This window comes from Chiroxiphia lanceolata, chromosome 6, assembly GCF_009829145.1.
Source record: "Chiroxiphia lanceolata isolate bChiLan1 chromosome 6, bChiLan1.pri, whole genome shotgun sequence".
NCBI classification, from domain to species: domain Eukaryota; kingdom Metazoa; phylum Chordata; class Aves; order Passeriformes; family Pipridae; genus Chiroxiphia; species Chiroxiphia lanceolata.
Window position 1 is genome coordinate 33,134,834 of NC_045642.1, and position 118,771 is coordinate 33,253,604.

Genomic DNA, 118,771 nt, shown 5'->3' on the forward strand with positions numbered 1-118,771 from the left:
TAATCCTGCAGGAAAAAGTTGTACTTAAACTTTTGACAAAGTCTGGGTCTAAGACTGGATCCAGCTGCACCCAGGCTCTTCTCTAAGAGGGAGTTTAGAGAGCAAGGAGGTCCTTTTTGCACTTTGTGACTCAACGGGAGGGCTTCTCTAATACACTTTGTCTAAAGCCCCCACTCTCACCCGTGTCAAAGCGCAGTGGGGATTTTAAAGTTGCTGTTTTGGACTTGTGTTTACAGTGGGATCTCAGGTGGAATGCAGCTGTCTCAGTCTTCTATGAAGCACCCAATGCTTCAGTCAGATAACCATAGCATGTTTGAAGTAGGAGCTGTTCTGAAACATTTAGAAGTTTAACTCCAGACCCAAATCTTGGTGTTTTCTTTCCTGACTTTTGATCTCTCCCCTTCAATTGGTGTGGGAAGGAGAGATCTTAAAGCAAGTAGTGTATGGGAAATTAAAATGAGAACAATAGTCTGCCCAAATTATGCAACAAGGATCATTATGCTATAAAATTGCTCTTCAAATGCGGCTGTCATTGAAAGGTATTAAGATTTCAACAGTTATTTTCTTGATGAGGACTTAATTTCTTGCATAAAAAGGTTTTTAAGCTTAAAGTGATGCCTACACCATTAGTGTCCTTTAGTTTTTTGAATGTTTGAAGGGTGCTGAAGGATTTAAATGTTGCAGAAGTATAGTTCATCGCTACAGATCAGTTGTCTCAAACTACTCTCACAATAGCCTTATAATTTTAACAGATTACAATGTAATGTATCACTAGGTAAAATGATCACTGGATCATTTTGCAATGGAATGTGTATAGTTTTAAGAACTCAGTGCAGGCTTGAGGGTTGTGCTGCTGTACCTAGGGCTAGAGTTGGGGTTGGGCAAAAACAAACAGTAACTAAATTTCACTTGCCAATTCAAAGAACTTTACTGGAATACAGCAAACAACAGAAGCCATAGATTCCCTTTTTAATTCCATTCTCTGTTTAAGAGAAACAGAGCAACAGATTTTCTTGTGTGCAGTGAGGCAGAAATAAGCATTTAAAATATACCAACAGTGAGAGTATTTGAAGAAATAAAATCTGTAGATAATATTGTTGTTCCATTTAATAAACTGTATAGTGAGGAACATGTCACTGGAGGGCTCTGCTGTGCATATCAAAGTGCACACTTCGACCTATGAACAGTAACCTGATGTGTAGTTTTGTGCCAACTTACTTTGAAAAGCACACACAGGCTTTTCTTCCTTAGTTTTCCCACTAATCGTCAGTTACACAATTGGTAATTTTGGGATCGTTATGATACCCCAGTGCTTGGGATGGGAAATCTGGCCCCTTTTTCTAACTCTTTCTTTCTCCTGCTCTGTGAGCCTCTTAAATCTCCATCTGTATCTACTCTATCTACAGAATGTTTAAAGAACAGTAGATGATTATTTTGTTGGTTTATTTAACATATTTCCCTAATTCTTTTTCTATTCTCTTCATGTTTGGAGTTCCTTTAATCTAGTTTCTTTATACCTATTATCTTTTTTTCTTTTCTCCATTAGAAAAGATAATTGAATATGAACAAGAATGTTCACTGTTATTTTTGTTACTTCTTTTTTACCCTTTCCTTTTGTTTTTCCACATTTATATTACAAATGTGCCTGCTGGACTTAGCATTTGAGCCTCCCTATGCTAGATGCTATGTAAATCCAGTAAGAAGCAGGATCTATTAAGAAAAACTTGGAATCCAAATAAACAAGGCAGTGGGTATTATTAGGTAGAACAGGCACAGATCAATGATATGGCTTGTCTGAGAAGGTTAATGGCTAAGCTAAGTATAGAATCCAGATCTCGTGAAATTCAGTCCCACTAACCACACACTGACCTACACAACCTCTTTTTTCATAAAGTATCAGTAATTCTGAGTAGAAAAAGTGGTAGTGTGTGACATAGACATACATTTCTCCTATATGGCCTGATCCTGTTACCTTTGTAATGCATACAGAGACTTCTAATGGCTATTGAGTCCAGCTCATATTGGAGAGCAAATCAGCAAAGGGAACATTCCTTCAAATAAGCTTACACAAACAGTTCAACCAATGCACCAAGTACATTTTCACAAGTCAGGACTGGTTAGTAAATATGGAGAAAACCCAAACAGATCTTGATTTAGACAATAGCAGCTGTTTCAAGAGACCACAATATAACTTCTTTATCATCTGTTTTTAGATCTGAATTAGTTTACTGACAAACTTTTAGAGAAAACCAGACACAAACATGCAGTATTTTAAGGGTCAGTAGCATGATCACATTTATAGATCGTACTTTCATTACAGTTACTTTGACAAAAAGCACTGTCATAAGGGATTTATGTTATTGTAGCTTAGAAACAGTCTTGTTACCTACAAAGCCACAATCCTGAAACCTCTTACACATATACACCTATTATTTATGGGTGGATCTTAACCATTTTACAGACTCAGAACGTTGTGAGTACTCGGAATGTTGTGAGAGAAGGTCAGGTCATCTTTCTGTGTATAACTATGGGAACGGGACCTCTGCAGTGTAGGTATGTCTGGTGTGGTCATTTGTGACCCAGGCTTGGGACACAGGTTTTGTTACTCAAGGGCAGCACCACATGCCTATGGCCTGCAGCCTCCCTCGCTGACACACATGCTTGTGGCATACCTCACTGTGTGAGCCTGCAGGCTTTTGAAACTGTCTGCACTTCCCACTAAGTGTTCAGTGGTTACCCTTTCCTTTTTTACATCTCATCATATATTCTTCTAGCTTTATTACCTAACTATTAAATAATGTATGTGTTAACTGTTATCTCACTCTTTACCTTAGATAAATTTAATATTAACATAGTCAGCAATCCCCAAAAAATAAACTTGAAATTTCATGCATGAAAACTGTTTCTTTTACAATATTAGAATTGTCTGCTCATCTATTATTTTCAATTATTCAGAAAACTGAAAAAGACTAAATTAATTGAGAATGAGAAGCCAGAAACTCAGAAGAAAAAAATAAAAAGTTTTGTAAGACAGCTAATGAAAGATGCAAATAAGAACCTAGTGCTGTATGCTTTTTTTTTTCTAATTTTTTTTGTGATCTCTGGAATTTTGCAATGTTTTTATTGTGACATTTCCAAATATATCAAATTTTCAAATTGCCATGCTGGACTTTTTCCATATCTTTACTAGGCAAACGAGTTCTAATTATGTATATATAGCTATTTTTATATATGTTGTTTTAAAATCTATTTTATTTTTAGCTACTCACTTTTCCTCCTAAAAATACACATAAGATCAGGACTCATCTAGGAAATACAGAAATTCTTTTTAGTTTTGTCTCATGACTAACGATCAGTTTAGATTCTTACTGCACTGAAAAAAATTACCTACCTGCCACTTGAAGGCATTCATGCTGGTGTCAGGATGTGTCAAGAACTTTTACTGTGCCACCTCCAGTGAAAGGCTGTCAAGGTGAAAACACTATGTGTCATCCCATCTTCCCACACTACATCCAATTTTAATTATCTTTTAAGTTGCCATAGGATCTCGTGAGTCCTGTATTCTATCAAGTAAATGTTTATAATTTGTATTTCCTTCAAATAATAAATAATAAATAATTTTAAAAAGGAACACAACAAAATAATGAAATGCTGCACTTTTCAGATGGTGGTATTTGTTTTTGGCAGAAAAGTGAAAATGAAACATTTCCAATAGAAACAGACTATTAATTGCACATGCTCCTGGAAGGAATTTTGCCAGGAATGGAAGACTGGCATCCACCAGCACCAGTGTCACAGATGTAGCACTGCTCTTCCCCTTTTCAAATTAGATAGTTTTCCTTTCACAGGTCAGATACTTATTTAAATAACCTACATCATGTAATCCTCAAACAAGCAAAACTTCCCCTGTTCATGTTTTAGACGTGTTGTGGTTTAACCCCAGCTGGCAACAAAGTACCACACAGCCACTCACCCACTTCCCCTTCTCCCCCTCTGATGGGATGGGGAAGAGAATCAGGAAAGAAAAGAAAATAGAACTCATGGGTTGAGATAAGAACAGTTTAATAATTAAAACAAAGGAAAAAACCAATAATGATGATGATAATAATAATAATAATAACAGAGATAAAAATGAGAGGGAGAGAGGAAGATAAAACACAAGAAAGACAAGTGCTTCACAGTACAATTGCTTACCAAATGTTAACCAATGCCCAGCCTGTCCCTGAGCCACAACTGGTCCCCCTTCCAGATAATTCCCCCCAGCTTATGCACTGGGCATAACTTTTTATGGAATGGAATATCCCTTTGGCCAGTTCACTCAGCTGCCCCAGCTTTTGTACACCTCCTCACCTGCACAGGATGAGATGCTGAAAAGTCACAGAATCACAGAATATCCTGAGTTGGAAGGGACCACAAGGATCATCAAGTCCGACTCCTGGCCCTGCACAGGACCATCCCCAAGAGTCACACCATGTGCCCAAGAGTATTGTCCAAACGCTTCTTGAACTGTCAGCCTTGGTGCTGTGACCCCTGCCCTGGGGAGCCTATTCCAGCACCCAAACACCCTCTGGGTGAAGAACCTTTTTCTAATACCCAACCTAAACCTCTCCTGACACAATTTCAGGCCATTCCCTCGGGTCCTGTCACTGGTCACCACAGAGAAGAGATCAGTGACTGCCACTCTGCTTCTCCCAAGGAAGCTGTAGACTGCAATGAGGTCTTCCCTCAGTCTCCTCTTCTCCAGGCTGAACAGACCAAGTGAGCTCAGCTGCTCCTCATTTGACTTCCCCTCGAGGCCCTTCACCATCCTCATTGCCCTCCTTTGAACACTCTCTAAGAGCTTAATATCTTTCTTATATTGCAGTGACCAAAACTGCACACAATATTCAAGGTGAGGCTGCAACAATGCAGAGCAGAGCTGAAGTCCTTGACTTAGGGTAAGTACAACTTAGCAACAACCAAGATATCAGCATTAGCAACATTATTCTTGTATTGAATCCAAAACACAGCACTGCACCAACTATTGAGAATAAAATGGGCTCTATCCCAGCTAAAATCAGGACAAGAGGAAACAAAGTTATTAGCATATTATTGCATAAGCATATGGTTTTTTCTATTTGGTTTCAGTCTTTCATAAATATACAAACTCTCAAGACAGCTAAATGCAGAATTTAAAAAAAAAACAACTACAATGGAATGTTAAGAAATTATCATTTTAGTAATTACATGCACTTATTATAGCTTTATGAGAAATTTTCATGTAGTGACAGGCATACTTAACTCTATCCATCAACTCTGCACAAAAGTATCCGTTTAAAAACCTACAAAGATCAGACAATTCCTACCTCGGTTATGATAGCTGCAGAAAAGCCACCACCCCTGAAGCTGATTTCCTGTTTGAGAAACCATGAGCTAATTACAGAGCAAAAGGTACCTTTTGAGAGGTCCTCCACTTTCAGTAGTTAGTGTGTTACAGTGAATCTAAAGCAGAGAAACTTGTAAATGTTTTGCATGTTCTTTGTCAAAGACAGTCTGATTGATGCATGCTGTTAATACTGCTGAATGAGATGATATAGCATGAAGCAAAACAAACCGCATCCTTTAGTGTCAAAAGGTTCAGTTCCAGCTGCTCCAAAGAGCATGCATTTGGTCAAAGAGTAGGCAGCTGGTTTTTTTTTTCCAGTCAACTCTCATCTTTACCAAGTCACTTTTCACCAGCTGCTTTTGTTAAAAAATAAAATCCTTCCCACTCTTTTCAAGGCAGTTACCGAGATTCAAACCCATGATGCCAGGATAATGTCTGTTACATGACTCGCAATGAAAAGGACAATATGAAGAAAGCAACAGGTTACTTGTGGTCCTTAGCAGATTGGTTTTTTGTGTTTTGGTTTGGTTTTGTGGGTTTTTTTACTTAAAATATATCAATTGATATTGACTTTTTATTTGTTTTCCAGTGATAATGGCTCCTACTTTTCTACTCATTTTTCCAAGCTAAAGTTTCAGTGTATTTAATTTCCAAATTAAACTCAATTTTTTTCTGATAATTAAAATTATTATAATTAATTAATGAAAATACTTTAAACTCTAAAACCTTAAAAATACATTGTCAGAAGATGACCTTATTATGTTAGGTTCTAAAAGTATTTAGGCAATAGTGTGTTCAATGCTGCTAGGCCTGTGTGACATATGATAGAATGCCTTTAAACCCAGATCTTCTAACTGTCCGCATAAAAGGTCTCTTAATCAAATCCCCAGGAATTTTGCATAATGCCAGGGCCAGAAGACAGTCATGGCTCAGCCAAGCTGCCCCTGTCTCCTCCCCACTATGTTTGAAACCTGCCTGTGTGTGAAGGACTCGAGCACAGGAAGCCAAGCAAAATTATCTCCAGGGCTTGCTGGTCCTGGCTTTCCATCCATTCGAATTTCACTTGGTGCACCTCTGAAATACAGACCTGTGCTGGAGGAACATGACTGCTGCATGGGGCAGGAGTGGCTCTGTCAGCATTACATGGCCAGCCGAGGGACAAAGAAAGGTGCACAGGAGAGAAGAAAAAGTGTTACATGGCTTCAGGTGGTGAAAAGGATCTCACTGACAGTTACCACAGAATCATATGATCACAGAATGGGTAAGGATTGGAAGGGATCACTGGAGGTCATCTAGTCCAACCTCCCTGCTCAAACAAGGTCCCTTAGAGCATGTTGCTGAGGATTGTGTCTGGGTGGGTTTTGAATATCTCCAGTGAGAGAGATTCCACAACTCTCTGGGCAACCTGTTCCAGTGCTCAGTCACCTGCACAGTAAAGTTCTTCCTCATATTCAGGTGGGATTTCCTGTGCCTCTTGTAAGAGTAATGGGGTGAATAACCTCACTGGCTTTAGGATGGCACCTTATTACACTTACAAAAGAGATTTCATGTTTGCCTGTAAAAGGCAAAAATACTCAAAAAGTAATTTCTAATCCAATGTTTTCTAATTCTGCTTCTTTGTTTGGGTGAGGGCAGGGTAGAGAAGGGTTTATGTGGAAAAGTGAATCATTAGTGTCATGTCAGATTTTAAAAGGAGAAACAAGATAATGTGTATATATTCTCAATAAACATAAATATGGAGGAGAGCAGAAAGAGAATGTAGGAGACTAGGTTCAATTGTAAATAAATGCAATAGAGTAAAAATGATGCAGTGTTATTTAATATTTCATGACTGTGAAGTGCATACTTATAATTTCTTGGTTTTGCAGAAAGAAGTTTTAATAGTACTGACCAATTTACATGCAGCTACGTTAAGTTTCTATATAGGTGAGCAGGCGTCCTAAGTTGTATGTATTAATGGGGAAATATGGGAATCTTCCGTAAGGTGATTCAGAACACCTAAAATAGGGCAGCACTTTGACATCTGACACAGATGGTCTGAACAGCCCCATAGAATTGCCTTCTGTCATTGACTGTAGAACACTAACTTAGTCTTCCAAATTGGAGGCCTAAAATTGAGAGTGGAAATAATTGTTTCGTTTTTCCAAAAAAAATCTGTAAAGACATGAATGAGGAAAGTCCCTTCCCTGAGGATCTTATGATGAGAAGGCAGAGCATTTCAAACACTTTCCATAACTTCAAGGGAAGTTAGTAATTTCCAGCGTCGCTCCAATTACTCTTTATCAAATCAATTAAACCTATACAGTATTATAATAAACAATATATTTTCGTGCAAGGATCTTTGCATCAGCATCATTACATGTGTATTTGTGATGGAATGAAGATGCAGGTTTTTTATATTTTTTAGGTAGAGATGTAATTGTATATACTCTTACAATTAACAGTTTTGTATGTGGTCATATAATACAAATAAAGCATCTAATGCATGTTACTATTGCAGGGCTCTAGTTTATTAGTATTCTTTCCTCCTTCTTAAATAAAAAAAAAAGTTTTAAGCCCTTTTTCCTATTAAAAACAGCTTGCAATTTAAATAGCTGCTTGTCTCTATTTTTAGCTAACTACCACTGAAAAAGTAAGATGAAGATGGTTTCCTTTGATTTGCTATGTATTACTTGATGAAAAATCAGATATATGAAGACCTATCACATATACTTTAGTCAAGTGGGTCCTTCGATTATGCTGTAATTCATACAACAACAGAGGAGAAACACAAGTTAAAATTACATGAGGTAAAACCACAGAGATAACAGTAAAAGGCAGGAAAGTGAGATACCTGATTTTATTTCTAACTTGTTTTTCAAATTATCTAGATACTAACTCAATTTATTTCCTAAAAAAATAATTGATTTCCTTACATACAGGTGTTCATGCTGAACTTGCCTATGTGCCTCTTCAGTAGCATTTCATGACAAGGTTCTTGATAGATACTACAAAATATCAAAAAACTGACAGGAAAAAAAATTCACTTATCATCAGGAATGTAAATCACATCTGTGTCTAGTTGTGTTATCTCATGCACAGGTGGTGTTTCTCTGCATAGAAATTTATTTTTCTACTTCTTTCTTGTTCCCTAATGGAAATGAGCCCCTAGGTTCAGAGCTCAGGAAGGAATGGAATTTCCACCCTGTGGCATTTCTCTGAAACCACCCTGTGTTTGTGAATCTCTCCTTCTTTGCTGGTAATGGAATCCCACACAGAGCCACTCTATACTAATGATTTTAGTTGCTCCCAGCACCACTTATGACTAAGCGCAAAACCTTCTCTTCTACCAACCCCACCCCCCTCTGAACCACAAGTCTAACAAGATAACCAAGCCTTTTTCTTCTCAGGTCTTCTTCACAGTGGAGCTAATTATACACAAAGACATGAACACTTCCTTTGAGAGGAAGCCTAAAGTCACCGTATCCCTCTATGTGCTCAAAACTGCTGCACAAGTATATGTATCTAAGCCAGCTGTGAGTTCCTCCCAGTACGTTTACAAATATCTTTTTTTCTGATTTTTTTCCCAATTGATTTTTCTTGTCATTTCCCAAAAAGTAATCTTCAGATGTTTAGGCTGTTTGGTTTCATCTGTTACTTTGTGAGAACCATGTAGCGAATGATGGGCATTCTGATTGCATTGACTGTCTGATAGACTCCTACATCACTGGAAATGCTGTGCAAATCCTTTATGTGTCATGTTCTTAAGGGATGCAAAGCTGCCCATAAACTTCCTGAGAAGTCCATAGGACTGGTCTTGGATATAGCAGCTCATTATCTTTCTGGATATTTCAAAAGGAAACCTAAGAATATCAGTGCAGGTTTCCTTCACTAATCTTCACTTTCAAAACTAGAATTAAAAAGGGAAGATAACCTCAGCACATTCTGCCCCTTTCTCTTCAGTAATGTTTCATAAAACACACCAGAATCACCTTGATGATGCCACATTATTGTATGACAGAGCATGTGCTGCAGAACAAGCATATACATATGCACCCCAGGGTGACTAGCCAGGTCTTCATACTCTTTTACGTAACACACATTGAGATAGCTAATGCAGGCTATGACAACAAACACTACAGTGCTTTTATTGTTGTTGTTGTTTTAAACAAAATAAATAAAATAAATTATTTAACACAGCATGAATTAGCCAAGTTGTGAAAATATAACACTGGTGTGTGATATATTGCTCCAGGGAGATGTACCATAAACTTGGCATAAGACAATATAAACAGAAATTCCTCTTGAAATATAGATGAAAAATTGTCATAATTCAGACAGGTGGTTTGCCAGTGATGCCTAATGGTGCTGAGGAAAAAAAACTTCGAAGCAGTTAATTGAGGGTGAGATAAGGAAAGGGTTTAATTTGTGCCTAGGCAGAGATGTTACAGGACGCACGCGCAGGCCGTGCCTGAGATGTTACATTTTATAATACTGCCCGACCAAGCCAAGTTTTGTCCATCCCGTAGCCTTTGCTCTGGTCCACCCCCTGGCCCACCCCCTGGGAATTAGGTCTGGGGTGTATTTCGGGACCACCTCTTCATCACCTTCACCATCTTCAGAGCACAGGTCACCCAGTTCTTGACTGTGTTCTGTCGTTTAGGCCAAGATATGAGTGTTCTCTAAACAGCATAGGCCTGCCTTGACAAAAGACTAAACATTTTCTACTGAATTCAGGGGTAGAATTGATATGAGGAGCATGGAATGGGGTGAGAGGGTTGAGGAATGTGTAAACTAAAGAGTGCTAAAGGGTGAGGAGTAAGAGTTGCTGCTTCTAAAATCTACTTATACTTCTTATAAAACTTATAAAGCTTACAAAATTAGAAAAATAAGAAACTAAAAGGGTCTTAAGGCATCATCAGAAAAACCCCAAACCTGTTTTCAGAGAAAAAAAAAAGCAACCAACAAAAAGCACCAAGTCTCTCTGATTTCTGAGTGGAGTTCACTCATTCCTAACTGATAAGCTTCTGATCTTGGGACACTAATAATGATATACCTTCCTCTCTAATTTCTAGTCTTTTCTTACGAGTCAAACAGGATTTTGCTGGTTTTGCTCAATGTGGCATAGCCAACACAGTTGCAGGTTCTGGTTCCCCTATTGTTTGTCCAACTTTGTTTCATGCTTTCTCATCCAGGTGAAGATGAGATGAAGACATGATTTCCAAAAGGACAAGATGTTTATTCTATCCGGTGACTTGGATGAATCTTGTGAAGAACAAAGCAGTCTTGCATCTCACCAGCCACATGTCACCTGGATAAAAACATGCAAAATTTGAAAAAACAAATGAGATTCTTTCCTTTGTGCAGGCCAGGTACTCACAAAATGTCAATTCTAATCAATCCAATGAGGTGCATATGCTTTCTAGTATAACCTGCATTCTAGTTACTGTTGTAAATAACTTGTTTCTTTCAGAAAGATATATATTGGTGGTCCCCTGGCAAATACATCAAGCAGCCTTAAAACAGCAATTCAAAATAAAAATCAGAACTGAGAAAAATAAATTAGGAACTTACTCTTTACATTTGTATTTTGGCCCCCTTTGACATCATTTATTAATTTTTATTTACAGACTCAAATATTCTCAAATGTTGATAATGAAAATCATATAGAAAATTAAAATGTGGAAATGCTTAGAAATAATTTCAAAAATGAGCTATACATTAGCTACAATTTTTAACACATTAAGCTGATAGTATAGGATATTAAGAACTGGATCAAAACCAAACAAACTATGATATGCTATATATAAAACATTTTATGTCTGATTAGATATTCTTTGTAACTAAATTTTCTAAAGTGCCTACAGGAATGACTAAGCTAATGGGCTCTTTACTTTGAATTGTGTCCTGCTGTTTACCTTTTGCATCTTTTTTACTATATTTCAGTACTGTGGATTAATGGATAAAGTTGTGCTCTTGCTTACTTACTAGAGAAAGCATTTTTAAAATGAAGGATCTGCATTTGAAAACGAGTCTAGTTTTCAGACAGCATTTCAATTTGTAAGAGTTTGGCACTAGGTTCAGAATGACATCGTCCATTTTAGGCCATTTTAAAGTTTTCAATACTTAAAAATTTGCTACATGATATATTCTCAGGGAGGTAATTTTTAGCATCAAGAACAAATACAAGAATATCTATTGAAAGATTTAACAAGGTTCAATGGAGAAAATACTGTTTAACAACAACTTTAAAAGAAATTTATCAACTAATCTCAGTGGTAAATGGTCTGAGTTATTAAATGTAAATGTAATGTATTAAAGTGATATGACTAAGTGGTCATTATTTTGTCAAACTGATGTTTCCATTTAATTAAAATGCTCTCTTATTTTCTAAGCCACATGGAGTTCTGGTGGTTTTATTCAAATGCCATGGTTGACCTGCTGAACTCTTTTTACCTCTCTATATTTTTTCAGCCTACAACAACCAGACATTAAACTATATGCAATACACGAATAATAAATATTATTTTGCATTAAAAATAATAAATTGGAGAAGTTGTCCTTTGGTAAGCCTTTTAAAATAGCTTTTAAACTGAAGAGACTACACCTCACAGGCAAGTTTTATACATTTTGAATGTTCTATTGCTTTCAAAATAATTCTTCTCTATATAGCAATGCCTGATCATTTTTCCATATGCTGTCTTCTTTTTAAAAGCTCTTTCTCTACTGATCTTTGATGTTTCCTTACAGAACATTTTGTTATTTTCCTCTCTTTTTATTTTAGTTCCACCACATACTCAGGCTGTAAATCGAACATCTATTTAAGATCTCTTAAGAGCCTAAGGATATGCATTCTTCTTTGAGTCAATGCTAAGTGACATAGCTTCTTCCTTAATCAAGAATTACAAAGCTCAGAAATGCTGCAATAACATCTGACAGTTATGGACTTATCTGCAGTAATCTCTGAAAATTGCTTCTTCCAAGTCAATGGAGATTGTCCCTTGAATGTGTAATTAAATATCAAATGCGAGGCAACTAGGGTCTCACTAAAAAGGCTTTTTAATGTGAAAAACATATACATTACCTTTTTTCTTTTGAGGGTGAAAGTAGATATAAATAGGAGGATACATAATCTAGTCTGTTCTCATCTTAGTTTTTGACACCCTATAGGAAAACAATATTCAGGCCTGGACATTATCTCATGCACTCAGCAAGAGATGCATCTATTTGGTTATGGTCCAGAGCTCTGGTCTTTCATCTGAGTGCTTGTGTATGTAGTGGTGTGGTAATCAGAATACAGATGATTACTCTAGACAGTAGGCTAGAGTTTAAGTCTGATTTTTTAGATTATATATGTTACTTACACTTAGTTGCTAAGTTTAAAGTAATCAGTGAATCACAGAGATTACAAGGTACAGAAATAAATTCTTAAAAGACAGCAAATAACTACTACTTTGAGAAGGAGAAGGAGAGTAAGGAAAAGAAGAACAGAAGTGAAACCAAAGCAATATTTCTAATAGGAAAATTTTGCATTAGGTGAGCCAACTCCTGGGAACTTTGGGTCTTCTCTACTCAGTGATGCGCATCATGAACTTTACTCCCTTCTATCCCTTAACTAATTTTGTTCCATGATGTTAAATATAGTTCTCAATTGTAGAATTTATTTTAAAAATATCATATGATTTGTCAGGTGGTACATGCCATACAAACAGAAAGGTAGAGTCTATTTGTTAAAGAAATGTAAATTTCTATGATTCTTTTCTTATGGTATAAGTATTTACCTTACACAAGCCTTGTCTGCCACTTTCAGCTGGAATGTGAAGAAATCAAAGTTTTCATCCCATGGATTTACGATTTTGAAATATGGATGATGTTCCTTTACACAGAAGCCTAGATTGAGAATGGGACTTCAGCTACTACTCATTTAGAATTAATGTTTCAATATCTGAATTTTGTGTATATGTTTTCCCCATTTTCAAACCAGAAACAAGTGCTTTTAAGCACAAAACTTAGGCTATAAATGGAGTTAAGACTTCTAGATGTCACAATGTTGTAGCATATTAGCATTTACATTCAAGTAGGCTAGTTTAGTTAATTCATGTGAAATCTGGCTGTCACATGTGCCTTTTTCAGACTCAATATAAGATCAAATAAGCTGGTGAGCAGAATTTAAATAAACAAAATACAGCAAAGCTGGCAACACAGATTCATCTTTCATCAGTCATTCTCAGTTTCCATAATTAAAGTAACTTGAAGGACTGTCATTTAACTTACCACTCACTGATCAACACTAAGTAAAACAAAAACATAGGTACTTGCCTTACATGATATCTATAAGAAGCATATTCAAAAAGAATGAAATTTTTTTTTTAGTATAATTAATTCATCTGCTAAAATGGCCGATTTTTACCTTCTCTTTGAAAGGAACGGTATCAAAACCAGAATGACCCTTTTGGTTAAAGCATATGGCAGGTGAGCTGGGTAAAGTAATGTAACATGAAGTTCATGAACATACGTATTCCGGCTTAAATCTAAGATTTCAATAAACATCTGAGAAAAAACTCTTCTCAAATGCACCTGTGCCAATCTGCAGCACCTTTAGAGTGTGAGAAAAGTTCAGGTCTCGACTGTTCAGGGAATTCTGGACTAAACCGAAACTACTGCACATGATTGAGAACGTAAGTTAAAGAAGTAAAACTACTATCTGGTGATGAGGTTAATGATCTCTTTTTTTTCGAGTTTATGAACTCAACTACCGGTTAGGCACAAGACTTTCTCAGAAACCACCTTTAAAAGGACGTGTCATATCACACTTTTTAGAAGCCACTTATGCAGCACTGTCAAAATCAATAGCAGAGCTAAGGGCAGGCAGAGGTAAAACCACAGCTTAAAACAAATTCTGCCCCTTTTTTTTTTTGTTTTAATAGGACTGTAGCTGCAATGCTTATAGGGTAAGCATTTGGTAGCATTATAATCCTTATGATTTTCCCTAATAAGAAATTATTTCTTTCTGTTTCTAACTAGCTAACCTACAACTATTTAGGCTGAAATTCCTTCAGGCCACTGCTTGCTACTAGCTGGGTATTTCTGTAAATTTCAGCTACCTATAATGGAACCCACTTGACAGTAAAATAAAGTAAAACTACACCATATTGTCTGCATTTAAATACCTTCTAGACTCTGTAGACTGAAAAGATTAAATAGTAGAATCAACCTATAATGAATCTTTTCAGGCTTTGTTAAATTCACCAAGATGATGGTGTGGATTTGCCTGCCCTGCTTAAAACCTTGTTTCATATGATAATTTTGTAATGACTACAGCCACTTTACCAAATACAACAATTCACAGTTACAACACCTTTGTCTATGCAAGCAATGGTCACACATCTATGTCAACACAGACATACCAGACAGTCATGCTCTACGGAGGGGTGGCTTGAGGAGAAAGTTGATTATTCCTGGACTCATGTGGGGTTACATGTCCTCTTTCTAGGTTAAGCCAGAGCAACAGTTTGTGAGTCACTCTGTGAACTGGAGAACTCAAATGATTATGTTAGAAAGAAAGAAAACATACACAAACAAGGCATATTATTCTCTGACTTCACTCCACAATGCAGTCCCACAGTCAGCTGTACAGGTATGAGGTAGGGGATGTGGACTGCAGCACTGGAGTAATGGTTGTTCCAGCACATGGCAAAGACAAGTGTCTTAGACTGGCATTACCACTGAAACCCCTGTAGAGGGAACTGGAGCCTGTGGGGGGCTGTCTCTAAACAGAGACTCAGGTGGATAGTAACAGTGACTGATCAGAGCAGCTATCAAATTACACTAATTCAATCTTGTTGTCTGGTTAAATCCTTTACATAATATGTATCTCAGCACAGTTTCTGTTTCAACTCTTAACAGTCACCTTGAGATTAAAACACTGCTTGCAAAATCATCTCTACTTGATAGGGACAAATCAGGCGGAAAGAACTATGGTGCTTTGCTACAGCTTAACAATAGTCTTACCGAACATAATAGAGGATTTTATATTAAATTGCTCTCTTCCATACGTTCTGCAATCTAAGTATAACTCAAGACACATAAAAAATAAGGCACCTGTAACCCGAATTGCAACAGAACTGAGTTTCCTCTGCAAGAAGTTATTGATAAGTATGATTTTAATATACATTTCTAAATGTTTGGAAAAACCGATTATAGATATCTTAGATGGGACACCCAATATTATTTGATTTAACTGTTTTTGTGTTTTTATTCTTAGTACTTTGGCTTTCCTTATACACAATAAAACAGTTTTTCTTTCAGTCTTTACTAAAATTGATTAAGTAATAACAACAGAAATTGTAAAATGGAAGACAATTTCTGTATTCAGTGCAGACTGCAATAAACTGTAATAATTCACGGTAGCATGTATACTGTGGAAATAGAAAACTATCATAGGACCATACAACCATTCGACCTAAATTATGCCACGGGTCTCTAAATCTTAATTTCCTGCAATTGCAGCCCAACCACACAATTTAATCCTTTTCCTAAATGTTCCAATTGATTTTAAGGATTATTGAATGCTTGCCCATAATAGGAGAAGCCATAACCTATCATCTCTAGATTCTACTGACCATTTTTCCAGGAAACTTCTAATGTTCAATCTGAATTTATCATGGGAAGTTTCTATCTGTTTTTGGCTAAAGTTCCTTTTAGAATGAAATGTCATATATTCAGCTAAATGATGAAGATTTTATGACACATTGGATTAGAGCAGAGAAATAAACATTTGTTTCACTCTGAAATCATCTTTCTTGAGCTTGGATGCCAAGAACTGTTGTAGGTGAGATAGCTCCTGCTCATCAAATAACAAAACTGCTTCCCAACACTACTGTAGCCAGTGTCATCTAGAGCACTTGCCTCTTCTACAGGCATATCACGCTGGTGACTCATAAATCAATGTGTGATCAACCACTGCGTCCCCACCACAGCTGTTTCCAGTCATTAAGCTCACAAATTAACAGAAACTCTCAGTATCAGTCCCAAAAAATACTTGTACTTGATAGTATTAAATTTTATCCATTGTATGTGATTCCAGTTCTTACAGTCATGCAGGTCTTCCTAGAAATTTCATCCTTCTTCTGTGTCAATGATAGACATATGTTTTGCTATGGGCAAACTCAACTATCACACTCTCACATCTCCATACTAAGCTTTTTAATAAAATGACAAAACAAGTACTGTTTGGAGGCTGACCCTTTAAGAGCTCCAGTAATAATACTTGCTTAACAGCACTTCCCCTTTCAGTGCCACTTTCATCCCTTGCAATATAGTGCTTTCAATAATCAGTGAGCTTTGATTATCTTGCACACTGACTGCTCAGTCATTAGGCAGGAGCCCTGCAAAACTAATATGTTCTTATTTGGGTAAAGATTCTCTATTGATGCATGTTTATCTATATTTATATAAATTTAGGGGCTTTTTTAAATAATAAAAAATATCTTTTTCTACTGTGCTAACTCTAGTTGAATCTGATACATAACGCTAAGAGGTATGAAGTACTAAACCATCTTTTTGCTATTATTAGGGCAAAAGATTTTGTTTCATAAATGATGAAATATTTTTTGATGTTTCATTTTGAAAAAATCATGCCTTGTTTCATTACTCAACTAAATTAAAAACAATTGAAAAGACCAAATGTTTCCAATATGCCACGGAATAAATGAATAAAATCGCAATGAAGTACTTTTTGTGAATCCAAGCTAAGAAAAATATAATTTGACTAGAAGAAAAAAAGTATTTGGATTGACATAAAATGAATGTACTTTCTGATCACTTTGATTTTGCAACAGAACTGAAAAAGATAATTTATTTAACCCAGCTCTAGTTTTATAGAAAGCATGAATTCTTGTCTTCTCATATGCTAATCCCATGAATTTGCAGATTTAGTATTCTTTTACCATAGGATTTTCAGGACACAATTTAAAATTAAATAGCAGTGTGGCAGAGATAGCTCTGGTCTCAAAGCTCAGATTGTGTCATGAGCATAAATCCCAGAGAAGGTTAACTAATGCACAGCACTAGCAAATCTCCTCAGTCTCTACCAGAAAGCATTTAATGCAGGGACAAACTCCAAGCCATGTACATAAACAAGCCTGTAGTTCTAAGGTGAAGACATAGAAGCACATATTAAAACCCATATGCACATTTAAGGTAATTTTTTTACTGGTCCTCAGAAAAATATAGGTGAAGCTTGAAAGAAAGATAAAAACCCATTTATAGACAAGGAACAATGTTGACAGAGTGGGCTAGAGGAAAAAAAAACAAGTCAAGGAAAATCACCCAGGAAACTATTGTATCACATGCATATGGCAGAAATAAAAATTGTTCAGTGACATGGGAAAAAAAAAGTCATATGCATCAGTTAGAGATTGTGTGCAATACAACTCAATATTTATGTAAAGGCATAAAATGTCATGCTGTTTAAATAAATAACTGCTGGTGAAACATTTATTGAATAAATAAACCCTACAGATTTGATCATTACATACTTAAAGAATCTTTTTAACAGATACTTTATATGTCAGAGTGATCACATGTACCCTAGCAACTGGGATGTTATTGAAATTCTACATACAAGTGCATGAGTCACTTCTAGAGATGGCGTAAGTCTAATAATGAATGTTTAATAAATGGCAGGATCAGTAAGGTATGAGCTAGATTTTATAAATGTGCAAAGCTTGGTATATTTCTTTTGTTCATAAATGTGCTGATAAGAAAGGATAAATAGCTGTGCTTTTTTTCAAAACAATGCTAAGTAATGTTTTCTGTGTTGTCAGGTTATTTGCCATATTTATCATCTGAAGATTTTTACACAGCAACTTCACTTAGTTGTAAGGATTTGTTCAAAAAACATATATCTCTCTTATCCTGCCCAAGACCTGAAAAAGACTCTTCTCTGCTTCATCTACAGCTGTGTGGGTACAAGTGTCATGTATCTAAGTGACAGAAAACATCTATGCAGGGTATTTTATATGCCTACCCTGACAGGAGTTCCCTGATGCTTCAGCTCTTCAGTATACAGAAGCATTACCTATTTTTTAAGAACAGATTGTTCTGTAGTTACTGCACAAAATTTGCACAGTGTGCTGCTTCACAGATCACATGACACTTGAAAAGAAAAAAAAAATGGAAACAGAATTAAGCCCCAAAGTGATTTTTTTTCCTCTGAGGGGATCTGAAAAGGTCCTGTTTCATGAAAGTACTGTTGCATTCATTACAAGGTGGACTGCAGCTACTTGGGATTCTTTCCTAAGCAGCAATCTAAGTATAAAATAGCCTATTATAAAGTCTACAACAACTCATGATGAAAATGCCAGATTTGAGGTTGAAAGGAAATAGCACTGATGCATTCTAGAATGACAGTTCTCACATTCCTAGAACAGACAACATATTTGTTTCCTATTGTTCCAGCCTGTATTCCTCAGCTTAACTATACTCACTGATACTGTGTTTCATGTTAATTTGCATGCAACATCAGCTTAAAGGGATTTTTTAATACTTGGCTGTTAACTGATGTTGTGTATGCTAGTTGTATCTTGTTGTCAAAGTTCTTTTCCTTAAGATTTCTCTTATGAATCAGGAACAAATTCTGATTAGTTATCATTTTTTAGAGGTTTTTGAACATTGGAAAGTCCTAGAATAGTGCATGAAAGAAAAATTGGCTTTTGTAAACACACTCTACAGAAGAAAGAGACCTAAAAGTAATTGGAGGAAGGAGGTGACTTTGTCAATATAAACATTTTACTGGTTTAACATAAACTGAGAATGATGGACATCTAATCCAAACTAAGCTAAAGTTTCACTGACTGTTTTTCATAACTTGCATGGGCTTTGTGGGATCACTGTTTAATTAATCCAAAGCAGAGCACACATTTCTCATGCAAAACGAGACTATCAGTTATGGTTAAACCAGATGGCTTTTTAACAGTTCAAGAACCCTTGTTAATAGATTTTAAACTTAAGGCACAAATTCATTATTTTAGTCTGTGCTGGAAGAAAAGCATATCAGAGAAGCAATGTGAATGAAAAATGAATGTCACTTTTTCTGATATAACTGGATGCAGGGTGTGGTACCTTATCACAGAACCCAGCCCTTTACCTTTTTTTCAGTAAGGTATTGAGTAAACTAGATTTATATAGCTTTTTGAACTCATTTAAAATATTCTACTTCAGGTATCAGCACTTACACCACCAGCTACAACAAAACTAGACAGAATTTCTCAATATAGTTTTTATTCTCAATTTAGAAACACAAAAAATAGTAAGACCATAATTCCTTCTTAGGATCCTTTCATTTTCTAAATAGCTAAATAAATGAGTGCTTAAGAGAAGAATCCCTAAGAAGTGTGCTTAAAAGAAACTAGTAATTTAGATTAATTCTTTATAAGGAGTAGCTTATTTTTTTCTTTTAAATGATCCAAGAAAAGCTGTACCAACTTAAACTTGTCCACACAGTTGGTAAATCCCCTCTAACCTTCAGGAAGATTTCAAAAAGTTAGCTGCGATCAGCTCTATTTTCTGGTGTGTTGCTGACTGAAGTAGTCAGATGTTGTTTCTGTTCTAGTTAATTATACAATAATGAACAAAAGGAATGTTGCACTATGAATTGATTAAAGTTTAGAGTCTTTCATAGGCACCAGCATACCAAGTACTGTAAAGATGTGGACAAAGTGCTTGTTCCTCTTTGACCACACTGTGTCTAAACAGGCAAAAGGGGAAATAAGAGATGAGAATTTGAGCAAAATTACACAACTGACTAATAGCAAACAAAGGATTTCCCGCATTAAACCTGATAAGCAGTGGACCAGGCTGCTTTTTACATGTAGGACTTACACGGGAAACTCCATTTTTGCGATTGCTAGAATGTGGATATTATATCCGACTAGGAGACAGAGTTTTGAGTTCTCTGGGTTTGCCTCTTGTTTTCAGTCTGGTTTCCTGAGGAAATGAAAGTTGTGCAATCACAGTGGATGTGTATGGGTGGCTACACACATGTTCCAGTAGTAACTTTGGAACCTGTTGGCAAACTGTAGCAAATTGGACAAAAAGTATTGGTCTCACAGATAACATAATTCAAAAGTCTTGGTCTCAAAGGTAATGTAATACAAATGTGGTGAAAATAATGGGACAGCTGTAGATGCCAGGCTGTAGCCCAATATCAAGAAAATTCACGTGACAGAAATCATGCTACTTTAGTTTTGATGTTAACAGAATCAGGCACTGACTTCTTCAGTTATGTTTTAGAGTTTTCCTCTGTAGTAAGAAATTTATGAATTAGAAACCCTACAACAAAATGGAATCTCATGAAACAATGCAACATTAGGAACTGGAGCTTAAAGGAAGAAAGCCAAATATAGCTTTATTAGTAATAAAATAACAAACTAGAATAACTGTTCATTAATGGATGGTGTATAGATTTCTCTTCTCAGTCTGTGGGTGTCATGTCTTCATGAACAGCCACAAGACCACTCAGATTTACTCTGTGCTTAAGAGGGTTAAACTCATGGTAGCAGAAAGCCTCACTGATGTACCTAAACAAAGAAAGAGAAACGGAGATGAAAACTGGAGTGGTTCATGATGGAGAATATTTATGTTAGTGATCTCAGATGTCATAATGAGGTAAGGTTTACTCAAAAGTATCACTGTAAACAAGGCCTCATTGGGGCTTAAGAAAGGCAATGATTCAAACTCTGACATTAGAATACGCAGTTCGAGCATGTGTTTCGTGTTGGAACTTACTTGCTCCTTTACAAGCACTGTTCCCCTTCCTGCTGGTGAGATACCCTGCCAACAGTATCTTCTGCCAAGACTGAAGCTGGAGAGAGGGTACGTATGTTTGGTGTGTATGTTTCCAGTACTCCCTAGCAGGTCAGAAATTTTATTTCCCCCTTTAAAACAAAGGTTCCAGCATAATTCAGTTTCCCTCCCTCACTAATGGGAGCAGCCAAAGCACACAATTTCCACTGTGCCATAAACATTTATTCAGCATAAGAATAAAATGGAAGGAGAGAAACTAAGACCTTTTTTACATGGGATGGGCTAGGGAACATTTTTATTCTTGTTGCTATAGTAATGAGTACAACTGATTGTGCAATCACTGCAATTACACATTTAAAGAGGTTGGTACTTCCAGACCGTAGCAACACAACTGCAATGTGAGAAAGTGATGTAATCAAGGAAAGATAGAAGCATAAGTCAACAGCATGTTTAAGACATGTTTATTGGATTATGATGAAATATTTTAGAGAGGAAGTCTGACTCTTGATACTACCATCAGCTTTTTACATTTTAAATCAGTCTTTTGCTCTTCCACAGCTTTCTTTTGTGACCCTGACAATGAAACACGGTGTTGACTAAAAGTTATGAGCAATAACAAGCCATTTGGCTTGTTTGGCCATGGAGCAGAATCCAGAACCTTAAGTTACTCAAATTGGCTACAGACTGCATTCTGAGCTGAACATAGTTAATAGTAATTCCTTCTGATAGATCATATCCGAAGACATCATCTGAGGTGCACAAGTGGTCTCTGCTGAAAGGAGGCACTTCTTTTATTTGAGGTAATGGAGTCTGTTCTCAAGACAGATTTGCTTCAAAGGGCAAGGAAGTTAAGTGTCTGGTTTTGTAATGTATTTAAATTCAAAGACTCACATGCTAGGAGCCCTCATAGAGATGTGCTCACTTGTAGAGAATGCTCTGATACGATATCATTCTATGAGATGCCTAGGTTAAATTCCTTCCACTGCTTATAAAATTCAAATCGTATCTTAACGTCTTAAATGCCAGGCTATAGGATGCTTAAAAGGGTAGCATGCTGTTAATCTCTCCTATTTAATAATTAAAGAACGTTGTGTGCACAGGGAATGCGCACAACAAACATTAACACTGCCAACTACCATAACACTTCCTTGGGAAGGGAAGAAATTAGGTTCCATTTCTTATATTTAATATTAAGTAGTCCTTGGATCATGCTTTTCAAGCAACATAGCCAGAGGAACAAATAGCCTATGGATTTTGATTGTTGAGGGCTTACTAGCCTGACTAGAAACGAGCTTAAATGCCACCAGTTTGAGGAAGCGGCTATGTCAGAATATTAAGAATCTTAAATTGGATCCAAAGAATTTAGAAGACAAAATACTCTATCGACTAAGATATCAGTCCTACTGAACAGTTGTTCAGTAGTAAAATGACCACATTGGTAGTTCCTTACTTGCCCCATGTTCTGTGTGATTAACTACATTAAAACTGTTAGGATATCAGAAATTACCACCATATGGCCATGGAAAATAAATAAACTGACAAAGATTTAGCAAAGTTAAACAGTTTTAAATTAGAAGATTCCTCTAAGCAATTTTTCAAAGTATTAAAAATATTAAAAGAATTAAGCTTGCAAAAAGCATAGTATTTAATCCCTTAAAGATAGCACAGGGACTTGTATAGTGGGGACTTTTTGTTGCTTTTCAAAACATATTCCATAAACTAACTCTAAGACATTTTGAATAATTGCTTTGTTAAATCATTTGTCTTGTGAGAGCCAAAGAGACAGATGAGATACAAAAAAATAAAAAGGCAAAAGGAGATATTTGCAAAACAGATAAAGTAAAATTTAAAAAAATCCCAACATGTTCTGATCTATACATAAATGGCACCAAAATGAAAAAGAAAAGGCTCATGATTGAGATAAGCTTGTTAAATAGCTGGACTGACTTCCTGAATTTCCTCTTATCCTTGATGTTTCCAAAAGAACTAAAATTAGAGTTCAAGGAACAGGAAAATAAGGTAAATGATGAAAGTAGTGTTGAGGGAAACAAACAATGCCTGAATAGGTGGCTGCATAGTAATTCATGCTGTATATAAGTAAATACAGGCAGTTAAAATAAAACATTAAAAAAAAATCAATGAAATAACTCTTTCAATTCCCTATGGTATACTTAAGCATGTTCTGCAATCTACACAGCTCCAAAGGAACAACTTCCTATGGAAGCATGTCAAACACTAAAATTATATCTGCTTCTGTGAGCATCATCACCACAATTACTAGCATATCTTGGAAGTTTGCATGAAAATGAGATAGTCTATCACATCTACCTACTTGCCCAACTTCTAACGGTGATGAACAATGTTGTAAAGTCAGCATGCCATGTGCATGCTTCCAACTGGTGGGTCAAACTGAATCCTCAGTAACTACTGCATAAATACACTGTGTGTCTGAGACATCACCAAAGTTAGGCTAAAAGACGTATGAGTTCTGAATCCCAAACAGCAAATACTCTGATAGTGTGCTACTATGTGTTTTTTGCCACTTACCCTGCAAAAAAATTCAAGGGATCTACAGACCTATTTTATGAGTTCAAACTATTTTTTCACTGTCACAACTACAGACTGAGACAAAAGCACTTAGTCAACTTTCCTGTCTGAATATAAATAGTTTGCACCTTTTAAAATAGTGGTTTGAATATTGATAGAATCTGACATGTTTATTTAAGCACAATTTTCCTTCTTTATTGTCATTGCTTTACGAGGGAAACACACATAAAACCTTTTTTTGTCCACAGTCTTAAATAATACATTGTAACTGATGCTGAGAATAATAATGTTTGGCATGTTCTTAAAAGGGACATAAACCAATCTGCATTAGGAATACTAGTTCAGTTACTCCGATTCATCAGTCACACAGTTTATTGACAATGTTTTTCCATCCTCTTTTTTTCTGAACTTTTAAAGATAGATACCACTAAGTTTAAACTCAGATTTTAAAGTGTGCTTGTATTTGATGAAGAAATAGCACACTTTGTTTTTTTAACCTATGAGTCATCCTGAACAAACATTAACAAACTTTCCTCTCAAAATTCCAAAGAAGTGAGGAAATAGGACAGGTAGACAGATAGGTAGAGAGAACACACCCAAACAACCACTTTTCAGACAGAAATAGAATCTCTAACTTTCACTACCATATTATTTTCAGGTTGTCACAAGATTTCACTGTTCATGTTTATACCACATGATTTTAGAAGGTTTCAGAAGTTTTTGTCCTGGTTTCGTCTGGGATAGAGAAAGGTACGGTTAACTTTTTTTACAGACAATCAAAGAGGCAAAATAAGAAGCTGCAAACTAAAGACCTTCTAGATAAAGCTACAAAAAGCTTTGGATATTTTACCTAACCCTCTTGTAGACTGACAGCCAGAAATATTAGCACCAAAAGTGCTTAGTATATCTTGACAATTTTGCATTGTTTTCTAAGTTAGATATTCACAGAGACAGTTATACTTACAGATTAAGTTCCTGAACCTAACAATATGCTTGGACTAGGGCTTTACCCCTTAATATTGCCCCTAGAGGAGCTCCTGACAAATAAGGACTTATTTTAAACCTAATTAATTTTCTGCATATGAATTTTCAGCCTGTCCCTGTGTGACATTTGCCATTAAGAGCAGGTTTAAATGTGTTTGCTGAATTGCTGCCTAAATACGTTCAAATGATGGGGTTATTGATATGGTACTGAACACTGGTTTTGGTATATATTCATAATTACATTCTGTTCAGTACTGCTACAGCTATTCTCCCTGATTAAAACTGAAGCCAACAATAGATAGGGCTTCTAATCCAGAAAAGTGACAGTAATACTTGACAATATTCTGAGCAGTCCTTTAAAACAGGAAACAATTTACAATGCTTTAAAGCCAAGAAGGTAAGAAGGTAACTGGGAAAAGAAAAGATTTTTTGAGTTCAGGAAAATTTGCATCATTTTAGGTCTAAGTAATTGACATTGCCCTCTATTTATTTCACATCTAGCCACAACAGACCATCAATGTCTATTACCTCTCTCCTTACTCACAATTTTCTTTATTGCATTAATTTGCCTCATCCTATTCCAAATGGAATTTATTGCAAAGTGCCTATTAAATCCAGGAAACTGAGGAACAGGTTTTATGTTCCCTTCCCATAAGTAGAAGTCTGATGGTATCATATAGGAGGGTTAAGTATTCTCCTATAAAGAGTTTGAGAACAGTTTTACCGGTATTTTGGTCCCCTACCTCTCCAAGGTATTTTCACCATTCACTCATAATAGCCATAAGAACTAAAGAGACTGACTAGTGTATTGACCTATCCTAATGATTCTTCAGGACAAAGTAGTAATTCAACAACGGACTGTTGTGTGTAACAAATTTTGTAAACAGCTTTGAAAAAGCCCAGAATTTTTTCTAAAAAAAATAAACAAAAACAAATTGTTATATAGCTCCAAATATTTTATGAAATCTCAGTTCTCTTCAACTGAAAAGGCATCAGTTGAATTCCTCAGTCAAACACCCTTCCGTCTGCAGTATATGTGCAGCAAATCCTCCAGGTCAAGCCATAAGTTTACAGACTAACTGAGAACAAGAGAGCACATAAGACAACGGGAGCCTTAAAAAGCTTAATCTTTTCCTTCATGCATACTTATAGCTGGTCAGGGGAGCACGGCACTCCACACCAAATTTCACGAGTTTGTGGTGCGCTGTTGGGAGCTTGGTGAACTACCTTCAGACCTTCGTGATGCTGTCATCATCACCTTGTATAAGAAGAAAGGTATTAAATCTGACTGCTCAAACTACCGTGGTATTACTCTGCTCTCCATCGCTGGCAAAATCCTGGCAAGAATACTCTTGAACAGACTAATACCCACTATAGCAGAAGGAATTCTACCTGAAAGTCAGTGTGGTTTCAGAGCCAACAGGAGCACCACAGACATGGTATTTGTCCTCAGACAACTGCAAGAGAAGTGTAGGGAACAGAACAAAGGTCTCTATGTAACCTTTGTTGACCTCACCAAGGCTTTTGATACCGTGAGCAGAAAAGGTCTGTGGCAGATTTTGGAACGTTTAGGTTGCCCCCCCAAGTTCCTTAAAATGATCATCTCACTCCATGAGGATCAGCACGGCCAAGTCAGATATGGCAACACACTTTCTGAGCCCTTTTTAATTAAGAATGGTGTGAAACAAGGCTGCGTTCTCGCTCCTACCCTATTCACCGTCTTCTTTAGCATGATGCTCCAAAGGGCCACAGCAGACCTCGATGATCAGGACGGTATCTACATTCGATACCGTACTGATGGAAGTCTATTCAATCTAAGGCGACTGAAGGCCCACACCAAGACCTTAAACCATCTTGTTCGGGAGCTGCTTTATGCTGATGACGCCGCCCTTGTTGCCCACACAGAAGCAGCTCTGCAGCGTTTAACATCCTGCTTTGCAGATGCTGCTGTGAGCTCTTTGGGCTGGAAGTCATCTTAAAGAAGACAGAGGTCCTCCATCAACCTGCACCTCAGGAAGTCTTCCATCATCCCCACATCACCATTGAGAGCTCAAATCAGAGCTCAAATCAGTCCAACAGTTTAACTACCTTGGTAGCCTTATCTCCTCAGATGGTAAGATCGACGGAGAGATAGACAACAGGTTAGCTAAGGCATATAGTGCCTTTGGAAAACTCCACAAAAGAGTATGGCGTAATAAACACTTGAAGAAAAGCACCAAGATCGGCGTTTACAAAGCCATAGTGTTGTCTACTCTCCTATATGGTTCGGAATCATGGGTCATCTACCGGCACCACCTGCGTCTCCTAGAACGCTTCCATCAGCGCTGCCTCCGTACAATCCTTAACATCCGCTGGTCTGATTATGTGACCAATACATCTGTACTAGAGCAAGCAGCTGTCACTAGTATTGAGGCCATGTTACTGAGAACGCAGCTGCGATGGGCAGGGCACGTCTCAAGGATGAAGGACCACCGCCTCCCTAGATCCTGCTCTATGGTGAACTTGCCACTGGCTGCCGCATGAGAGGCCCGAAGAAAAGATACAAGGACTCCCTGAAACAACATCTCAGCCTTGGCCATATTGATCACCACTGGTCTACTCTGGCCTCAAATCGGGAGGCCTGGAGACACACCATCTATAATGCAGCTGTCTCCTTCGAGAACACACGCAGGATCACTCTCGAGGAAAAAAGGCAACGCAGAAAGAACCGTATCTTGCAAAATGCACCATCTAAGGAGTCTTTCTGCTGCGCCTTTTGCAATCGGATATGTCTGTCACGTATTGGCCTCATAAGCCACCAGCGTGCCTGTAGCAAAAGTGGATAGTGCCTTCCCAAATCTTCGTTCGCGAAGCCTAGCCATGATGACTTATAGCTGGTAAATTTACCATTTGCAGCCCACAACTAAGATTCCTTTTTTCCTTTCAAATAATGGTCAACTCATTTTTAGTTCTTGTACCAATAACAACTGAAGACAGCCAGCCTTTGGCAGCCACTATTACCTGCAGCCACACTGACTTTGTTAGCCTTGTTCTGCTTCCTTCTGATCCTTCAGAACCATGGGCTCTGGTGAGTTGCTGGAATGGGTTTGAGGGAAGATGCTCTTCCTCCTCCCTCACTTCCTTTCTTCTCCATTTGACTCACATAATGAGCATATCAGAGAAGCAGAGAGGAGCAGGCAAAACCTGGTGAGAAGGGAGAAAAGCTTTTGTCTTAAACTGATGGAAAAGGAGAGTCCCTCAGCAGAGAAGGATGGGCCTTGTCTATGTGGTGTATCATGTTCACTTACATTTTCAGCAATGTTCAGTTCAAATCAGCACAACTTTGCATTTCAGGGTGAAATCCCCTTGGAAAAGGTTTCTGCCCTGCAGATGAGATCAGAAAGGGCAGAGAAACACCACTTCCCTCATACTCATGTCCTGTGAAAACTCTCTGATTACTCCTCATTTCTTCTCACCTCACGGTTAGCAGGAGTTCTCACTCCTGCTTGTTCACACAATGCCTGCCACTGATTTTGTCACTGCAAATAACAAGGGCAAAACCATTAACACTGCTATTTGCTAAACAGAAAAATTTTAAGTAAACGTTACATCAAAAAAACTCAAAACCCTAACACTTCCGTAAGCCCAACTTTCATCCTGTTATACTTTCACAGGGACTGTTATATCCACAAGAATTTATTTGTGAAACCAATTTTAAAGTTAAAACAATACACTTAGTATATTTCTAGAGAGTGGTGTCTGGCCTCTTGCTGCTGACCAAGAGATATCCTGTAAAGGAAGTAGCTAATTACTGTCCCCCTTGGAAAATGTTTACAAAGAGATGTTTGGGTGATGTTATCTACATCCTGTTTAAGTAGCTATTTTGTTCTTTTAAATCAGATGGTGAATCAAAAAGAAGCATTCTTAGTAGTATTGTTATGCTTTTCCTTTCTGCACAGTGGTTATTTCAAGGGTACCAGCTGTTTGTCACCTTATCTATCCATACTTTATACATGTGTTTTAAGAAATAAGGTGTTGCAGCATGTTGGGCTTTTGGGGGGAGTGGGAGGAGGAAGGGAAGGAGATTAATTTTTGTGCAATTCTTACCAAAATCAATTGGTGAACTGTATGTACACATAAGCACTCTGATGACCTGAATGAAAACTGATTAAGTACCTTAATTCTGAAAGATCATAAAGGAGAGAAAACTATTTTGCTATGGAGCACTGGCACGAAATAGAAGTTATGAAGACAATGCTCTTGGATTCAGTTATAGTAAATAAAAACTTTTATCTTTCCCTGATGCCAGAATTAAATGTGATTTTGGTTTTATTGATACAGAACACAGATTTCAGTTAGCAATATCATTACCTTTCACTGCATATTGCCCCATTGTGTACTGCTTCTGGAACAGTTGGATATTAATGCAAGAGAGGCAGATGATCCTTATAGGCAGCTGATTAATGCTCACTGTATTTCAGCATTATCCTAAGTAGAGAAATATCAAAATCTTGAATCAATAGAAAGGCTGGAGACTAAGCCTGAAAGGCACACAAATAAAAGTGTGATTTTACTGAAAAGAACGGCACCAGTAAGTAACATTTGCTAACTCACCAGGCTTCTTGATGTTTTTTATATTATCAAGATATATGCTAATTGCTTTTTTTTTTTAATTTTACAGGAACAATTAATTTTAGTCCACTGTTATTTAAACAGTCCACTGTTTCTTGATTAAAAGCAGCAACAAAATCTAATAGTTTCAGTTACACATAGCTGCACTTTTATTTAAGTGCAAGACTGTTGTCAATCAGCAGTTTGCAAATTATCTGTACAAACAACTAATGATAAACTTAAGTATAGTTTTTAAAGTAAATTTTAGACTCTGATGACTTTTAAGTCTGTGAGGGAGTCCAGGTGAAAAGAGAATGAGAAATTAAGTTATTAAAAATTAGAAATATCTACATTGTACTGGGCTGGCTCACTTCACCTTGTAAGATTTGTCTGAAAAGAAGAAAAGGGAAGAGGAATTTTGCCATTTTACACGGATTTGTCTCTGCTCAGAATCCCTATCTGTGTACTGATGAAACTCAGGTACTGGAGTACTATATATGCCCTGCCTGATGCATATATCCATCTATCAGTGTCGAATTTCCTGCACTGAATGTGAAACCTCTAATTTGGGTTGCAAAATTATGCGTTCATGTATACTGTACATCCTGGAATATAGAGCACTTTCACAAATACAAATGCAGTTCTTTTCAGAGTATATTACTAAGCAATTGGATAAATTTCATCAACATGACTGTAAATCAAAAAAGACTTTATTACTCATTGTTGTGAAGTACAGTGAGATTATTTTTCCCATTAAAAAAAGGGGAGCAAAGGCACAAGGGAAGGGTCAAAAAGTTGTAGTACTCGAAGTGAGACCATGAGGACCTTTTTCAAAAAAAAATTAGTTAGCATTACCTAGTCTTTGCATGATGGAAGAACGTGTTTTTATTTAATTTTCACTATTGAATGCTTGGATTTCTGCAATTTCTGCAGCTAAAAGAATGCCCAGGCAGCAACCAAATCCTGAGGAATACAGCCAACAAATGTGTAGAAAGCCTTTTCAGCATCATTGCTTGAAGAGCTAGGAATTCTAAAGAGTCCAAAGAAGATGCACAAGCAGTTTTCAATTATCTCAGTCATCAGACAATAATTTTACTTTTCTAATCCTCATTCCCTAGTGATTACAAGCAATCTAACTTCTGTAACCAAAGCAATTGAAAATGACAACTCCCATCAGTATGCATCTTTATTTGCCCCTACTACTTACCCATACTATGGTTTAAAAGGAAGCAGAGGTGCTACGAAAGAAATGATGTATCTTGTTTTATTGACAATATTGACACCCATACACACGAGACATGAATCTCCTAATTTTGAAGAATACAAGTCTTCAAGGGGCATCTCTACATGGTAACACTGTCATAACTGCAATGGCTTAAAGACACAATCAAGACAAGATTTATAGGGAGAGAGAATACCTTTTATTAGATCGAGTAGTATAATACAGAAAAAGTACACAGATTTCATGCTATTGCTATTTTTCAAGTTAAGTAAAGCTTTCAATTGAGTTTCCTATAATGTTATTGCATTCAGTTTCAGAGAGTGAGGTCTGATGGGTGGACAACTAGATACCCACCTAGTAAAAAGCATATTGAATGTTTAGGCTCAGGGAGTAGGGGTTGTACGATAACTGGAAACTGGCAGTGAGCAGCACAGGGGTCTACCCTGGGACCTGCCCATTTTAAGGCTGTTATCTACAGTCTGGGGGAGGTGATGAGTGCACTCTCCTCAAGTTTACAGGGAGCATCAAGCTGGGATGACAGTTCAGTACCCTTGAGGCCAGGGCTGCAATCCAGAGACCTAGACAGGCTGGAGGAATGAACTGACCAAGGACAGATGCATAGTCCTGCACCTAGGAAGGAAGAGACTAATGTAGGCTGGGGACTGGCCATCTGGGGAACAACACTACTGGAAAGGAGGTGGAGGTTTTGCGAGGCAGCAAGAAGCACATGAGTCAGCAGCGTGCCCCAACAGCACCCTGGGCTGTATTCACTGGCACAGAGCCATTGCTGGGCTCCCCAGTACAAAAAGGACATTGACGAACTGGATTGCATTCAGCAGAGGGTCACTGAGATTGCTGGATATTGGAGAACTTGTGCTGAGTAGAGATACTAAAGGAACTGGGGCCTTTCAGCTCAGAGAAGAGATGGTCTCAGGGGAGATGTAATAGCAAACTGACTGTTCTTCTGAAGAGGCTGTTGAGGAGGAGCCAGGGTTTTCACAGCAGTGCACAGAAGGAGTATGAGAGACAACAAATAAACCAAAACAAGCAAAGACAGTAATTAGAAATAAAGATGATTTTTTTTTTAGTTTTGAAGATTTCCTTTTTAATCAGGAGAACAGTCCAATATTCCAACAGGTTGGTTAGGAACCTGTGCAGTTGTAGCAGGGAAGGATGCAGAAACTGAAACCATACACCGTTGAAAGCTCAACAAAACCATATTTATTACCAAGAGGTGGCCAACAAAACGAAAACCTGATAGAGAGGAAGGAGGAAGAAAATAAGCCCTCAGTACGACTCCCCCTCTCACCCAGATGTTGCTTACGAAGTTTTCTTACTGTCCCCAGAATGCCTAGAATTACCCATAGCAGAAGCTGCGTTCTCAGTGGTTGGCAGGCGTCACAAGATAGCGGGTATCCTCACAAAAGGCAACGGTGTCCTTTGATGTGGAGCTATCTGCTTTTTATAACAATTAATTGGTGGCGTCTACCTGCCTGGTGTGGCCAGCACCGCCCAGCTAGAGGCCTTCGGTCCCTTCCCCTGTTAGGCAAGTGGCATCTCTTCTGCGCATTTTCCCCGTGCCTGCATGCTCAATCCAAGGGGGTCTTTCCTAAATGAGTCTGGGAACTTACTTCACCCTCCTCCTCTTCACTTTCTCCTTCAAATGCCTTTGAAGGGCCACCAACCAATAGTGAGGTACCAATTAATTCTAGTTTATACAAGATGCTTCCTTTGAGGACAAAGTTCTCGTTTATCAGTGCTTGTTTTCTCATAACTTGGCAGGAAAAGAACAGACTCTCACAAGTGGCTGGGCCAAACACAGACCAAAGGCAGCAGCATCTAATTAAGCATGAATAGCACAGTCTTCAGACTTGGAGGCTTTCAAGATCCAGCTAGATAAAGCCCTGAGCAACCAGCTGGCCATGCTTGAGCAGAAGGCTGAACCTGAGGTCCCTTCCAAACTCAGTCATTGTGTGATTTGAAATTCTCTGCAGAAATGCTTGTTAAGTCTACTCAAAATCATGTAGTTTTCTAAATGTGACAGTTGGTCTGATAAAAGATATTGCCTTTACCTACAAGCTATCTCTTACCTATAATTTCCAAGACGAAAACCCACAGATGTTCCATCAAGTGGCATCATGCTTACACCTGTATGGATCATTACTAGGACTGGACTCTTTCAATACATCCCACAGACCTTTGGCATTTGAAGTGAACAAATTTACAGTAGCTGTAATGATCAGCCTGAGTGTTCACTGAGAATGGTGGGGAACCCATGGCTAGCAAATAACCCAAGAAATGCTCTGGCAAATTCAAAAAACCAACAAGACCCAGTATTCCATGCTCTACTCTAGGTTCTGACAGTTTTCCTAAGCTTTTCCTTTTCTGCTTTCATGAATTCCAGTTGTGTCTCTGTTTCACCTTGTTCAGCTAAAGGCTGACTGCTGGATGTTAATATGTTTAACAGAAGCAACCTTTACAGAAGAAATGTCAGTATAGAAGTAGATTGGTTAGGTACTAAATACTAAGATGTCTAACTACTAAGACACTAAGACGTCTTGCTTATAATGTACATAAACATATGGTCCTTAAATGTAAGAAGACAGAGGCTACTACATGCTCTCACTTCCTTCTGTTCTTGCAGAAAATCTGGAAACTCAGAGGTACCTTATTGACAACCCAAAGCACTCCAGTAAGATTAGTCTGATTGTCTTCAACCTGACTTAAAGACCATGTTTAAAAACAGGATTCACATTCTTCTTGATTTACTATCCCCTCTCTGAATCCTACAGTCTTACACTTTCAGGTCCCATTTTGCAATAATGAGTTTACTGCCTCCTTCTTAAAAATGAAAGCTGTAGTTGTCCAAAAAGCCACCCTGGAGCAGGCACCATTGAAGAGAGACGCTTGTGATAAAGCCACAAAAGGTAACACTGTTACAGGTCACACTGCTTCAGAAAGTGTAACATTCCATCCCTGGCCACTATGGCAAAGCTGTGTGAAGGGAAAAACAGCAAGAGAATTACTATGCTCTGTGAAGGAGCAAGATTCAGGATGGGAATGATTTCAGGAGTGGAAAAAGATGTACAGCAATTGAAAGGACTTTATGATACAGACTTTACAGTTATTATGTATATACACATTGTATGTTTCCCCAGGATTTGTATCTCCCGGGGATGCCCAGGCTTGCCCACTTCCCTGCTTCCCCCTCTGATTGGCCGGAGAAGCTGCGGAGAGGAGGCAGCCGCCATTCACCCTTTCCTTCCCCGGCTTCTCCCACGTTCCTCCCCCTTTTGCCTGTGTCCCTACCCCGATTTGTTTCCCCGTTTGTCTGTCTCATGCTTCACCCATGTTCTAGCCCTTTCCCCGCCTGAACTGATAAAAAACCCCATGCATACCTCAATAAAGTATTCCATCTGCACCCCTACCTTGTCTCCGGACCCATCCGTGCTGTGTCACGGTCCCATCCCCCCTCGGACCGTGGCAATGGTCTGATAACCTCAATGGGGTTATCAGACCAGAATCTTCACTAACTCTGCAACTTCCAAAAAATGCAAATATTTGATAAATTGGTGAGTGTACCCAAAGCCTAAATCATCCTGATCGAAAGGTATGACCCAGGCTTGGAACACAATACTAGAACTGCTCTACTGGCTTTAACAGAAATCAACACTCGTGACAACAACCTGTTTCTAAGAGATATAAACCTTAATTATAACCGAGAAGTAAAATTAGATGATACCTTAAATAGGCCTAACGATACAGGACAGTCACACCTTTAGCACATCACAGCTCAGATGAAATTTTTTTCATGTGTAATTGCTAGGAGGCCCTCACTTGTTAAACCCTATGACTCTGATTACTACCTAGTTTGCAAAAGCTGGGCTGACACTTCATACAGTGACTCTTAGGTTTCTATTTGCTGTTTTTCTTCCCAATTGTGTTAGCAAGCTTTTCTCCTTTTCTGGAATTGCTTCCTACACTAGATGTATGAATGCATGTGAACTTCTCAGGGAACATGTGTTAAAAGCAAAGATGGCTGAGATGTACTTCTCTGAAGTACAATTCAGCCAGGAAATCGGCTCAACAACATAATTGCTACAGATAATACCACAGAGCACATGACATGTGATCTTGGATATATATTAATGTGTTTGTGTTTCTTAAACCACAATGGCCTTCAAGCTCTATGCTAGGAATGAGTTCACAACTTACTCAGAGGAATGTCACATACTGAATGTGATTTCAAGGAGTATGTAGGGTTTTTGCTTTTACCTGGAATTCTTCAGCAGAGCAAAAGTCAGGTTGCCCCAGTTACCGTGGTGATAATGGTATTTACCACTGCCCCTGAGAAAATGCCAGTGAGCAAAATTGATCATTTTCAAGACCCAAAGAGAAATGTGCTCTGGTTGTTGGTCAGATAATTACCTGGAATACCTGAACCTTGCCGGTTAGTCTTAAAATTAAATAAACAGTTCACTGAATCTGTCTGAATCTTGTTGTGTGGCACAATGGCATTATGATGACTAAGTAATGTTTAAAAATACAAACTGAGAGCTTAAAATAAACCGTTGACAATGCTTTGTGACTCAGTACTTTTGTATTGGTCCACTGAGTGTATTTGTCAACAAAAGACCATTTGGACAAACTGTATGATACGAGGTGAGTTTGCCCTTTCAGATTTCCTGCCTGGTCATTTCTTCTCAAAGTGGAGAAGTTGTCAATGTTGAGCTGGAAGAACTCTCAGAAACTCATAAAGGTGATACAAGAACCATGAAAAATACTGGGTCTCCTTTCCTTGCTCTGCGATTAAACTGGAGGGGTAGTCTAAGGTGCCAAATAAGCACAGAGCCTTTAAAATGGCAATCGTCAAGGTGGGTATCTCAGTTTTGTGTCCCCATCTGAGCATCGCATAGACGCTCCCTTCCAGCTGGGTGTACCACGCGGAGCGGAAAGCCCTGGGCGCCTCCCCGTGAGCCAGGTCGCCATCGGGCCCCTGCCGCCCACCCCCCGGGCTAGGTGAGCAGGGGCCCGTGCCGGCCGCGGGCGGGGGTGCTCCGGGAGCGCGGCGGAGGCACCCGTGAGCCCCGGCAGCTCAGCCCGCCCTGGGGAGGGAGCTTCCCCAGAGTGGAGGGCAGGGGAAGGGGAGGGGAAAGGAAAGGAGGGCCTGCCCTGCCTGACAGGAGTTGTGCCGTGGAAAAAAAGTTGCGGCGGTTTCAGAGCCCGGCGGTGAGAGCCCGGAGCGCGTGTCGGTACCCGGTAAACCCGGAGGCTTCAGAGAAGAGCAGCCCCCAGCTCAGTACTTCCTCCTGCCGATAAGATCTTCCCCAGCGCTCGTCACGGGTGGCGGCCGCCGCCGCTGCCCTACTTGAATCGGTTTCAGACTCCTCCCGAGGCGAGACGGGCGCGGAGAGCGGCGAGGCGGGAGGGAGGAGGCGATGCGCGGGGCCGCACCGCTCCGCCCGGCCTCCTCCGCTCCGCGCAGCTCCGCGCCCTGTGCCGCCGGCAGAGCCGGCCGGGCGGCGGAGCCGCGGCTCGAACCGGCATGGGGACCTTAGGGAAAAGAAGAGAAAATCAGTGAGTTCACCGTGTTGTTTTACGCTCCCGTCTCCCCCTCCCCGCGGCGGCCGTGCCAGGGTCGGTCTCACCACGCTGCCCCCGAGACCGTGCGGTGCCCGCCGGGGCGGGGGGACGGGCACGGCGCTGCCCCCGCGGCGGGGCTGGGGGCTGCCGGAGTCGCAGGGCGGCACTCCGGGGGCTGGAGCTCCTTAGGGGCCAGCCGAGGACCTCCCGGCTGGGACAGAGAGAGAAAAGAAGCGCGGGAGGGGGTGTGCGGGGGAGGATTTTGTTTCACCTCTTTGAAAACCACTATGCACCGGGGAGGCGGTTCATTGCGGGATGGAGGAGCCTCACGGTACGGTGTGGGCAGAGCGGGGGGGTGCGGTGCCGTCCCCGCCGTGCTCGGTCACCTGCGGCACGGCCGGCAGGGGCGGGGGGCGCTGGGCGAGGGGCCGGAGCGCGGCTGTCCCGGCCCCGCGGGGGAGCGGCACCTGTTCCGGTGTCACCCCACGGGCGCGTGGTCACTTATTTTTGGTGCCTTCCCCACCGGCGCTAGCGTGCAGTGGAAGTACAGGGCGGGCGTCCCCTGTCGTCCCCCGGTTCCGCTTTCGCCTGTTTGTCATGTCGGGTGACTGCTGCGAGGATCTGTTCTAAGAAATGGCCAGATGTGCCTCTGGCTGAGCTGTGCCTGTCCAGTATGGCCAAGTCGGCCACAGTGTTACTGTAAACTTTTTTTGGGGTGTAGAAACTTCAGTTTTCCTCCAGTGTGTTGCCAAAACCCTAAATATTTTCTGCCTTAAACCATATTTTATTAATACTGCATTGCTAGGATCCTCTGCCCTATGTTGAAGAGTCACTGGAATAAAGCTAGGAGAGGGGTTTAAGCCTGTGAAAAGAAAACGCTGAAAGCTGATCAGGTTCTTGTTCTTTTTAAATGAGAACAGGAAGTCATATCACAAAGCTAAGAGGGAAATTTAGAGAAAGGGGGAAGGGAAGATAATATTTGCATAGCCACTGTCAGCCTACGGAGGAACTCAGTGATGGTCACTGCCTCTGCAGGGTCAGGCTTGTAGTTTCCTGACTTTGAAACGCTAGACCTGGGATCAGTGTTGGGTTATAAGTGACACCGTGGGTAGTTTTGTGGCTTTCCAAGCATTGAAATGAGACAGAAAGGTACGGATAAGACTTGACAATCAGTGGGATGAGGCAGGGTCCAGTCTGTTTTCATAAGGCCTACGTATTTCCAGCTTCATCCAGGAGTGCCTATTTGGGGATGTTTGTGAGTTTACTTCTGTTATCTGTGTGTAATATGCACGCCAGATAAATTTCTATGCCTTTTCTTGCCAGGACTGTCGACTTATTAATAAAGTCTTGCATAGTGTTCCAAGGAAAGTTGTATGATAGCATATAGTTGTATGTAAGATAACTTCTTAAAGATGCTGGAGTAACTTGTTTAGGAAGACTGTGGAGGGTCTGAAATAAACCCAGGGACTCCCTGAAAAGTCAGAAGTCCCTGAAATAAACCCAAGTTTTATTAAAACAGCAGTGGTGGTTGTTCTTTTGTGAACTGTACGTTTATACTTCTGTCAGATTTTGCAGTGGTTCCTGTTACTTGCAGGCAAATATGTTGCAGAACTTTTCATCAATATAATATTGTGCCCATTTACCACTTCATACAGAATTATGAACTATGCAAGCAATGAATAGCCTTTAATATTATCTGTAAAGATGCACATTCTTGAAGTCTAAGGTATTATATGATCAAAACACAAACCTAAAATTAGATATATGCTTTATTTTGGTTTCTTTTACATTTATTATTAAATACGTTTATTTTCTTGTCTTTCATTTTTTTTTCTTGTCTATGCTATTTTAAAACAACTTCATAGGAAATAATAGTATAGAATAGATGCAAATTAATATATTTGTTTTAATTGTGAAATACACCACTGTCAGGTTGTGCTGATATTGTGTTTACTTAACAGTGATTTTTTCCAAATTAAGGTAATAAAGCTAGCCTGGTGTTTTCCAATGTGTTTAATATTTGATTATAGTTATTTTTTTTCTCCTGTACTTTTGGTGGGCACAAAAATTTGTGGTGGTAGGTTACTGCATGACACTGTTGCTGTTACACAGTTTGAGAGGGTTTTATGCTTGTGCTGAAACAGCAATGTAAACATAATTCCTCAACAAAGAAACAAGATTTCTGGTAATCTTGACAGATGATTCAGGGAGCTCTATAACCAAGCACTCTGCACTCCACATTTAGCAGAAAAAAAAAAAAGGCACTTACTGAGCAGCCCCTTTGGTGTACATATTGAGTGGGAGGGTTATGTAGTTCAGTACCCTAGCTAGAAGGAGTTAATTGTCCTTTAAATCTCTCCTCCTTTCCCATGCAGTGTAAAATTTGCCACTCTGTCTTCTTGTATTTACTTCACTGTGTGTTTCTTTAGGCAATCTGCTCAAGCATGCAGCACTGCCCCTGAATCAGCACTGGAGCTGAAGCAGACCAGTCACTGTCCCAGCCTCTCAAATCATACTCAGGTCATGATGGGTGCCATTGGGGCATCTAGCCAAAGGAGCCACTTTGGAAGATCTTCTTGAACCTGCATTCAGTCTTTTGGTGAGTGTCTGGAGGTTTTTAGAATCATATTAATTTGTTTCTGTCCTGGCTAGGTTTAAGTCACTTAGTAGTGAATTACATTGATTCACTGGTGGAGTAGAAAGGTGTTAACTGAAAATTTCTATGCTGTAGGTGACTGTATTTTTATAGGTTGGTGGATGTATTTATGCATATGTGTGTAACAGATGCTAAGAGATTATTACGACTGCTACTTTTTCTTCAGGGACAAGACAAATTCTGGTCATCTATACTTCTATGAATGTTTTTGTTGTTCCTTCAAGTACCAATTTTGTAAACTTCAGCAAGTAATCATACTTTGCACATTGCAGTAACATTCCCATAATGTGTGTAAGCAATGTGTTCATATTAAATATTTTTAAATGAGAAGAGCTATTTTTAAACTACATGAGATCACACTGGGTTGCTTTTACATTATCAGTATAGATTAAAGTTGCTTCTCTACAAAAGAGAAAGAATTCAAAAAGAAATCACACTGTATACCTTTTTGTACCTATCGGTTATCCATTTGTCCTTTTTACAATAACATTGTAGTATGGATAACCATAATTATTGCCTAAGTCTTGTATCCCTAGTTTGCTTTCCAACTTTTTCATTAGTACACGTGTTTATATTTTATATTATCAAATATTTTAGTACTGAAGGCACTCAAAATGAGTCTGAATGATTTAAGTAGCATGTCCTGCTAGTGCTGAGTCTTTCAGTGCTATGAGTGATTCTCAAAGTATATGTGGCAAGTCTGGTTGCAGAGTAGTCCTTAGAAATAAATGTACTTGAACACCCACTCAGCTCTAAAAAATATATCTATATAGTTAAATAGTAACACATCGTGCTGATCAAGTGTACAGCACATAAATACTTGTGTAAACAATTACTAAGCTTCACATTTGTTGGAAATTATTTTTTTTTTATCTTTAAAGCCTTCTAATCAGCATGTGCAGAGAAACGCATGTCTGAGAAAAGCTGGTGAAACCTGTAATTGTCAGTAATGTCTTGTTCTTTTTGGCTTCTTTTCTCCTCCATTAAATGTTGTGAAGACATATTCACTGAACTGCTGTAAAGCCCTAATTTCTTAAAAAGTGTTGATTCATATTTTTATAATTTTTGGTTTCACTAAGAGTGGGATAAGACATCTAAAACACAAGACCTTCAGATGGTTTTAATACTTGTGACTACTTGACCAATACTAATGCTCCATATTTTTTGAAAAAGGTAATATAAATGTAACATCGTAAAAGTCTAGTAAAATTATTAAGGTTATTAATTTAAAGTAGTGTAGGTGAAACCCTGATGGGAGATTATCGTTGTCTAATACTCTGCATAACAACATACATGCTTCTGTGTTGTCAGATTCCTGGACATCCATATATTAAAAGAACTAAGGTGACCAAGAAAACCAAGTGTACCTCTCCAGTTCAGCTATATACATATATATATAGTCCAGTAGATAGGGTTTTCTTGAACCTGGATAAGTGGTACGTAGGTCTAGCAAAGTGAATTTAGTGCATCTGCAAACATTATTATAACTCACTGAGGACTGCTAGAGTTATGATGCGTGCTGCAGAATTTTAGACTGTTCATTGGCAGTTTTTATATTTATACATCTGTGACATTATGCATGTTCTTACACTCTGTTGGAATTTCCCATTAGGGTATTTAAATAAAAATGCAACTGTTACAGCTGTAGATAACCTACATAGTGAAGTTCATTACAGAATGCTCTTGTAGCTACCAATAAAAACACAGTGCAAAATTCATTCACATTATTGGTGAATAAAGCCAATAAAGGAAGAGATGAAAAAAAATTTAATTTGGGATTTTGGAAGAGAGGTGGGGGTATGGAGAAAAATGGTGGGGAAAAGTATGGTTGCAGAATGATTACAAGCAATCTGAAAGACTGAGCAAGTTTCTTCCCATGCACAGTACCGAAATAAATCTTCTACCTTGTATGCTAATAGTTCTATTCAGAATGAGATTATATCTTCAGTCTTGGATATGCTGACCTATAATATTTGTATATTATTCTAAAAATTCATTTTCGTGATCTGAGCAAGTTTTATTTAAGTGTTAAAAATACAGAAACCCTCAAGACATCATACATTTTAAGTTTGTTTTCTAGATTTATTTGTTGTCTAGCGTTAAAGAGAACAAGAGGCAGTAGATAGAGGTGGTGATGCAACATATTTCACATGATATACTTCATTAGGTAATATTATACTGCACTTGCTAATACTATGTTTACAAATACAATCCTATATAATGTGTGTAGCGGAGTTTATGCTCCTGGACTCAATTATACAAGTTTGGAGAAAGCAAATAATGGGTAACAGAGACTACTGTCAAGAATGGTGTGTAAGGAAGTTGGCAGCCTTTTGCTATATATGCAGAGACCTCCCACAAGGAGGTCTAACCAAGAAAGTATTAAGAATTAATACACACAACTGTAAGGTAGACAAGTATAAGTATTTTACAGCAGGGATAAGGACAAGAAAGGAGAAAGTGGGATATGCTAAGCTGAAATTAAAAGTGAGAGGACTAAGCTTTGCTGCAATGTTGTAAATGGATTCCAAGATGTTTGTAGAAAGGACAAGTTTTGTCCAGAGAGACCCAAGTTAACTCCAAAATTTATACTAAGGAGGGTAAAGAAGAAAGACCGGATCTTGGAGTTAATATCTGTAGAAGTATCTAGATAGGAGATGACACTAGAGCATGGACAGAACAGTGTAATTACAATGGGGTGGTGTATTCACTAATTCAAAGGCCTTCTTTTGATTTTTTTGTTTGTTTGTTTTTGTTTCTTCTTTTTTTTTCTGAAAAGATCAAAAGCTTAGTCAGTGCAGTTAACTTAAATACCTACTTTGGGATGATTAGTGTGTGCTCTTTCACCTCTTAAAGTTGGTCTTCTTTAGCTAGAACTGGTGAATGACAGGCATGTGCTTTAGAGACAGAAACAGTGAGGGTCATATGAGGTAGTCTGAAGTCATGTAGGAGATCACTACATCTGCAAGATCAGCATTATACCAATGTTTTTTCAATAGCATGATGAGAAGAGATGCTAAAAGCAGAGGTTTCTTCAAGTCCCATGAAAGTTTGAATCAGGATGAGTAAGATGAATCATCCCGCAAATGGGTTGCCAGAAGTAAAGGCAACAAAAAAGCAAGGATGTAAGTGAGGGAAAGAGTTCAGTTTAAAAATAGCATGATGAGAGATTGAAGGCAGGAAGTGTCTTAGAAAGGAATATTGGTCCTGAGATATGAGAAGATGTGTAGAGACTTGAACCACTCTCATTAGTTTTAAGAGAGGAGATTTACTTAGATAGGACAGTGATTCAAAACATGTTTTTACATGACTTGGAAGATCTCTCAACATTATAAGTAGCTACAGAATGGTGTTACTGCTGTAATCTGAATTGACAAGAATGAAGAGTACAAGTAAATGCATCACATGTGATTGCCTTAGAAAAGAAGGAGAAGGAAAGAGGAAAGCAAAAAAGGGAGGAGAGTGCATAGAGAGAAGAGCAGAAGGTAAGGTAAAATGATTGAAAAGGCTAGAAGTACAGCAGCTGCAGACAGTTAGATTCAGTGCAACCTCTACATCAGAGATGTTGATTCTGAACATAAAGATCATAAAGAAGTAATTTAAGTAGTGTTCAATTGGCAACAAGATGCTGAAAATTGTGAGTTCAGGAAAGCAAAGAAGTAGTTAATAGGTCTTGGCCTGGGAATATGACAGCTTCAGGAGGGAGATAATTTATTGCGGAGGAAATCTTCATTAGTGACTGTGATTTTGGAGAGGAATTGTAAGTAGAAACAGTGACTTTAGCCCCCTGCATCCATGTTTTTCCATTATGTAGTATATAAAAAGCCTGGAAAAGAATGTACTTTTGACTGGCAGATAGTTCTCTGAGAGTCAATATGTCTTTGTCTCCTTTTGTTGCTAGTTACAGGCACTATGCTTAGTTTTGAAACCAACAGAGTGGGCCCTAGTTTGCTGGTCCATGGCCACCATGGCTGCTAATGCTAACAGTTCAGTAGAACACAGGAAGCATATGGTTAGTAGCACAGCCCTACTTTTTGCTGGTTTTTTAAGTCATCTTTGTGAGACTGCATAATGCATAACATATGTTTAGTCCAGGGAGTGCTACAGATCAGACAGAAAAAATTCATCAGCAGTGTTTACTTCACTGGATACCTTAATTTTGTTAACTGTATGTCTGCTAAATATTCATGACATTTATCACCTTAGGGTATCATGCTACCGTGAGTTTGAAGTTCTGACTATTTGTTATCAAGTCAGTTCTAATCTAGAAGATTTTTTTTTCTCTTTGTAACTTCACTTTATGTTTGTGCATGGTAAGAGGTCTCTGTTTTCTCTCCTTTGGCTGTGTTTTTTTTTTGTCTTATAAGTGTACCTTTCTTAATCTTGAGTAAGGTTTAAGTGTGCTTATTTTTTTAAACAAACACGCCTTTCAAAGATTCAATGAGCGTCTTAACATGAGTTCAAGCTTATAGACCATGTAGGGTCAGAGGGCCTTCTCTTCACCCACGCAAAATGTTTGTTTAAATTGTTTTGAAAGTGTTTAAAAACTCTCTTACAATCAGGACAAAATGTATATTCAGCATACTGCCAATTTGATATCTCCCCATTTTGTCTGCAGTAAAGTCCCAAAATGTTACTTGGAACTACCTAACAAACAATTCCAAGAATGCACTTGAAAGTCATAATTTATTCAAACAATTGTGTCTTTCTGAAAAAATCTGAGAATTTAAAAGCTGAGAATTCCCTAAGATCTCAAAATTTTAATGTCATGAAGGTATTTCTGTACGTAACCTTTCATTGCAAGATCATACTCTTTGCCTGTTACATTTGACTGCTGGAAGTATGTTTACTGTAGCACATGGAGACCTATGCTTATTCTACAATTCGGGAACTTCAGTTTAAAAGAAATCAAGAAATATCATCTTTAAATGCATGTCAGGGTGTATTGTCCCTGTGTTTGGTTTCCTGAAAGAAATGTAAGTAATGGGCTTTAGGAAAGCAACCAAATTATTTCCTAGAGCAATGTAGCATAATTCTGTGTAGAATCTCATCCATGACAAACTGCTTCCAGTGGAGCTATTTGTTTATACTGATGTGGCAGTTTTCATTAAAAAAAAAAGTATTTAAATGCGTGTCTGGGCTAAAGGAAGTTGAAAATCTATGACTTCGAAGATTAGCAATATTCTTAATAGAATTTATGTGAACCTAATATAATTTGCAACTTCTAATGGTCACAGTGTTCTTAGACAGCTAAGTCTAAGAGTAGGTTGTGATGTGAGTTGTTCTGCAGTGTTTGATCAGTGCTAAACTAACGTGTTGCCTCAATGTGTGATACTGTGAGATGTTTGTAAACAAACCTTAGAAACATTGAAAACTACATTCGGACTAATCTGGATGAAAGATGTCACGGAATTGTTTTGATAGAAATCTGACAATGGTGCTGGTTGCCTCTCAGGTGCTAGCTGCCTAAAACTGTACAAGATAATCATAGTTAACATTTTCTAGAATAAAAAATAACTACATTAGCGGAGCTGTCTAGTTATGTGAGCTGATAATATTTTTATATCGCTCATATCAATATAATGCAAAAACATAGTGAGTCTTAGGAATTCTTTGAGAGCTAGTTCCACATTGCATCCATCTTACAAAACAATGAAACTGTCAAGTTAGAGTTCACTCTTTAGAGCTCTAGCCATCTTCTCCTCTAAAATACAGAAAAATTGAAAATTTTATCCAGTTATTATTATTCCCCTTTCAGTTATCTAGAAAAACCCATTCTAGTCTTAACTTAAATACATTCTTCCAGTCTAGTTTAAAACATAAAATAACTAGTAAACAATCATGGTTCAAGTACCAAGTTTATCCTTTTATCAAATTTATCGTATACCAAATTCTAACATAGAATTCTGATTCAAAGGGCAGGGCATATATGCACACCCACAGAATGCAACTGTGGTAGTTTCCTTTTTTTCTGTTAGGTTTGCCTAAACAGTCATTTGGTTTTTATCTCATGCTGCACAAACTTGCAGGTTCTACCCTTTGCCCTTGAAGCCTGGGCTGAATGTTGATGTCTCCAATCCTCCCCAAAAGTAGTTAAAGTTTATTCATATACTGTTCTGTATTAAAATGCTGTTGATCATTGTGTGTTAAGTAATCTGAGTGCGATTTGGTCAAATACAGTGCAGAAACTTTAGTATTGCTTGGCAACAGGAAACTACGTTAATGATCAATTAATGACATTGTGGAACAGAAGAGTCATTACTGTTCTGTCGAATGCATGACATTGTGGGAACAGAAGAGTAGTTACTGCTCTGGAGAATACTAAGTACTGTTTAGCTAACTATTAAGTTAATTGTGATTGTGCCAAAATGAAAATTATTTCTTTTTTAACCTGATGTCTGTGAAAAGTTTTCCCCAAGGAAAGGAACTTTAGTTATCTTTATATGTACTATAACATTCTATTTTGCTAATTTGACTTCAGTTTTTCAATATAATTTCCAAAGCCAAGAAATAAGTAATAAAACAAAATGAAAAAAACTTAGACATTTTGCTTTATAAAGCAGTGTCCTATTTACTTAGAATTTTCAGTCATATCCCTGTGGTAAATATATCTTCATACCTCTAAATATAAATTCAGGAAAAATCAATACAACTTTATTTAGCAATGAAAAAAAGCTTAGACAATAATAGAAAATAATTATTCTCCTGAGATTCATTCTCACCCAGCAATGCAGATATCTGACAGTGCAACCTGGTGATTAGGTATGTTTTAAGTTTGGAGTGAAGCTGCCAGGGTTTTTTGGTCCAGGGTGAACAAGAGTTGTTCAGTCCAAGGATGAACTGTAGTGGTTTAATGCTGGCCATCAGCAAACACATACAGCTGCTGACTTACCACCACCACCAGCGGGATGAGGAAGAGAACTGTAAGAGTAAAGCTAAGGAAACTCACAGGTTAAAATTAAGGCAATTTAATAAATTTAAAAAAATAAAACCAACACCAAAATGCAATGTGAAATACTCTAATTGCATCACCAGCCAGCTGATGCCCAGACAGTCCCCAAGCAAAAGTAGCCCTGGCAAACTTGCAGTCTGTTTTTATATGCTAAGCATTGCATGATAGGGTATAGAATATCCCAGTGGTCAGTAGGGGTCACCTGCTCTGGCTCTGTCCCCTCTGAGCTTTTTGCCACCCCCAGTCTCCTTGCTGGTGGGGCAGTGTGAGAGGTCATGCCCCAGATGGCAGGTTAGAAGCTAGTTTGCCAAAGTCTGTAAACACCAGTTCCAGAAAATATAATCTATAAGTTGGAGCAAAGACTAGGAAGCTTAGGTATGTACATGAGGGAAATCTGAAACAGTAAGTCAAAAATTTTAGAGCGGGAGTAGGGTTGGAGCACGCACCACTAATGAAAATCAAGGTCAGTGGGACCCAAGCGATCTGCAACATTTCAAGTCCCTTGAGTGGCAAGCAGCTTGGTGTCTACTAGTCTGTTACACTTTGAACCTTTGGATGGGATAGACCTGTGCGTCCTTGGATCTGATGATTAGCTGCTCCAGGATCAGTCATGCAGTTAGAGAGAAGCTTGTTGTAAAGCACTGCAGTTGTGTGGGATGCATGTTAAGCGTGCATCTGGGTTCAGTGGTCAGACAGTGATACTGGCCTTAGAAGTTTCTGCTTCTGTTCTGGGAGTCTCTTATCCATCAGTACTTATGCCAGCACAGCTGCGTTTGCCAGGCACTACATTTGAATTATTCAAGAGTTTTCTTACCGGCTCAAAAGATACACTTCAGTATCGCCATTCAAAGCTTTTGGAAATAAATTTTGAATGCTAAAATTATGTTTTGTAGGTTTGGAGAAAAGACTATTCAATTGAAAAGTTCACATCTAAATTTGCTAAAATCAATATTTTAAACACCCTGTAGAACGATGTATGATGTGTGTCCGTGTGTGCAAAACTTCTCTCTTCTGTGTAGCTCATCTGAATTTCCAATGCTAATGGAATGCTTTCCACCCACGTTGCATTTGGTTTCTCTCGAAGTACATTTTAATTTCTGAAAATCATCCCATTTCCCCTTGACAAGAGCTTTTATCTCCTTGTTTTCGTTTCAAAGAATTACCCACCTAGAGCTCTTTCTGGAAGATGTAGCTTTCCAAAAGCTGTTTCTGAGTGAGGGTGATGGCTTTCCCTTGAGGTTTTTCTCCCCTAATGTTCCTACCCTCACACAGAACAGTCTCATTATCCTTTTTGGATGCATATTATCCTCACTATGTCTTGGATATATCTGCATTGTTTATGAGTATTTGGAGGAACAGCAGTGGGTTTCCCCTCCCCCTGTTGGGAGTTTTGAAGGGAGTAGACATGAAGAAACAGCCAGTTTTATGCTGGTTTCTTCTAACATCTGCAGTTATTTAGTTTTTTTAGAGTTCTGTTGGTCCAGGATTGATCACAAAGGAGCGTGATTCTTTCCTCTCTGGAAAACACTGGTTTTGTTCTAAGTTTAGTTCTGGATTTTTTCTTCCTAAGACCAATTACTTGTGTAAATAAATTTATGTGTAACTCAATAGTTACAAGTGTGTATGGACTGCAAGCCACTTTAAAAAAGGACACAACAAATCAACCCAAAACTTCAGCACAATTTCCTGAGTATTTTGATGCTGTCTGCTAAGCATCATGTCATTCCTGTTGCCTGAGGGGGAGTACCACCATCCTGTACAGAATTAAATGTAAGCTGGAGAGCTCAAGACTCACCTGTTTTCTGCTGCAGCTAAAATTAAAACAAGCATTCTGCTACCTAATTACTGTGTCATCTTTGTAAGGACATTCTAATTAAGCTATATTATTTCTGAAAGATGTTAAGCACTTAAGATAATGATCTGAAATAAAGAAAAATTCACTTAGGACAAGTGTGACATTCTACACTTAGGGTAATCAGTTGTAAAAACAGTATTGTAAAATCCTTCATATACATAGTTAGTACAGAAAAGGATCTCAATGTGAAGCTGGACTTTAAAACTGAAAATGGTTTAATGATGTTGTATCACTGCAGAAACTCTAAGGCAATAAAATGCAGGCAGAGAGGGATGTGTGTACTTTTATATTTTCTATATACATTATACATGTACACTTACGTATATTAAAATGTGTGTGTAAAGGTATTATGTACAGGATATTAAAATGATATTTTAACTCTGGTGCTAAGAACTCCTCTGAAGTCTATATTCAGATTTGCTTCATAAAGGTGCAAGCTATTCAGAAAACATAGTAAAGTTGACCCAAGAACTAGAAAACCTGGCCTCTGAGGAAAAAAAATAAAAAGGATAAATTTGGTGGTTTTTGCTCAGAAAAGACATCAGGGAAGCAATCCTTAAAAAAGAGAAAAGAGATGGATAAGGAAAACGAAATTTTTTTCTCTCTTCTGGAGTCCAGCCATAAGCTGCCCAAGTTGCCTGAAATATTGATTTGACCGAAAGGAGAATTTTTAAATGATGGAGATGCTCAAGTGCTGTAATAAGTCACCTACAGGGGCTGTGAAGTCCTCATCACTGTAGAATTTTAACAACAAATTAAACTGGTTCTGAAGCATACTGTTTTCAAGGAAAGCTGATTCTGCATTGGAGCAGTGAAATGGAATATATTAGCTCTTATCCCTGATTTCTGCCAGCAGCTGAGCTTTCAGCTGTCATTAAAAATTAGTCTAAGTTGAATCTGCTGGCTGACCCTCAGTGATGGTGTCATAACTGATGAGCAGAATGGTGGCTTCTTATGAATCTAATTCTGACCAAAGGTGATCAATGTCATGAAGACAATTAAATTATTACCTCTGTTACAGGGTATCAAATTCCAACACAGCAATAATAAGCCTGTAGGAAGAGACTGTAAGTGTTGCACAAGTTTTAAGCTAAAGGGGAACAGAGTGTTTCCTGTTTGTAAAGGGAATTTCCAGGGAGTATCCACTAAATACTCATTAAATATTTTATTTTGTTTTGGTTGCTTCTAGCCATTTTAAGGTTATCTTCTACCACTGCACCTCGCATGGGGGGCAGAGGCATTGACTTATGGTCGTTTCAGTTCAGTCACTAAACCCTACCATGTACTCCCACATGTATCTGTCTATTTTGTACATGTCTGTGTGTTTCATCAACGTCTTTAAGACCTTAAGACCTTAAGAACATCAGTTCCCTCAGTTTTCAGATCACATGCTGATTTAAAAACCTTTGCAGACATTTACAGCACCATCCCCACACCATCTTCTTTAAATTACCGGGAAAAAGGAATTGCAGAAATCTTGAAGAATGCTATGTAGTATAGCAACCCACAGCTTTCAGCTTTGCACTTAATAACTTCTGGCAATTGCTTGATGCTTTCTTGCATTGCATTGGTTTAGTGCTACTTTTTGATACCCACTGGAAGACTTGAGGGAGTTTAAAAGAAGTTGTTCATGTTCTTAGTAGCTTAGTCACTGATCACGTGATGTCAGTGCTCTGTGATTCACTTCTGATTCATTTCAAATTGTACACCAGGTAATACAGTTGGAACCTGCTTATGAAATAGACTGTTCATGAAATAAAGGCCTCTTAGACCTAGGAAAGCTAACTTTTCCTTCTTGCAGAATTCATTTCGGTTAAGGAATGCCATCCTTGGCATTCCTACTGTTGCCTTATCATCTTGAGTGGAAGGGAAGGTCTCAGTGCAACGATCTTGTCTATTGAATATACTCTTTCTGTTAAGTATATTTACCACAGAGTTGTGGACATCAGGACCTGGTGAAAAGCAGGTAGTTTGCTCTTAAAGTCTTACTTCCTAGTTCTTGAGTGATTTGTTCTCTAAAGTATTCAAGGAACAAGTGATACTTGAGTTTATTTCTGTATCACGGATTACAAGGAGTCACTAACTGGATATGCAATAGAGTGGCTGATGGGCCTAGATTAAAATGTTCTTATCCTTGTGTGTTCTGAGTCTCATATAAGAAATGGAACTTTTGTAATTGTGAGTTTTAGTGGCTTTGTGTTACTACATAGATAATAAAATATTTATCATTACATATCTGTGCTTTCATTCATGGAGTTAAATGCTGGAGAAGTATATTCAACTCCTGCTTTCTTATTGTTTCAGAGAATATTTATTAAAATCTTAGTACAATAAGGGAATTTACAGAAGAAAAGCATGCAACCAGTTGGTTATTTGTATTTTGCTGCAATGAAACAAAGCTAAGGCTTATGCAGTATTTTGCAGCTTTCTTGAAGGTAAATGACCTAACTGAAACACACCCATTCCACTTTATGTAGTATTCACTCTGTGGTTTGCTCGCAGGCTGTGTGGTTAGAAACAGATATACAAACGGAAATGAAAATGAGTCGCAAAGTTTTAAAACAAACTGCTGGAGGTTCATGAGAATGCTGCAAAGGCAGTCAGAGGCACCCATGCAGCACAGTCAGGAAAGCCCTCTTATTGGCTCCACCATTTGCACAAAGATGCTTTACCATAACTTCTGTTACTTCCTTACATACAAGCAAGTGAGCTCTTCAAAAAGTAGTGACCTCGTGGTCAGTGTTGTGGAAGATCCATGACAGCTCTGAAACTGAAACTGAGCTGGAATGTCTTCTCACCTAAGGCCCCATTAGGACTTTTTGAATTATGAATTCGTTGTATGCAAATGGAAGAGAAATCAGACTCAATATTTTTATTTTAGTATTTTTCTTTTCTATTTGCTTTATCATGGTATATATAGTTGAAAAGTGCTTATTTTAAAATTGGGCAGGAAGATGACATTAATATACTGCATGTTTGTAAAATTGTTTGCTGCTACAATCAGTTCCATGCAGACTTGCTGTTCAGTGCTGAACTGTGCTGGTAACCTTTAGATTTTTTTGCTGTATAGTGTTTATTTTGTTTTTTGAGCCATCATTAATACAATATTTTTCTTTGTGGAGGTGAACCTTTTAGTTGGGTGAGAGAATGCATAGCTCAAAACCTAGTACTGCTTTAATATGTGCACAATAATGGCATGTCACTGCAGTGAAGTCTACTTCTGTTGCAAGATAATTAGATTTGGATGTGGTGAAGCATAAATACACTTTATTATGCAAGAAAATACCATAAATGTGTTGATCTACTTACTAATAGTATGCAGAACATGCTGGTTTTTTCCGTGTCTTTGTGAAAAGGAAAAGGTAAAATGGAAGAGAGATCTTCTGGAAGATAGAAATTTGATTTGGAACCTGGGTGCCAAGTGGTACCTGTGTTATGTCATAGCAGAGATTTTGGAATACACACAGTTGAAAGTGCTGGAGAGAGTTATTTTTTGTCTTTGTCATCTGAAAATCATCTATATGGAGCTCTTATGAAAAGCTGGTGATTTAATTACATCTGTATATTCTTAATAGTATGTGTGCATGTAACCATTTGGCTTCCAAGTTAAGCATATACTGAACTGCTTTTCTGATTAAACAGGAGCTATTAGATGGAGGTTCTGGCAGAACACCAAGTTTTGTAAAAGGCATGAAAATTCATACAGGCCTCTGTGTGCAAGGCCTAAAATAATTTTACTCTTCCTGAAGCACTGGTACAAAGTGCCAATACTAAGGCCTGAATATGTATTGCTTCTTGATGTCCCAGCCTTCCTCTGCAAAGTTTCCTACTTCTCTACCTGAATAATTTGTTGTTTTGCCCTAAGTGCTCATGCTGTAATACCTAGGCAGTTTCTATCTCAGAAGGATTCTTGCAGGAATAAATATAATTATGTGTGAACGCAAACAAGGAACGCATAAACTTTGGTTCATGCTATTAAACTGAGAACTTGTAGCATAAGCCAAAAGGCAGATCAAGAACTTTTTATTACTTGGGGTCTACACTGCTCTCATTTATGGGGCTGTAGGACAGGCAGACTTTCCCCTCACCTGTATCGCTGAATGTGGAATTGCTCCTTACAATTAAGTGTAACTGCAGAAGGCAACTTCAGAAAATGGTGTCTCATGTTCAGTGTTGAAGGTCACCTGATGCATAAAATTCTCATCTGGGCTTGCTAGTGCTGAGCAGTTGCTGCTATTCATATAGTCTCTGCCAGAATTTACTGTTCAGGATTTTTTTACTTGTCTTATCTTAGAGGATGACTGTAATAAGATATTTTGTTGCTTGTGTTTATTGTACTGAGTTTCCTGCAAACTGAGTATGCTTTTGCTAGAAGAGTGAAGTTACCCACACTAGTTATATGATACGCAGCATGTCCTCTGCTTTCAGGACTCCAACAGTCAGCTAAAGCAATAACTTCGCTTGTGAACTACAGATCTAGGCCCTTCTGTGTCACCTTCCTACTAAACTTCATCTACTTTGTATGAAATAGAGTCAGCCTGTCTTCCAGTTTAAACTAAATTTGATGGAAAGATAGGAATACCAAGAATGTGTGGAAGAGAGACGTACAGATAAGTGCCCATATTGATATAGGAGCAGCTGTGTGAGCCCAGACTTGGGTTGATTTGATCTGCTTTCCTGGCCAGGCAGCCTGGAGTCAACTGCAACATGTATTATACTTTTGTGTAGCTGATAGCTTTAAGCATGGCATCGTTGTGAGGAAGAGAATGAAGAGACTTTCAGGGGAGAGTATAGTTATGAGTGGGACCGTTGTGGAATGAGGAACAGAGAAGACAGATCTGGAGGAAATTGGGTTTCATTAGTTCTACCAGAGATCCAATGTATTGCTGAAAAGGAGGGCTTGGACTCTGGGTTCTCTCTTCACAATTCGGTACCTTCCTGTAGAAGGGCATGGCAGTACTTGCTCAATAACTAATGGGGATTATCTTGTTTTGCCAATGGGCTAAGTTTAATGTTCTTTTTGGTGATGTGCAATTTAAAAGTGACTTTTCTCCCCTTACCTAGTAATACATGCCGTTTTATACGTTGCAAATCTGCTGTTTCACATCCCTCTTCCATTTTGCCCTATTGTGCATTGCTTCTGTATCTTGTTCCTGTTACTGCTTTTTTTAATGGCAACTACATTTATCCTAATAGAGGTAATGCCTTTAAAATTATTTTCTTTTCCATTTGAAAGAGTGTCTAACTCCAAGCTACTTAGGTTCTCATGCCAGGCTGTAGAAGGCTGTAAATATCATCAGTTAATGTTTACAAACACTTTCACTACTGTTTTTGTTACAGAAGTGGAAACTTTTTTTAAGTGTTCTGCTACATTCGATGTCCTTGATCTTTTCAGAATATGAAAAAAAACCCCACATGACCCAGAAGACAAGTAGTCTAAAAACTTTATTCAACCAAAATCCTTGTAATGCATAGTTGAAGGAGATGTGTAGGACATTTAGGTCCATCACAGGGAGTATGCATAGGTAAACCTCTGGGCTTCCTGCATAGGTTGTATCTCGTTCCATGAGATATTGGTTTATCTCGGTATAGATCCCAACCTGAGTGTGTACTTTAGTGCTATGCATATCATCTGTACAAACACTTTAAGAATATTGCTGTTCTGTTTGATAAGTTCAATCATGCCACCGACTCATAGGGATCATTAACTGAATTCTTTTGCTCTACAGTTCATTAATTTGTTTCAAAGTTTATACTCATATGCCTAAAGCTAAGCATTTAAGTGCATTGCTGGGCTAGATAATTTTGTATAATTATCTGGATATTTTGAATTTTTGAGACTTTCTTATTTACCTTTTTCTTTTTTTTTTTTAAGGGTCTTCCAAACCTTGTAGTGAAATATATTTCTTGTTATATAGCTCTCATCAGAAAAATAATTCAGTTCCTAAGTTAGTAAGTTACTGCTATTTTTGACACAGCATACATGAACAGACCTAACTAGAATTAGATTCTGAAAAAGCCTCTTACAAGTTGTTTATTAGAGGTATAGCAAGATTTCATATAAATACTTTTTTTTTTCAGATTTAGAAGGAAATGCATATCAAAACAACCAACTGCTAAAGATAATTCTTTGCCATGCATCAGTTTATCACTCCTCTGCAGACATGCTTCAGAAACTCATTGATCTATATCCTTTGTAATATTCACCTGCTGTTAAGGTAATATTTGATAGCCTTACAAGTTTCAGACGGGTAAGCAGAGGATATTTACTCTATGGGTGTATTACTGTACCACTAATTAAATAGTATACTTGTTCTTTACATTTTTTGATTGTATGATGTGGTTTGTTTGGGGTTTTTTTGTATGTCTTTGGTTTAGCTTGTCATACACAGAGCAAAAAGATGAAACTCCAATTCAGGTTTTAAGTAGGATAAATCACCCTCTGTTGGCTGTAGAGGGAATATCTATAAAGGTGTTAGGTTAATGTTGGCACGTCAGTTAGGTACTGTAAACCTGGCCCAAGTTTTTGTCTCTCTGTCCTCCATACAAGTCAAAGAGCAAAGAACAGAAGTGTATCATCTGGATATGAAAATTTTCAACAAAAATTATTTCTCTCACACATCACTCAACTTTACAATGTACTAAAATAAACAATAAGCTTTTCCTTCTGTTTCTCTCATTTTGGGTAACTGCCTAGACTGATACACGTGTGTTTCTGGGTTATTATTTTTTCATAACGTAGCTGCTAGATCATGTTACCAATACTAGCCTTTCTTAGGAATCTTTAACTTGTGGGATATGTTACCTATCTCTTTAGCTTTACAGAAGTTTACTCCTAATTATATGAGCACAGTACAGGCAGGAGACCTGTCATGCTAGAATCCACAGCCATTTTTGGTTCAATTTAGAGAATCCTTTCTTTCCTCAAACTCTGTGTCTAACAGGCATTTATTATTCAAACTGGGGCCTTTCAAAATATTTGGGAACTTACTCAGACCTCACCAGTTCTACAGTCAGCCTGATGTAAGCTGATAAGTGAGAGGATCCACAAGGTATTTTCATTACGTTTCGTTTTCAGACATGAAAATGTGTGTGTCGTCTACATCAGAAGAATCAAGACGTGTAATACATTTCCAAATGTATTTCCATGTCTTCAACAGACATCGGTGACAATATCAAAACATGTTTTGTAGAGCTAATAGATGAAAAATATGGGTGGTTTCTTTCCAGTTATCCCATCAAGTCAAATGAAAACTGTTGCGTAGCTAGATAGGTCAGGTTACTATGGAGAGGCATGTCACATTTTGCTCTACCATGTGTACACACAGGTTATGTTTAAAAGAAAATAACATCTTTCTTTTAAAAGCTCCAGTGAATTGTAATTAGCTGAAAAGGATTTCTTCATAAATGCAGTGATTCCTAAATTTGGTATTTACTGTTTCAAATTTTAATGAGATGGGCAAGTGCATGAGCTTTATTAGAAATTGTGAGACATGTTGCAAAGTAACCTGAAGAAAACAGAATTGTTTCACTACTTAACACTACTCAATACATATTACTCATAGTAGTCATAGTTGCAATAAATTTTGGTAACAACCTTGGCTTATACTTTGTATAAGGTTGTGTAAAATCCTAATCTGATATTATATGACATCAGGAGAATGATTCCTATTGCTTACAGGTTGGGAAGTATCAAGCATGTTACGTTTCATATCATATGTGAATGGATGTGGTTTCCTTAAAAAGTTTTTCTACCTATCTTAATGCTTTAGAAAATAACTCTTCCATGCTGTGTGTAAAGATATGCTATTTGTGAGGTAAGTATACTCTTGGTTGGTAGCTATTTTCAGACATCCATGTGCCATACATAAGTATGCTTTTGCATATTTTAAGGTGACATTAAAAATAGAGAACAGTATTCTGCTTCAGCTTTCCAAGGTTCACTGTAGCAGCTTTACCACAAAAAGGCCCATACAACTGGCTTTGAGATGTACTTGAGTCAGTGCATGAGTTGTTGGGTCACAGTTTTGGATGGAGTTCTGTATGAATCTGAATCTTAAACATCCATGAAAATTGTCAGTGGCTCAGGAATTGGTAGCATTGTATCTAATATTATTATATAGGTCTATTAAAAATGAAGTGGGATATTCAGATATTTTATAGTAAGCAAACTCTATTACATTTGATAGGGATTTCTCCTGAGTAATTCTAATTAGTCACTTGCAATGATCCTAGAACCCTTTTGGTTTTTTTTTTGTTTGTTTGTTTTGTTTGTTTGTTTTTTCTTTCATTAAGTATAATAAAGTTTGATATCTCAGTTTAAAGAAACAGAGGAGAGGAAAAAACACAATTGATTGATGATACTCTTTTTTACAACAAAAGGGAAAATAATAGTAACGGGAAAGTAGAATTCATTTTAAATTGTGATGAGTTTATTATCTCAGAGCAAATTATTGGTTATGTTAGAATGCTTTGGTATTGTATGAGATCTGGTAACATTTTTGCTTGTAGGGAAATTCATACATGCATGCATCCATAAGAATGTGCATTTCCGTTTTTTTCCAACAAGCACAGATTTTACATGTGGTAAAATTTTACTGGGTGCTGGGTCTGGCTGGAATGGAGTTAACTTCTTCCAAGCAGCCCCTATGATGCTGTGCTTTGAATCTGTGAGTAAACACACATCAACGTTGTAGCTATCACTGACAGTGATTGCACAGCATCCAAACCAGTTTCTCACTCTGCCCCCACCACAGTCTAGGATCGTGGGGAGCTTGATGTTGGGGAGGGTAATACAGCTAGGACAGCTGACCTGAACTGACCAAGGAACAATATGAATGCTCCACAATGAAAACTGTAGTTCTCTGAAAAGATTTTGTGCATGTGGGACTGAATCACCTGTAAACTATTAAATAGATTTTATTAGTAAATTTTTGTGCCTACCATAGTCATCATGTCTGATATACAGACCAAATAATCTCAGGTTTTAAAGGAATGCAGAAAATCTAAAAGTTCATGAAGAAAAACTCAGCATGCATATTATCTAGATTTATAGTGAAACTAGAAATTTGATATTGAGTTTATTGCAAACATATATGTAGTATAGTGCTATACAGCATTAAGTCAGATAGTTTCTAATTTGTTTTAGCCTTGAAACTTGATTTTGATAAAATCAAGGTAGCCCAGCAAAGCATCTAAAAGCAAGATTTATCTCCCAAAGTTGGTAAAGAAGAAATACAACTTGTAAACAGGAGCAGATATCTAAATTTCAACCTTACTGATGTTAGAACAAAACATGTTTGTGTGTATATGTGTGTTTTAATTGTGCAATAGGTACTGGATTACAGAGTTCTGGATTATGTTCAAATGGACTCTAAACTATCACACCCATGGAGAATTTCAGAGCTGGTTAGAGCTAATGGTGAGGAGGTACACTGTCGTCTAATTGACACATCTCAAATGTGAGTGCCAAAGTCTGGATAACTCAGAAAACAAACTTTATCTCTGAATTGTCTTATTCAAATGGTAATGTCTCTCATAAGTCATAGGTATTATCCTTAGAAAAGTTTATACTCATTACAGATGAAATAATATTATATAGTGGAAACAGAATGCATTCCAGGAATAGCTTAGGTTGAATGTAGCTGCAGCATAGACTTTGTGCATGATTCTCTATGCTACCGAAGTTTTAGTCTATCCAGGGAACTTAGAAAAATTTGTAGAGGCCTAACAATTTTGAAAGATCACTTGAAGCCAATGAGGAGCAAACAATTTGATTTGGGTAACAGATGAGGTAAAAAAGGTGTTTATATTTTAGCACCCAATGTAAATGAGGATATAGATTATTACACTGAGTGACTTTTGGATACTGTTTTATATGATTTTAGTTATAAAATACTGTCCTATCAAGAATAAATCCTATAACTATACATCATATAGTTCTTTCTGGGAAGAAAACTTTCCCTGTTATATGAGAGTAAGATAAGATCTGTGGAACTGTATAACAGTGTGCATTCATACTTTGGGTGGAATGCACAGGCTAAAGCAGAGCAGAATTTGGCATACATTTTATATCTGATTATGAAAGAGGATATTTAGTTTTTCAAATCCAAATAATTTCATTACTCCATGGGTGAATTTCATTACTCCAGTTTATACTCAGAGGCTGGTCGAGGAAAATCTGTAAGAATTATTAAATGGAGGAATGCTGGATGTGTTCACTGAAGATAAAGTTACAGAAAGCTATTCTGGAAATGCAATGCAGAATCTCATGCTGTTTAGTAATAAAATTGTATTGTACTTAATGTGCTACATCAATACAATAAAGATTAACAATAATATTTTTTCATATGATCTCTACTGCAGGAAAGGAGCTTGCTGTTTATAAATTCGAATAATTCACTTCTTATTGCAGTAAGGCATGAAAGCAATGTTACCTTTGTATTGGGGAAACAGGAAAATTTTACTCTGCAGAAAATAACTCATGATAAATTCTGTTTAAAGCAATTCTAGGGATTGGTCTAGAAAGCTGACACAGCGTGTAAAGGCCAACACCAGTAAGAAACGGAAAGTCTCGCTTCTCTTTGATCACCTTGAGCCAGAGGAGCTGTCAGACCACATTACCTATCTTGAATTTAAGTCTTCAGAAGAATAACAGTAAGTGATTCATTTTTATCTATTTATGTATCTATCTACTTATTGTAAGCAAGATGGGAAGGACATAGAAAATATGGTAGAGAGGGTAGTATTGTAAGATTAACTGCCGCACAAGCTGTTGACAAGCTGAGTCTGTGTCCAGACTCTTTTTGTTTTACTAGTGTTGAAGATGGACAGTGGAACTTAATTCTGAGTATGTACCCTTTGCTGCAGCCATTAAGAGAGGAAGAGTGAACCTGAACTGTGGAACAGGGCAAGGTCAGTTGGAAGGAAAGAGGAGTAAACCCTTCTTCCAAATCCAGGATCTTCTTCCAGAGTGTCTCTTTTTGTTAGAACAAGTGATGTCATTTGGCATAGGAACAAGTAGCCTCCTTTGACTCAAATCAGTAATCAGGCTGAAATGGGATGAAGGAAATCTGGAATATTCTCCTAGAATGGTAACTCTCTGTGGCTATAGGGAACAGTGCAACATTCCTGTGTAGTGACTAATGGACTGTATAGAAGCTGTCCCCTGCACTCTGCTTGCCTTTTTTGATTGTGTGTGACCAAGACTAGAGATAAGAAAGGACTTTAGAAAATGCCATTTTTTAATGTAAGGGGGGTTAAAATATTTATTAGACAAGCTTTCAAGTACACAAACAATTTTTAAGGATTTGTCTCATTATGTTTTTTTTCATTTGATTTGTTTTCTCAGCTAGTTTGTAGCTGATAACGTTTTTTTTGTAACACTACAATTGAAGATGAACCCTTGCAAGGAAAGGGTCTCTCAATAGATGGTGGAAGATTTCACAGTCATGTGTTAGTGTACTTTATTTTGAGCTGACAGTACATGACTCTATGTTTGTGTTAAAATTCAAAAAGCTGTAGAACCAGTGTCGTGCACAGATTGCTGCCTGTAGGCAGTAATCAATATGCAAAGCTTCTATAACTGTTAACATTTTTCAAGCTCTGTGCAGGTATAAGGTACTTAATGATTACACATATGGTTTTAGCAGACTGTCAGAGTTCATTGTGGTTCAAAAGTTCATACATACATACATTTTAATGCAGGTTTTCTGCATATGTTTTGTATAAATTGAGTTGACCAAGTCTTCAGATCAGAAAATAATGTGTAATTAATAATAGCTGTATTAATTACATTTTTACAGAAGGTGTTCATGATATGGTGAGCCACAGAATCCTTTTTATTCTTCTCACATGGCACCATTACTGGGAGAAAAGCTGCAAATGACCTGCTGTGTCATTAGTCACAAGAAATAAGTATTTCAAGGTTTGTTCATTTCAAAGTCAGAAAGGAATTACTTGATCCCCTGAACGTACCCAGCACCAACAGTAAAATCATGCATGAGACACCATGTATCTTGCAGCAAATTAAAATGAAGGGAGTGGTGTTCATGACTGCAGGCATGCTGGTTCTGGAACCATTTTAATTTATAGTCATAAAATACAGGCACACTACATTCTCATAAGAATCTGGATCCTGCATTCCTGTTGAGGCTTTTAAGTTAGTCATTGCAATAACCAGACATACATTATTTAAGTACCTGAACTTCTTTACCATATCTGCCACTAACGATCTTGTTCCAACTGACCTTATTAATACATTTGTGCACCAAAATTATTTCAAAACTTTCAAGGTAGCAGGGTAGATGTAAATTTCTTCAGCATTGAAAAGAAAATTTTTCTGAAGGATACAGCTGCTGAGAACAAAATATAAAACTGAGTCATAATTCTACTGAAACAGCTATGAAGACTATAATTATGGACTCAGATATTGAAAAATTATCTATCTCTTTAGAGTAGGTGCTAAATTTCAAGATCCAGCCAACATGGCTGGGGTTCAAATTCAAACAGTAATTGTTGTAATGTAAGTACCATGTAATCTCAGAGACAGCTCTACTTATTAATGTCAATTTTTTCTTCATTTTAATTTATAAGAGGACATAATAAGCTGTCATATATGCTTTTAAAGTGTTAATAGTTCTTATTAACAGATAGAAAAAAAATATGAAGTTATGAGAAAGTGAGAGAGAGAGAGTAAGAAACTAACCCACCGCCTGATGTTTCCTTAAGGATCAATGCCATTCAGCATATTCCTGTGGCCTTAAGAAAGGAATTATATGTCTATTACAGCTATGAAGGTTTTTGGTAAGATGTTAGTATAGAGGTGATAGTAAAGAATGAATGTATAAATCCTATGTCATGCTTTCTGATTATTCAAATTCTTGTGTATTTTTGTTAATGGATAACCAAGAGAATGGATAAATATTGCATCAACAAAAGCAAATGATGATTCTCTTTGATCTTAAAGGGAAGAATGGCTTAAAAAAAAATGTATGTGTAAACATACAGGTATCTACTGAATAATTTTAGATTGCCTTAGTTAATAAGGGAATCTCACAAGCTGTATTAAAAATACCAAAACGTCTGTAACCCTCATTCTATGGTCTTATCTCAGTTTCATATTAATCTCATTGAAATTGCTTTTGTATTAGTGTAGCTTAATTTAGAAGTGTGCCTTAGCTACATAAAACTGAACACTGAACTCCCTTAAACTAATACTGATTTACTAGATTACACTTTAAATTCAGTTTAACCTTCCCTATAGAAGCCTAGACTCAATGAATCTATGAAGCCACTGAAGCTGGAAGGAAAGCCCCAATTCTACTCATCCCAGGGTCTGTAAGAGCCAAGGCTCCTGAGATATGGCAAAAAGATGCTTTCAGCTAATTCAATTAGTTGACGCCTCTGCTTTGAACAGAAAAAAAAAACTTCTACAAAGGAAGATTTCAGTCTTATGGATATTTAAGGTATAAATATATCTTTTATATTTCATTTGAAAGCAGTCTTCCTGCACACAGATCACAAGGTACATGAACTGTATATGAATTTTCATTTGTGCTTCTTTTGTTAAGTTCTCAGATTATCAGAACTACATTGTGAATAGTTGTGTGAAAGAGAATCCAACAATGGAAAGATCAATTTCTCTTTGCAATGGTATCTCCAGTGGGTGCAGCTAATGGTTCTCAGCAGACCAACACCACAGCTTCGGGCTGAAGTGTTTATCAAGTTCATTCATGTTGCACAGGTTGGTTAAAATCTGACATGTTTGGTGTTTATTTGTCTTTCTCTGATACCTTTATATTTAGATACTTTGATAGCCCATTTTTTTGCTCTTCCCATGCTACTGCTGTGGAGGACAACTGGGAGTGTTGGCACTGGCCTCCTGGTTCATACACCACCGCGTGCGTATTTGTGTACGCTGTGCTGTCATATCAAGTATTCAGATATTACAGTGTCAGGCCACCAGGACTTTCTCTTATTCATTGTGAGAAAACAGAAAACTAGAAAAAACTGAAAAAACTAGACTTGCTTTAGAACTAGCAGGTGAGATTCAAAGCTGTTGAATGGAAAGCTGTACCTTTCCAATGCATGAATCACTCCCATGCCTTGGCCGTAATTAAAACATTCACCAGAAACGCCTTTCCGGATAAAAACAGAGCTATGGTCCTATTGATATTCTTCGCATACTAATTCAGCTGCAGTCATAACAAAGATAATACAAATGTTTCCTGGTTGTGGTGGACTCTGGGAAGACTTACTGTATCTGCACATTTAAGTATCTGATTTAATAACAGTAGGATGAGTCCCATGTTACACCCAGTAAAATCACAATTCATTACCAAATACATGAAGTCAAATGGCACAAAACTTGTAAGACTTCAGAGTAAGACAACAGAGGAAATGTAAAATTGTGTGTATGTTGAATGACTTGAAACTTTAAATAATAAATACTGATTTTTTGTATGTCATACAGAAGCTCCACCAGCTGCAGAATTTCAATACATTATGGCAGTGATAGGAGGTCTCTGTCACAGTTCCATTTCCAGGCTTAAGGAAACAAGCTCATGTGTTCCTCATGATGTAATTAAGGTTGGTATTGCTTCTCTAAGCTTTACAAATAAGATAACCTTTAACTTTTTTGTCATTGTACACACAAAAAGCAGCCTTGCTTCATTAGATAAGATGAAAAGACGGAACAAAAATTCCTTGGGTTTCATCTCTACATCACCAGTTACTCCTACACTTCTTTCAACCCCAACTTTCTTCAAGACTTGTATAGATTCTCTAAGGTTTCTCTTTTAATCCTTTGATGTGACAAGCTGCATTTTCATGTATATGCAGTAGTATCGAATAGCATTTAAACATGAAAACAGAAAATTGGATCCTAGAACATCTGAGAAAATGTAATTCATAGCAACATTGACCATCCTGAGTCTGTGAGAGCTCTTCACTTTGAGTTTAAAACTGAAAGGACTGGTTTTGTTCATCACATCTTTCCCAGTGAGGGATTTTATCTAGTTCAGATTTGAACAAATTTAGCCCTAATACACACATTATAATACAGTGGGAATGTTAGGAATCTTTTAATTTCCAGGTAAATTCTTGTGAAATACAGATGAAAGCTACTAAAATGTGAATGAAAGCATATTTTTTAGCAATAAAATGGCTTCTTAAGAGAATAAGTTACTTTATTATTTTATTTTGTCTGGGGCCTGAAGATTTTGTGTAGGTATCTAATGAGCATGTTTTGATCGCTGTATGATCAGCTTGAATAACAGTGCATACCTGGAGTATAGACCTCCCACTGGTGATGGTTGCAGCACTCAGAATCTATAAAATCAGTTAGTAAGGTTATTTATAACATGTTGTTTTTCACATTTTGTCATTGTACGGATACATTTGTGTACATCATTTGAGTACTTTTGTATCAAGAAATCATATACAAACACTAACAGAAAGCAGATAAAAACAGGCTGGTAATTAGTGACTTGAGAAACACATTAAGGTTTAACTATAAGACAAAGTTTGTAAAGGTTACAATCAAGAGATTTGACAGGAGCTTCCCAAAGAAAACATTGATCCATTGATTTTATAATGTTAAGAGTTCAATTTTGTATTTCTGTAGTATTAACAAGGGAAATATTTATACTGCTAGACTGAAAATTAATTTAGCCTTCGCAACAAACCCAATATATTGTTTCTAATTCATGGAAGAATTTCTCTTAAAAGCACAGATGCGCCACCTTGAACCGTAGTACAAGTTCTGATCACACTGCGATGGGATCATAGCACAGCATAGGCTTCTCTGTCAGGACTTTTCCAGCAATGCCAGCTGGTGACCTGAAAGCCAGAGAAGTGCATTCCACATTTTAAGGTGAAGATAGATGCTTTATGAAGTCAGAGAGCTTGTGGCTTATGCATTAATTGCGTACAGATCCCCTTGATTGAGAGGGTTTTCTTCAATTTGACTAAATGGGGATTGTAGGGAGACCAGCATTATAGATTAGGCTGTAGAATAACTATCTATAATTATATATTAGTACCTAGATTAGAGGTATAGGAATCTAGGAATATCCCAGATTCGTTAAAATTTTAAAATCTGTTTGAAGAGTCATTGCGAGTAAACTCCACAATAACATGAGAAGTTCTTTGTGCTGTATGACAAAAAAAGAAACAGTAACCAGTGTTGATGTTTTGTTTTCTTTTTAGGTGTTAATGAAATGACAGAACGCTTTCAATCCTACAGAAATTATTGATAGTTACCGACGGGCCTATAACGAGTGCAGTAACTTTACGATCCCAATCCTTGGGGTCCCCCTGAAAGACTTGATAGCACTTTAGAGGGCATGCCGGACTACTTGGAGGACAAAAAAAATTAACATATACAAACTATACTCCTTGTATAACCACATAAATGAGCTGATACAACTCCAGGAAATGCCACTTCCCCTGTGAGGGCTAATATGGACCTTGTTCATTTGCTTACAGTAAGTCTGTTACATAAGATAATACCTCCATTTAAAAATTTCATATACCTCTCAAACAACTAAGTAGAGAATTCCATTAATTAATTAATTACGAATATGTAATATTGTAAGATTTTTTTTCCTTGAAGAGAAATGTACAGTAATAGAAGAGAAAAAGCTCCTTATACTGATTTATCTGTCAGCAAGAGCAGAGGTGCCAGTATGCTTCCAGTTATTTCTATGAGGGAAGGAATTGTTTATTTCTGCTTCACTACAGTAGTGTGCACTCTCTGTACTTTCAATAAAGAAGTGCTCTGAATCCTCTGCTGATTGAGCCTAAACAGGGAGAAAGACAGAAAGCTTCCTTAGTTGCACCCTGGAGACAGAAGATTGCATACAAATATTCCTTGTCTTGAAAATACAAACTTTCACACAATTATGTGAAAGTTCAGTCCCTCAAGATACCACATCTCTAGCCAGGTTTCTTCTGGTACTTAAAAAACTGTCTGACATAAACATTAGTCAAATATAGTTGTTGTATTACTCTTCCAGTCATATTACAGTCAGTGCTGTGCTACTAAAAAAACTGATACTACCTAGGACGTCTGTTACAACAGTAGTTTTAACTTCTCCTAGTAAGTTAAAATACTACCTTTTATTAAAATCGTAAATCCACCTTTTGGGTTCTCAGTTTTGTTTAGCCTTGACAAGTATCTCAGCTTGGAAAAACTAAATAGTCCACTTCCTCTTTCTGGTTATAAGCCCTCTTTCAGGAAAAAGCTAATAGATAAAAATGCTTATGTGCCTGAGGTTATTTGTTATCTCTGGGAGCACTCTTGTGTGAAATTAAGCACAGGTGCCCAGGGCCTGAAATAAGCATGTGAATTTCTTACTTCTTGCTATTGTTTTAAATGTTTTGTCTGAAATTATACTGGTTTTTTTTCTTTTAAAAAATGTTTATAAAAATGGCTATTACAAATATGTAGAACTTAGGTCACAATTTCATACAGCTATATATGACAGGACATAATTGAAAAGAAATACTTAATTTCAGTGCAGGAGCTTCTGAAGTTCTAATACTCTAGGGCAGATAATTCTTCATTTTTTTTCTGATTTTTTCAACAGTCTTCCTCCTTCTTCTGTTTCCTTTATTCATATGCTTTCCCATTAGCAGGCAAAGCAGTATGAAGAGGTATTAGTAATACCATACATAAATCATGAGAGAAGTAGCATAACATTTGGACTTTTTGTTTTTTGAGTGGCAGAAACTACTTTAAGATTTCCCAAGAATCTACAATTATTGAGTATTTTGAGTACAAAAGTAATTTTTGCAGTTATTCACAAGAAAGTTACTGCATATCTGGAACTTGAATAAGGCTATTCAGTGAATAAAATAGCTTATTTTGTTTCTTAATTTATATACATATGACTGCAGCAATTTTGACTCTTTGTAAAATGTTTACATTTCTTTGGACTTGTCACACATTGAGGCTCTAACACATTTACACCTGGCTTCTATTCAAATATTCAAAAACTGTCATGTTTACCACTCTCATCTTAGCTTGAAATTTGTTTCCAGTCTATAAAATATTTGCTAGACTATTTTCCAGGGACACATGCAAAAGCAAAGCTAAATTGATAATATTTACCCAGGTATAATGTTCTTCCCTTTACATAACTGCTGTTGACAGCTAAATGTTCTCACTAAATATATCCTAGTCCATCTTTTATCTCATCTGTATACTTAGCTCAACACAGTCACATGTGACATGTTTAAACAAGAGTTTTCTGAGAATTTGAGACAATGGACAGTTTCACTGGAATGGTGCTTTTGTACTTAGCTGCACAGTAGACCACTGAATATTATGGGAGTGACAGTTTTTTTCAGGTTATGTATTAACTGACTGCTGATTATGCCTGCAGTCACTTGCTGTGCTAATGACTGTAGCAGTGTAATGTTACAGATGTCCAGATAATGGCAATAGCAGTCTGGAATGTAGAATTGTACCCATTTCAAATCACTGTGAACACCTGTGCAGCTCAAGTGCACTCTTCTAGGTGCAACCTAAATTAAAAAAAAATGCACCAAAAAAATATGAATGCACTCCAGAAACAAGTTTATAAGTAGTACCAGCTGTTTGGGATTAAATACTGTGTTTGTTTTCAGCTGTCCTTGACCTGTACTACACAGAAGATGAAATTTATGAGCTTTCATAGGCACGAGAGCCACAGAAGTCACCGAGCTGCTGTAAGATTCTTAACAAAAGTTTTTTTATGAGTAATGTACCTTTTATCCTTGTGTTAATTTAATTTAACTGTGTTTTATTTATTTTATGCTAAATTGAAAGATTTTTAGCCTTATACACTGAGGAAGCATAAATTATTTGACTGACGATTAAGTCTAAGCTAGAATACATGGGAGAGTTGACACCATATCAAGTTTTATAATGTGAACACAAAGACAATAAAGGTACTTGTGTAGAGACATACATCAGTCTCAGTCTTGGCAGTTGATACTGTTTCTTTCAAATAAAGAATTCTTATATGATTCAAATGATGAGACCCACGAGTGTTACATGGTAGTTTTCTTCCTCTTTTATAAATGTGGAAAAGATGGTAATTTTTCAGGGCTGCCAGTGAACTGTGACAATTTAAGGAATGACTGCTGTTTGAACAGTTCAAGGAAGAGCTTCCTCTGAAACACCATGTAACTATCGAACAGTATGATGTCAGGTCCAATAGGTCACTTCTGCAGTCCTGTATCACATAGTCCACTGTCACAAATGACAGAAGTGTAATACTGAAAATCTTTCCATGTGGTACTAATATAGTTCCATTTGATTTATTTCAGCCGTTGACACCCTGCAAACCACCAGTAGTTGCAGACTGGGCCTCAGGAGTGGCCCCAAAACCTGATCCAAAAACCATCAGCAAACATGTTCAGAGGATGGTAGATGTAAGTAAGGTTGGCCCATGTACCTTACATATCAGTTGTAGTCTCAATCTCTAGGTATGAAAGATACAGGGATGGGAAAAAATAATGAATGCATTCAAAGTGGTGCTGAGCTTGTGAGCACTTCTGTCCTCACAAATAGATATTTTTGCCTAGCTGTAAAGAGCAGCAGTGGCAGTGAGGCAGGGATGGAAATTCCTTAAATGACTGAGGAGCTAGCGGGAAATGTAGTTTGTATAGTGCTGGTTTGTATAGTTCCAGAGTCACTCTTTCAAGCAGCCAGGGAGTCAATTTCTAAAGAGTTTGGTTTTGCATGCCTGCTTCATCTCTTTTCTTTCTAAGAACTTCTAATATTGTGAAGCATGCTTTGATACATGCTGTTTTGGAATATATTTCTGAATCTGACTAGGTTTCCTCCTTGCCTTAGGGCCAGAGACAAACAGTAATGCATTCCACAAGTGGAAACGGGTGTCTACCTGACAATTCTGTCATATAACTGATTTTCTCATAACATTGACTTGATAAAATAGCTAGGCAGCTACACTGATTTGGCTACAGAAATCATGACTGAGAGCACTAATTGAGACCATTAGTACAAATTGTATATGTGGGCCTGGAAAAAATGATCTTAAAGTAAAAGTAAAAAGGAACACTCCAGCCTGTGTTGACTTGATGTTTTGCTGCAAATCAAGAAATCGTAATTCTTTTTTAGTTTCAAGCAAAAAAAGAAATTAGACTGTTGCACTGTTTAATAGACACTGGGAGAAAAAGGGAGAGGAAATCCATAAATAATGTAGAGACTTTCTGAAGCGGTAATTCAGACCATCCTCATTATAAACTATTCTGCTATTACCTTGTGCAGTCTGTCTTCAAAATTATGACCATGATCAGGACGGATATATCTCCCAGGAGAATTTGAAAAGATAGCTGCCAGTTTTCCATTCTCATTTTGTGTAATGGCAAAGGACTGGTGAGTACCTGCTTATCAACTTTGTAGCATCTGTTTGGGAGGGATTTGGGGGGTTTTGTGTTTAAATTGTATTTCTAACATTAGAGTGGTTAAAAGCATCCTCTTCATGCACAAACAGAAGTGAAAACATGACTGACAAAAGCATTTTCTAATTGTGTTGTGAATGACATCTTCAAGGGCTTACAGCAGTGGTAACCAAGCTGATTTAGAAGGAAGAACAGATAATAGAAAAAGAACTTTTTTTTTTTAATATTTAATGTATACTATGAAAGATATTTGTAAGATAAAGCTGTCTCTAAAAAATAGATAATCGGCAAATGTGTATTTTGATAAAATTAGGAAAATTTTTCTTAACATATTAAGCATAAAAAATTACAATAGTGATTATTCAGATGCTTAATATGAAGTAGTTTTGACGTTGCATGACATATGCAGATATTCCATTGATCCTTACAGTTTGCATTTTAAATGTGTAGATAGCCTTCTGTATATTTTGGGAACGATTTTTCACTCATTAAACTACGGCTATTATGTGAACAAAGATATATTAATTCTCCTTATGCTTTTAACAAAATATTATCTCAAAACTTTTTTTTTTTTCAGGGAAGGTCTGATTAGCAGGGAGATTAATAACAGCTTACTTTATGAGGGCTAGCTCAATCTATTCCAAATTAGGACTTGGCTTTGCTCACAACTTCAAGAGACCACTTACTTAAGGCCTACTTTCTGTGACAACTGTGCTGGATTTGTAAGCTTACTTTTTAGGTAAATTATGTTAACATTCTTTGGAATATGCCTTTTTCTCTCATAATCATCTTGTGTATATACAGAAATGGATCTATGTAAAACATCAGTGAAACTATATAGACATCAGACTTGTGTCTGTGTAGCTGTTTAAGGTATCCTTTACACGCCTCTTGGCAGTATACTAATATCTCTTTAAACATGGGTCATACCTTGGGTCTTTGGTTGTGCACCAAACACAGTCTCAGGCAAGACTTCCAAATCCAGAGCCTTCCACCCCACGGGGCTGATAGAACTCATGTCCTTATACAGACATAACATGCCCCCTGCCTGTGGCATAGAAAGATTTAATAAAACTGACTGTCCTACCAGTCTTCTGTTCAGCTGGGATCAGACAAGGGTGCTGAGATAGAAGAATTCTCCATCTACTCCAGCTCCACAATTTCTCAAGGAGGGCTATCAGATCTGCTGATGTGTTCATTAGTGACTAGATCAAAGTATTTTGCTCGAGATTGAGGAACACACATGAAATACTCTGTTTACCTTATGCTAAAGAGGTCAATAGTTCAGATTTTGACCTTAAGATTAAAAGTGCAGGAAAACAAGATATTCTGCAAGTGCTCTGATCTTAGAAAAGAGTGGAGCTTTTAGTGTATTTTTATATTTGGAGGTATCAAACATGCAGAGAAATATATTAATTTGTTTGTTTGAATTTTAGCTATGGGGAGTCATTAAACAAGGATACAGATGCAAAGGTAAGGTACTTTATACTTTGTTAATTTTAAACTATAATTGATAGTGAATGGCAAAAACCCCTGATCATCCTGCGATCCATTGCTATGTCTATGGACTTATTTAATCTGACCTCTCAGGGAGGAGAAGACTGATTCAAGAATAATACAACAGATGGTTCAGAAGAAATGCAAAGATGAAGGAACTTGTAAATATCAGCTCTAATGCTTTGCAAGACATCACTGAATTTAGAAGGTTTGGGAACAGACCCTGAGGCACAAACATCAACACTCTCTGAAAACTCTGCAGCACATTTCCCAACATATATTTTGTAGTTTTTTTCTTCATCTGCTTTCTCTGCAACTCCTACAGTCAGAAGACTGTTGTGACTGAATATTGCCATTTTGTATTTTCATAACAAAAGGGAGTTTCAGATGTATATAGTAAAGGGATATCATTGGTCTGTTTACCAGATGTATGTTGTTACAGGTAATGTATGTAGAGAACACTAAAGGTTTCATGCTTCCCAGGGAGCCAACACAGTGTGAGAGCTATCTTAGATGCTACACCAGAGCCACTGAATTATGTAAACTTTGTTTTGTTTATAGACTGCGGAATGAACTGTCACAAGCAATGCAAAGACTTGGTTGTGATAGAGTGCAAGAGAAGACCCAAAACTTCAGTTGCAGACAGCAGCCCAACATCTGCTCTTGCATCAAGCCTCTGCCCAGTAGGAGTAAAAGAGCAATTCCATGGTAAGAAAAGATCACATTGAAAAGATCACATTAAAAAGATCAAAAGATCAAGATAATCTTTCCCTTGCTCCTTTTTTTTTTAAGCTGAGTTATACAGCATCGTTTTAGGTTTTGTTAATTAACTGCAGTGTTTTATCAACATAGAAACTAGAACCAGGTATAAGTGAGTTCGTATCAAGTAGCACCATTGCAGTTCTAGGCTGAATAAAGATGGACTCCCTTTCTGGGAGATCTCTTGTCACCCTACACAATGTATGGTACACAAATTCCACCAAAAAAAATGAGTAAATCTTCTACCAGACTCTCACGAGAACTAGATGCTATGACCAGAACAGCTGACAGGTTCCCTTAATTGTCTCACCTTGTGACAAGCAGGTCTTGTTTTTTAGCACTGTTGTAACATTGACTATCACACTGTTACAATTCTGACTCAAATTTTAATGTGGAGTTTATAAAGTCAGTTTACTTATATATTTGTGTGATAGGAAAGCCAAGATGTTGTCTTTATTTTTTCCACTTTGGTAGGTGAATCTGTAATTCCTCTCCATCCATCCACTTTTCACAGAATCAGAAATGAAAAATCTACACCTCTCTGTTCTTTTCTCCTTGTATCAAACAAGCTGTATAAACATTTCATATTGTGTATTACCATGTAGGCTCCCAAAGGAGTAAGTGTTGTCCTTGAAAAAGATCAGGCTACTCTTGTTTTAATTTTGATGTTGATGTTTCAACTCTCTCCATATTCACTTTCTTTGAATTTCTCTCCTGCTCTTTGCCTATATCTAATATTCTTCAAATCTGCTTCCTGCCACTTTAATTATAAATCTTTTCTGTTGTACTTAATATTCATACTCCTGGATTCAGTCTTAGTTTTCCTATTAGCACTTACATGAAGCTCAGTGTGGACAGTTTCTCTTGATACTATGTGCAGCTCTATGATTGCACCTGCAGCACTAAGTAATACCCAGCTCATGGGATGTCATCCTTATAGAGACTGAAATGTAGTGTGTGGCCTGGTCCATCACCACCCAGTACACCAGAATGAGGTACCTCTCAACACCATGTCATGTCAAAGCATGAGAATTCAGAACCAGATTGAAGATGTACAGATGAATTGTTCATCCATATCCATATTTAATTCTCCAGAGCCTGAAGCAGCTACTGGACTGCTTGTTCTTTCCCCTTGTGCCTGAACATACCATCTTACTCTGGTTTTTTCCCAACAATAGAAATTACTGAAACAGGTCTTTTTAAAATCCTTTAATCACATCTTTTACCCATGGCTTCTAACATTGTGGGTTTGCCCTCCCCCTGTTTTTACTTTTAATCGCAAAAGTAAAAATATTTTAGGATGATATATACAAAAGCAGGGTAAAATTAAAAACCACCATTATTTCACTTTTATAAAGTGGGTAATTTGTATCATAGAATCATAGAATCAGCCAGGTTGGAAGGGACCTCTGAGATCATCAAGTCCAACCCTTGATCCAACATCGCTGTGGTTGCTAGACCATGGCACTAAGTGCCACATCCAGTCTCAACTTAAAAACTCCAGGAACGGTGAATCCACCACCTCCCTGGGCAGCCCATTCCAATATCTGATTACTCCCTCTGTAAAAAATTTCTTCCTAATATCCAACCTAAACCTTCCCTGGCACAGCTTAAGACTGTGCCCTCTTGTCCCACTGCTGGTTGTCTGGGAGAAGAGACCAACCCCCACCTGGCTACAACCTCCTGGCAGGGAGTTGTAGAGAGTGAGGAGGTCTTCCCTGAGACTCCTCTTCTCCAGGCTAAACAACCCCAGCTCCCTCAGCCTCTTCTCATAGGACAGTGTCAAAGGCTTTGCTGAAGTCCAGGTAGACACATCCACAGCCTTCCCCTCATCCACCAGGCAGGTCACCTGATCATAAAAGGAGATCAGGTTGGTCAGACAGGACCTGCCCTTCCTAAACCCATGCTGGCTGGGTCTGATCCCTTGTCCATCCTGTAGGTGCTGTGTGATTGCACTTAGGATGATCTGCTCTATAACCTTGCCAAGCACTGAGGTCAGCCTGACAGGCCTGGAGTTTTCCGGGTCCTCTTTCCAGCCCTTTTTGTGGATGGGCGTGACATTCACCAGCTTCCAGTCATCTGGGACCTCCCCAGTGAGCCAGGACTGTTGGTAGATGATGGAGAGCAGCTTGGCAAGCTCTTCTGCCAGCTCTTCTCTTACAGCTTCACGTTGTGGTAACACTGAATGAGCATCCACATTTAATCTTCCTGCCCAATCACTGATGTAAATGGTCTGTATAAAACCTCTTACCCATCTCAAGGTTTTTCTCTGGCTGACCTTGATGGCACACCTGTTTTCTTCTTACTGATCCACATTTATCTTACCGAGACAGGGCAAAAAGTTGTTCCAAGAGACACAACATTGAGAAACTTCTAATGACACCTATTTTGGAGAGCAATGAATGTAAAAATCAATAAGGAATAAATGTTGTTTTATTTATTAAAATGTTTTATTACTATGCCTCCTGTTTCTCCTTTCCTGGGATAAGACCTTGCCTCAGTTTACTGTATATATTCTAAAGGACAAGAAGAAGGATCATTCACCTTTCCTAACGGGGAAGTAGTGGAACACAGTGAAGACAGCAAGGACCGAACCATTATGCTCATGGGTTCCTCGGCTCAGAAAATCTCAGTGAGACTGAAACCAGCTGTGGTTCATAAAGGTACACAGACTGATCCTGTACTGCTGGCTGGTGATGTATCTCGTAAGCGGAGAGAGAAGAAAGAACATAGGATGCCAGAAAATCCATATCTCCAGACAAGTCCACTATCCACGTTTCCAAGCCCACTTCTAGGCCGCAAAAAGGCATTTGTTAAATGGGAAAACAAGGACTCCAGCCAGAAAATGAAGGAGGAGCATCACAGCTGTAAACCCTCATACCAGGAACTTGAGCAGGTACATACATAATGAAACAAATTCTACTTTACACAACAGTACCATCAAATGATTGGAGGGTATAGGGGAGGGGCTGGGTGGGAAGGTGTCACCTTATTCCAGTGTAATTGATTGCCAATTTAATTGAAATTAAACAACCCATGAATAGCACTGTAAATTCTCAGCCTCTGTAAACTCCAGCAATACTTTACTTCAATTATAAATTTTAGCACTAATACAGGGTTTAAGGAATAAATTTTTAAGCCCTTGTTATGATCATGCTGATCCCTGTCAGTTTTGGAATGTTAACATAATCCAATCACTGAGGACAGGATATTACTCCATAAAATGAGGAACATAGTTCTGAATTTCTTCCTGATTTTGCTGGCCTCTGCTCCCCTACATGACTGAATATATGGGGCTGGGAGGGCAGGCAACTCTGCTTTTGTTCAACTGACAAGAGTAAGTCACCGTGACATTTTGCTATGTGAACAGACGTGATGCTTCTTGCTAGATTTCACCTTCATCAGCCCAGCTGTGTCTCATCTTACTCTACAAGAGATCTAACAAAGTAGCTTTTCATAAGACTGTGTCACCTCAAATTTGGTCCAAATTCAGGTTTGTAGAAACAACACCTGCCAGACAGATTAAGGAGACTATCACAATATCAACAATGCAACTGATGGATGGATCCAGCTATAATTACGAGGAACAGTCAGACTTATTTTCATACTTTACTCATTACTTACCACTATTCTGTGAACAACCAACAGGGAAATAGTCCAGCAACAGGACTACACCCTGATCTTTGAATGATCAGTATAACTTTCAAAATATCCTTTGCTGTTGTTAAAGTGAATTCATCTTCTATGAAAGATGAATGGTTTATTAAGACAAAGGTTAGGTCAAGAATCTTCCAACACAGACCACTTCCCTTTCACTCAACAGTATATTCAATATAACAAAGATGTGAAGCATGGACACAGTTATAAAAACTCATTCTTTAAAATGTCCCACTCATACGAGTCCCACAGTTTACACTTGACCTTGCTCCCTCAGCAGATCCTGACCTCAGTTACTAAACAGCAGCTGAGGTTATAAATTAACGGCTTAGACTGTGGTACATCAATTTCTGCATTAGTAGAGTGGTAAAGTGTGATCTGTGTTGTTGTTTCCCCTAGACTACTGCTGTTATGACAGGAGCAGGGGAGGGTGGATAAATGCAGGCTGTGGACATAGATACCTGCTGCTGGGAAGTTGTAACAGGATACACAGAAGACAGACCAGTGACTGTGGAAATGTTCAAATGAGTTTCTGGTTCTGTTCCCCTGATAAGAAGCTATACCAACTTCTGTTTACGGCAGTCAGCCTAAATATACAATCAGACATCCTGAAACAAATGCAAAATGAAATACAATTCTCTGTTTTTTTGTTTGTTTAGGAAAGAAATATTCTAAAGGCAGACAATGAAGGTTTAAAGATCCAACTGGAACAGGCACATAAAAAAATTGAATCGCTCACAATCCAGAGAAGAAACCACGTAGTTGACAGTCTACAACACAGAGACTGCTCCTAGCAGATGAAAATCTTCTGCAGAAGAATGTAAGACTGAAGAAGGGGCTATGATAAAGCTGCTTTACCAAGTGAACTGGAGAGAGAGTCTGAAGGATGTTAAGCAGAAATGTTCTCTTCACTCAACACATTTCCCTATTAAACATACATTCCTAAACACAAAAATCCAATCCTTTGACTTTTTAAGGTAATTTAGCATTATTTGTGCAATGAAATAGTACCTTCTGGGTTGCTTTTAAAAGGAGTGCGAGTGTTGCTGAAGCCCTGTTCCTGTTGAAGACCACAGTGGATTCCCCAGTGACTTGGCTGCCAGCAGCACACCTTAAGTCTACAAGTGTTCTGAAAAGTAGCTGTTCATAAGACTGTGTCACCTCAAATTCAGCCCAAAATCAGTTTTGTAGAAAATAAATGTTCAATAAAGCTGAGGAAGTAAAGCTGTATAAATACACATTAAGAGAAACAGCTCCTTCTCACTGGGGCTGAAACCAATTAAAATCATGAACTGTCCACCTTTATTTCCAAAGCTAACAAGAACATTAAAATAAGTAGTTAAGCTAATGATATTTGACTGAGTCTTAAACTTTAGATAAACTGACAATTTTTTTAAACCTCTTTCAGAGCTTTAGAAGCTCTGCGGCTCAACACTTACCTTTAGTAAGGTAAAATAATTGAGACTAGAGACTCGACATTGACTACTGCTTCCATTTTTGCATTCGGGCCATGACTTGGAACACTTATCCTCCTTATTTGGCTAAGGGATAAGTTCTTGTCCCCATACAGTTGATATGAGACAAGGTTGATTATTTTTCTCTCACGTCGAAGTGGATGCCAAGGTTGAGTAGAACCTTTAGAGCCATAATACGAGTGAAACTGTAGAGTAATCCCAGTGCAACAGCTACTGTATTCCAGACCTCCTAATAAGGTTTCTCCATTTTCTCTCTTCTAGATTTGACATTGCACTTTACATAGAGTCAAGATGAAAGTGTGCTCTTATGTCTGTAAATTTGTATAGTAAAAGGTATGAGGGAAGTAATTTTAAAGATGCAAAGTGTACATATTGTTAAGAAACAACAAAAGTGTCTTTCAAGTTACTGATAAATCTACTTGTCAGAACAGCCAAATTTAAAATTGCATTTGCATTTCAAGAGAATCTGTACACTTACAGTTGTATAAAACTTGCTTGCATTTATCAGAGATTTGTCATCAAACGTATAAGCATCAGAAACAAAGTCCACTTAATGCTCCTCAAAACTCTTAAGTTACCAAGTCCTTCATAGATTAAAATTTAGTCAGCCTATAACAACAGCATGTGTGCTTTGTGTTCAAATGTATAATATGTATAAATATACATTCCATTCACAATTTAGTCACAATTAAGTATATGAATGCTGTATTTATAAAGAAAGTTAATTTGAAACTACCTGTCAGTTTAGTGATTCTTGATCTGAAGAGATTGGATTGTGCTTGCAACTCCATGTATAAGTAAAAACAACTGGATGGAAAGAGTAGTAGTAGTAGATTTTCTGTTACATTACTGTAAATAACCTGAAATGCATAGGAAAAAAACCCAGAAGCTCTGAAGATTGTGCAGCTTTTTTCTTCCTATACACTAAACCTGAACTATTACAGTAACATGGACTGCACTTTGATCAGTAAAGCAATCAGAATGGCTTTCAGGTCATGCCTGCAAACTGGTTTGCCCTTTTCTGTAAGCTTCTTGATTTTCTCCTCTAATCAGGGAACTACAGCCAAGGGTATTTCTCATAGGCATTTAGCAAAATAAAAGTCTCTTTCTGCAATAATTGAGTAAAAGTTGAATATATTTTCACATATTTCAAAATACTCAAAAGAGCAGAATAAGACTCATAAATCTGTGCAGCCAAGATAAATGTTTACTTGTGGTCTAAACTCTAGATCTAATTGAATTCTTTGTGTATGCATATACTTGTCTATGACTGAGGGTGGAGATCATGAACAAAACCTCTTGTTTAAAAGAAAATTCTCTAACTCAGCAGCTGGACCAAAGTGCTATTGTGTAACTAGGTGAGTATTTAATACTCAAAATTGAGTTCTGACCATAGACTTAAGTGCTAACAATGTTTTTCTGTTGTCTTCTTGTTCAGTCTGAATAACTTAAAATTGAGATCTGTCTGCAGGAATGTCTAGAAAACAAGGTGCTGAAAAATTCGTGCTGCAAAGAAGTCAGTTGATATCTGGAGAATTTCAGAGCTCTCTAAGTACCTCCAGGCTCTCTGTTTGCCCAAAGCCATTTACAGCTTTTTGTCCCTCTCTTGTATTTTTTTTTAAATGGGTGAGTCCTTTCTTTTGAGACTTCCTTTTTCCCTGCATGAAGGACTTGATAGTGGAACCTAAGCACAGGGAAACTGTTAAAACTGACAAAGCTACCAACAAAATCACTTGCATCGGTGTTAATCTTCAAGGTGCTTTATGTAGGAAAAAAGATACAATTAAAAGTGCTGTTTAAAAGTCATGGTAGCAAACACTGATATTGAAATTTTATCTTGTCATGGCTAATTAAATGAAAAATTCACCTTTTTCCTTCTCCAGGAAGGAAGGTTCAGCTGCACATACAAGAAGACAAAGAACAAACGCCAGTCCCCCATCCCCCATTTACTTTTTAGGTGTGCATTCTGGTAATTTAAAGTAAATAGATTGAGTAATATCACAATTAACAAGGCAGGGCTACTGTTCATATTCAGGTTAAACACACCCACTTTTACATTAGCTTATATATGTTTTTGGAACTATGTGTTTGTTCAGTAGCATCTGTTATTTTGTTATAATTGATCTCTGTGACAACTAGAAAAAGTTAAAATGCTGTCTGAGAAGACTGAAAATGTACAGATTGTAAAGATTTTATATAAACTGTAAGATTTTGGTTCAATATTTATAATAGAAAAAAATTAAAATTGCATTTCATGCCTCTGACTTTGTATCTCAGAGAAATCTATACAACCAATATTCATCTTTCTTGACTGTCACCTGAGCCCCTTCTGCAGGATTAACCAAGTACCAGAGTATCTAGTCCAGATTCACCTTCTACAAGCCTTGGAACATTGCCAGAGAAAACTTAGGAAGCTAGGTATTGCAGATAATTCTTTGGTATTTTAGTGGTTGACACAGTACAGACACTGTTTTGGTACTCACTGTTTCAAGTATACAAAGCATCAGTCTTTATTATCACTCACTTTATTATCTCTCACTTTTGTTAAGAATGTTAATTTTGAACAGATTTCACAGCACGAAAGCCAAGTTTAAGCAAGGCTTCTGTTGTGTCTGCTAATGCTGCCTATTCCACAAGGCAGCACTGTAGCACTTGCTATTCTTTACCTTGTAGTAAAACATCTTATCTTAAATGTGTGGGGTAACAAACATTCGTTCACTTATCTTCAGTCATATGAGGGATGTGAGGGAAGGGGAGAAGTGCAACTCCTATATGTATGGGTAAATCTGCTCTACAGTCTTGCACATACAAAACAAGTTGAGGTTTTCTTCATAATTACAGAAACTAAAAAAAAAAGAAAACTTCAGAAGTAATTGGAGAATATTTCCTTAGTTTATGTAAAGACAAAAGTAATGATCATATAGACCACATAGATATAGATCATGTTTGTTTTTTTTTTTTTTTACTAAGATAAAATTTAACTGAGATTCCTTAGTAATCCCAGACAATGTGATAGGGATATACTTGTGACATAACCTGCCTGTTACACTTGTCCTACATAGTTATCTACAGCCTTCTCCATTTTGGTCAATATATATCTGTATTTTCATTACATAAAAGAAAGTTTCATTACTCTTGTAATCACCAGCAGAAATTCTTCCTTACAAACACAGGAGGACATACAATCGTGGATCCAAATCATACTACACAGATGATGCAACTAACTTCAAATACAGTGCTTTATTCCTCAGTGTTTACAGCTGTTAACAAAAGTGTTTCTCTCAATTCCTGAAAAAAATCCCCAACCTATTTTTCAGGTCTTGAACAAGACAATGTTCATCTAGGTATTCACTAAGTGTGACTAACACAAAAATACTCACAAACATATATATGAAAATCTTTACTCACAACGGAATTTTTGAAAATACTTTTTTCCAAGACAAACAAAACTTGAGGTTGAAATCAATTATTCTCATGGTGTTATTGCATCATTTGATAAACTAAAAGCATACATTCTGACAAAAGAGGACAGCAAAGGATACCTCTATGAAATGTGGTGGTGCTTACTTTAGTTTTCAACTCTTGATTTCAAATTTTAAAATTATTTAAGAAAAACTGAAATTTTCTTTTTGAAGAAAAAAAATCTTAATCCGATTTAAATTTCCATCTTTTACATGGTCTACACACATATAATTGAAATATGATATTGAAATAATTTAACTGTTAGAATTCAAATGCGTATGGACCTGGTTCACTCCATGATTTACTTCGTTCAGAACTGTCCTGCCTACTACAAACAAGATGAACTGATGAGTGTAAAAATACCAACGCACATGCACATCGACATTTACAACAATTCAACTAAACTGGTGCAACTTTGCGTCCTAAGACTAACGAAATCTTTAAGCATAGATAAGTAGTTTGATTTTCCTTGTGTTTTTCCCTGGTGAAGCAACATGCTTGACTGTTGATTACTTGTAACAAAAAGTAACATTGGGATAAGCAAACAGAATTTTCTCTTAAGGCTTTGGTTGTTAAAAACTACTCTCCATTCTTTTGCTGACCAATACTTCAAGGCCAGCAGTCTCACTTGGTATGTCATCAGTTTCTGAGCTATTCCAGAGTATTAAGCAAAAACCATGCTCAAATCAAGGGAACCCAGTACTATGCTCCCATGTGACCCATGAGGGTCTCCCCATAAAAACTGCAGAGGCTGCCAAGGGCTTTAGGCCACAAAGGAGCATAGAAAAAAAACCAGCAAAGGAACTATATTGCTAGCAGTTGGGTGACATTCAGCCATTATTGCAAAAGTTCACATCCAAGCTAACATGTTCAAGCCAGGAAAACTCCTGCCTCTTTTTGTCAGGCACCTGCTGTAACCCTAAAGCCTGGGTAAGGTCATATCTGTCACATTAGAAGCAGCATTCTCAGGCAAACTATGATCAGAGAGGACATAACAGGCAAAAAACTTTGAAGGTTATCTGAATTAAAATTTCAAATTAAAAAGTTGGTGATGGCTAGTTAATAAAAACTACACAGGCTTTTGAAAGAGATAATAATTTGATTTTGAACAGAGCTTTACATTCATGCATAAAGCCGGCAATGAAACAGGACATGATGCATGTGTTTATGAAGGTAAAAAAAAAAATCTTTAAAGCATACCAATGGACTCCAATAGGAAATTTGTGCAGAAAGAACTTGTAACTGTGGAACATAAACCCAAAATCAAATCCTAAAGTTCAACCTGCAGTTAAGCCTATAGCTACAAGTGCTTCAAGGCTGCCACGTTATTTAATCAACAGATATTCCCAGGCTTATCAGATGCCTTTTTGAATCTCTCTGTAGTAAACTGACCCTAAAATGTTGTCATGAGTACATACTCAGGCGTCATTCCCCTGTTCCACCTCTGTTGTCAGGAGAGGCCTCACAGCAGGGGAGGAGATCTAAAAGTCACTGGACAGCAGAAACTGTCTTCAGTGACAGCTCTAAATTTCTGTCTACATATATTTACAGCCATAATTGTGTGACAGCTAACTCCTTCTAGAGTAACACTGAATGAGGGAGAAGGCACCCATACCGTATCAAGACAGAGATTCTTTCAGGTTGGCAGAGTGAGAGAGAGAAATCACTGAGGAAGGCCGACTGCTGTATGAGATGTCTTATTAACTGGGCAGTTCGTGACTCCCAAACATAGAGAAGACAGGGGAGGAAAAAAAAAAGATGGGAGAAGAAGAAATGGTATGTTTTTTCTTAAGAAGCTCAGCTTATTCAAACTTTATGTCTCAAGGCTGATTCAGAAGGATATATACATGAATTCTTACCACACATGATGGCTGCAGGTTTTCTGCCCAATCTGGTCTTAAAATACTTTCATGAAATGCCAATAAAATGGAAAAAAGGTAAAATGAAAATACGACTTTATCAAAACTCACCACGATTCTGAGTTTACAGTACATGTTCAGACCTTCAAATAGTCTCTAATACATTATGATCATAAAAAACAATCTGATTTTATTAGTTTCTCTAAGAGTATTAATTCAGAATGTTAATTTAATGTGAAGTTCTGGAAGAATAATCCAATCTAACTGAATAATTTTGACCAAAGCCTTAAGGATTTCAACATTTGAAATTAAAATTCACTTGCATGTCCCACATGAAAACTAGATGAAGAGAAAAAGCCTGAAAGCATTCTAGTCTTTAAAAAGTGGTTTCATCTGGTTCTTAGGCCTATTTTGTTGGTTTTTTTTTACACAGTATTTTGGAGCAGGGGAGTAGATATGCAACATGCAATAACTAGAGAAGTCTGAACATTAGTATATTTTTGTTTGTTTAGAAAGGGTTTTATTCAGTTTTCTGAGGCTTATTTTAAATAAAATGACATAAAAAACACCATATAAGCAATACGAAAAACAAGGACTTTAGTGATCTCATTTTAGTATAAAAGCTCTGTTAACTAAAAGGACTCAATGAGAATATCAGTTGGTCTAATGCAATGATTCATATTCTAACCTAAGCCCAAGTCAACATACCTAATGTCTAATACCAGTAAACACCACCACTATATTTTGCCAGTTATTCTGTTAAGATTTACAGTACTTTAATATCTTCGGTATCCTCCTCTTCCACCATATGGGTCATTATAGCCTCCCCTGCCACCATAACCTCCCCTGCCACCTTGGAAGCCACCTCCACCCTGGAAGCCACCTCCACCCTGGAAGCCACCTCCACCCTGGAAGCCACCTCCACCTCTCCCACCACCTCTGAAACCTCCACCTCCACCTCCTCTACCCCCTCCACCCCCCCAGTTGCCCCTTCCACCACCACCACCACCACCACCTCCCCAGCCACCTCTTCCACCACCTTCTTGTCTTTTTTGCCACGGAGGCATTTCAGGAGGAGGTGGTTCAATCTCTGTTGGTCTGCCTCCACGATCCGGTACTCTCCCCATCAGAACCTATATGGGAAAATAGGTCATTTTGAGTTAAAAAATAGTATTAATTACTTGAAGAGACACAGGATTCTTCTGCTATGGACAGAAAACCACTTCCTGCTCTTTTAAGGAAATATGGCTCCTCAGTGAGATGCTTGACAGCAGAATCACTATTCCCTGTCCTTGGAACACCACAACAGAACTCTGAAAGTGTTCTCATTTTCCACCTATAAACAATGTAACAGCTAGCTAGCTAGCTCTTATTACTTTTGTGACATTTTTATGAAGAACACTACACACACGTGAAGTATTAGTATTGCAATAAGCAATGCACATCATTCATATATAATACATATGAATACCCAAATATATATATTAATATAGAAAAGATTCCTTATGATGTGGCTCTGCTGCCTAACTTTCAAAGTTCAAGTTCAAACCTAATCAGCTGGCAAAAAACAGATTGTCAAACTAATTTGCAACTCCCAAAGGAGTGGGTATTAGCATGAAATAAGAGAGACTGCACTGGACAAAGTTACACGAAACGTTAAGTTGAAAAACAAAGAGGTATCCGAGTAGGGGTTTTTGTTGTTGTTTTCATATTTCCTAAACTCTGTGTGATTAATGTTAACATTCTCTGGTCAGTCCCAGGCACTCAAACTAAAGTCCTCTCAAGAAAAAAACCAACTTTCTCTGAGATCCTCAAATAATTAAGAAATTTCAGTGTCTTTTGGATCAAAACATATTAAAGGGTATCTAAATGAGGCAGAAAACTTTAGAAAAATCTGTAAATACAGGATCAATAAAGCAGGTTTAGTCATCTTTTGAATGTCATTACTTGCTAGCTTCAGCTTTTATCACACACAAGAAAGGAGTACCATGTTGATTTATTACTGTAGCCAAACCAAATAATTTTATTTTGCAGCAAAATGACATTTCTACCAAAGTTTTTGTGATTTATAATACACTGATGAATTAAGAATGCTGGTTTACAAACCAAACAACACAGTCCTGGCAACAGGTAGCCCAGGAACTGATACCAGAAATACTTACATATACCCCTAAACTTGAGGTGTGCAGTTCCACTGAACTCAGGAGGTCATTTACAAACCCCCCCCCCGCACATATGAACACCCCCACCACTGTTCCTTCTCATCCACACCACTGTTTCATCCTGTTGCATGACTGACTGTGTAGCAAGATAAAAAAAGAAGTTGCTGCAAAGTTGCTGCAAACCTTCTTAACTGGAAAAAATGATATGAAAATGCTAAGCAAAGAATATAGTTCCGGAATTACTTTTGATAGGTCTGTAAACTCCCATGTCCTTTAATCACATCCCAGAAACAAAAAGTATACCTTGTTGATAGCACAGATGGTATTTTCCCGTGTTGAACCACTACTTGTTCTTATGATCTTGGATAAATCTTCTCGAGCAGCAAGCAGGTGAGCTAATGTAATAGTTGACTTTGGAGATAATGCATAGCGCTTGGGCTGATAGATACGTGCTATTTCATCTGTTTTTACCTAAATGATAAAATCAAATACAACTTACTTGCTATCCATAAAATACACCAATTTACTGTAAACCATGTGCTGGTCTCAGTAAGTTTCAATTTGAACATGAGGTATAGCTTTTGTAAATACAGGATTATTTTACAAAATACAGTACCAGTTATTACCAATTCTCGTCATATTGGTGGAGCTATTAGACAAAAAGTACTGCTGATTATGTATAATTGATGTTGAAACTTAGCATCATTATAAGAGAAACTCCTCTATCCACTGGCATAAAACAGATACTTTAATGTCTTCCAACATGTCTACAGATTAAAACTTAAAGAGTCCACACTGCTCTCTCAAGAGATTTACATAACCATATTTAAGAGATCACTTCTAAATGTGATGTTAACAGCATAGCTTCAAAGTAAGGTAAATTTGTGGAAACTTGAAAATGTATTAATGCAGCAAAATACTTGTGCAAGCCATGAAAAAGTGAGACCGAGAAAGGCAGAAAATAAGATTTTTTCAGGCATGCTTGATGTTTCATTTGTTTAGCAAAAAAGAAAAATAAATACACTTTCTGGGAACATCTAGAATAATCTTCAGAGCAAAAAAACCATTTGATCTTGGCTAGACCAGACAGCAGGTGCTGTTCCTTTACTTGACTGTTTTGCTAGGTAATTACTGCATCATTTATGGACCCATTTCAGTCTGCAAACTTACCCCTCTTGGGGACTGAACAAGTTAAAAAAAATAGAAGACTAAAAATGCCACACCATCCAAATCAGAGAAACGTATCAATACCTATTTAGAGGTGGGGAAGATGGCAAGCTAATAAATAAATTTAAAAAGACAACAATTTGCCTCTTGGCTTAAAAAAAATAAATCCAAAGTATATCAATGCCAAAACATTTTCCATCTCCAAAACTGTCTTGAAGAAGTCATGAACAAATATTCCTGTAACACGAATAGGGGAAAAAAAAAGATTAAAAATAATATGTAATTTTGAATTAATATGTAACCTTTTTATTTCTGTAACTGCACATATTTCACATCAACAGTCTTAAAAAGACAGAAAAATGAATAATCTGACTACTTTATCATCATTAAAAAGCTCTTTAAACTATTTTTCTATTGCAAAAGTGCATTCATTGTTTTTCACATTGTTTGAATGGAACAATAGCAAGTGACTTAAGTTTTAGTCTGCTTAAGTTAGTTATCAGTTAACATCACCTATATTTTAGAAGTATCCTTTACATTTGAAGATATAAAATTGTCTTGGTACAGCTGTAAGGAAGTTATGCACGTAGGAATGACTCTTAGCTTCTGTGAACTAAATGCCCCCCTCTCTTCCTTTCTTGCAGCATAAAAGCATTCACAACCCTGTCAGAAAATACATAGCGAGCCATTCCAAAAAAGCACAGCAGCATCTAGACTCAGTCTAGGCTCATCTAGACTTTAGTCTGCATGTGTCAATGACAAATTGTAACACCACGAAGACTTGTAACAATCCATACTTTCAGTAAGCTTTTCAAGTTTTAAGGTTTAAGCACCTTAAGCATTCTACCTTTGGAAGGAAAGCTGATCTTGCAGCTCATGAGCAAAAACATCTGTCTCCAGCTTCTCACATGTATATTCATCAAATTACAAACCTGGTGTATCTTATCTCTCCATTCTTTTGGAGAGAAACAAGATCTATTTCTAGATCAGAAATATCAGACTTTCATGACTATTTTTTAATATACAATTTTAGGAAATAGTACAAATGAAATGATCACAATTAAAATGATACCAGCAGGGCAAATTCAGGGAGCGCTTTGGAATTTTAGCAACCTGAAAGATTAAAGTAATTGTGTGATTGTCTCACACAAGCTGCTATTCAAATAACCTGTTCAACCAACCAGCTGTTCACTCAGTAGCACTGAATGCAAGATAGGCAGCAGTTACTGTAATTTCAGTGACTCTATGAACAGTCACTTTTTGTACCCAATCTCTTAAGGTCTTCCTTTTGCATCTGCATGAGAAATGCTGAGGTTCCCTCCTAATTTACATAATAGGAGGGGGTTAGATATAGAAAAGAAAAAAGGGAGATTCAAACTTATTAAAGTGAGAAACCCCAACAGAGGATGCTAGAATTTCTAACTGTGCAGCTATAAGCAGTCAAAGAGGATGGACTGTGCCATCTGATTAAATCCTTCCCCTTCCTCAATACCTAGGATTTGAATATTACAACCCAAGATGAGAGGCTGGAAAAAAGACAACAGTAATGAAGTGTATTTACATGGTATGCATATTCTGTAGGAAGACCAGGGAACTGTAGCCGACTCCCACCCACAGGAAGCGAAGACAACTTTAAGTTTACCTTTGCTCTATCAGACCAGCCAAAAGATTGTACAGTCACATCGAGCCTCTTCATTAACATGCGTCGTCGACATTCGTACTCACTCCGAAGAGCATCATTGATTTTTTCCAATCTTTTCTGCAGTGTTACAATAAAAAAATTTAAACACTCATATATATAAAGTTATAGAAGTCAATTCAAAGTTAACCCCATTCATCAACTAAGATGTTTATTCCTAGGTGACCACTATAAACTACATAGCATCTATATAATCCAACAGTAGTATGTATATACAAAATGTTCTGAAAGTTAATAATGGATGAATCAACACAAGGTCTGTTTTATAATGTTAATTCTGGAAGTATTTGATTATCATAGTTAATACTTAGCAATTGAATTTTAATACTTAGCAACAGAACAGTGACTGCAAAATAGGCAAAGTTAAATGAAGCTGTATGCATTAATTTTGAACATCCTGGTAAATACTGAAAATAAATGGAGAAACTTTTCTTTACCACTTGGTCAGAATTCAGAGGTTTTGTTAGCAGTGATTTCCCCACATGTTTGTTTTGAACTTTTGCGAGAATGTCCTTTATCTGAAACAAAACACATGCATCTCAGAACACAAATGATATTTAGATTTATTTCAGCCCAATTCTTCACAATCACATTTTGCTACTCGTAAGATCAAACACAGCAAATCTGTTTTAGCAGACTCACAAAAGCAGGTACACATCTTCTGACTTATGATCCACTACAAAAAGATTTCCTGAATACCTGCATAAAACGACCAGCCTCTACACAAAAATATTTTATGTCACGTCACTTCTCCTGATAATAGAACAAAGCTATACAGCAAATTTATCAAATGCATATAGAAAGCAGGACTAGTTAAATTGCTCGTTTTACATAGTACCAAATGTTCTAACTACAACAACTGGAAGCTAGCAGTTCTGTTGCAAAATGCTAGATGGGGCTACAAAATCTGTTGATGGGTGCTAGTAAGAAAGGCAGGAGAGACGATATGTATGCAGTCATTCTCTCTCAAATTTTGCTCTAATCCTATAATTGGCTGCAGCTAACATTATGTTTAAGACTTCTGCATTCACTCCAAATCAACCTTGCTTATACTTGCTTATACATTAGCTCTTGCCCTCAGCAATCCTATCTAGAATGCTCTCTCTGAATCCCAAACACCACTGCATTCTCCTCTCTCATTACAAGACACATCTACCTCCTTGAGTGAACTTCCTTTGGCACAGCTCTTCTAAAACCATTACCACGAATGCCTGCAACACTTGTACGTATCTTGCCAGCCAACTGATTTTTCAGCTGGAGTAGACTGCATGCATAATACTGTTCCTGCAAGTTTTGTACACAGTCTGATGGGGAGAAGAACTACATCTTCATTTGTTTTAGTAAACAGAATCATAGAATCAAACAGGTTGGAAAAGACCTCTGAGATCATCAAGTCCAACCGCTGATCCAACACCACCGTGGTTACTAGACCATGGCACTAAGTGCCACATCCAGTCTCATCTTAAAAACCTCCAGGGACAGTGAATCCACCACCTCCCTGGGCAGCCCATTCCAATGCCTGATTACTCTCTCTGTAAAGAATTTCTTCCTAATATCCAACCTAAACCTCCCCTGGGGCACAGCTTAAGACTGTGCCCTCTTGTCCCACTGCTGGTTGTCTGGGAGAAGAGACCAACCCCCACCTGGCTACAACCTCCTGGCAGGGAGTTGTAGAGAGTGATGAGGTCTCCCCTGAGACTCCTCTTCTCCAGGGTGAACAGCCCCAGCTCCCTCAGCCTCTCCTCATAGGGCCTGTGCTCCAGTTCCTTCACCAGCCCTGTTGCTCTTCTCTGGACCTGCTCCAGCACCTCAATATCCTTCCTGAACTGAGGGGCCCAGAACTGGACACAGTACCTGAGGCGTGGCCTCACCAGCGCTGAGTACAGGGGAAGAATCACTTCCCTGGTCCTGCTGGCCACACTGTTCCTGATCCAGGCCAGGATGCCACTGGCCTTCTTGGCCACCTGGGCACACTGCTGGCTCCTGTTCAGCTTCCTGTCAATCCAAACTCCCAGGTCCCTCTCTGTCCGGCTGCTCTCCAGCCACTCTGTGCCCAGCCTGTAGCGCTGCAGGGGGTTGTTGTGGCCAAAGTGGAGGACCCGGCACTTGGCCTTGTTGAACCTCATCTCGCTGGAATCAGACCATCTCTCCAGCTTGTCCAGGTCCCTCTGAAGAGCCCTCCTGTCTTCCAGCAGATCAACACTCCCCCTCAACTTGGTGTCATCTTGCAATTTTGCCAATGGTACATTCAATCCCCTCATCCAGATCATCAGTAAAGATATTAAATAGAACTGGGCCCAACACTGATCCCTGGGGGACACCACTGGTGACCAGCTGCCAACTGGATGCAGCTCCGTTCACCAGCACCCTCTGAGCCCAGCCCTCCAGCCAGTTCCTAACCCAGCACAGAGTGCCCCTGTCCAAGTTGCGAGCTGTCAGCTTTTTCAGGAGTATGCTATGGGAGAAAAACTATAATTACAGGGAACCAAGTAAAACAAGACCAAAACTAGTGTTAATTTTCTTTTATATGTCAAAGGAAGGATTAAGGTAGTGCATGATCTACAGTAAAACCTGTAGCTTGGGAGAGCCATTAGATACATCTGCAAGAATTATAAGACTTCATGTAGGCACACAGGCATTTACATTACATTTATCATAAAGGTATGGTTCAAAGCTCAGTTTTGAGTTCCATATACTACAGAAATATCATCTCCAGTAATTTCTAAACTAAGGTGTACATATTTTGTTATTTTACATCACCTCTGGGCAGCACTGACAAGTTAAAAACACAATATCCCAGGAAAAAATATTCTGCAGTGAGCAAATTATGGCAAAACAGTATTTTGACTCCAGCAGAAAAGATGGCTTAGTAGTATCTGAAAAGCAGCCATCTAATTATTGTAATATTCCCTGCTGTTATATTCCATTCGTTTAAAAAAACATGTTAAAATAAGAGGTAAAGTTCAGTTCCATTTACCCTACTGATCCCAATACTCCTCTTTCTCTGATAATTTTTGCTTCTCTACAACCTTTATTTTCTTTACAAAAAGCACTCCAGGGTTGTGTGTCCATCTCCTAAATGTAGCCAACTTTTTTTTGATTTTGCTGAAGCATGTACATGGTGCCTCTCATATTCCACTCCAAAATTCAAATGCAGCTAAGTGCAAACCATTTTTGAATTTATACAAATGTCTGAAGAATCAAAATCTAAGGTTAATAATCAACAATAGAACAAGATCGGTATGACAGCAAGAGATGAAGAAATCAATAATTAGTACAGAAGAAGGAATGAACAGCAGATGAATTAAAAATTCTACTGGGTAAGAAGTGTCTATCCATGTACAATTAAGGTCAGAAATATAACCTCAGAAGTTCTAATGAGCTGAAAGGAAGAGAGTCTTATCAACATGAGACTGGCTGCTGGAACAAAAACCAACACAACAAAACGAAAACAAATCCTCAATGTAATTTGCAGCTAGAATGTAAAAAAAGATCTGAAGACCAGTGATGCTGAATATTATCTAGAGATTAGAATTACTGCAAGCCACTGAGCTCCACATACAAAAGCCATACATTGTGCCATCACTAATCTATTATCACCGCATACTCCTGACTCCTATAGACTTAAAAATTAAAGGAAGTTTAGAAAGAACAATTAAGGAAGATAATAAATGAAAATCAGAAGTAAAAGAAAGAAGACCAGCTAAATAAAACAATCCTTTATTGACTGAGAAACTACCCTCAAATTTCTGCAACCTCTTCTTTTCAAGCTAAAGAGAATACCTATGTATTTACTACTGTGGTTTACTAATCAAGGAGCAGTTAAGGAAGAATCTTCTCACTGATGAACTTGTCCATGTTTGTGACACACTGTAAAGTCATACCCAGATTACTGAACCTCCACTTTACTCCTCACTCCCACCACCAGGCTCATGGGGAAATCCTATTACTATAACAGTGAAATAAGCTGAGCTGCCTTACAGCTGCAGAATACATTGTCCAGCCTTGACTGGTGACAGAGCTATGAGCACAAGGACTTTGACAAACACCTGTCTGCCAGAGGACAAGAATACAATAAATATGAGAATCTACGCTATAAACCACATTCCCAAACATGACAGTTGCCCTAGATTAAGAAGGATAAGCGTGAGTTTAAAAAAAACCACCACAATACCAAAAGCAGTGCCCAGATAAAAGAGCAGTGAAAAAATACTCAAAGAAACGCAAAACAAATTGTCACAGCCAAATCATCCTCAAGTTTTCACACATTCAGCTGTAAAAAAGCAAACCAAATAATTAAAACTAGATGGAGATGAGTATACTTGACTATTCGACATACTGTGTAATCAATGACCTTGGTAACACTAAATATTTATGAAATTGCTTTGGAAGTTCACACACTCTCTAAAAATTGAATGAAAACAAATCAGCTGTTGGATCTGTTTGAGACAAAAATACCAACTTCAAAATCTGCTATATAAAAATACACAGTTATTCTACTGTTATCAAAAAAAGCATATCTTTATGTATTGAACATGAAATTTTTCACTTGTCTGTAATTTTGTACTCCTTTAAAAGCATTTAGCTCACATTTAATTATCATGTTCAATATATTTATTAATTATCATTATCCACTGTCAAAACACAGGAGTAATTTTTGTTTAACACCTTTTGCACAGATAATCATATATACATGCACCTCCAGGGTTTCTAAGATTTTGAAAAATCCTGACCTGGGGAGAGGTATAATTTTATTAGTTTAAGTTAAACTATTAACATTTTAAGGACAGAATATTGTCCTAATTAGTCATAAGGTGTACTGCACAATTGCAGGAAGATCACCTAAAATCACAAAATAATTGTAACCATCCTCTGCCTCTCTTCCATATACCTGCAGATAACTTCAGTATTTATCTAACTTTAAATACATTTTTGTTTGACCTTTATATCTGGTGAACAGGACAACCCTTTTGTCTTGTTCCCTGAAACTACGTAAATAAACTATGTAAATATTCCCCTGTACAGGCATCATTACATCTGTAAAATTACTACACACCAACAGTTAAAAGCAATATATTAATTTAAATATTAACAAATTCTAGGAAACGCACCCAAATATTTTAAAAAGTATTCTTCGCATACTTCACTTAAATGTTATTTTAGCTTAGTTTTGATTTAGTTTCTTTGGTAATATTTTATAGTTTCTTTTCATTCTCTACTGATATGTAAAAAATAGGGAACTACTTTTCACATATCAGAAAGCAAATTAATTGGGCAAAAAAATTTTAGAAGTCTTTTGAATAGCATAACTTAAGACATTTTTCAACTAATCAGTATTCCAATGTAACTCTGTAATTAGGTGTAAAATTCACACTATCTTGACTGGAAAAAAGCCAGATGTGAGCATGAGTTAAAAAGCACAACACTGGCATAAACTTTTCTGAATCTTTAATCAATGGTCCTTTAGAATTTATGGGGCTTCCGGTACTAAATTTCAGAATGACTCCTAGAGTTGCCCTTTACAAACACACTTTAAAAGGGAACAGCACCTTAAAAAACTAAAAAATTGCTATTAGTTTTTCATTACTATACAATAAAATAAAATATATTTAGTGGTAGAAGGCTGTAATACTGTGAATTTCTCTCTCACATTTTCCTATGTATGTTGATAACCACTATCCCAGTTAATGACAGGAGATGCAGAAGATATTAGCTATGATTGTATATTCAAAGTTTGAGCTACTACAAAACTCAGTTTGAATGAAGAAAGCAATTCTCATTTTATACTAGTCTTTTAAATAAACTAAAAATTATTTAAAACAATCAATGTTCTAACGTTCCATACCAAAACACAATGTGTGATCTGTCCCTTTGGTAGATTGCTGCTGCACAGCCAAACTATGCTCAGAACTACTCCCACAGCTACTGAGAATGCTGAAGATGCTAGACAGAGACAAAGAGTAGACATTTTGAAATGCTACAGATAAAATAAATACATACACTAGATCAGTATGTAAGTTTCTATTATGAGTGATATAATACTAAAAATGAACAGTGCAACTTTACGCAGAATCTAATTAAATCAAAAGCCACAAAATATTTGCAAAAATATTTTGCAATCATTTCATGTGAATTTTTGTGAGAATATTAAAAAAGGTAACAAAGGTGCTCCAAAAAATGTTTACAAAGCCAATGAACTTTAATTGGTGGTATTACCTTTTTAATGCAGCTATACCTATAAATGTAGGTCTCTATAATGTATCAAAATAACTCTGAACCTGTCCTATATTAAAGTAATGGGTGAAGGACAAGTGAACAGATAGTAGAAATTCTACAGAATCTAAGAGGTAGGAAAAAATCCTTTGTTTATAAGGGATGAAACATGCAGAGAAAAATTTACACTATTAATTTAGAGGCACAGAAGATGAACAAACTACTTTTGCTGCATTTCTAGACTCTGAAGTGAGTACAAGTGGTATAACCACTATGGAACTGACAGACCTTAAAACTACTGGAAAACAGCCCACACAGTACTATTTAAAAAAATAAAAAAAGATAACATGCTTTAAAGATTCTGTTCACTTTAGTACTTCTGAAACCATAACAGTTTACACAAACTGTGACAGCAACACTACACACACAGTTGAAGCCTGTGGTCTTACCTGATAGGAAATCTCAGACTGCAAAAGGTGGCAGATACCAGGTGTCTAATAATTCAAATAAAATCTTCTAGAATCACTACCTGTGTATGAATGAACTGGTGCACCAGGTCTGGTCTTGCTGTCCCACAACTGCAGAACTAGAGTGCTATCCCCATAATGGGATAAAAGTAAATCTGTACCTGATGAGTGAAGCAAGGAAGGCCACTGGCCATGGCTGCAGCATACAACACAGGAATGTAAACACAGGTAACACCCACAGAGGGAGATCAGCAGTAGCAGGCCAGTTTAAATCAATTAGTTATCAGCTGTAACTCAGACATTTCAATTCTCAGAAAACAGTGCTAGAATTGTTTCTTCGTCCTTTCAAAACCACATAACAGAAAGACTAAAGATTTCCTTAGAACTAAATAGATCAAGCAAAGTTAACAGTGCAGGAATAGGCATTTTCATTGTCACCTTAATTTTTATAAATCAAAGGTTTTGTCTTGTCAGGCTAAAGACATACAGATGTAACAAAACCACGTAACAGCCCCTCTCCCCAAAATCTCTGAATGTTCAACTGCTCACTGGTTGATGAGGAGAAAGTTAAAAAGAATAATCACGTAAAATCACGTAAAAAGATTTCAGAAGCATGTAAAGGCATGTAAAAAGACTCAGAAGCAGAGGGAGTTTCATTCCCCTCTTAAGGGGGGCTGGTCACCCACTCTCCAGAGAGAGAAATAATACTAGAGAGAAAAAAAAGCAAAACTTTCAGCTGTCTGACACAAAAGATAAATGCCACCTCAAGAGCCTATTTACATCCTGCAATAAGGAAATCAGACTAAAGATCACGACAGTGAAATGAATTAGAACCTGGAGGGACACTACACAAAGAACTATCCTGTTGAATAAGGCTTAGGGTGGGTGACTTTTAATATGGCTGACTACTGGCAATTCAGGCATTTTCATCCTCTTCTGCAACTAAAGCAATGGCACTAACAAATCGATACCTGCAATTAAGAAACTGACAAACTAAAAAGAACTAATTTAAATTTTGGATATTACATTTAAATACCTGCCAGAAATAACTAGAGGTACATAAATGCACAATCAGTTATTACCCAAAATCTTCTGCTTGCTGCAGCACATTTGAATGGGTAAGAGGAAATCTGATACCTTAAACTTGCATGTCTCATTAAGGAGATGGCAACCTCAGGAAAATGCTGAAATACTTCATCTCATAACTAAAATAGTTTAACTTAAAACACTAAGCTGGCTTTCAGAATGAAAATTCCCTCACATTTGTCAGGTAGGGCTTTTACAGACAAGACTGCTGGGCCCTTAACTCTAGGATGAATGCTTACAGAGATAGTGCTTATAGTTTAGCAATAGAGAGAACACATAAAAGCCCATACCTTTTGTTCCACATTGGTTAACAAGGGAGGAATACCAGAAGATGAGGAGTTTGGCAGACCCAGTGCATCGCAAATAGCTTGCACTTCCTGAATAATTTCACTGTGCTTTTCCAAATGAGAGCCTTTGATTTTCTTGCTGTGCAGTATCTTTAACGCCTGAAGTTCTGTACTTAGAAATACTAAAGAGAAAAGGGTTATAATGGCAGATTTAAAGACATAAATAATTCTGCATCCACATTCATATATACACCTACAATATACACTTATAAGACAACCATGATAAAAGGAAGACTCTCAGTTCTCTTCTGGACAGGTCAGTATCAGTTTCCTATTCTTTACCTAAACTCCCTCTCACCTGACTTCCTACACTGAGTCCACAAATTGCATTTAACTGCCCAACTCACTTCCACCACCAGCTCCTTGGCTAGTTTTGTATTATCACACTGGTTCCTGCTGCCTCTCCTTTGTCCAGCTTAAACTTTGACTTCGCTTCTCTCAATCCTGCTTGCACTACTTTCAAATCACACAGTATTTCTGTTCAAGCTGTGCAGAAACCTCTCAGAAAAGCAGGAAGCAAGGTCTCAGTTTAGGTGAACTGGAGCTGGATCAAGAGAAGGATCAGGAGGCCTCAGTAGGTTGAACCATAGTTTGAAAACAAATTTTAGTTTCAACTAAACCAATTTTCTAACACTTTTCTATTTTCCACTTCTGCACAAGTGAGCTGATGCATGCTTAGCTGAGTTGTAATGGTCGTACACATCAATTTAAAGACACATAAAGAACTCTTCAATGTAAATCATACAGTAACGATAAGGCATGCATGTAAAATACTGTATTATAGATGGGAAGAATGGTAACTACTTACACAGGAGTTTAAGACAATCTTCTTTCCCTCTTAATCTGTCCTTGATGTCTCCAGATATAAGTGATGAATATGGACAAGCCATTTCTCTCAGAAAGCCACTCATCTCAAGCTGGAAGCTCTCTATATCTTTCATACCTACGGAAATAAATGCAAAGTTTATGTCTTTTTACAAAAACATCAAACTGCAATCTAATTTTCTTAACTTATACACTTAAACTGCAGATTTCAACAGCCCAGACAAAGATTAACCACAAACCACACTAGTAACATTTTCTTTTTTTCTTGAAAAAGTCCTAGGAGCAGACAAGCCTTACGATAGTGTATTGTACTCATGCTTTGAATGAGAAGGTGAATTCGTGTCTCTGAAGACACAAATGCAAACGAACATCCCAAGGAAGTGAACTGTTTATGTCACAAAATAGCGGTCAATGCAGTTAATTTTCTGATGAAGAAATTACAGGAGTCATGAGCCCATTATTTTCAGTTAGTTTTACTACTTTTTTGGTGAAAACATAAGTAATATGAAATCTCATCCAAGTTCCAGCACTCAACAGAAATTATCAGGTAACACTACTGAGCATCTCACATATCTCCACACAGTGCTGAATGGAACACTGCATTGGATCAACAAGATGAAAAGACCAGCCACTGCAATTTAAGCCATAAAAATATGATTACATGGGTGAATTACTTCCTATATTTATGTAGACCGAAACCCATCCAAAATAACCACCTTTTTTTTCTTTTGAAACAATCTTCACAGCACAAGACCTTAATCTAAGAGCTACATACACAGAAATATCAGCCTCAGCTTGGCTGTCTTTCAGTTATCTTGTAAACTTCAACACTGTAACTTCATTGTTAGCTGAACAATATGGGTCGAAATCCACTGAACAAATACAAAATTGCTTTACTAAATTTGCATTCATATACCATCTCCTGAAGTGATGCTTTCTTCCATATTGCAAAGTGATTTTATTTGGGAACCTAACCAAACACAAAGCTCAAAAAATTCTGGTGAAGATAATCCATTTTCTGCTGCTTTGTTCAGTGCTTCCTCCTCCAACAGGGCACCTGAGTACCTGCACAGACAGAGAAACATTAGCAATAAGAAGCAAGTTTAACATAAAATCGACATGTTTTTAAATTATTTTACTAAAAGCTAGTTAGTAACTACACTTGAAGGAATTAATCCTTGGAAGTTACTTTTGTCAAGGAGTAATTTAGACTTTTTTTTAAAGACATCAAAAAGTTATTGGTCATTTAGAAACAAAATAGTTTGTCAGAAAATAGGAGGCAGGCATTTTCACATGATACGTCAAAACAGACTTTCAACTCTCAGTACATAAGTACTTAATAGAGAACTTAAGTATTAATTCAAATGTTTAGTTAAATTTCCTTCTAACATTAGCAATTCACAGCCCTAGCAATAAGACACTGAAAATTAAACTAAATTTTACACCGTTTCTGCTCCGTAGCATCCGAAGCACATCCAAAGAAGCAGGCACCAAAGAGCGAGGCGCTGCCCGACCAGACCCCGCGGCCGCCGCTGTGTGACCGGCCCCCGGTGTGCGCCCCCGCACCCACGGAGCGGCCGCGCCCCTCTGCCCTCCCCCGTCACACCCAGGGCGAGCCCCCCGCACCCGCCGTGACGGCGCTGCCGGGCGAGGCCCGAGGCCCAGCCCCACCGGGCCCACCCGGCACCGCCGCAACGCGGGGCCCGTCCCTCCGCCGACCCCTCGCTCCCCTCCTCTCGCCTCCGCCCCCGCCCCCGCCCCCGCCTCCGGTCCGGCCTCCCGCCCGCGGCGGCGTTGCCCCGCTCCGCGCCCGGCCGGGTTTTCCCCGGCCCCCCGCAAGGGAAGCTGCCGCTGTTTCCCGGTTACCCCAGGGCCTCCAGCGCGTCCAAGATGTCGCTCTCCATCGCCGGGCCCGGCGGCAGCTCCCTCATGCCGCCGCCGCGCCGCGCGGTGCGCGCCCCAAACCGGCCCTCCGCAACCCGCGCCCGCCAGCGCGTTCCGCTGCCGCAGCGCGGGAGCCCGGGCGGGGGAGGCCCCGGGCTGCCCCCGCCCCTCTGCCGGGCCGCCCCCGCCCGCAGCTGCTGCAGAGCCGCCGAGGGCCGCCGCGCACGTGGCTGGGGAATGAACCTTTCGTGGAGGCCAGGCTGGCTCTGCCTTTCCTCCCGCACTGGGGCCCTCACCCTTCCCCCGGCGGGGCTCGTCTCCGGGCCCTGCGGCTGTGCCGCGGACGTGACCCAAACCCTGCCCGGTGCATCGGCTCACCCGACACCTACCCGCTCCATTGGGCACCAGGCCCCTGAGAAATGCAGGACCAGGGGAGACCACTGCCACCGTTTGGGCCTCCGGACATGGCTCGTGCCAGGGCAGCCAGCTCTGCAGCCCTTAGAACTGCCACAAGCCGCTATAGGACATGGTTGAAAAAAGCAGGGTTTTAGGCCTGGACCTCAGTGGTATTTCTGGGATCTCTCAAATTGTGAAATTCTGCCTCAGACGGTGCAGACCTTGTCTCCAGAACACCTGTAGCCCTGACTTTCCTCGATTCTGCTGTGCTGGTTTGGGCTGGTATAGGGTTAATTTTCTTCCCAGTGACTGGTATGGGGCTGTGTTTTGGATTCATACTGAAAACAGGGTTGATAATATAGAGATGTTTTTGTTATTGCTGAGCAGTTCTTACGAAGAGTCAAGGCCTTTTCTGCTTTTCATACTGCCCGATGTGTGAGGGGGCTGGGGATGCATGGGAAGCTGGGAGAGGGCATAGCTGACCACAGGGATATTCCATACTGTGTGGCCTCATGCTCAGTATATAAAGGTGAGGAGGAAAAGGAGGAAGGGGGGATGTTTGCAGTGATGGCATTCGTCTTTGGAAGTAACTGCTGCCTTTGGGGTGGCTGAACATGTGCCTGACTGCCCATGGGAAGCAGTGAATTAATTCCTTGCTTTGCTTTGCTTCCATGCTGACTTCTGCTTTACCTATTAAACTGTCTTTATCTCAACCCACAGTTGAGTCAAAAGTTTTCTAGCTTTTATTTCTTACTTCTTAACCGATGAGTGTTCTCAGTTTTACTTTTCAGATTCTCTCCCCAGTCCCACTGGTGGGGGAGCAAGTGAATGGCTGTGTGTTGCTTAGTTGCGGGGTGGGGTTAAACCATGACAGTCCTTTTGGTTTTTTTTACTGATGTTTTCCCATATGGACCTTCAGAAGATCCAGCAGCTGAATCTGTGATGAAGACCCATAAAGACATATAATCAGATGGAAATAATTACAACATAGATATTCTTAATGCGTGAAATCTCCACAATTTTTGAAGCAACTATTTTGAATTATTTCTCTTTAACAGAAGACATGGTTTTCTTGAGTGCTAAGCTTTAAAAAGTGGGAATCAGGACAGCCACGACATCCTCCCACACCCACAGATGGGAATCTAGAAATTAAAAACATTGTTGGTGGCAGTTAGTGGAAAGAAGAGCATCCTAAAGCCTGATACGCTTATGTTGACCATATGTGTACACCAGTGCCAGTAACTCGGTGGTCTCTTTCACAACTCTCAACTGTCATGTACCATATGACTGAGCTTTGAAACAACTTTTGTTTCAAATGGGTTAACATGATAATTTCTGTAAATGAAGGAGTATGTATCTGAGAGCAGAGATTCTAAACAAACTATTGCTCTTTTTTAAACATTAACATCCAACTAATAGAATGAGAAAACAAGATACACAGAAATAGACAGAGATAGCCAGTTCTCTTTGCTTTTGCTTTTCTTTTTTAAAGCTGTATCTCTATGCTACCCACAGTGAATCATCACTGTACAGTTGTTTTGTAGTTTTCATATCACCCAACAGTGCAGGCTAAGAAAAAGAACTGGGAACAACTGGAATTGAAAATAGCATAACATAATCTATCAAAACTAGAAAGTAAACTGGTAATTTAAGAGATGCTTTCCCTGGATCTCTCTGTACATTTTCCTACATGCCATAAAAGTATTTTGCTAATTTATGTTACAGGACAATAGATAAACTAGTTATTTCTCCCACTGTCTTTTGATAATATTGCATATCTATGATAGCCAAGGACATGCATCAGTCACTGCTTTAATTGCACAAGATTTCTTTGAAAAATCATAACTTTTCTCTATAGTAGAGACATTATGTATATGAGGAAAAACAAGTTTGAATTTCACAAATTGTATATGAACACCGACAATTGAAAGACATTTTGCTTGTGGTCATATACTTAGGTTCTTCCCACAGGGTTGCCATTCTTTCACTCCACAGCTTTCTCCATGTCCATTTCTGAGTTTCCCATCTGTGAGGGGAGAAAAAGAATCTTGATAAAGCTGGCTAAAAAACATTTTGTAACAATCCATGCCCATGGGAGTGGACTTTGCATTTGCCCCGTGCCCTCTGCAGTATACAAACATGAACATAAAACCACAAACACACAAGCAAGAACATCGAAGGAAGAGATCTCAGCATACAGCCAGTACTTTCAAACAAAAGGCGCATGGAGCTTGAGTTAGGTCATTGCCCTAGAGCTTTTCAGCTTTTGTCAGGAATTCTTTTTCTGCCCGTTAGCCATCTCCCTCAGCAGTCAGATAACTCTTGGTACTAGCATAAGGAAGGAGTAGACGTGCAAAGCCAAGGTTAGAAAATGAAGATAGCGCTGGGATCAGCAGTGACTCGAGTCAACTTGAACTGATACAAAATGGCAGCTGCAGCTGTCTGCACAGCGAGGTGAAGACAAGAATTTCGGGGACAGGTCTTTTGCCAATTCATATTAAATCTCTACAGTTACAAGCTGCCTGTAATCTTGCTAAAAACCAAAACACGTAACTCAATTTTCTATTGAGGTAGGTAAACCCCAACCACTTACCAAACTACTTGTATGAATATGACAAGTCACAAATGGTTATGCTGTTCAAAACTCCTTGAGCAGTGTTCCTTCTGCGAGGCTTGCAATGGGCACTGGGCATTCTCATACAGCCTAATGGCAAGAACGAGGTGGAAGGGTCCTGCTTACTCCTGCAGCAGACCTCTTGGTCTGTGCTGCCAACAGAGCAGGCTGTGGGTTCTACATGGTGGGTACAATCTGCCTGCTCCCAGTATGGAAAGTAAAGCTGCCCACAGACGTGCTAGCTGCACGTTTCGAAAGATTCTTTGCTTTGTTCTTCTCATATGCAGCACAGGAATGAAAAATGAATGAAAAGTGAGTTAAATTCCTTGAATTCAAACAAGGAGAAGACAGACATTGCTTTAATGCAGAAGAGGTATAAATAATTTGTAGTACTAAGAAACATCTAGCAGACAATTAATTGACCACTAGGGGGGATCATAAGAGTGGAGAAGGAATCGATTGTACGACACTTTCCTCTCACAGAAGCTCGCCTATGTGCGATGCTGTATTTTATGAGTACAGTTCAGAAATGATTGAGAAAAGACATCCCTTTGTGCATACTTAAGTTGATATAAGCAGCTTATACTGAGTTTTTAAAACAGATCAATAACAGTTTAACAATTGTTAAAATGAAGGAACTTCTTTACACAGATATTTTTTCAGCAGTTTAAATTAGTATAGGATAAATTCCGCTTCCATCATGAGCAAATGAAGTAGATGTGAATGATGTGATACTAACTTCACCGAACCTGATAAGTACAAGAATCCTTCTCATCAATTTACAGGCTACCCTACTGAAGTTGATGTCTCATCATAAACATTTGATTTAGAAATCACCCTTCTAACATCTTCCAGACCAAACCAAGCCACCTTGGTAGTGACATCAAGTTTTCAATCCAAAATTAATTCCTTCAAGAAACTATGCACAGTGATAAGTTCTGTGGAATTCAAAGCTCAATTTCTTGACAATGGACTGCTCTCAAACTAATTCCTCAGGGCACATCTCTCTGCACAGGTGGTGGGGGAGAGGTCAGAACCAGGCAATCATCAATACCGTGCACAATGACTGGAACATACAGACTTGTACTCTTTTTCCAGTATTTGACTAAGAAGATGGCGGCTTTTCATTGTCCTTGAGTTGGAACAAAATGAATAAGGCACAGTCTAGTTCTGAATGTTACAGACTTATTTGCACATAGTTGAAGTTACTGAAATTTTTGTCATTTACTTTAGAAGTAGTAGGTGTGGGGCCTAAATATTTCAGTGAGATGTTCTTGTACCTTTTAGCATCACTAAATAAATATAAGTAATTTGCTTTTGGTTTCTTCTAGTGGCATATTACAAGAGAAGTATTATGACTAGTGAAAGAACTTAGATTTCTATTGCTTAAATGGAGTCTCACATTGAATATATTAATACACAACAATACAGAGCATTTAATACAGACAATACAGGCATTGAACATAAGCAGTTTTACAAAAGCGAAAGCTGAGTGACTTGTGGAATTATCAGCACCTTTCACCTCTATCAGGGGACTCAGTTTAATTGTCTTCTCACTACCAAGATAGTAACTACACTGTGAGGACTAATTACTTCTGAAGTTTCTTGGCTTTTTTTTAAAGAGAAAGTGAGAAGATAATTAGGCCTGTAGGTGCCCAGTGAACATTTCCGTGCAGAGGAGGCTGCAGAGTACTGGTCATAATTTCATAGACGCTATTCCATTATGAATGAGTTTGAAGCCACAAACTAGTGCAACACATTAAGTGAGCAAAAAAAGACAGACCTGCAGTAAGTCTGGCCTCTGCTACAGCAAATGTTCAGCCTGGTAGGACAAAGCAATGAATATTCCAAGTTCAGATTTCTCATTCTTTTAAAAATAAACTGTGCCCGTTTTGCTCTTCAGACCATATGGCATGAATCATTTCAGTGAAGCATTCATCACATCATGATTTACAATGACATTATTTCTTAGAAGTTAAGTGGTGGGGCTTCATTGTGAGGAGCTTTATGTATTACAGCCATTCTCTGTTGTCTTTCACTTGTTTCACTGAAAGGTAACTTTATTAATCTCAGCTCAAAACTGGAGTTACTGGAGTGAAAAACCAAGCAGAAAGTGTTCCTGCTTTTAGGTTTTCTGGTTGAAAATTGATTTCCTTATAAGTGTACACAAGCTTTTTATTGTAAGCTTTTATACTCATGTATGATGTAGGCATAGGTGCTTGATTGCTATTTATTCTGTTTTCATTTTAAGAAAGTACAACAGAGATAAGTCTTATGATGCTTCTTATGCCAATGCAAATTTAATTAGAAAATTATGAATATTTAAGTGGCAAAGAAAGTATATGACCACGGGTGTGAGTTATCTGAGAGGGATTCTCTGATGTCAGAAACCTGCTACTGAGTCTCGATAACCTGTGTCAGTAACACTGGAAGGCTGCAGAGTTCTCTAGGAAAGCGTGTGTGTGAGGTACACATTGTACACAGGAGCTGTGCTGCATCTACAGGGAAACTGGCTATGTAGATTTGCAGCAGCCCCTTCTTTCAGCTCATAACTTTTTTATCACTACTCATTTCTTTATTTCATGGATTTGCCATGGAATTAAGTGAATTTTCTGTGTTTTTTTCCCCTATTAGCTTCTTTCTGATGAGAAATCAGAGAAAGGAAGAACTTCTGCATATAGTAAGATAAAATTATTTCTCTGCTAGCCATTACACAGTGTGACCTTGGTAAATCGCTTAAGGCTCCGTGCTTCAGGTGTAAAAACAGTGTTGTCTGAGTAGTAAATATGGTAGACCAGAACTTAAACTTAATACATTTAAGAAATGATGATGATGATGATGATGATGATGATGATGATGATAATAATAATAATAATAATAATAATAATAATAATAATAATAATAGTACTCTCCCTGACTGATAAAATGTAAAGTATCAGAGTATCTGTCTTAGTTAAAATAAAATATAGGAAACACGGAATATTATTAAATGATGGGAATAGTTTACTTCTTAAAAAAAAACAGGTCAAAACATCACAAGGTAGCAAATGTTGGATCTTGAATGTGAAGCTGAGACTTTCAGAGTATGAGACATCCATTCCACTGGGGCTTGACTCACAAGTCATACTTCACAATTTATAGCAAAACTGGATTCTTAACATATTGGAATAAAGATTTTAACAAGCTTCCATCTGTTAAACCATCAAGTTGGCTTGGTCTGATCATGTTTGCTGTTTTAATAAATAGCCAGCGTAATTTTTCAAACCATAGCTTTCAAATTAGTTTGGAGCATTTGAACTTGCACTAGTTGTGGCCAGTCCTGAAAGACTGACGTTGCTTGTACGTTTGGAGTAGCCCACACCACAGGGAGGGCCCAACCTCCCATCCCCATGGCTTGGAAGAAAGAAAGGCATACCAGTGCCATTTAGGAAGGGTGGGCTGAGAAGTGACCTCAGGGATAGCCACTTCCTTGACTAATGGTATTGCAAATGAGACATAATTGGTCTCAAACAGGAAGGGAGTGAACCACTAAAGTCCAGATGCAACTCCCTGTCTGGAAGGTGTGTTTGCCACAGCAAAAAAAAAAAAAAAAAGCTTCTCTGTTAGCATGGGAAAATGAACTGAGGGCATATTTGTCTTTTTGTTGTGTTTTTCTTTTTCAACAGCACAAACGAAAACTTCAAAAAAGAAGTGTGCGTGCAATGAAATTCTTGCTTTTCCCTTTCCAAAATAAGACCTAGTAATAATGTAAAGGCTTCAGTAGTGCAACATAAGCAGTTTTCAGGGAGCCTGGTAATGGAAAGTCTTCAACAAGCAAGATTAGAGAGAAATTCCCTCCTAGTTAGGGAATTAAGGTCCAAATCAAAGCATGATGTGAATGTAAATTGAGATAAACTTGTGATACTGAAACTGTACACAGGCTACTCACTTCTGTGTGTATAACTTGGAAAGTAAATAATGATGTATCAATAATGGGTACTTTGTGATAATCATGTTTTGAGGGAAAAATCAACAAACATTCCCCCTACCTTACCTGTATAACACATTTATCCTAGCAGTCACTACTGCCAAATTGCCTTTCCTTTATAAGCACTATATGTGAGAATAGAGGGAATTAATTCAATATCCTAAGTGGTTTTCTCTGAACAACAGACATTAAATTAATAATCTGTTGTATGTATGCTCATTGAAAATGCAAGCTGCCAGAGTTTGTGGATAAGAATCTGAAGAGAAGCAACAGGAGTCTGTGAGAAGGTGGGAGAAAGAACATTTAGGATATATCTATATTTTTGATCATTTTATATATTAGTATTATAGGTTAAAGCAAAGCATCAGTAAAATTAAAATTAATGTTCGTGGTGCAGAGTAAAGCATTCAAGAAGCCATCAAAAAGAAGTCATAATGGGAGAGGTGATTAAAAAAAAAAGATTAAAAAATGGCTAAATATTAACAGCTAAAAAGATACACCAGTAAGAAAGCTTGAGCATGCTTGATTATGTCCCATTCCTTTTAAACCCTGAGTAATAGGAGTATCCAAAATAGGAAGTGATTTGGATGCTAACCAAATTAAACCTATACCATTAAAGGTTTTCTTATGAGACAACAGGAATAAATGAATTGTGCAGACTTTTGTCTCTTCTTCATCTTCTCTGTTTCTCCATCCATGCTTATCAGTTTCTCATGCATGCTTTCATGGGGTGTTTGATCCAGACTTTTTCTCCTCTCCTTCTCAATCTTGTCCTTGTCTCAGTTCCCTTCATGAACTTCAAGAGACTGCAAAGCACAGGAAGTGCTAAGGATTCAGTGAAATGGTTTCTTATATAATCTAATCTGTGAAGCAGCTGGGATGACATGGCTGAAATAATAAAAAAATGAGTAAATAAAGGAGCATGAAGCATTTCAGCCCAAATTATTGAAGTCTGACAGTATTAGAAGCCAATAAAAAATGTATGATGTGGCCCTTAATGTATGCAGTCTTCCTCTCATGGAAAATCTAGTACAAACTCATACGTGCACACATCTATATATCTATATGTATATATAAAAGCAAGTCCCTAACTTATATTTCAGGTTGTGGTGAGGTTGATTCTTAGGCTTTCTCTTTCAAATGATTCACCTATCTATTGCTTTTGTGAAAAGTTCTTAGCATAATTCTATTGGATTCTCCTAGAAAAAAAAATAAGGTATTTTTAGAAAGCTTATTTTGCTTTGCCTCGAACTGTAGGCCCTTTTTTTTTTTTTTTAATAGTAACTCAGCCTTTTGGTTTTATTTCACCCCTTTCACCCCCTCTGTTGCTATTCCTTGAGAACTGTGGGTGGCCGATGAAGCAGTGAGCATCACATGATGTCACTTAGCAACCTGATGTTCATAAATAGCAACAGTCATTTTTCTAGTGGCTATTTTTCCCCATCAGAAAAAATGTTTAGATCCAGTCTATTCTGATAGTGCCAAATTCTTCCTCTGACCTTCCAGTACATTTATTGCTTATGCTTTCCTTTTTAGAGATCCAATTTGACATGATAGTATCATGGCTGATGCTATTAGAATGCTTCTAATATATTTCTGAGCTTACTGGTAATGTATAATGACAGTAATTTTTAGCACAGTTGCAGCTCTTTAAGAACAGTCTCCTCTCCCTTTTCCCAAATTCTTGCATTGCATAAATCTCAGATGCTCTCAACATACTGTTTGTGAGATGAAATCAGAAGGGTCATCCACAAGTGGTTCTTTTATATTTTAAATGCCTTTGGAGAATACTCAGGAGGCTCAGAATTTTTTCTATTCTTTCAGAAAGAATCTGGCAGGATTTGTGTGTATCCTCTTAATATTAGTATAATTGTTTGAAATAAAATACAGCTTTGCTCTAAAGCACTGTGTTTGTTAAATATCAAGTTTTTGCAAATAGCTTATGTTCATGTGAATATTAAGACAGAACTCAAAAGATAAGACTATAAACGATGAAAAGTAGACTCGTGCAAGCCTTTGAAAAAGATCTTGCAAAAAATCACTTAAGAAATATAGCAGAATTATGCAACCACCTAAGCCCAGCTTATCCCCAAGGAGATCTCTGTCTGAGAGCACAGAAAGAAAACCAAGCCTAAATCCTGTCTGTGCAGCATCAGTTCCCATCTCCCTAACCATATGGCTGCTTCTCAAAGAGTTGGGGGCTCTGTAACTGAGAAGAGGGAGTAATGTGGGTGAAACCAAGACACTGTCATCGTGTGTGCGTGACCGCTTCCACAAATCCTGCAGCTACTCAGTATATATTCTTCTCCCTCTCACTATTTGCATTGCTAATTCATACACCAAGTTAGTAGTGGCTGAACTATATGATTTAAAAAAAAAAAAATATACTACAGAACAGAGAAGTGAGGAAGACTTGACTTCCTTTCTATTTCCAAGACATCTTTGTCACTCATACCTTCTTTCTGTGGAACTGCGTTTCAATTCTATAAAATCGGGGAGGGGGGAAATCTCTGATAGGAACATTTATCCACAGAGCTTTATACTGCTCTCACATAGCTGTGCTATCTCACATCAGCAAACCTTTGCTATCTGAGCCACTTTAGGCACAGTGGCTCATATCTGGAGGGCGACAGCAATAAAATTGCTACAAGCAGTCTTGAAATTTCAACTTCAGAGTGTCTGGTGGAAGCCAGAAGAATAGGAACTGTGAAATGTACCACTTCCTCTTGTTGGGGGAAGTGAGGACAGAGGGACCTAATCAACAGCTCGCAATCTACTAAAACCTTTAAACTCTGCTTAACAGGAGAGGCAGATAAAGTGATCCATGTAATATATTACTTTCTACAATTTCTTCCTGCAAGCAAGCAAAGTTAAGACTACTGTTATGAAAGATGAATTCATCCAAGCTGGGATTTTATGTAAATTCTGAAGACTAAAAAAATGAATGAGAGATTATGGCCTCTGCAGATGCATGTTTTATTCCCTGCCAGTGCAAGAATGTTGTTTTGTTTTGGTTTAATTCATATTTTTATTACTATATACATGATGGGATTACTCACAGAAACCGTCGCATTCAGGACATGCTGGCTGGAGACATAGTCAGAGCAAGTCCTTAGCCTGATTACTTCCCAACATATTTTTATTTGCCTCACAATCCTTTTACATGTTACAGTGTGAATTAGAGTTGGAAGACATAGCTAAATCGAAGACAGATTGTGGGATGTAGCAAAATTAAAATCTCAAACAGTTATGAGCTGCTATGAAGATGATTTAGGAATATTTCTTGCTCTTTTTATGTCAGTAGATGGTGCTCTGTTTACTATATGCATACACTATATGCACATACACAATGTATGTGCAGAGAATGGCTTTATAGACAGTGATTATTTTATAACCTCCCCTTAGTGCAACGGAAAGGATTTCTGGGGAGAAAAGGTATATTAAATTTAAGCTATTCATAATTTTAGTTATTTTTACTTGAAAATATACATTTTTCCCCTTATTTTCTTTCTAACTCCTCTTTCAGTTCACATTGGTTCATAGAGGGGTTTTGATTCAGTAGATCCTTCTGGCTTCTGCAGCAGCATATCAGGTAGCAAATAAAAACAAACTAGTGAATAAGTTTGCTTCACAACTTAACTGATTTTCATTGTAAACCCCATACGCACAGCTCCATATATAGATCCATTTTGGTCCTTAACTGAGAATGATATTCTTTAATAGTCTCTCAAAACCCCCATTGTAGCAATAAACTTACTTTTAATACATTTAATGTTAGCTCTTGATGCTGATCTTCACCAATTATCAGTTTCCTTATTTGTTCTGAACATTAGGGGACACCTATAACATATTGGTATTATTTAAGAATTCTTTTGTTGGAGCTTTTGCTCATCCTTATTTTTTTTTTTTTTAATACAAACACCCATTCAGATGCCAGACTACCTAGAAGTTTTCCAATCATCAATATGAAAAAAAATTAAGTAGTGTTGAGACATGACCAAACTTTGAGGTATGCTAACTCCTATTTGCTTTACTAAATGAAGAGTTCAGCATCTTGCAGGACAGGAAGCTTTTTGTTTGGGAACAGTTAGAAATCACAGCATGTACAAAGTAAGTAAGATGTCAATGGCCCACTATGGTGTCAATGGAAAAGCTCCTTTAAGACAAATTGAGTACACCTTGTGGCACTCAAGGATCTTTTCACCACTCCTTTCTCACACAGGGTTGGTGCTCCTTGCTGTCTATTTAAACATAAATATAAAATAAAGGTAGCGAAAAAGTGTTTTTAGATGGAAAAAAGTGGTTTTAGTTGGTGATTCCACTGAGACACTGCTTTGCTTCAAGAAGAAAAACAGGGTGGACAGAAGGGACAAATCAGGACAACATGTTGGAGCAGTTTCCAGGCCAGTTTTCAGCTCTGTCCATCTTCTTGCAGACAAGTTAATGGAGTTGCTCAAATCTTCCTCTAGGTTTTGCATGCTACCAGCTGTAACGCATGCCGTGATGTAAGTGCCCAGCCTATATTCTACAAAGCATGAAAAGACTTAGAAGTCAAAGGGTGAAGCCTGTAAGACTGATTGATCTGAGCAAGAGATACCTTAGTTATCCAGTAGAAAATATCAAGGGGCATGCAAGGGTCTAAGTGTTGCTGTTGTTCTGAGTAACAGTGAAATTGTGGTTTTTGATCACTAAAAAATTAGGGTTGGAGGTGGTATACTTCAACTCACTATTTCTGCATTTTCTTTGTGGGGGATACAAATTCATACCTCTACTGTGTAGCCTTTGGTCACACCCCTCAGGTCACACCCCTTTAACACCCCCCAGACCCCTCTGCCAACCCCCCCCCCCGGCTGCTGCCCCCACATCATGCCCCCAGTCCCACCCCCCCATCAAATCCCTGTCCCCATCCCACTGGGATGGCTGAGGCTTTCTCATGCAAGCCGCCTTCTTAAAGATTGTCAATTGTTAATTGTTAATAAATTGGTTTCACAGAGAAATTTCTAGAACTGAGTCCTCCCCTACCCACTGCATGCCTTGAAAATGTGCCTTTTTGACACAGCAGATATGTTTCATAGAAAGCACACTGTACTAAAGAAGTTTGTCAGAGTACCCAGTGGATGGAACAATCATCTAGGAACAATTCCAACAGCACTAATGGGGCCCAAGCCTGGGACCCATAGCCTTAGGGGTTACTCACACAGGCTGAACTATTGGGACTACCTCACATGCCCTTCTTACTGGAGAATTTTAGGTAGTAAATCAAGAACCATAGATAAAATATTATGAGGAACCTCTGTTTTGTGAATCCTGGGCAGAGCCCCAGAGCTGCCAAGCAACCTGCTGTTTGGTATGATTGCAACTTGATGCACCTGTATGTCCAGCTAATAGATAACATAAATTCACACATGAAACATTAGGTATTGAATGATTTGAGGTGCTTTTCAGTGTTGAGTAGATATGGAACTGAATGTACCTCTAAGTGTCTACAGAGACACTTGAGGAAAAAAAATTCTTGCTCTGAATTTACCTCACAATCCCTGGTAAGACTCAGTTGGCTGTCCATGAAAAGGGAATACCTCCTGGAACTATTGTAAAGGAAACTACTTGGTAAGACTGAGAAGTGTACGGGCAGTACATCTGTACAGAAAGGGAGGCAGGTTAGTGTATTTGATAGAATAAGACACTTTCTTGAAATATAGATTTCAGGAGAAGAACATACATTTTCAACCAAAAATGTTAAGTAAGTTTCTTCCTAGATCCTACAACTGTAGTAAACATTTATGAAGAAATGACCGACTTGAAGAAATGACTAAAGATTAACAGCTTTAGTTTTATATGCTAGCAGCCAAAGCAGTTTCTCACTTTGTGGAATTCATCCAGGCTTCTACTCTCTAACTTTAGTGGCTTACTCCAGATTTAAACCAGTGTAAGCAAGGGCAAGTTAAAAATACTTGTGCCACAATTGGCCTTGGAAAATACATTTCTCCATGATAGACATTAAACTGACTGCTGAGGCAGACAGCATGTCTTGCCCATAATAATTTTCTATTTGCTTCTTTTCCTCAGTCCTTAAAATGAGTTCATGACTTCATAAGTCTAAGAGTAAATGCATTGTATAATGAATACACTTTTTATTCAATATTTGGAGGAAATTAAAGTAAATGTTGTATGTAATAATACTGCATGGAAAAAGCAATGATAATTATCTGATGAGGGAGTTAATATGAAGGGCACTTAGTTAATCTTGTGGTCTGAGGTAAATGGCAGACAATCAAGTAAACCTAATTAACATCAAAACAAAGACAAAGAGGATTACCAGTTCTTAGCTAATTTCTTATTTTCTTCAGAATACCATTACATGAAAAGGTTAGGGCTTATATATTCAATTAAACCTAATTCCATAAATGAATGGTCATGCTTTAGTCAAAGTTGACCCAGACTTTCAATCTACACTCCTGCAAGCAGGCCTTACTCACGCAGATAGACCTTGGAGTTTTGCCTAATGGCATTTCCACCCTGTTATTCTGGTACCTGAGCACTGCACAAGGAGAGGGGCATTAGTGACAAAAGAGACAAACCACACAACCATTGCAATAATTATGATATCAAATTTCAGCATGGACACTTAAATGAGAGCAACCTTGCTGAAGCACCAACACCTGGGAAAAGCTCTCAAGAACAAGTATATTTTCTTTGGATTATATTTTTGGTTTGGGGGAAGGATTTCTGACATTTTCTTTGGGGTTTTATAAAGTGAATATCCATAATGTATCATTAAATTTAATTTCTGGTCATTCTGTTGGTTCCTTCTGCTGTTCATTAATCCTGGAGGATTCTACATCACTTTTAGATAATCTTTCCATGAATATAGCACTGTGGCTAAACATTATGAGATGTACTTTGGATGTCACATGGGTCATTTCTTCATACATTTATACACAAAGACTTGGACAGAATATCAGAGAATGAACAATACAAAACCTTTCTAAAACTGCCTATCAACTTAGAATTGAGCGAATGGGACTCAGAAGGGGTTTTTCTCTATGTGAACCATTTGAGGTGAACTACGTTTCAGCTCTCAGATGAGGAGGAATACCAGATTAAAATATCTACCAGTATGATGAATTAGCATATTTTTCCTAGGGAAAAGAGTAATAAAGCATTTTCATTTTTTTTTCTGTTTATGCAGTACATAGATGTTGTTTAAGAATAAGCAGTTCACTTATTTCATGATGCTGACTGTTAAAAGGTAAAAACACTAAAATAGGGTGCCAGCCCTGAATCTTTGTCCCTCTTCAGTCCTGACCTGGCAGGTGGCTATCCCTAGGGAGAGTCAGTAGGGATTTTGCCATGTATATTAGGGGTGACTGGGAAGGCACACAGAATAGCAATTGTCCATCTGCTGGAAATCTCTGTTATGTTGATCTGTAGAACTGCTCGATTTTACCTAAGCATCTTCACCTACAAAAGGAAGAAGGGGATAGAAGAAGACTGGAATAGAGAACAGCTTTTCTACTTAGGATTTGTGCAAAATATTGTGTGCTTTGTCCATGATTCATGAAAGTCGATGAGCATTAGCTATAAACTGCAGTTTATTTTTTTTTGTTTTGCACAGATGTCACTATGATAGAGTTTGATTAACATCTCTATGCATTTTGTAGGTTTTAATTTGTTAACAGTATTGCCCTTTTCCCGTTGCCTTTCATGTTTTTTTTTCCTCCTAATGACAAAGCGGTGTCTAATTAGATTTGTAAAAAATTTACCCAAATATTAGTCTTTATTGGGAATTAATAGAATAGAGAACTCACTGTTAAGAAATAAAGCAAGTTAAGAGGGGATACGTGCATGTAGTAGAGAGGTGTCATGGAATGACAGGAAAAGGGCAGCACCTTTAAATTAAGAAAGGAAAATGATGTAATAATGATTAAACCACAAAACAGAACTCCAACACAGTGAATGAGCAATAAAAATAAGGTAATAAAAAGGAGTACTGAACTAGCTCATGAGACATGTTATTACAGCGAACATTATGCTAGCACTGTTTATTTTGCTTAGCATTATGGACACCTTCAAGGTTGCTATGACAAATGTGTGTGAGTGTTTAATGGAAAATGAACATTTTTTTTTTTTTAGCTAAGAAGGCATCCACCAGTTCTCTGCCTACTCAATTTCCTAAATTACGTGCCACATAAATTTAACTTTATTGGCACTAGACAAATGTTAACGTTAACCACTTACTCTTTAAAACAATCTTCAAAATATTCAGTGTGTTTCTCTGTTGACATTCCTCAATCCATAAATTGTAATCCATGCAGTTTGGCTTGAAAAAAGTATTCACTCAAAATGTAAAGCACAATAATAGCACCTAAATAAGAAGTTCTACTAGCTAAAAAGATAAAATTAATATATACAGCTTCTACTGGATTCAAAGGAAATTACAGTTTTTTTCATAACTGGCCTTTCAATGACTTTTTCATGGCATTGAAAGAGTCTTATTCATTAAGTGACACTTAAATTTATGCAAGCTTGTTACAGCAGAGGGAGTAAGGGAGGAAAAACTCAACAGGGTTTCTCCATGTGACTTACACAAACATTATCAATGTGGTTCATTCATTGATCCAATGACAAACTCAGAGGCCTTTTACCAGCTAGAATAAGTGTACTGGACCAAACAAAGAGGGAAAGTGGAACTGGGACAACCACAGTCTGAAAGTGAGCTAAAAATAGATCACAACAAGGCCATTGGAACCCAACACACAGGAGGGTCACACATTGACAGTGCTGTTCTCCAGATTGTAATCCACTTTATAAAGATTAAACCAGGTATTTGGGATCTTTGGTGACACAGGAACCAGATGAGGGGTTCCCACTTGGCCTGTCAGGATGTATAAGGAGAGTGGTAGGCGGCTAGATTATCCTTGCAGCATTTGAAGCTGTGCAGGTAGTGGTTAATAATGTAATTAAAAATGAAAACACTAAATGGCAAGTGGGGTCACAATGGAAGCTCTGAGGCAAGACTAAATGGATGGTGTAAAAAGATGAATATAAGATCAGGAAGCCCAACTAATCAGATCTCAGCATTTCAACAGGAATGGATCAATTTCCTTTCTTGGGACCTCAAGCTGAAGGTAAACTGCCCTCTAACCTGATAACTAAAGAATTTTATGGTATTATTGATGGAAACCTTGTTATGTGTTTTTTCTTTCCTGAAACATTGTTTAGGAGATGCGTTTTTTACCCTTTTTTTCTGTTTGTTTCTACTGGATGACTGGAAGAAAACTGTCATGGTTTGTACATCATCACAGAGGTGCCTGATGAAACGTAACACCGTCACTGCCAGCCTAACAAAAAGCATCAGGTGACTTCAAGTCATAGCAGAGGAACCTGTAAGACTAAAAGTGATATTGATCATGTTCTTGCCTGATGTTTGCAGTTGAAGATTCAGGCTCATAAGAGATCTCCTAAAGACCTGTCCGTGACACTGTCAAAAGAACTCTAAAGCAGCATACATATAGATGAGGCACTTCTACAAATGTTCCCAAAGTTAATGCTCTTCTAAAGCTAGAGGTGGCAAATAACATAAAAGCCTAAACTTGCTGCTCAGGAAATACTGTATGTAAGCAAAAAAGTGACTGAGAACAAGAGGGAAAAAAACCAAACCCAGAACACTTTTCTGGGATGTATTTGGTGATGTAAGAGAAGCATAATCTCCTAGCTGTGGAGATTTTGCTTGAGATACCACAATCTGTTTCAAAACCAGAGTGGATATTTTTGCCATTCCTTGAGATATGCTGTGGTTCACTCAGCTCTGCCCAGCTGAAAAGAAACTTTTCACTATGCCTCTGCAGAGTGCTGCATGAGATATTTGCATTGGTAGAAGAGCTGAAATGGTTGTGTTTGAGTTAAACACAAGAGTAGAACTAATGCAGGGCTTGAGCAAGGCTGAATACCAAGCTGCTAAGGTAAACTCCATCTCAGCTGTCTCATTCTGGTCAGTTAATGGCTTGAAAAAATGGAAGCAACCTTATACAGCTGATATTTAGCATCAGCCCATACTAACTTATCTGGATCTATTTCACCTGAAGAAAACTGTTAATAAGCCACTGTAACATACTGTGTACATGTTACCTAGCAGACTGATTAAGTGCTGCTTGCTCACAGACATATATAATGGACATAAGTCTTCAGCAAGCTTAAGGTTTTGGAAGGAACAAGACTGGGCACTCAGCAATTCTTTGCATTCAACACATTGTATAGGAGCCCAGTTACCTTTTTTTAAGCAATTTTACATCCTGAATGGATATTATGCATGACCATTCTAAGTTGCTATATTTCAATATATAATTGACCTGGAGGATGCTACCAAAAAAACCCCACCTGTTTGGGAAAGACCTGCAGTCTTGAATTGGCATTACAAGTTACTGTTGACTGTGATCCAACAGTTCAGTATTATAAACAGAGAAAGGTAAGAAATTAATTTTTCAGGTATTGTGCTGATATGTGATGACATGGCAGACTTTTGAATAACTGCATTCTAGCTGAGTACACTGACACTAAGAAGCACCAGTTGATACTGATCTTCTCTTGACCAGCTTTCTCCACTTTTGTAAAAAATCAGGATGAGTGGACTGACAATCTTTCATGATCTTCTTTAAACTGTCACTGTAGATGTGATATTGACAAATTACTTACTGTCCAAAAAGGGAGGCAAAGAAGTCACTGAAAAGTTATATTAGCATGTTGTTACCTGCCATATCTCAGAAGTTGCTTAAGGTTTGGTGACTATCCAAGCATATGAGTAGCTGATGATATTACTGCAAGTAGAGTTGATCTTCAAAGCCAGAGATATAGTTAAGCCCTGACTACACCATGTAGTGGAAACAGAAAAAAAAAAAATCATTACAACATGGACTGCAGCTGATTAGGTGCCATCTGATCATCCATGTAAACATGCAATCTGAAATTCCCCTTGGGCTGCATCACATATGTCAAAGTTCCACCAAATCCAGGCAGTGTGTTCACCACATGCTCTAACAGCCAAGACTTTTTATCTCAAGTGATGTCGCGATAGTATGTCAGTTGCTCTGTTTTTGCAGACATGAATCATTAATGATGTCAACCTTTCCTAAATGACCTTCGCAACACATGGGAGCAGTTCCATTTAAATGTTCTTACGGCCAGTTACCACACACACAGTTTCAGCTGAGCATGCTTGAAGAATTTTTCTACAATATAATCATTGATTACATGAGGTGAGATTTTTCACACATGCAAAATTTTCAGAAGGAAAATAATCCCTGAAGAGGTCCACACTCATAGCAGGACCTAGTCTGTCCATTTACAAATCTGTATCACTTTGTTATCTTGCAAAGGACAGTTCTTTAACTAACAGCCCAATAAGGAAGCCTACATTTGCTAAAGGTCATTTGTGGAAAAACAATAGAAACACAAATCATCACTGATTTAGTATATGCCACTCATGAATTGAAGAGAAAGCCCAGATGGTGTTCTGTTCAGGTGTACAAAAAGACTTGACTGTATTGTCTGCTCTGTGAAGAGGAAGGCTTCTACATCATCCTCAGAAGATTAAAAGTAGATTTTTAAGTGCAGGTGCTTAGGAAAAGTGTGAAAAATAAGCAAATTGAAGGACTTGAAATAAGCAGTTGTCCAGTGCAAGCAGCTTTGCACTTAAGATGCAACTGAAGCCTAAACCCCAGGGGTATGGTCAAAGATAACTTCTATCTCATACTTCAGCAGATCTCTAGCCAAATAAAAATACCTGCACTGGGCAAAGCACATTGTAAATGTTAGTTTAGAAGATCTGAAACTGTTCTACGTCATCTAGAAATACAAAAGGTCTACTGGTTGAGTCTGTTTTCTAAATTCTTCTAAGTAATAGTAACTATCCTAACAAACTGTTACAATACAGATCTGCTAACATTCTCACCCTTCTTTTCCCTCTAAATGTAAATGTTTGTGTTAAAGAAATTAAAAGGGAGAAACAGAGAGGCTGAAGAGGGAATGGAGTTAACTGCTGCAGTGAGAGAGTTTCAGGAGATACATCTGGGCCACAGCTTTAGGGTGCGAAGTTGGAGCCAATCTTACAGCTCCAGTGGCTCACAGTCCTAACTCTGATGCCTGTGTGACATTTTCTCCAGTATATTACTGCAAGACTGAAGAGTGATAGCATGGAAAATTAAAACAAACATAACCACTCCCATCATCCCTCAGCTTACTTCCCACCTTACTGGAAGGAGTATTTTTAGGGTTTTTTTTGGTTGGTTTGGGGGCAAAAAACATCTACTTTCCTTACACTACTGTAAAGCCTCATGGCAGTGTTTACTGAGAAATGAGATCTGTCATTAATAAATACTGGAGGACAATACTATCAGTGGTCAGAACTGCTGCCACACTCATGAATGTGAGTTGGTTCAGAGGTGTCAGGCTGAACAAATGAGGACTCAGGGGAGAGCACAGACAGGACTAGTCTAAAAGGAAGAGAGACTTCAGGCAATAACAGAACATTTTTTGGAAAGACTGGTAGATTAATAGAGAGAAAAGCTACAGAGAGCATTAAATCATCAAGGATAGTGCAGGAAGGACTTGAGTCATGATCAGCATGTTACTGAGTAAGCTGATGAGCCAGACTTACCACTTCAGTGCTGGCTGGAGGTAAACTAGCAGGATCCATAGGCAACAAGACACCCAACACGCAAATGATGCAGTTCAGGTACTTTTGAATTTTCCAGAAACACAAAAAGGACCAAGGTTTTTAGAATATTTCATTATTTTAAACTTCATGAGAGAGAAACAGGACTAAGAAATGTGAACTGTCAATTATATAGTTAAAATTTATTCTAGTATTCACTTGAGACAAATGTCTGTCTAAATACGGGATGGATGTTTGTGTGCAGTAATATTACTTCCATTTTTTAGTAGAGGCGTGAAGGAGAATGACTCAGTCTCCTCAAGTCCCCACCTATCCTTTGGCTCTGGCTACTAAGAACAGTTTAAATTTTGTAGTAGGTACAGGGTCCCAGAGCCTCTGACTAGCTGCTAACTCTGCCTGTGTTAGCACACCCACGTCCAGTCTCACCCTGTTGCTGCTGCTTCAGTCTGAGCAGGTGCGTGTGCCTTCCAAATAAACACTGCTCAGACATTTTTGCCTGGCTTTGCTCAGGCCTCAGATTCCAGTCAGGTTTTAGAGATGCTTTTAAGATAGACTGGTAATCTGGAAAAGGTTTGGAGGGCCTGATTTATTTTTTTTTTTAACTAAGCTATCTTGAAATTAGTTAGCAACTCTGGGAAAACATTTTTTTATGCCAAAAGAGCATGTGAAGCAGCTGTTCACTACTTATGCAAACACCTGTGCGTACTTTAAAGCTTACTAACAGTTGGAATAGCTTTCCCCCTCACTTCGACACCATGTTAATACCTATTACTTATATTAAAAAAGCCTTTGTTCATGAAATATATTAAAATTTTAATAATTCTGACGGTGAAAAACATTGAGTTACAATGCTGACATGACTAAAATGACAATCCTTTGATGGTAACTTGAAAATTCAAGCATTAACAGTAGTATTTGCCTCCAAATTAGAGACTAGATTTAGCAGGCACAAAATTGTATCACTTATTCTGAAACTGCTCTCTTGCTTCAAAAATTTTAGTTTTCTTGAAAAACAAGCCACAGAATTGCTGATGCAGTAACTGAGTTCTGGAGATCACCTAGTCCAAAACAGGGTCAGTTTGAACAGATTGAGTTCTGAGTATCTCCAAGGATGGAGACTCATCCACCTCTCTGATCAACCAGCTCCAAATGCACTAAAGCCTTCTGGATACTCCTTCACAACCATGACTTACATAAGTTTACTTTATTAATGTTGCTAACAAAGAGATGTCTATGCAAGTCTGCCACAAGCTAGAATTACTCACAAGTCTGGATACCACCACCATTTTAGAACACAGCATTAACTGAAATGTCTGGAGAGCAGTCAACCTTCAATATCAATCAATTAGCTATTCATCTGTGCAAATCCTAGACATGCACTATTTACAAAGAGAAGCGTTCTGTACTATCACTTGGTGGATTTCTGAGACAGTGCCTATTATGGAAGAGCCAGGACCTGGACTGTATCAGACTTAATCACAGAATACACTGAGTTAGAAGGTACCCACAAGGATCATTAAGTCCAACCCTTAGCCCTTGGCCCTCCCCAAGAGTCACGCCATGTGCCTGAGAGGATCATCCAGATGCTTCTTGAACTCTGTCAGTCTTGGTGCCATAACCACTTCCTTGGGGAGCCTATTCCAGTGCCCAACCACTCTCTGGGTGAAAAATATTTTCCTAAAATCTAACTTAAACTCCTGACACAACTTCAGGACATTCCCTTGGGTCCTGTCACTGGTCCCCACAGTCCTGTACCTGTCCCTCCTCTTCCCCTCACAAGGAAGTCGTAGACTGCAATGAGGTCTCCCCTCAGTCTCCTCCAGGCTGAACAGACCAAGTGACCTCAGCTGCTCCTCATATGGCTTCCTCTCAAGGCCCTTTGCCATCTTTCTTGCCCTCTTTTGGACACTCTTTAATAGCTTAATATCTTATACTGTGGTGCCCAAAACTGCACACAATATTCAAGGTGAGGCCACCCCAGTGCAGAGCAGAGCAGGACAATCCCCTCCCTTGACCGGCTGGCGATGCTTTGCCTGATGCCCCCCAGGACAGGGTTGGCCCTCCTGGCTACCAGGGCACTGCTGACTCATCTTCAACTTGCCATCGACCAGGACCCCCAGGTGCCTTTCCATGGCACTGCTTTTCAGCATTTCATTCCCCAGTCTGTACGTATATCCGGGGTTGCCCCGTCTCAGGTGCAGAATCCGGCACTTTCTGCTGTTGAACTTCACGTGGTTAGTGATTGCCCAGTCCTCTAATCATTCACAATAAGACTCAAAGGCCCTGGGGAAGTCAAAAGGTGCATAGCTGTATTCAGAATGTTTGAAATCTCCTGTGAATACTGCATCACTTGTCAACTCATTCCAAAGAGATTAATTTTGTGAACAGGGCCCAGATGATGCTCCTCTTCCTCTGCCCTCCCTCTCCATTCTCCTGATTCCACACAGATAATTTAACCTCTGTCCCATGGGGTACCTCTTCAGCTTGTGGGGATCACCATTCTCACTTCTCACGTCTCCACTAATTTCCAGTTTTTTAAGAACTAACTGAAGACCCCACACCCAGATAAGAAGGAACAGTCATTCCAGCGTTCTCATAACAAAAGTAGCC

At 38.0% G+C, this 118,771-nt stretch overlaps 2 protein-coding genes across 3 annotated transcripts; one reads left to right on the forward strand and one right to left on the reverse strand.

Annotated features, from left to right (window-relative positions):
- The first annotated feature begins 35,645 nt into the window (after nt 1-35,645).
- On the forward strand, nt 35,646-77,607 carry RASGRP1 (RAS guanyl releasing protein 1). Its single transcript, XM_032691280.1, is given in 31 exon segments — nt 35,646-36,071; nt 38,507-38,606; nt 38,608-38,653; nt 38,656-38,676; nt 53,622-53,727; nt 55,296-55,355; nt 56,874-56,902; nt 56,905-57,001; nt 58,044-58,177; nt 58,180-58,196; nt 61,112-61,196; nt 61,199-61,284; nt 62,014-62,041; nt 62,044-62,133; nt 63,750-63,793; nt 63,795-63,876; nt 63,879-63,907; nt 63,909-63,992; nt 63,995-64,031; nt 66,174-66,235; nt 66,237-66,254; nt 66,858-66,966; nt 67,822-67,866; nt 67,869-67,929; nt 68,533-68,554; nt 68,556-68,625; nt 68,628-68,677; nt 69,392-69,428; nt 70,014-70,160; nt 72,734-73,107; nt 74,528-77,607. Coding segments are annotated over 31 exon segments (2,337 nt in total). The 5' UTR covers nt 35,646-36,039; the 3' UTR covers nt 74,663-77,607.
- Nucleotides 77,608-78,558: 951 nt separating this feature from the next.
- Nucleotides 78,559-97,004, reverse strand: FAM98B (family with sequence similarity 98 member B). Of its 2 annotated transcripts, none has more exons than XM_032691438.1 (8): nt 96,904-97,004; nt 95,547-95,695; nt 94,614-94,748; nt 93,749-93,927; nt 86,130-86,210; nt 85,636-85,752; nt 83,130-83,297; nt 78,559-81,797 (listed from the first exon to the last, which is right to left on the reverse strand). In XM_032691438.1, the coding sequence occupies exons 1-8, from the start codon at nt 96,978-96,980 to the stop codon at nt 81,441-81,443; spliced, it is 1,263 nt and encodes a 420-aa protein (XP_032547329.1). In that variant the 5' UTR covers nt 96,981-97,004; the 3' UTR covers nt 78,559-81,440. The 2 variants fall into 2 exon arrangements, with proteins under 2 accessions (XP_032547329.1, XP_032547330.1); XM_032691439.1 differs by lacking the exon at nt 96,904-97,004 and adding an exon at nt 96,497-96,637.
- Nucleotides 97,005-118,771: the final 21,767 nt, after the last annotated feature.

Coding starts and splice junctions, on each gene's coding strand:
- FAM98B (XM_032691438.1), bottom strand. CDS start 96,980: ATGTCCGGAGGCCCAAACGGTGGCAGTGGTCTCCCCTGGTCCTGCATT. Junction 95,696..96,903: donor CCTGGTGCCCAATGGAGCGG/GTAGGTGTCGGG, acceptor CTGTCTGTGCAG/GTACTCAGGTGCCCTGTTGG. Junction 85,753..86,129: donor CTCTGAATTCTGACCAAGTG/GTAAAGAAAAGT, acceptor GTAACACTGCAG/AAAAGATTGGAAAAAATCAA.